Here is a 144,179-nt window from a genome sequence, read left to right on the forward strand (position 1 = left end):
TAAAGGTTAAAATGGAAACATATTAAAAGTTAATTCGGCAGCGTGGTGCTTTCCGGGTTCTCCGCTTGGTTTTCTGAAAACACTGGTCTCGTTGGAAATAGCAAGTTTTCGCTGTCTTCCATGTGTCCCTTTACTTACTTTTCACCGGTTTTTCTAGGCTGAAATCCATGCCGTGTGTACACAGGTACTATGGGAATTCAGCAAGCTTCTATAAGGAAACCTGGTGCGTCGGCATCTGGAAGGATTTGGGCACAGGTCACAATTAAACACACAATTAAACAGTGGGATCACTGCCTGTCCCCGACAGATGAACCGTGGGGTTCAGGATTTTTTGTTCAGGAGCATCCCGGCTCTGGGCCCTCACCCCAAGCCATTGCTGAGTCTAGAGAACTGATTACACATTAGTTTTTCTAGGATATGCCTTTGTCTGAGGGTCACAAGCACCGCTGTGCACAAGAGTATGGAAAAAGGAATAATAATTTTCTTGGGTTTCAATGTGTAATTACAAGCCTTAATTTTTAATAAGGTAGTTTATAACATAGCTGTGGTTTCATCATTGGCTATTACCTACATATGCATCATGCCCTTAGAAAATAAAAAGAAGACCTTTATTAAAAAAGACAGAGCTGTAGGTTTGAATACCAGCTAGATATAACTTGCTTACTTTGAAGTGTTGGGGGGGATTATGTTAATTTGCAAGGAAAAAAAAAAAGTGACTGGAATGTAGTAATGCATTTTGATGGCTAGGTATAAATTCAACCCGAGAAACAATTGTAAGTTTATGGTTGCAGTACCCTAATAAACCACACTTTTATAACCTTGCATGGAGAAACAATCTATTAGATTATTATAATAGCAGTGTAAGGATGTATGTGGACATAGGAAAGTACAGACTATGTGCTTGGTGTCAGTATTCCTTGATTTTCTGAAAACACCGATTTTGTTGTAAATAGCAACTTTTCATTGTTTTGTGTGTGTCTCTTTAGTTATTTTTCACTGATTGTTCTGGGCTGAGATCCAGACCATGTGTGATGACATAGAAACTGGGAATTTAGCGATTGTCTATGAGGCAAGGTAAATAAAATACACTTTACAAGTTTATCCCTGTACGTCTGTACTCTTTGTTAGGTCATATCAATCAGGCATGGGTTAGTAAGCAAGACTGGAATCCTGGTTTTGAAAATGCACAGATGAGGGGGAGGAGAGCACTTGTAATTTAGATTCAGATCCCCACTTTCCTTGAGAGAGAGACTGGGCAGACTAACTACGAGGTACTCTTAAATTGTGCTAATTAGCTATGAGACCAGAAATGCATTTTTCCATAATATTTCTTCATGAATGTTTAATTGTGATGAGATAAACAAAGATGTCCATAGTGGGCTTCATGACTGCAGTAAATACAGTATGTCTGAGCTATTGCTTGCCAAGTCTTACTTTTCTGTGTTATAAGGCTGAATGCTGGGATGATATTGTAGGTATTGGTAGCATTGATAAGAGAAGCCCTTGAATTTATCTTTTAAATTCATAATGTTTAAATATCAGTGTTTCTTTAAGATTCTAACTTGGTTTAGAATCTAATCACCAATCAAAATGTAAAAAAAAAATCTTACTTTTTGATGTGACAGACAAACTTTAAAAATCAATCAGATGGAATAAACAACCTGTCCTTAGTGACTGTATGCAAATATCACTAGCAAACCAAAGCAGGGATGGTGCATTTCCTGTTGGATTTATAGTGAAACTGGGACACAAAAACTGTTTTAGAAGGATGATACAATATCCTGTATTTGGAAACGAAGACTTTCAAGTCAAAGTATGCAAAATGAATGGATAACAAAAACTGATTAACAGGAGGAAAGCTGGTGTTCATTGTTTCAGAAAAAGAAGGGAGGGAGGGTTTGTTTTTAGTGGTATAGATAAGCTGCTCTAGCATGGGTGTGCTGGGATATTTAAGCACACAGTTAATTTAAACCAGGTGATGAGGTTCAGTCTGTTTAAACATGTTCAGGTGGTCAAATGAAATGGCTGCTATGAAGACACCCTTATAAATTGGTGCCTTCACTGTTCTTTAGAATAGTAAAGTGTCTGATTTGAAAAAAAAATCCTTTCCTGACTATGCTCTCAGGAGAAAAAGGAGAGGTGAGCTTCCAGACATGTGAGTCCTAAAGAAGCTCTTGAGGTTATGCTTTAAATCTTTTTAAGCTTTGTGGTCTAATGAAGGTTACTAGTTTTCCCTATCTCCTTTTCTAGTGTGAGTAAAACATTGCAAGTGAACTTTCACTGACAGCTAAGGCAGGCTGTCTTGGGATGCTTTGTGGATAATGACCCAAATTCAGCACTGTTTGATCTATTCTGGGCCTGTCTAATTCCTGCTCTGCAGATATAAGGAAATTAAATGAGGCTGTGTGTAGTGAAGAATGAAGTGGTAAAGTTGAAAATTACAGAGGCCTGAGAAAAATAAATGATCAAAGAGTGTATAAATGTATTGCTATATGAAATGCACAACACTTTACGTGTAAAACAAAGTTATGAGGAGAAGTGTACCTCAGCAAGGGGCCGCTTTCCAAAATCCACAATGCTTTACCTTATCTTGGGGGAGCCCACAGGAATCAAACTCATGTAAGAGTTTGTGAATTGTGCTAAAGGCGACGTGGCTTTATCCCTTGTCATGTGAAGGTGGGCTGAGCTTGGAGGGGGGCGGAAATGAAAAAGCAGGGAGAAAATTGCAGCTCTTAATGAAGCTCAGACTGCAGTTTGCCCCGACACCCAGATCTGCAGTGGTACCAGGGGAATGCTGTGGCGGTGTTAAATGGGTGGCTCTGCTGAAGTCTGCGTGTGTGTCATCCTGTTATCTCTAATTGCACTCATTAGTAATGGAATCTGGAAATGGGAGTGTGCCCTCCATGGTGGGGAGGGCATGGAAATACAGGCCAGAGGCATAAAACCTCGGAGGATTGGAAAAAGGTGAAGCAGAAAGGAGCAGGTGAGGGGTGGTGGCTGGCACAAAAGGGGGGTGTAAATTTTTGAAGAGTAAGGAGTTGGAAATGGTAGGAATAAATGAAGAGAGCCCTAGGAAAGAGGATAAAAAAGGTGAAGAGGAGCAGTCAGGGAAATGCTGTAGCTGTAAGGTGGTGGAGGTTTCCTCCAGTGCTGCAGTTCTAGAGGGTTCAAATGAGTTCAAATTTATTTGCCTGCTTTGTTAAAAAAGAAATCACTTATTTATTTGTGCAAGTGTAAAAAAACCTGTGTTTTATACAGCATATCTTGTCCTCACCTTGCAGATTAGACAACTTCCCAGCTACATTTGTGGCAAGCTCATGAGAACTGAAAAATACCTCATTCATAGGAGGAAAATCGGGAGTCATATCTAGCAAATACACAGGTATGAAATAACCTTTATAGATGCTGAAAGTAAAATTATTGAAATGGATTTCAGAAGAGAAAATTAACTGTCTTCAAATAATGGCCTTAGTGAATTGCTGTCCAGTAAGAATAATATCACAATAAATGAGGTGACAAACAGGAAACAAGTCAGTAAGCTAAAGATCAGTGGATTAACTATTTGGAAATAGTTTATAGTTCTAAACATTTTCATTTTTAAAATGTATGGTTTTATGGATTTAGGGGAATGTAGTGAATCTGAAATAGGAGAATGTCTTGCTTTCCATCTGTTCACAATTTAAGTTGAACTGGGCATTTATGTGAAGCAGAGAGTATATTCATAGTCTTATTCATAACTTAATTGTTTTTTGCTTTCTCTGTCTAAGAAGGATCAATTGCCAACAGACTGCCACTCTTCCAAGCCTTACATCATACAAGGCACATAGAGTAGAGGGAAATGCACATTTAGGTGTGTCAACATGGCTTGATTTAATTTGTTCTTGTGAGTACTTGTTGACATCTATGGAGATTGAGATTGTCTGAGAGAGGGTATTTGTGCTGTGCATGTTTTGCTTGATAATCTGCTGAATTCACTTGACAGACCTATGAATAAGTAAAAACCAGCAAGAATGAGTTAAAGGAATACTGTAGTGCCCGAAGTTGTGAGACGTTACTCTAGTTTGCTGAAAAGCTTTTAGTGAACTGGAACCTTGAATGTATAAAGGATGTTGTCTTCATCTCAATTTTTTGCTCCTAAGTGCATTTATGAACAATTCTGTGGGGGGAAAGAAATCTACCAAAACCCCTAAAAAAAATCCCCAACAACCAAAACCTGCCAAACATTTTTAGTACATGTGAGAGTAGGCAAGTTTTTTCTGTTGCACAGAACCAGCCCAACGAAGTAAGATATGTATGCAAAAGTACACCTTACTTTTAGCCACTTTCAGCATTTTCTTAATAAAGTAAGAGTACTTTGAACTGTTTATTATGTGCATGAAGCTCAGTACTTTGTGAAGCCCCCTAAATACCTACCCCCTCCTTACAGAAATCTGGTCTTAATTATCACCTTGATTGGTGGTAATAGGATACTTTTGACTTGTAGACTGCATCTTTTATAACCTTCATGTCTGATTACAAGGTTTTTCCTTCGTGGAAGAGCAAATGCTTCACTATAAAATAGTGCCATTACTTTATACAAGCAGAGTCAGTTTTGCTTCAGTAATCAAGTACGGTAGGACATCATATTTCTGTAGGGCATTAATGAAATCAAAGGTTATACTTTTAAGAGCTTTTGCTTGCAAATATCATTTCTTTAAATGACTTTTCCCAGGGAGAAAAGGAAATCCAGGCTAGCAACAAAGTAGGTAAATACTGCTAGCATTTTATCACAGGCTTCAAGACTTCCTCAAGGCATCAAGTTTAGAAAAAAATGGAATAAGATATTATGGGGAGGATATTTATTATTATAAACTGCAAAGTCAACAGGGACTTCTAAATGTTCTTGCAGTCATAATAGCCTATCTCATGTTAATTCTAGCCCAAAGCTCTGTGACTCTTTATGTGCAGAGATAATGGGGGGTAAAACTGTATTTTTAGTTTAGCAGCAGATTCCTCCCAACCATGGAAAATAAATTAGGGAGCTTTACAAACTAAAAATGATTTGGGCTTTGAAGGAATTCCCAGCAATAATATACAAGACTTATTACCCTGGGTAGTTGGAGGGTCCCATATGTTTATGGCTGATAGTAGTCATTTTGATGGAATATTGCCTCAGCAACTTGTTTTCAAATAATTTGCCTGTAACCCAGATCTGTTGATCCTAAAGAGAAGATCTTTTTGGTAATGTTGTTCTTGTTTGTACTCCCTATCTGTCTCTTAGATAAAACACAGTGCATTTTGCCCAGGAAAAATGCTTCATCAGTGGCGAAGTTGCTATATTTAATTTAGCTGGAGTTCACTACACATCAAGGTTTAACACATCAAGGCTTGGGTTAAATACGTTCAGATTTGAGAACATGTGTGTGTTTTTTGGGGTGGTTTTTGAGAAAAAGACACTACAAGTAGTTGTTTCCAAAATAATGCCTTACAAACCTAGGAAATCCAGCTTAAGGTTATTGCTGTTCATTATTTGTTTGACATTGTTATCTAGGAACATGGCTGCTTTGGGTTTGGAATGCTGTAAGCTCTGGGGGGGAGAAAAATCAGTCCATGCCTCAGAGAATATATTGTCCCAAAAATAGTAAGAAATAGTATGTGAATGTCAACAAACTGGGCAGTGCATAGAAAGCAGAAGTTAATTTATGTAGCTTCACACATTGTGCATAGGTGTCATGGTAAAAAGAAGTCAAGCTTTAGAAAAAACCTTTTGTCAGTAAGGAGAAAACAAAAGATTCTTGTCAAAGCATCTTAAGCTTTAAAAAGCAAAATAATAACAGTGTCCTAAAAGCTTAACAGTAATTGAAGGAATCAGCATGGTCTGTGATGTTGTGGCGGTGGAGTTTGGGATAGGCCAGGGAAAGCCTTGAATACAGCTGCACACAACCAAAGGAGCCACCTGGAAGGATGCAATGAAAATGGCAATGTGGTCAAAGAAATGATCTGAAGAGATGGTCTTTTGGGGTGGCATTTATGGAGTGGAGTTGTGATGGTATTCTTGCATCCATGTGAAGATAAATGAATTTTAATATATTTAGGAAAGTTAATTTTTCTTTTAAATATAAAGGGAATAGAAAACTATATCTTAAAACTGGAAGTGTCAGTTCAAGGAGCTCTTATCTTGGTCTTGTTGTTACTGATTTATGTTTTCCCTGGGGTTCAGAACGCTTGTCATTTACACTGTCTTTTGGGAACAGCTATAGCTGCCTATGGCCCAATCCAACAAGAAATATATTCAGTTCCTCTCTGACAAAAGTGTATACAAACCTCAAAGTCTCTAGAATCTGCTCTGAAAGCACACAGTGCCAGAAAGATATATTTTATATTGCATTGGACCCTAAAGTGTTATAAAAAATGTCATATCCCTTTTTTTCTTTTTTTTAAATTTTTTTTTTGGTAGCTTTATGACCAGCAAGACAGCATCAAGCAGTTCATTGCAGACCTGGTTTATGCCTTGCAAGAGAGCAGTGTAGTAGACCCTTGTGCATGCTTTCTTTTCAGCACCAACACTGGAAGCAATTTTGAATCTCATTTGATTTTAGTTGAATCTATGCTTTCTTTGTTGTCTTTGTTAACGTCAGTATTTAAAAAACCTTAAACCAATGCTGTTTTCACTGTTTTAAAAGGCATTTAATTTTTTTTTATTAGTTTAAACTCTATTTTTACATCACACTTAACTGTTTCTTTCTTAACCCTTTAATGCCATCGTCACTTTATACAGCTAGGATAAAACATGCCATTTCCAGCAATGGGGAGAGGCACTCAGCCACATGTAAATGAGGATTCAATTCTACAAAGCCAGGAAAGATATTTGGGCACAATAATTTCAACAAGAATTTGATGCATAATCCCTATAGAAGTTAATTGGGATGTTTCATTGGTAAGCGAGGTAGCCAGGATCCACGGAAGTGTCTGTATCCTTCTGGGAGGCTCAGCTGTCACTGTCAGAAGAAGTGTGAGCAGCCTCTCCTTTGCTCATACAGCATCAAGTCTCCTGAGCTGAGCCTTGGAATCTCATTAGATCCTGATTCAGGGAACTCGTCTGGCTTAACCTTTAAATTGGTTCTGGAAATGCATCTCTCTATGATGGCTCTCTTTTCAAGTGAGTAATATGGCAACTGTTTGCTTATAAAACATCATCACTAAGTTCACTTACTCCTTGATTCTGATAGAGCTGGAATTGCCAAAATAGTGTGCGTGGCAGTTACGGACCTTGGCCTTTTTTTAGAGGGAGAACATGGACCACAGAGGGTTCTGATGTCCCAGTCCCTTAAAGTTGTTCTGAACCTGCACTCAAGGGGTTGATCCTTCTTTTGGCAGAAAAGTCCTTTTGTCAGGACTTGCATTATTCTCTGTGCTGTCCCAGAGATCCGAGTCCCTCCAAGCAGGAGGGGATCCTGTGGCTGGGGGAAATGCAGCTGGCTGGCAAGTCAGGGAAGAGCAATCTGTGTGATGTGCTTCTTTTTGCCGTAGTGATTTCTGATTGTAGCTACTCCTGGGAATTAGATATTTTAGTTTAAAGGACTGTCTCTGTAAAACAGGTATTTTACATGATGGTGATGGCATTCTGGCACGGGCTGTTTTGTTCAGAGTTCTGCTGACTCTATCACTTGATAAATGGTGTATGTCATTATTAAGGGCCTGATGAGGAACAAGGAAATTTATAATGTTGGCTAAATTCACTAACTTGCAGTTTAGCTGTCACTGCAGTATCAATTACAGATGGTTCTTGTGGTTTTTGTTGCCATTCACATTCATGGAATGCCTTAATAAAGGGAATAAAAAGGGGATTATCATGCACTTTCCCCTTGTACAGAAATAGATGATACAAGCACATCAATTTTGTCTCACTTATAAATAGCTCCCGGAAATAGTGGTCTGTGAGGGAATAAGGCTGATTGACTCATTCGTTGTGAATAATTTAGCCTCAAAGATTAGCATTTTTGTACATGTATTATCCATGGAGGACTGCATTCATCTATTTGTTATTATAATCTTCCATTTAATAGTTTATGAACTGCTGTCTGAATTTTTTGGGGGTGTGCTTAATTCACTGCTTTGTTATACGTGATGCGTGATGGTCCTCTGAGTCATCTTGACAATTTGTGAGTCCTCACTGAAGGACTGGGACATTCAGCTAAAGAACAATGACAGAGTCAACAGTTCTTTGTGTCCAGGTGAGAAGATGAAGAGGATTAATATGCCAGCATTTTTTAGGAAATGATTGTCATGATGGGGGGAAACTCTTCAGACTTGCAGTGGTTGTGAGGGCTGCTTCACAGTGTTTTTTTTAAATTCAGGTTTGTGCAAGACCTTGCACAGAGCAAATTCCCCTTTCTTTTGTGAGGGTGCAGAGTAGCATGGAGTCAGTGTGGGACTGGGAATGTGAAGTCCATAGTTACAGCTCTCAAACGTGAAGCACTGCACTAGAGATAGATAATGGAGAACTGCTGAGGAAGGTAGTGCAAGTGTCAGAAGCAGGCTGTATACATTAGCATGGAATTCTATCTCTTAAAAAAAAAACCAAACCAAAACAGACTTCTAGTTCAGGAATTTCTTGGACACCTCTTCTGGGTTGTGTTTTGTGTGTTCACCTGTTTTTGTGTCCATTGTAAATAGACACACATACAATGTATCTGTGCCTCAGTTTCCCCCTCTTGCTCATTCTGCTCTGGATCAGAGTGGCCTTGTTTCTCAGCAGCAAACCCTAATAGCAATCCTTTCCCACTTCCTTCTCAAGATTGTTGTATTTTAGTCCACAGTTTTGAGGTGCTCTGAGCATGCTGACCATTGGTATGGAAAACCCAACAGTGCTTTGTATTGTCAGGTGCACTGATGAGTACCAGGAGGAATTAAAGTTAGAATCACACAAGCAAATATACAAAGCCACCGAACGTTAGTTTTATGCACGGTTGCAATCGACGTCAAACCTATAAGATGTTGTATAATCAAATAATTTATTAGGCACAGCTGGTTAACTGCTTAGAGCAAAACAACCTGTAGCTTAATTGCTCCTTCTATTGCACTGGTTTTCTTCATGGTCCTTCTGGCCCCAATACCCAAAGCAGAAAACCCTGCCTTAGGCTTCCTGAGAGTTGTGCAAGAAACAGTGGGTCATAACTCATCCATGTCAAATTAATGTTGTTGTCATGGGACATCAGTGGCATAATGAAGGGAGAATAAGGGCATTAAGGAGAGTTAGTCCTTCAGTAGGACTTCCCTTCTAATTTCATTGATATGCTAAATAGAATTGTATCTTTTTCTTTTTTTTCCCTAAGAAATGATGATAATGTTAAGTAAATACTTTGAGGAAGAAATATGAACCTTGTTGTTTTACAGTATTAATAACATGTTTGTTTCCATTCAAACTGGAATTACTCTATACATTTAGAAATACAGTAAGGAAAGTTGCTACATGCTATCACTTCTAAAATTTCTTTTCTTCTAAGGTAGTTTTTGATGAGTTTAATTATTTTACTCTGTAAAGTACAAAGCTAAATGTCTTGCCTAAGCCATATTCTACAATGGTTGTTTTTCATTTTGTTTTCAGTATATGCAGCCAGGTAGACAAAGAATACTGGTTCTTAGTGACTTGCATGCTTGGGCATCACTTTGAACAGAACCAAGAATGTTTCTGTGAGTCTTTGATTGTCTATGAGAGAATTTGAGGACCAGTGCTTCATTTAATCGTTGGAGCCCTTTATGTGTAGTGTTGGATTTTCCTAATAATCACCTGATTAGGTGCATGAGTCTATTGCAGGGACAGGTGATGTTCAGTCAAACAAGACTGATGTCTTCAAGTTGTTAATTTACTGTAGCATCACAAACATCTGTTCAGTCCTATGGTATAATGGTAAATAGTTGCTTATCCCTGTTTAAAGATAAAACTTTGTCCTGCTTTACTTATGTCTGTGTGTGAAGGTTATGTCAGTTTAACTTTAGCCTTCACTGTTTAATATTTCAGATTTTGTGTATAGCTCTGGTGCTAGATACTGTTGAAAATGTATTCATAAGTCTTCACACTTTCTGTCTTCGTGTTTAGAAGCAGCGATTTCTTAAACTAGTAAATACATAGGGGTAGAAATAAAATTGAAGTTCTTGTATCAGGTAAAACTCTGCTTTTCATTGCTGTTTCACTTTTTATTTTTGCAATGGTCAGGCCAATGAATCTGTGCTAATTTGTGAGTTCCTACTGCTGTGCAAATGCACCACTTGGCATGGGAATTTCATCTGCTACTGAATGTTGGGATTGGGCAAGATCAGTTCCTGCATTTCTTGTCTGTGCTGTATTTCCTAGCCCTCGCTGTGAGGTTTTTGTAGACATTTTAACTATATGGAAGCTCACCTTCTGTGCAGACCACTTAGCACCTTTTTCTTGTGTTTTGTTCAGCTCACAGACATGGCATGGCAGGTTCTCCAGTGTAATGTTTAGGTCATACTGCTTATCATTATCCTCTTGTCTCTCTAGAACTAGAAGTGTGAAGCTGTGAATCTATCTCAGCACTTCTGCAAAAACCCTGAAATTTGATCTCATGCCTACTGCTCTTACGGATGTGTCTACCTTGACAGAACAGGGCTGTGACTTTGCACATTTGGTGGGTTCCTAGTTTTCAAATATGCATTTAAAATAAAGGAGAAATAAGTAAAAAAATTAGTTTTCTGTTTGTTTTTGGCCATCAAAACTGACTTAAGCTGTTGAATATGACTAATGTACTTTGTCATATATTTGTTTCTGCTAATTTCTTGCAAGATAAGTTACTGGATTCACTTCTTTTATTCCTGAGAGGTGTATTTGTTTATTTTAACAAAGGGCAATGGGAAACTGGAAAAAGTCTTCCAGTTCATTTGCATGGTGAGCTGCAAGTGGAGTGATTTTGTCAGGAAAAAAGTAGATATTCTTAGATAACTCTTTCCAATTTGTTTCCAATTTGTTCTACACATCTGTCAAAAAATTTGAGGCCTGTTTCTAGCATATCCATGAAAAGTCAGTCAGAAAAATAAGCTGTGGTGGGCTTAAATTGTTTCTGAAGGTGTTCAACTCTTCTATGGTAAAATTCTTATGGTGGCTTCTAAACAGAAAATGGTTGTGAGCCAGAGCTAATGAGTTGGTGATGCACACAAAAGGCTGTATGTCTATTATTTATCTGTATATTTTGTGCAGCTAACTGAATGGCAATATCAAATGATAATAATTTTCCTTTAGACCATTCTTCTTTATCTTTGAACCTTTCTCAGGGGGAGACCCGGTTTCCCAGTTTTTCAAAGTACTTTACCAAGCGTACAGATTCCAAGGAAATCGAGCCATAAATTTCTCTCAACTCTTGGCCGTTATTCCGGTTCCCAATTTCTAAACAGGGGGATCGTTCATGGAGTGCTGAACTCAGGGTACGACGAACACAGCTGAACAAAACCATGTTAAAAATCACATGAAAGGGAAGAAAATAGGTTAACATGCTATAACTAGTCCTGAACAACAAACACTGTGCTTAGTGACATTTAGAACTAGATTAGAGAAAACACAAGGAAGTAAACAAGAGCTAAAGGGAACAAGCTGCTGCAGAGGGAGGATGAGGCCACATGATTTCTCCCCTTGCTGGTATCAATGGATGTAGGAACAGTGTGATATATTCAGCGTGCTAACATTTGCATTACAAATGCTTGTACTGGGTTTAGAAAAGACCTAACAGATTGTCATTGCCCAGAGCACTGGCATTACAGTGATTGCTCCAATACAACGGCTGGTAAAGTTTTTCTTAACCCTTGTGCTACCTCCATCCAGCTTGAAATAGAATTGTTTGCCCAGAGTGAGCTTTCCTAGACAAGTGCACATTTTCATGCCCACGGAGGTCTGGATAAAACAGTTACCTCTGTTAATCACTGGCATCTGGGATACTGCCTGATTTGAGATGCACGGATTTTCTCAAGTGCAGGAGTAATAGATGATGCACAGCTCACTCCTCAGAGCACTGCTGAGATTGCACCCTTGGCTGCTGGGAAGATGAAGTATTATGCAGGGCTTTTCACACATTCTGTTTTTCTTGTATTTTCTCCAGTTTTCTGAAGGCTGTGGCAATAAAATTAACAGCCTTTTTCATTTATGCCATTGTTACAATGCTGCCATTTGGTTTAATTTCAGTTGTTCTAATTTAGATTGGTGGAAGTTGGAAGAGACTCTTGTCCTCTAAATGAATACATCTGGAAAAGAGTGAAGGTTTGTTTAGTGAATAGTTTATTTTTAAGAATTCTTCTGAAATTGAAAAAAAAATTCCTAACTTTAATTTGTCTTGAAGTTCTACAGCTAATTTAAAAACAGTGAATCTCACAAAATTTTAACTAGTTTTTTTGGATGTAGAATCATGGAATAGTTTGGGTTGGAAGAGACCTTAAAGATCATCTAATTCCAACCTCCCCTCCCTGGGCAGGAACATCTTCCACTCCCCGAAGTTGCTCCAAGCCCCATCCAACCTGGTGTTGAACACTTCCAGGGATGGGCATCCACAGCTTCTCTGGGCAACCTGTGCCAGGGCCTCACCAATCTCACAGTAAAGAACACCTGGACGTCAACCTGTTGACCACAACTCTGAGTGCAACCATCCAGCCAATTCCTTATCTGCATAGCAGCCCATCTGCCAAATTCATGTCTCTCCAGTTTAGAAGCAGGGATGTTATGTGGGACACTATCAAACACTAAAGAATTCTTTGTGTTTTCCATCCCACTAAAGAAAAGCAGATCTGTGTAGACATCCATAAGCCCCAAGAGTGGTTATAAAAGTTATTAATCACCTCAGAAAAACATTGAAATTAAAAAAAAAAACAAAACAAAAACAAACCAACAAATGAACCAAAAAACCTCCCTAAAACACCAAACAAACCAAAGAACTCCAAATCAACTCCTTTGTTACATTAACTCAAGGAAACATTTTGTATTTGAAAAAAAAAAAAGAAGTCTTTAAGCTGATATAGTTCTAAATATAATGAGTTAATCAGTGTTTTGTATTGTGATGTCATCTTACATGTAAAACTGATTATATTACCAAAAACCCCCTCTGCATCAGCATATAAAATATCCCTAATATTAAAAGTTGCATTAAGCAATTTATGTCTGATAGTTTGCACCTAAATATAAATGTCCTAAACAGTTATCTGAAAGAGGAGTGTATACAACTTCAGCATTTAGTGGGCAACTACAATGTGTACTTTGAAGGAAAGACACAGAAGTAGCTGTTATTGTCTGGAAATCACTGTCCTTATCTAAAGGATCTGTATGACATTTGAAAAATGGCAACTTCAGAAAATTTTTATACAAAACTTTTTCAGTCCTTCAGAAACAAAGTTTCTCCTTGCCATAAAGAAAGACTTTTGGTCCAGTTTTGTGACTGGGTAATAACACATCCAAATTAGTTCCTTATTTTGATTCAGATGTCCTTTATGGAGTTTATCATCATGTTGAAGATTCTGAATGTATAAAAATAACTCCATAGGGACTCTAAGCAATCTCTTTCAGAATAGAAATATCCTCTCTGACAGGTTGGTGTCTTGACTAAAAGAGCAGCATTAACTTCTTTGAGGAGGTAGTATTTTATGGGGGCTGCTTTTTGCCTCTTGGTATTACAGTCTACCATTATTAATTAATTTATGACTTGCAGTAAAAATCTTCCATAAATATTCTTTGTGGAAGACAAAAGGGTCTAGCGTGAATATGTTTCAAAACAGTGTGTGAAAGAGGATGTAACAGCATGGTAAGAAGAAATAGCATCATAAAGCTGCATTCCAGAATTTGTGCAAATGTCCCAGGCAATAATAAATAGGGTTTTGTGGGTGAGGGATGGTCGCTGTATCCTTTTTATCATCTCTGAGAGAAATGAGCTGTTTCTGCAATTATCTTGCCTATTTCATCAACTTGAAACAACCTTTCATTCTAAATTTTAAGAATGGTTTTTGGCTGAAAGAAGAGGGCAGATTTGTGATTATCGAAATTGTGAAAAGACATAATATTTTATTAGCAGTCTTGGCAGCAGTACTCATGTATGCAAGCTGCAGCGCAATCGATGGTATTTGTTACAGTAAAATCTAATTAAAAATTAAACTAAGCTGATGGCATTCAAACTGCCATAGGAGAGGGGGGATTGGATTCTCTGCTTCTATAGGTCTCTTTGTACATATGTATGCTTCTGCCTTTTTGTTCTGTGGCAGCCAAACAGCTTCTGCCTGAGCTCAGAAATGTGTTAGTCTGCAGTCAGTTTGTGTGCTGTTGTCAGACAGCAAGCACACAGCCTGGTCTTTGCCAGGGTTTTGTGTGATCCTCGATAACTTCTGTGATCCTGGATAACATCTCTGCCCAGGCATTTTCAGTGCTCAAACACTGGAGCCCTGTTTTGCTCTGCAGTTTTACTCAGCACCATTGTATTGAAGATTTAGATATGCAAAATGGGGTTTATGTGAGTTTCCTAGATAAGAGCTAAATCAAAACAACTCAACCACCTGCTGTTGGGGTTGCTCTAGTCTAGGTCACAGAGGATGGCAGCAGTAAATCTCATGTTTCATTTCTGCATATGAAGAATGACAGCTCAGTACAGTGTTTTCCTGTACAATGTGTCAGTCTGGCATATAAATGCACTCCTCTTCTTGATGCGTACCAAAGGCTTGAGACAGGATTACAGAAGCTGAATAAAGAGCAGGATGTGCCATGGTTTGCTTTTACTGACACATGTGGCTTGTGCTAACTGTCAGCAGGGCTTAGAGAAAACCATCTTTTAAGTCAGGACTCTTGTACATACCTGGCAAGCCACCTGCTCTTCTGGAAATTAAGTTATTCTATGCAAGTTTCCACGCTGCCACTTTGCTGGGTTCAGTTCCTACAGTTTCAGCTGGATGTGATCAGCATATTATCCATTTCTTTCCCTGTTTTCTATAATATTTGTTTTGAAAAACATACCAGTCAGGGTGCAAGGTCTATTTCTTTGTGATGTTTATTCCTTCTTTTTGGTACTTAGCCGGAGAACACTAACCCAAATATATAAGCTGGTAAATTCCAAATAGTAAGCGAAGGTAAACTGTGTAGCAAAGGAAGTGAATTGGTAAAAGATAGATTGCTCAATCATTTTATGTAGGTGCTTAACACACTTGTTTTTCTTAATTCAATTTTTTTTTCTATGTGTAAAGCTTGAAAGGAAAAAAAAGTCTTAAAATTTCTATGATTCTTATTAAATTCAAAAGACTATGGTAGTATCTGTAAGGTGGTTTGAACCTCATATCCCTATTTTCACTATATGCAGAGATGTAAGAAAAAATAGTGGTTCTATAGCTGGTGAAAAGTCTCCTCTAGACACTGGAAAAGTGAAGATTGACTAAAGACTTGGAACAGTTTTACAGCATGGATCTGAGGGAAAAATTGTAAAGAAATAGTGAAATAATACAGGCAATCTCTTTTACCACTTTTTTTTTTTTTGAGTGCAGTGATTTGTTTGTCTCCACATCAGGGAAGTTTTCACACTACAGAATTCTTGAAGTGTTTTCATTCAGAGTGGGTTTGTGTTTACCTTTTAATGTTTTCCTGTGCACTAGAAGATAATAATGATTGTAATAATTAGCAGTATGATTGGGAGCAGACACGGATTCAAATGGAGTTGAATGAAATTTTGGTGTAGCCTGAAATTTCTTTTCAGTGGAAACAAATCGAGTGAAATTCTTTCCTGGTGTCCCACAGGAGTATCTGCTGTGATTTTTGCATCCATTAAGGTGATTGGCAGCATTTTCAATCCGTTTTCCAATTATCTCTCCAAACACTTTGGAAAATTCAATTGCCTAAAGCTCCTTTCCTTCCCTGTCTCCGCCCCCCACCCTCTTCAATTATGCTACTCCTAATTTAAATAAGTTGAAGAAAGAAAAAAATACTTTGTACCATTTGCTATGGCAAGTGTAAGAGGTCAGATTCTTATGGAGAACAAACCAAATTTGGTGAAACTATGAAAATACTTTTCCAGTCATTTATGTCCTTTGATGATTTTACCAAAAGCTGTTATGGAGCGTAACATGCTGCTGTGCTCTCTTGCACTTTGTCACAGTGGAGTGCACTGGCAGTTTCTTGTGCAAGGGATTGTTGTATTTATTTTGAGTTGAGAATTCAAAACTGTGATATTTTAGAGTTATTTACTTCATATACATATGAAGAGGAAGTTTTGTAGAGTGGTTTCCTCCCCCTCTCCCTGCAAGGAATTAATTTTGTGTAGACAAGCACACTAATAGTAACTGAAAAATTATTGTACATGTGGAGAAATCAGATTTTTTTTTTTTTTTTTAATTGTGGGTGGACATGAAATTCATAATCTGTTAATGTCTGTTTTATTTCCCTACCAATCACCACCTTTTCGCCCTCCTTCCTGTCCACACCCTTGGTCAATATCTTAGCTGCAAAAATTGTCTGTGCATGGAAAAAGAGAACAGAGACCAATGGTAAATCTAAATATGTAAAAGCATTACAAAAGTGATGTCCTTGATGTTAAATCTACAAAAGAACCTCACTCAGTTTTCATATCATGCTGTTGCCCAGCATCCTACCTAAGCCTATTACTGCTCCTACTTGCTGCCAGCATATTCATTAGCTCTTTAATCTTTTAATTCCTGTGTGAGAGAGAAATAATGTTTGGTTGTAATTATATACGTGCATGTGGGTTGTATGCCCATGCAACCCAAATTTTATTTATTTTCTTCCTTGTGTTGTTGCTGTACTTCTTTTCCTTCATCTTTACAAAGGGCACCATGGCGCTACTCAGCAACCTTTTGATGCTGCCTTGGCATCGGGCAAACAGATGTGCAGTCTGGAGAAACACTTCTGAGGCTTTGGCAATTCATCTGGGAAGGTCCCTCACCTCAGGAGATGTTTCCATCCTGGATGTCCTGTTGTCTGATGGACACTGACAATCTGGAAGTCCTTGCCAAGAGATTGCTGCATCCGCAGCTGGCAGGACACTGTGGGCCTGGGCAATTAACTAATTCCTCACTGGGGATGTGGGGAAAACAGCAGTGAGTGCAGAACTTCGGGCTAAAGAGCCCAGTCAGTGCTGTCTCTTGTGATCTGGCACCAGAGCTGGAGCATCATAAGATGCAATCCCATGGATCTCTTTCTGGATTTAAAAGACTGGTCCTACAGAAGATAGTGAACCACCACTCCCAGTGGTCAGGAGCCAGCTGTTTTGTGATGGGCAAGTGTATTGTGGGACAAGTCCTATCAAAACCTCCAGAAGACATTCACAAGTCCACAGGGTTCAGCAAGTGTGTGGGAAGTGCTGACTACACCCTTACTCCTCATGGTTTCCTGAGTTGTGTACTGACATTGTCCGCATCTGGTCACAGACATGACTCATGCTCTCATGGCTAACCAAATGGTCTTTTTTCTATTTAATTCTGAAATGCAATCAGGTTGTGGTTGCCTTTCTGTGAGACATGATGCATATGACAATGTGCCAACAGGCTCCATGGCTGGATTTGAATGTTCCTTTACTGGCTGAGGTCTCCACACCTTTCTCTCATGCAAAGATTAAAAACATCTATTTGGAAAGTGATTTTGCTGTTGCAGCCTCATGACAGCCCATTCCATTACCCAAAATCCCCTCTACTTCATTACAAAGAAAACACCTGCTTGGTAGGGAGTGAAGGCCAGAAACGTGATTGGGAGAATCTGGTAAGCAAAACTGTTCAAAGGAAAACTTTATTTCCTTCCAGAGCCAACATGATTCTCAGTGTGTGTGGAAGTGAATAGAGGTAGGGCGCAGGAGGTAATGGGGTGTGTGAAGAGGGAGACGGGAAAAAGGAGTGTGAAGCAAACAGCCAAAACACAAACATTTTCACGGGTGCTACCATGGCCATTTTCAGAATCCAGCTGTTGTGGCTCCACTGTGCTCTGCACACGCTCCTGGACTGAGAACAGTGAGGGTCACAATTGAGAGTGCTCAGGTGTGAAGCTTTCTGGCGTTACCTCCAGCGTGGGAGACCACAAACCTCCATTAACCATGTCCATTTTAAATTGACCAACAGATGGCACCATCAGTCCCCTTTTCTCCTGTGGCTTAGAAACAAATCCTAATGCAAACCCCTGTCCAGAACTCTCTGCTGCTAAATCCAGTAATTGCTTTCTAATTAATATTTCATTTAAATTCCTAGTGTCTTATAATAGGGCTTAAAATCTGTGCACGCCTACGTGTGCAATGAAACAAATTATGAGGATACATATTCATAGTTTAACCTGCAATGTTCCTGCTACTGTATTAAATGACTCTTGATTTTTGAGGGGCTTCCAAGTCAATGCTGAATTTGAATAATTTAAGTAGAAAAGGCACAGATGCATAAAATAGTGAAGAGCTAAAATGCAGTTTGAAAATTGGAGTAACTGCATAAAAAGAATACTGCACTGATTTCTGGAAACTCTACGTTTCTCTTTTCTCAGATTTATAGTAAATTTTTGTTGTATTCTGCAGCTTTAAGATACATCCTCAGGATCTGTAGGGAACTCCATCAACTGGTAAAAATTATAAATTATAGCAGCTACCTTCTCCTGTATTATCTGAATTGCTAATTAGATTTTCAGAATGAGACACTGCTGAGGATGTGTCAGGAATAAGAGCTGCCTGGACACAGAGAAAACAAGAAGTCTCAAGGAAAGAAAGTTCAGCATAAGATTTTAAAGAAAGCATTATATGCCTTTGAAAGGATGGACGCTAAGCCATGCAGACATTCAGCTTTGATTAGATACTGTGGAAGAGAGAGGCTGCTGAGGCTATGCTGTGTCTACCATCCCTGCAATACGAAGGGTTTTTTGCTTCTGTTTAGGTGGAATTTTCTGTATTTCAACTTGTGCTACTAAGAGGTCTCTGCCTCCATCACTTCATTTATACATATTGATAATATCCCTCTTGAGCTTTCTGCAGCCTGAACAGTACCAGCTCTCACAGCCTCTCTTAATAGGAGAGATGCTCCAGTCCTTTGGTCATCTTTGCTGGACTTGACCCATATGTGGGGAGCACATATTTTTGTTCTGAAGGGCCAGCCATGGTATAAAGATGTTTATCAGCCTGAATATTTTGGACAGCCCAAGGTTGTCTTCCCTGCATGATCCATGTGTAACTTGTGCAAAACACCTCTAAAATACTACTACTGAATTGCTTGGCTTCACCAGCTGTTGTCCGATTATGCATAAAAATATGTGACTAAATAAAATGTCAGAAAAATTTGGCACCAGGATTTTTTTTCCTCATAGGAGGATAGCAGTATTATTTAAAATTCCTTGTGGTGACTGAGTGCAAATATAAGTTTAACTTGCAGAGCACCACTGTATAAACTCTGCTGTGAGGATTCAAAGAGCAGAGAGAGGGTCTAGTAGCAAATGTAAAGTGAACTTCCTTCACATTCAAGGCTTTTTTTCTTTTTTTCCTGGAGGTATTTTTATCACCACAGGTATTTCAGTTATGTTTTAATTAAGCTGTATGATTGTAAGTGCTTGTCATTGAGGACATGTAGCTGGGTAATTAGAATGATAGTGTAAGGGATAATTAGAGAATATAAAAAGTAGCTAAAAATGAGTCAATTGTGATGCAGTTGAATTCTGCACAGCTGCTCTGCTTTCCTTGCCCCACCTCACTGAGTGTTTAAGTCACTGTCTTGCTGTCCACTCACACTACATTTCTTTAAACTGGATTAGGGAACTGTTTAATGTGAAAACTTAATAAGATGGAAATCCAGCAGGGATGTGAATGGAGGGACAGCAATCAGAACACCATCCAAAGCCTCTCGTGGATCATAATGAAGTGTGTTCCACGACAGACAAATCTTTCTTCAGCACAAGTGAAATAAATGTATTGTTCCATAATAAATCCTGTTTAGAGATCCCCAAGGCCTGTGTCAACATGCTTCTTAAGCATATGCTCAAATCCAGTCTGATTTCATGAAGCACTTAAGCTCTAGTAAGCTGGGTTATATTTAAGGAAAGGCTGCAAAATCAGAAACTGTTAATAAATACCAGTTTTATTAAGCAAAGATTTGTTAGCCCTTTGCCATTGATGTTTTGCTTAGGTAGGGTTTAATTAAAAATTATAGATATTTTGTTTGGCTTGGTTTTAAGCTGCTGGAAGTCATCAGTAATGTAGGAACAAAATAGTCTTCATTTTAAGTCTGATTTCAAAGACACAATGAAAGTTGATAAAATTTTTCCTCTAATTCAACAGGGAGCAGAATCAGGCCTTTGCATTCTTAAAGGTTTTCCAGAAAGCCTTAGATTTCCTTCAGCATGCACATAATTATAATTTGAGTCTCTAACACCAATGAAGAGGTCCAAAAGGAGTGAATGTGAATCCAAATTTCTATGCAGAATTCTGAAACCCAGCACTTCTTAATTATGCCACTCATGGAATAAAAAGCTACGGGTCAGAGTGAAAGCTTCAGAAAAAGAAACACCATTTCTAATACCTAGAAAAAAATCCCAAAACAACCAAACTTTGCAACTCCCAGCATATTTTGTAGGTTTGTGAGGTGTCCTTGATTTTTATGTCATAGTTCTTTTCTTTAATCAGACCTTTTGAAAAGGAAAGAAGCCAGCAGTTCTCTCACGTGCACTCCTTTACTATTTGAGAATATGTTGGGAGAAAAAAGGTGCAGCTGTTCCTTTTCCTCTAAATCTAAAGGAAAGTTTTTGAGTTAAGGACTTGCTTTGTAACCCTAGGAAGGCAGTGGTAGCTTTCTGTTTAGCTTTGCTGGGTCTTACATGAACTTCATCTTCCATTGATTTATGGTGAGTAGAGATAATTCTATGGGATACAAAATATTGTATCCTAAATAGTGTGCTGGAACCTCACTATAAATTTGCTGTCCAAGATGTTTCCCTTTCATAATTAAATTGCAGTAGCTAGTTTTATTGCTGTTCCCAGGGATAAATCTTTGATCTGAGAGCTTTCACACTCTATATCTTTATTGCTCTCGTTTTTATTACAGGTAAGGGACTATTTTTTACTATCTCCTTCGTGATCTTGACAGAAACTTAACATATATTGGTCTGTTCCTTCTAATTTATTCATTAAGTGAAGAAACCTTGTATTAATAAGCTTTTTACATATTGCCCCTTACTCCTATGTTCTCTTCATCTTATGTGCAGGTACCATCTGATTTTCTACAGAATTTTTAAGCTTGTTGGTCTCTGTTCTCTAGGACACCCATCATGCTGGGTGTATGACTGCTGTTATGACTAAAGGAATATGAGTGATGTCTTATATAGTAACAAAATCAAAAATTCTGGAAAGCAGAATTTGTCAAGAATCAAGCTTGTGTTTCAGTTATAGCAGCAAACCCTGAACCTCCCTTTTGGAATTACTGTCTAGACCATATGGGGTTTTCTTGGAAGGTAGAGAGAAAAAGAAACTCTTTGGTATAGGACTTTTCCAGAGAAGAACTTGAGTGGCTGAAACATTTGTGAAAATGCCATTGATAGCCTTGTCTTTAAGAATAAAATGAAGCTCTGGGTGTGAGAATTAGAACAGAAAATGAAAGTGATGCACAAGGATTATAAACAGCGTAAAATGTAATTGCAGCATTTAACATTTATGCTGTAATGTCATAAATGTCAGCCAATGGTGCCTTCAGCAGAGATTGAATGGCTTCACTTCACCAGTGGGACGGGCATGAGTAGTAATAATTCCAGTTGTTCCTTGTGCACAGCTGTCCCAAGATCACTTTTGGCAAAAAGTCCTACCTTTGAAATTCTTCTTTTGGGATTTGTCAGAATGTTACCCAGGATTTATGTAAATTGGGGAGCCGAGGTGTTGCCATGGCAATCTCAGCTGTTTATAGCTTTTTTGATATACAAGCACCATTTGTTGTAGCACTGCTTCTAAAGATTTGAAGGTTTGTGTTAGGAACGGATGAATATGTGATGGAGGGTTCTATCTTCCTGCTTTTACAGGAAAGGAAAAAATAAATGAAATCTGATTTCCCAAACCCCTTAAGATTGTATATACAAAGGTCAGAGTGAAGCCTGGATTGCACCTTGAACCCTGCAAATTTGTGCGTTAAGGTATGGTAATGTCCAAGTGTGTCAAACTCCTGGCCAGGCTCTGTTGGGTTGGATCACATTTACGGAGCTAGAGACACTCCCTCTGGTGGCTCTTCTATCACTTGGCATTTCTACATTTTTAAAAGCTGTTTTTGGCGTATTCTGGTGGATAAAACACTGAACAAGTGTTTTGGAAATGCAGCAATGTATTTCAATTTACCTTCAGCCAGCAGTGATTAGTGGGCTCTATTACAGGTGCTTCGTTGATCATGCACAGACTTTATCATAAATTTACCTACACATCTCAAACACAACCTTTGACCCCTGAAAAATCAATTTGTCCATCTCTTGACAGAGGCTGCTGACATTGCTGAAGTTTAGGAAAAGACTACCTTTCCCATCCTGAAGAAGTTAGATAGATATGTTTTTTCATCTTTTAGCAAAAGAAAGCACTATGTTTATTTTATGTTGTGAAAGAAAGGGAGAAGAAGCTGCGTATCTTTTTGATTAGAATGTATTTTATTGTGTTTTATGATAGGGAAAAAATACTGTTTCTAGAAGAAAGAAAACAAAACAAACCCGCCTGGGTTTCAGCAATAAGGGTTCTTAACATCATCTCCGGTTAAAGAGCTTTGGAGCTGAGGGTTCTGTCCAGGCAAGGCATTTTTATTGACTGCCTACAACAGTGACTGGGCATTTAGGAATATATAGGTCTTGAAAGGAGATTTTTCAGTATTTTGAAGTGGCAGTAGCATTTTCCTTTCCCCATTCCAAACAGTTGGATCCAGGATAATTAATATATTGTCTCTATGAGGTGTAACTTAAAAATAAAGTGTAGCAGCTTATAGAACTCACAGGAAGGATATTTTCAGGGAGGTTCAAGTTACTTTGAAAGAAACCTTAACTTCCTATGCAAATGCAGGTGGTCTGGTAGCAGTTTCAGGGATCAGTTTTCTCTAATAAGTGGTAAAAACCCAGTATCCAAAGTTGCCCAACTTTTGGGATAGATAGCCTTTGTAATCAGTTCAGTCTCCCTCTAGTGATTTGACTGTGATGATGTAAAAACTTTGATGTTGTCAACTTGTACTTTCTTTGTGGAAGCATTTATAAAACCAAGTATTTTAAAACCCCTCAAACCTGTAAGTGTTCTTTTCAGTTCTTATCACAAGTTTTGTGATTTGGGTGTTTTTCCTAAAGGCTCAACTACTGGAATTAATAAATTGCACTGAGAACATTGTCTTTCATTAAAATTAAATACAGTAAGAATGTCTGCAGTCTGTCTTTGCAGAGGAACTCTTTAAATATTGAATTGGTTGTAGGCTGTTGATTCAAAAGTCAAAAGTGAAAAGTCAAAGCTAAAGAATCACAAATTTCATGGCACTGAAACTTGTCTAAGAGTTTTGGAAGCCAGATTGCTGTTTTTCCTTGAATTTCAAAATAGTGAGATTCAGAACAACTAAACAACATCTGCTGAAAATAAAAACAAGTTATGTTTTCAGTGACCCAGAAATTAACTGCTCCAGAAAATGCTCTGGCTAGTTTAGAAAAAATTATTAACCAAAACTTAATTTCTTTCCTGTTTTCGATGATATTCCATGGCTTTCCTTTCAGTCTTAATGAATGCGTATTTTTTTTTTTGTTATCTTTGAAGCAACTGACAGTATTCCCAATTTAGGCTTTTCATGCGCTTTTCAGGTGCTGCTAACTATGGCCATTCAAAAATTAGGTCTCATTTCTGCTCCCTTTCCTGAGGGAAATTGGTCACTTAGTCATACTATTATGATTTGAGAAACCAAAACCTATCAGTCTTTAAAAGTCAGGGTTGGTTTTTTTTTTTTTTTGTTTGTTTGGTTGGTTTTTTTTTCATTTCTTAGTGATGGAAACTTTCTTTTCATGCAGCAAGAAATACGTATTTCTTAATGTTCTTATTCAAACAGTTAAGTATCAAGAAGTTCCTATCTTGTTAGATTTCTTTAAAAAGTCAGGCCAGCCAGCAGTGATGTGCAGTTTCAATCTGTAGTCTGGTTTTCCTACTGTCCTGGGACAGCAAAATAATCTTTCACTTTTTTTTTTTGCACGAAACATTGTTAGCCTGATGCAACCTCTGCATTCCTGATGGTGAAGGGCCATGAGGGGAAGCTGTGTCAGGAGCAGCTGAGGTCACTTGTTCTGTTCAGCTTGGAGAAGAGGAGACTGAGGGGAGACCTCATCACAGTCTGCAACTTCCTTGTGAGGGGAAGAGGAGGGGCAGGTACCGATCTCTTCACTCTGGTGACCAGGGACAGGACCCAAGGGATTGGCCTGAAGTTGTCGGGGAGGTTTAGGTTGGATATCAGGAAAATGTTTTTCATCCAGAGGGTGGTTGGGCACTGAACAGGCTCCTGACGGACATGGTCACAACACCAAGCCTGACAGAGTTCAAGAAGCGTTTGAACAATGCTCTCAGGCACATGGTGTGACTCGTGGGGTGTCCTGCGCAGGGCCAGGAGTTAGACTCCATGATCCTCTTCCAACTTGGCATATTCTGTGATTCTTTGATCATGTCTGAGGCTCCTACGTCATGTTTTCAGTCTATTGGTTGATGTTAACAAATTTTGACAAAAGGTCAGATGTTTCAGGTATATTTACAGTTTCCAGCTTAGCTTAACCTCAATAAAGACGTGGGCTGTTCCTGGAGAGAAGAGGCCATGCATTGCTGCTTCCTCCCTTACACTGCTCTCACAATCCTGTGGCTGTGGTCACCAGAGCCACCTGATAATCTGGGTCAAAATGAATCATTTCTAGGCCAGGCCAACTCAGACATGTATAAATAAACTGACCATGTGGCCACAAAGTTCTTGTCAGTGTCAGCAAGCAAGTAAGAGCAAGTTGTTGGGGAGAGTGGCAGGGAGGAGGATAGGGAGTTGGGGATTACCTGGTGCATTAACAACTGGTTGTTAGATTGAACCACAAGTCTTTACAGAGTCAGGCTTCCTTCGTTCTGATTTACACACAAATTTACTTGTTTTTCAGTTTTGTGCACCATAATGGGAGCAAAGATGTAGAGAGGGCTAGGGAAGCATCTCCAAGTGCAAACCTCCCCCTTGTGGACTATAACAGGGAGATTAATTTTTATTGTTCCTTTTTCTATTATCTTCACATTTTCACATGGGACCAGCTCAGTGAGACTCGTGTCAAAAGAGTAAGTTGCTCGGAACTGATGGCCTATTGTGCTTCAAGAAGGAAGGACAGTGTGGAGGAGGGATGAGGAAGGAAAAACTATAAAAATACCTTGTGCCTCAATCTTATGTGGATTTTCCTTTAAGCATGCTGTAGGCAGCATAGAAGAGAAATGATTCCTTGATGCTCAGTGTATAACTATGGGCATGAAAGCAGCCTAATTTAATTAAACAGGTTAACAAATTCATTCAGACTAACGTTAGTGTTTTAAACATTTAGCTTGGTTTTCCAGAAGGCTCTTAGAGCACTTGTGGAAATTGAACAGTCTCTGTAGTTTCACAGATTGTAGAGACACTTCAGGTTCAATTTTGATTTAATGAGTCTTCCAGCAAAATGATAGCAGTAGAGTAGCAGAAGAATTGCCTTACAAGGTGCCTTTCACTGATAACAAAGCATAAGCAGCCCTGACTTGCCTTATATAGAGATGTTAAATTTCCTTGTCCTGTAAAGAGCTCCAGGTCATCAGCCTCCATAGAAACATATGTGTACTTCCACTGCCTGAGTCCTCCTGTGAAAGGAGACCTCAGAGGGCTATTGTAGAGTTTTTCCTTATATTTAGGCACTCAGAATCCATCTCACAATAAAAACACATTCAAACTGATCCATTGTGGAAACTTCCAGACTGGAAGAACATAGCTTTTGAGGTGCAGGTTGCCTTTTTAAAATGATGCTTTATATTCCTTCAATTTTTTTTCTTTTAAAAAGGAAAAAAATCCCAATAACTGAAGTGATATTCATGTAGGTCACTGAAGAAATCATTCTGAGTCATTGATACCTGTGGAATTTGGAATTTGATAGTCCTATACCTATTGTGGGAAATTTATGCGTATTTTTGTGGAGGTCCCCAAGCAAATATCTATCAGCCTTGCCCATGATAGATATTTGCCTTGATAAATATTACCCTTGCCCACAATACCTTTGTTGTTTTGTTTTCTTAACTAGATCTGAGCCTACTGAAAGCAGCTGCCTAAAAGTAGAGGTGAAGACCATGGGTATTTCTGTTCCATTGCCTTGTTGTAGTTGAGGGTGAGGTTGATAAATTCAGCTTAACAAGCAGGCTTCTTTGCTTGTGCACTGCTGGGAAGTATCCACACTAAACTGCTGCACTGAAGACAAACATTTCTATAATTTGCACGTTGATTGCTGTTAACAAGTGCCACATACAACTCCTCCTGTTTCATGTGATCTCAGAATCCACCTGTACTCTCTTGTTCCCACGGTACTTAATGCTGTTTCAGAACTTTCCTAGGGAACTTATTGTGGTCACAGATATTAGTGCATAAGTTTTAAATCTATTTATGGCTATGTGTTGCTCTTAAAGTATTTGGAATTAATATCTGCCATTTGTTAAATAGTAACTAACTCCAAAAACATTTTTGCTGTTACATATCTAAGTGTTGCAAAGCAAATGAGAAAAAGTTTACATGTGTTGTCTTAAAGACAAAAAAGAGAGAATTTCAAATATTCTTTTCTACTACTGCTGATGAGTAACACATGTTCTGTGTTTTCAAAACCCTGCACTTCAGAAAAGTAAGAGATCCCTATCTTCTAAAAGTCACATGCTTTGATTTAATGAGTAAGCAGAATACACAGCACACATTGGTGAAAACCCAAGTGCTGAGAGGACACACAAGGAGGTGAAACAACCTCTGTGTAAAACTTAGCCACTTAGTAGGAATTACATACTGTGTTAAGTAATTTATTAAGGCTCTTCTTGCATATCTGATGTCTGAAAACAACAGACTGATCTGGGTCCTTGTGTGAAACATGGAAGAGTCCATGTGCAAAGTTACAGAGGGACTTTTGAGTTAGTTTAGACTTGTGCTTATGTGTTTCACTGGATTTGACTTTTAGTTTTTGAAGGTTCAGAGGTAATTGATTTTGTTGTCTTTAATAAGCTGTATGAGGAGACAGAATGAAGACTAAAAGAATATGACAAATGTATCAAGAAGTTAAATAATTATTCTTAATATTATCATGAATATATGCCTAAACTACTCTTCCACTGCTTCTAAGACTTATCCATTACTACTGAAGGGACATTTTTGTACAGCATCTTTTACAGTAGATGTTCTTCTCATTTGACTCTCAATAACTTTTTCTCTTGATTTCATCTGTTATTCAGAGGCTGATTTAAAAACCTAATTCTTCTAAAGCTGTTCATCCAAAATTAGCATTAGAAATTGCTTTCTTTTAAGAATCAAATTAACTTTTTGCATCATTTTTCTGTACTTTTTCTCAGTACAAAAGAGATGAAGGTACTGGAGAGAATCCAGTAAAAGGCAACTAACTAGAATGATTAAGGAGGTGGAGTACCTCTCCCATGAGGAAAGGCTGAGAAAGCTGGGGCTGTTCAGCCTGGAGAAGAGATGGTGTGGGGGATCTCATACATGGTTTATACACTGATATTTATTATCTGCAGGGGGGAGGTAGAGAAGGTGGATCCATGCTCTTTTGACTGGTGCCCAGGGACAGGACAAATGCAATGAGCACAAACTGCAACACAAGAGATTCCTCCTGAGCATTGATTCACTGGGAAGGTGACTGAGCAGTGTCTCAGGTTTCCCAGAGAGGTTGTGGAATATCTATCCTTGGTGGTGTTCAGAAGCTGTCTGGACCTGGGCCTGGCCAACCAGGTCGCCCTTCTTGGGTGATGAACTCTGAAAGTCACTTCCAACCTTGACCATTCTGTGATACTTCTTCTGTGCCTGTGCTTTTGTGCCCTTGTTATGATTTGAAGTAAAAGCAAATCCTGCACTAATTCACATTTAATCAGTGCCAGTGCAATTCCCTTGACCTCCTGCATGGTGACAAGCACACTGATAGCAAAAGCTTGATTTTCTTTGTGGTATCTCTTGGACTTACGTGGTATACCCTTGAAAATACTAATGAGCTGGATAATACCAGTGTTTGGATCAGATCTCTGAAATTTGGTCACCTAGCATTAGTTACTTGATTGCAAAGACAACAAGTAATAGGTCAACTGATAATTCTAAAATGGGCCTCAAAATGATTGCTGAATAGAGCAAAACTATGTCTGCAATTACTTGTATGTGTAAAATTTTGTATCAAAAATATACATGATGAAAGTCAGACCTTTTAAAAATACTGTGAATTGGATGGCTGTTGCACTAGAAATGAGGGGTCCTTAATGCAGAGTGTTGTATGGAGAAGAGGAAGTATAACTCACTCTGTCAAGCATTCTGATTTGCAGGTTCCTGTTCTATTATAATTAAGGGATAGGAGTAATAAATAGAAGGACAGCATTTCATGAAGCAAATAAGATAGAAGAATGAATATATCACTTTTACTTCTTCCATAACTTTTCCTCTATTTATTTCTGCCTTTTTTTTTTTTTTTGAGTGATTGTTAGTGTTGATCACGCTCTAGCTCAGACCTGATAAAATAATAAAGATAATATTGTTCCCATAGGTGCTATTACTACTTCCATATCACAGACATCACTAAAGAATTCCAGGTCTTTTTTTTTTTTTCCTGTTAATAATGATTAAGGCACAAGGATTTTGGAGTGGAGGGAGAAAAAAAATACGGAGGAAGTTGCCAATGTTACCTTATCTTTGTTTAAGTGTTTTGCATACCTCCAGTTTGCTCAAAGATAATTGAGAGGAAGAGATGTGGGGGACTGATTGAGACAGAGAAAATAAAGACAGATAACATTTTCAGATGGACTATGTGTATTTATAAGTGAGAAGGCAGGGCAGGTATAATCTTAGACTAAGGTTTTTTGACGAATGAACATATTTGAGGCATCAGGGGTGATACTGAGTTATATAAACATGCTGTGCATACAAGGACTTCATTATACAATATGGAAACAGTCTCTTGAAAGACATAAATGGTGCAAAATTTTAGGATCCTATTTTGTATTCAGTACTTTCACTCCAGTGACGTTACTCTCTACGTCCAATATACTGATTTTATACCAACAGCTCACATCCCTATTTCAGGTTTCTGGCTGTAGGTTTTATCATGATGACAACTCTGCCAAACTATTCAGGTATTGCATGTACAGAAAACAATGGGCTTTATTGGTAGTTATTCCCCACCAGCTGAATGCACAGCATGTTGGATAACTACCTACTCCTCCTAAATGAATACGTTGAAAGAGTTATATTCAGAATATATTTTTTGCCCTCCTCTGCTGACAAATTGTTTAGCTGGCTGCTCGTCATAGCAAGCTGTCAGCCATATGGATGCCATTCAGCCATTTTTCCTCCTTGGAATGCTGTTGAGCAGGGCCCACACAGCCAAATGTCCGCTAGTCCTGCGATTCAGAGTGACTCAATAGAGCCGAGAGAAAGGCCACAATTTTCTCAAGTGGCAGCAGGCACCTGTGTCTCTGCTTTACTCATCTTCCTGTCAAAAAAAAAATTCCAAAGAACCCTCATGTACATGAATTTAAGTTCTTTCTGCTGGGCTGCACAGTTACATAGCTGTCTGCTTTACTGATGTAGCTTTGCAGCTGTAACAGATGAGTAATATTAGATAAGATGGATGAAAAAAGAATAAGAAGAGTATGGCAGTTTGCAATAACCTTGGCCATGTTGCAACACAGAGGGGAAAAATAAAACATGTGAAAGTTGTCAGCTGGTGTGGAGATGCTGTTATTAAAATAGAAATAGGATGGAAAAATCATGGCTCAGATGAGCTACTAAGGGATATTCAAGCAGCCATAAAAATGTGCAGCTATATTCCAATAAGTGTTAGTCTACCATTAGACTTCCTAACAGTAGTAGCTGTTAACCACCAAAACCTGCATAGGAACATTTTCCTAGAAGTGTCATCATTGGCTTCATTATGTAGAAATGCCCAGGGAAGCTGCCTATGATGGCTTTTTATGCCCCAAGTTTAAAGAGGACAAAGGAACCTGTACTGTGTCCCTTTTACTTTGATATCATGGTCCTGTGTGCTTAGAGCTTTAGATTCTGGGAGATAAAGGGAAAGAATGAAATATAGTTTTGAATTTTCCTATTAGATTGACATTTTCTGATAAGGTCCAATGCAAAGAGAAACACCAACCCCAGTTTGGTCCCTAATCCTGGATCACATGGTTGGTCTAAACCCTGTTTGGGTTTTGGCCATCCGTTGGCCTCCCTCATGACAATAAGAATATTTTAAACTTTTCCAAATGATCACGGTTTTTGTTAGCTGCCCACACTTTGCCATGGTTACGTGAAGAAGTAACTCCGTGACACATGGTTGGCATTTCTTGCATTTGTTTGTTTGTTCAAGCTCCAGGAGGGTTATCAGTGATCTACATCCGAGAGAGGAGGCTTGAGTTTACATCCCTCCAGCCCCCAGGCTGTTAATTTTAACAAAGCTGCCAGAGTTTGCACGTTGGATGTGTTTGGGGTGTGCCAGAGTGGGGGTGGTATCAAGGGGGATGTGCCACCAAACAGCAGGTGAAGGTGGCTTCACTGCCATGGGAACCACATCTCCTGAGGGGAAGGGGGCAGATCTGGTGTGTTGGGGAGGGAGCACAGAGACATGTTGTGTGGTAGCTGTATTTATTTTTAGAATTGTTTGTGGCATGGAAATGTCACCGATACAGGCTCTGGCTCGGAGAGGGCTGGCACTGACCTTGGTTTAAAGTGTTTCCAGCTCTGCGTTGGCCAGGATGACCCTCACTAAGTTCCTGGCTGAAACCTTTTCCTCTGATACATAATTATGTTAAAATTGGTGACCTTGTGGATATACATTCTTGACAGCAGTTTTCATCCTTTGAGCGTTTCATTGGTGGATCCTGTTGAAAAACTAAGCAGAGGGTTTTGGTTCTCATGAAAATTAAGATCAGATCAAAGGCTGAGCATTTGTGGTGTCCCCAGACCATGCTTTTGTTGTCCTGTAGCTCCCAAACCAAAATGCCTTTCTGATCATCTTTAGTCTGACCCTTTCAGTTTCTTGAGTATTTGGATTTGGTACAGGAAGGTTATACACATGGTTATAGACGTGACTTATCCACACTGCAATAAAAGATGCAAAGAGTCAACCTAAGTAATGTTTTTATTTATGATTCTAATCAATCAGGAAGACTAAAATCAAATAATAGTTCTAAACTTGCCTTGCATTTGCACCAATATGATCATTTCTCTGAGGGGAAGTGGATTTCCTCTCTCTTGCAGCCATTAAAGATGTCAATTGCAAGAGAGTACAAAGCCTGTATTTCCTAAGGGAAATATTCTATGGGAAATATTATGAACATGAATAATTTTTAAAGAAACTGTGAAATACAGTAGATGCCTTTTGCCTTTTTTTTCACTTAATTTTATTAGAAAATTGTGAATGGCCATTGAGAATCACCAATAAGAGCATTTGCCATTGAAAGAGTATTAGCTTGACTTAGTTTCCACCCGGTTACATCCTCATGCAAAAGAGAATTCCATGCAAATGTAGAAAAAACATTAAAAAAACCCATCAGATTTCTAAAACTTTAAAAAGTGTTCTTGAATTGCAACTTTTTTGCTCTGCTTCTACACCAGAGGAAACATTACATATGATTAGTAAACAGACATATTGTGGTTACTGTATTTGTCCATTTTTTGAATTGACAACCTCTTACTACAGTTTTCAGAGTAAAAAAAAAAAGTGAATCCTGCTGAACTAATTTACCAATTAGCTCATAAAGTTGTATGAGATGGGTATTGAAATAATTGCTTTGAAGGAATGTTCTTTACACCTGCAAGTGAAGCAACTGCTGCCAAAACCTCAAAAATATCCCTTCCATAAACTTTCAATCTGCTTAATAGCTTTTCCCATTGATGCTGTGGTTTGGCCTATTACACAAAATGAACTGCTCAAGACATTAAATTTAAGTCATGTTTTGAGAATTTTAATAAGTTGTTGTAAAGTTAGAGCTTAATGTACATTGTCCTGCTTTAAATTTAATTCGAAATAGACTTGTTCTATAAGAAATATAAAATAACATAATGTTTTTTTAAAATTAATTTATACAGGTTTTGGAATGCTGACTTATCTGGCTTTGCACTTCATTATGTCTGTGGATTTCAAATGGCATTTAGACTGGGCCTTGTGTATCCCCTAAAACAGACTTTTCAGTGAATGTTTGTATCTATGAAAATACAGATAAAGTCCTTGTTAAAAGGAGGAAATTATTTTCAGGTTTTTAGTGGGGCTAATAAGACCACAGTATTGCTTTCCAAGTTACAAGGAAGAGTTTTTCAGCCAAGGACACAATTGAAAGCTAAGGACCTATGGCAAAATTATCTGATTTTACTTGGCATTTGTTTAACTGTTGTGTGTATTGCTGAAGGCCATTTACTCTGACAAGAAATGTCAAATAAACCAGTAATAAATCAAAACAGGAGATAGAATGCAGTTCTCTTTCCTTTTTTCATTCTTTGGCAAGGTGAGGAGGGGTTTATAGACTACTGAAATTCAAAGGATTGCTCACATATGGAAAAATATGTTTTAATTGGGACAATTCTGTAAACTTAAGCCTCTCAATGTGTTACGGAAGTTGTTCCTAATTACATATTTTAGTGGTGTCTAATCAGTAGTATGTGCAGTCTTTTGTGTATGACCAGCAGTAACTGTTTCTTTTTTAATTTCCCCCCTTTCTCTAGTTCTATAATACAGTAAAACATGTGGCATGAGGATATATATATATATATATATATATATATATATATCTGAAGCATGTGCTGTTTCAAATATAGTACATTTCCTTGCTAGAGACAGACCTTAAAAACTGAAATTCTGGTCAGTAAGTGGACTTGCATTTATAAATCCTGAAGCTTATTTGTGGCTTCACTGGATGATGGCCACTTTACATCAAGGAGAATTAATTTTTTTGATGACTAAATGTATTTTTTTAAATTACTTGTTACCTTTTGTTGCCCTGCTTTGCTTTAGCAAAATAAATCTGTTCATCCAAGGACTAGAATAAGTGTATAGAAGTGGACTTTGTTTCAAATCCCTCTTTACCAAGGTGGCTGTGAGATTCAGTACAGGATAATTCACAGCTTTCCCAGTATTTTTTTCATAAAGAGAAACTTCCATATCAAATTAGAAAAGGTGAAGGAAAATGTATGCCGTGGTTTTCACAACTGCTTAAAAATCATCAGCATTTTTAATCTGCTAATGAGATCCTTAATATTTAAAAGCCAGAGAGGAAGGATTAGTACTGGTGGAACAGTTCAAACAAAGGTGAGAAGTTTTGGAATCTTGAAAAGCCATCCCAATCTCTAAGCAGAGCAAAACATCAACTTTATTTAAAATGCAAAAATAAAGGGAATTCTTTAACATTTATTGATGTAGTAAAGCTCCATGGGAGCTTTGACTCATTTGTGCGTGCATTTTAATGGTGTTTGGGGCTTTTTTGTGCCAAAAAAAGGGAAATGCACAGTAGTGTAATATGGTGAATGTTGGAAAAAATAGAAAATCAAAGTCATATTTAGCTGAATATAGAATAATAGACTCTACAAATGTCAATTAATAATATCATGTCAGTTTATGTTGTGGTTTGTTCCATTTTTTGGACTCTTACTCTTCACTAAGCAATCATACATTTTTACCTCAGCTGTGTCATCTCTTTTCATGTTGATAAATTCATGCAGTCATCTAAATAATTTTTAAATTTTCACTTTTGTTTAAAATTGCTGATAAATAGTGGGAAAAAAATCTCAAAGAAAACATTTTATTTCTAAACAGCCAGTTCTGTTAATACATAGTTTTCATCATATATTTCCATTTGTTTTTAATTACTAAGTACATTTTCCTGAAAATTACCAACCTTTGTGAGTTGAAGGTTCCTCTGCCCCTGCAGCTTCTTTCTTTCACACAGACATCCTTCCCTGTTTCTGGCAACCAGACTATCTTTACAGCAGCACATGGTAACACTGCAAACTCTGAACACTGGCTTCAGTGAGCAACAAGAAGCTTTTGAGCAATGTGAAGCCTGGATCAAACCTTGAGGTAGTGTAAACTGATTCAGTTCTGACTTGAGCCCAACGTTCAGGTTGCCACTATCTGAGCATCTTATCTGTGTATGCATCTTCCCATAAAGGTCTGCAAAAACCATTGAGAGGTGAAAACTGAGATTACATAGTGGTGGAATCTCTGTAAATAATAAAATTTCAAGCTTTCCATGCAGCATTCCTTTGGCTTTTGTGGTCGACTTTGTAGATATATTATAAATATAACGAGCTTATAAGATGGGTTTCAATGAGAGCAGTATCTGCATTGCATGAAGTAACAGTAGTTTTATCAGGACTGGATGAAGTCTTCATCTAAACAGGAATGCTGCTCAGCTGCATAGTAGTTACCATGTCAGATGTGAGGGAAAAGTGTGTTTCACTCAACAGTGCTAGTAAGGCTGGAAGGGAGAATTAAAGCATCTTCATTCATCTATAAGTAATATTTTCCACTTAATTTTATTCATGGTTTATCTTCCATTTCAGACTTTAAGATGGCATTAGTACAGCTTTCTCCCAAAACTGAAAAAAAAAAGGCAGGAAAATATACTCTACACTAAGTCTTTCTTTTGAATATATTCCTTCCTTAGGAACTGTGCTAATATACCATAATTTTCAGGACAAAATGTTAGACAATGTTAGGCAGCCAGCTTCCCAAATTGTTTCCCCTGCTGTGGCACAGATCTTGTCCCTGTCTTCCAATCTGTTTGTGGGACAATCCTGTGAGCTGGATTAAAGTAAAATAAAAATTAAAGTAAAATTAAATGCATTAAAACGAAGCAGAAAGATGATTTGAAATTGTCACCTCACCAAATACTGCCCTGCCACAAACTGACCATGCTTCAATGGATATGGGAATCTCATTTAGCCAAAGAGTACCAGTAAAGGACAATTCAGGAGAGACCAGCCACATCAAGCTCTTTTATTCTTTATCAGCATCCAGTTAATTTGTATCAAAAGCTGGCTAGATAGCTGGGAGTGTCGGGAAGCCTGTATGCTAATTGCCTTTGAAAATAAATGCATCAGAGCCACTGGGGCATTTCTGTTGTGGTTTTAGATTATTCATATAAATTATGAGGTTATCAAATGCGAATGTGAAATTGTCAGGCATATGCTCAGATATCATCTTCCTAAGCTGTGCAATTACTCAGGGTGTCATCTCAGTCTTCAAGCAACCAGAAACTTCTGTTTCTACATAAAACATCATCAAGGTATTATAAAGCCTTTGGCAATAGAACACAATTAAAATACCTCAAGCAGGGAAACCCATTAATATAAAACAGGCGAAGTTCAAGAGAAATAGTTTGGGAGTGCCTCTTTGACAGTGACAGGAGCACAGAACTCTTGCAGATTAAATCACCCTGCTGAGAAGCTGGGGTCTCTGCATTGTAATGTCTCCACTAGGATGCCCAAGCTGCTGTGCTGAGAGATAATTTGGACACCTCTGTGCCACACTTCAGTGCCTACAGGCAGCAGTGGTCCTCCTTTTGTGAGTTCAAATCATACCAAGGCAGGAACAGTCCAGCACAATACAGATGTTTATGTTACCAGCTTCAGCTGCAGGTGGGTTAGACTGTCCTGTTCTTCTCCTGACTCCCTCTGGCCCTGTGGCTGAGTCCTTACAGCCCATCTGTATGGGCACAATCAGTTCGAGCAGCTTGGATGGAACCTGCCTCTGTTTGGGAACTCAGTGAACTTATTATGGGGCCAAATCTGCTCCAATGTGTTCTGCAGGACCAATAAAACCAAGGAAACCTCCCCCCAGCCCACAATTAATCATATCCTTTGAGATCAAGAATTCTCTGTCAACACGCCGAGTTACAAAAACAAATTATACAGGCGGCTTCTTAGCATTTGTGCAGTGCTTTTACAGAAATCCTCTAATGTTTTCATCTTTTCAGCATGAAAAAAATGAGATACACTGCACCATAGTCAATCAAATTTCCTTGTAGACACTTTGCTAGGCTATCTTCATAGATGGTTTTTGAAAATAACAGTTAAAATAGTTCAGAATAGTCACACAGAAAAATTCTGTGCTGGAAACTTTCACTTCACTGTAACTATATTTACACAATGTAGAGTTTACATTATGCACATAAAGAAAACATCTGTATTCTCTGATTCTAGAAGCTTTAATAAACACCAGCTTTGAACCATGACTTTCTATCCACACAATCCCAGTGAACACAATTGAGAGACATTTCCCTGTGCTACCTTTCTGATGTCCCTCATGGGACTTGACCCCAAACAAGTACCTCTGTGCAGATAAAGGTGGGGCCTGGATACAGTTACTTTTTAAACTCTACCGAAGTTGCCAGCTGTGAGGATTTCTTGATGGCAACATCCCATCTTTGGCAAGAGAACAATTTATTTCATGTAATCATGTGCAGAGCTAACAGATGAGAATAGCTCTCAGTCACTGCTTGCATGGCCTGTCCTTGAAAGGATCATCAATTTTCACTTCTTTAATACATCATTATTGAGTTACTCATATCTCAATTAATGTACTGAGACCTTAAAAAATGGTGGACCATGTCTTTTATCCCACTGTCATCCCACCTGATGACACTCTACTTTTCAAGGGGGCAGCATCTCTTCCCACCACAGCGGTCATGAAGGGGTAGAGCTATCAGTGGTGCAGCCCAGATGTACATCCTACAGTTTTTTCCAGGCAAATAGAGCTACATATCCTTGTCAAGTGAAATTTTATCTTCTAACTTGGCATTTTGCCTTTCATTTTTTCTGCTGGGGGGACTGTCTGCTATGGGCAATCCAGTTATTTTTGAAAATGATCAATCTGGCAATAATAATTATACCCATAAAGCTTCACCGTGCTAGCCTCTGTCATTAACTGAAAAATATGTTTTCATATGTAAAGGTATGATTCTCTGTACCAGGTGCTTTAATGAAATCTGCATGTAATATGTTCTATGCTTCCATTTCAGAAGTTTTTATGATTTGCTCAAGTACTTAGCCGGGGTCTCTGGGATGATTTATTAGCTGGTTAAAATTCAAAAGTGTAATTTCCTTTAAGTGGTTACAGACTTTCTCATTAATACCTGTACAACCATCACCATAGATACTACGCACCAGATGACACTTGCCAAAAATCATCTTGTCCCCTGTATCATCACCTGGCATCCTGCAGGCTCCAGACTTGCACCATGGTAAATGCTCTGGAAGCTGCCTCTCCCATCATGATTCCTTGTGCCCCTGACTGAGGTCTCATGCCCTGCAAACTGGTTTTTAGTGGTCACTGTACAGGTTTTGGTTCTCTTAAATTCATCAAGTAATTCCTACTCATCCATTCCTACCTAGAAGCTTTTTATTTGCAAAGTGTGAAGACTGACTTGATAAATAAGTTGTATAATAAATGAATGCTTGAAATGATATGGCAACGATTTGAATGGCTCAAAACTTCTCTCATGATTTGTATGCAATCTATGTGGGAAATGGCATTTACCGCTTCAGTGAAGAAGGTTTCTGTTTGCTCAAAGGCTCTCACTGTTCCAAAGTAAATTCAGGGAAAGAAATTCAGCTTCCAGCATGTTTCTAGAAATCTGTATTTGTTATGCTCCTGTGTCTTCTTTATCATGTACCACTCCTTTGTAGAGCCCTTGTCTTGCAGGTTTCCCTTTCAAAGCTGGAGACCAGACTGTCTGCAGCAATGAAATTCTCTGGTTCCTAACCTGAGCAGGGACAGAGGTAAGGAGGGGAAAAGATGTTTCTGGGTAATCTCTGTGAATTATAAATTTTTTCGTAAACATTCTGGGTTTGGATTGACTGAAATCTGTTGCTTTGTTTGGAATTTGTTTGACTGTATAAACAACAATTATTATAATGCTTAGATTTGTGAAAGTGAATAGGAAACTGCTACACATAGTTTAAAGTATGCCATTTTAATTTTATGCTTGGATGATTTCAATTTGGTAAAAACACTGATGCTTAGAAAGTACAGCAGAGAGTAGAGAATAAAGGACAGGGAGTGAATGCTTTGTCATTATGTCCTGGATCCTACAGGGAGGGTGACCCCAAGTCCTGAACAGCAGTAAGCTGGACAGGAGCTCTTTGGAAATGTGTGATGGTGAAACAGATGCCCATGGCAGGGCAGCACTGAATGTCTTAGCTCTGGAGAGCATTAAACACACAAATATTTACAGGGCCTGTGCTCTAGGAGGCCTCAGGCTGGAGGAATGTTTGGTCCAAGTAGCCCCTTCCCAGCGTCTTTTCAGGTGCTGTTCACGCAGGCAGGGAGCAAGCGAGCTGTGCATGTGCACCAAATCCCTGCTTCCCTCACAAGGCAGGCATGCTCCAGCAGACCCATGGAGGCATTACGTGCATTGGGAAAATCCATGGAAAATCAGGAGCTGCTGTGTGTGCACAGCAGGCACGGACATACCTCATGAAAGAAGGCACTTAGGGCCTAAGTGGCCCTGTGTTTGCAAAAGCCAGTCCACAGAGGGCTGCATGCGAGAGGTATTGGTTACTTTATACGTCTCCCCATATAAAAAGGCAGCTGTGGTGTTGTGTTCTCCAAGGACAACCGAGTTCTTATGCATTGGAAAAATCAGCTGCGAAATGACTGAGAAAAACTTTGTGGCATTTCCCAAAGGCAACAATAGAAGTGGGCTTGTACGGTGTGCTTATAGATTGACTGAATCCAGCACTTTCCAGGCCTTCCTCCTGCTGCATGGAACCAGCAGCAGAGTTGCATTTTGACGAGGAATTATGTTGTTGAAGGGAACCTTTCACTTCTTTAAAGGAATGTGTTCTTATGACATTGACTAGGTTATGATCAGCTGTACGAAAACACAGCTTGTGATATGTCAGGCAAGGTAGAAAATTGTGCTCTTTCTCACAAACAGACAACTTCTGTCAGTGTCATCGGCTATGTAAGGCACACACACACACCACAGGGAGGCAAGATTCCTGAGCTAATCTGGAATCTGCAGTTGATACTCTGCTTGACTTTTTAGAAGCTTCCTCACAGCTCCTGGATTCCATAAAACAGAGAGTGATAGCAAGTGATAGACTTTGATCTTGCAGATTTAAATGCTTTTTGTTCCACCAAATCATTTAATATCTTCCTTGTTTTATGCAGTAAATATACTACCTAGCTTCTTTAAAACCACAGCCAGCTGACTGGTTGTATTCCTGTCAGTGTTAGTCACTTGCCTGACTTATAACGTAACTTATTACTCTTCTGACTGATCTCCTCTTATTTGCCACTTTGCCTGAATTCCTTTTCTGAAATTGCCATTAGTGGTTAGGTAATAAAAGCACAGCATCCTGTACATACTTCAGTACTTCACTGAAGAATCTACCTGTCAGTATTGTCATTCTTCTTAGTAGCTTTTCTACAGATAAAATTAGCAACATGATAGAGGCTTTTATCAACTATTAGCTTACTGTAGAACATATTCCATATACCGAGAAATGTGCTGTGTGCTTTTTGAAATGGTATTGTGGTTTCATAACATCCTGTCAGCATGTAGGCACTGCAGTGAGAAGCACACGATTCTGACTTTGCTCTGACTTTGTGCTGGAATAACTCCATTGCTTCAAAGGGGCAGAAATGAAATCAGAGTCAGGTTCAGTAGAGTTGCAGAGATGAGCTGGTGGGCAAAGCAGAAACTGTGAGAGACTGGACTATTAATGGTTAATGACTCAAAACATTCTGGACTTCATTGGGAGCTATAAACATTCTTAAATCTGCAGGTAAATTGTAGTTCATCTTCCTTGTCCGTAAATGTGTTTGTAGGCCTGAAGTTTTTTGTCTGACAGAGTTGTTTGGTTCCAAGTGTCCTCTTACCCAGTACCAGGAAAGTAACAAGTAGCACAGTACCAAACACCACCCTGCTGCTTTCATGATCTTGCTGCTGCTCACGTAGCTTTTCCCAAATTAGCTTTTGACTAATTGGTGGGTCCCTCTAAGAAAATAGCTGCTACTGCACAGAACCTAGTGCAGCTGCCAAGGAGGTTTGGTCCCTCTCCAGCTGAGATCCATGTCACTGCAGCTACTCAACTGTTACCACCTGACCTACTTAAAGTCAGTTTGGACAGAGTTACTTAAGCTGCAGTCAACCCTTTTTGTTTAGGGTAGATGAAGTCTCAGGTCCGAGTGTCTACCATTGCTGTGAAAACCACAATGTTATCCATATGCTCATAAATTTCTATGCAATTATTTTCATAATTTCCTGTCTATAGTATGGCTAGTGTTAAGTCTTACTTAATGAGATGATTACACATTGGCAGCTGTAAATAGGTATTAACTTTTTTCAGAAATATAAAAGCTTGCTTCCCTGAACATAAATTTTGTAAAGAATAGTGATGTTTTATATAGTAAGTTTTTAATGTACTGTTCCTCCTTTGTCTTGGTTAATCCATTGTATTATCCATTTTGGGTACCTACTTTACACTTCATGGAATCTTGTAAACCTCATCAGAAGGAGCAAATAACACAGCCATGAGGGTTTTGAACATAAAGTCTGACACAGCTTTTGATATAAGTCTGCTCACATCCTGAGATTCATTCTCTTCCTGCTGTCCCAGAGTCAAAACTTTTGGGTTAGGGATATCAAGGGAACATTCCTGTCTGTTCCTCTTATTATCCATTTATGGACCTGTAGTCCATGATTATGTGCAGCTGCTTTTTGAGCCTATTGATACTCTTTGTTATCACAAACTCCCATGGTGAGTCTGGAATGGAAAAAATCAGCTTAAATACCATGGTTACACAGAGATAAGCAAGCTTTTTGAATGTTTTATAAAAGGGAATTTCTACCATAAATATATGTCAATATTTTGACTTTTTAGTGTAGCAGATATCTGCACAAACCATGAAAAGCAAGAAGAGCAGAGTGATACTTCTCTGTCATAAGAGAAGTCATAAGAGAGACCCAAGAAAGGCAAAGGTGGGCCAGGTAAAGGTATGGCCAGTCATGGGTTTCACCCAGTCACCTCTTTCCAATGCTCACCTTGCTGCTTGAGGTAGATGATAAGCAGAGGCAACAACTATAATACTTATTTTCCAGCACTTTTCCCAAGGTTTCAACGATTTGGAATTCAAAGATCCAAAAGTCTTTGGGTTTAATAGAAACTTGCTGTGTTTTTCCTTCTCAAAATTATCTAGCTGCTTTTTGAACCCCTACAGTCTCAGCTTCCAAAACACTTTGTGACAGCCTGTTCTGAATTTCTGAAGTTCTGATATTTGCATGGAGTTGCTGTGAGCACCTTGTGTGCACGTGAAGAACTGCACAGATAAATGGACAGATATTTTGAGCAACAAATTCCAAGTGTGTTTGTGAGCTGTGAACAGAAAAGAGGGATTGATTTGTTTTGATTTATTCATTTGAATTTTTTATTAGTGCTATTGGTATGGACCTACTGCCTGATTCCTGACTATAATAGTGAAACACAAACAAAAGAATGAATGGTGTATGTAACCAGGGAAGTTATATAAGTTATGGGCTTATGGATACACATATATGTGGAATCAAAGATCGTTTTTATAGTCAGAGCAGCTTGTTTGGGTGGATCCAAAGGTATAGTAGTGCACTAAACTTCTGAAAAACACAGTCCTGATTCTGCTGGACTCTTAAAAACGTGATGTTTTAAACAAGGCCTGCTTCCTGCTGCAGGCTTGGCAGTACGGCTTATGTAAGAAAGCCAGGCCTGAGCCTTCAGCCCCAGAACTGAACTGGAGCCTGGTGGAAAAGCTGGGCTGGTGGAGGAGTGTGGAAGGTTTGTAAACAGCTGAAGTGGAGCCTTCTGTGTTTAATGTGTTCCATAACCTGTTCAAACAGGGCAGCAACTGAAAACCCCAGATGTCAGTGTTATGCAACAGCTCCTTCAGGAAAGCGGCTTCAAGTTTTCAGTGGGCTTTACAATAAAGAGCATGCATGTAATGTTCACCCACAGATAGTGAAGTGTTTGCTTTGCTAGCAGTACTCACCCACCATCGACTCTCAGCTCATGCTTTCACAGGGGGAGAGAGGGATCTTCATCCCTAATGCATGTTTCTACATTACCCTTATGTTATTGTGCGTGGGTTGTGTATAGCAGACTTAATGCAGCAATTTGTAGACCTGCATCAATTTAGTGCCTTTTTTTGTTCTTAAAGAAATGCTATACTGGATAAAAGTTTGAGGCTTTTTTCCAGCTGTGCTAAGGTTGAGTACTTTGAATGAAAGAGGGTTTATTTTGAAACTTACAGGAGTAAGTTTTCTTTTCTATGCATACCTGTATCTTCATATCCCAGCAGTGTTCAATTGTATCAAATCTTTTTTAGCCACCTACCACGGGATGTGAGTAGCTACATCCTACAACCAACCATTTCTTCCCTCCTCTGAAGGGAGTCAAGACTGTGAGCTCTTGTACTGAAGCTGTTTAAAGAACCTCACATCAGCTATCCTGGTTTTAAACATTCAACATTTCTAAAATTTTCCTATGAGGGCCTGCAAACTTAGTGTTTCTAGTGGTCAGGGTTCTTCCACATGGCACTGTTTTTTGGCAGGGTACTCTTTTTTACCCTGTTATGGGGGTATAACAGCACTGTTACTCATTTTGCTGTCTTGCAAGGACTGAATTGAAAACTTCCAGTATTTTTAAGCAGAAGGTTGTTTTCATCCTGAGGAGTGACTTAAAAGAACCAACACTGACCTGTATTCTTATTTGGTTACTACTGGTGCTTTGGTTTGGTTGAGAACATAAGTCCCAGTGAACTCTCATTAACAGGGATGCACAGCCTGCTCTCAGTTTAGTTAATTGGCCTCAATGCAGCCTTCACATACAAGGTAAAAACAAGGCTCCAGCTCTGCCACTCCTTCAAGTGCAGACTGCCCTCCTCAAATCTCACAGTGCTGGGCTAACTTAAAAGTTAAACTTCTGGTTCTGAATGCTGCAGGACTCAGATCTTCACCTGATGTTCTTTGCAAGGCTCTGCTGCACAACCAGAAGTTCCCTCAGTATCATGCACAAGATCCTTCATCTTTGATGCTTCCTTAGCCCACCTTCAACTGCCTGGAAGGGTTTGGCACAGTCAGGGCTTAGCTGAGCACTGTCTCACCTCCCTTGCATTGTATTTCTCACTGGCTTTTCCTTCCCCCTTTTCGACTCTCTCTGTCATTGATCATCAGCATGCTGATGTGTTCCCATCTGTGCTAAGGACTTTATGCCAGTGTTCTCACGTGACTAGAGTGAAAAAGACAAAAGTTACTCAAGGTGTTCCATCTCTCATTCTCACACCTCAGTATTTATCTTACCTGACCTCTGCCTCACTAAATAAATACTAATGCCAACCTGCAAACAACCTATCCATCAGCAAAAATCTGATGAGAACTGTCTGGGATTGCTGACTAGTCTGACTGGAGCACTGAAGGATGATTTTAATAGGATTTTTTTTTCCCCTATCGATGCTTGGTCAGTAAGGCTTGACACAATATTCTTATTAATGAGGTGTCTCTTTCATAGACTTTGTTTTTCATATTGTACTCAATGTAATTTCCTAAAAAATGAGAGGACACATCAGATGCTGATTTGAATTTGTTATATATTTATTTCCTATACATTTATTATTCATGGCAGTAGTCTTATCATCTTACCTTATTTTGCCAGAGAACATGAAAAATATAAAGAAATACCAGTTCTGTTTCCATAAGTCTGAGGAAACACTTCCTTAAATGATGATTAGGAGTGCCTAAGTTATCCTGCCTACTACTAAGAAAACCACAAATGCTTTACCTGTCTTCAACAAATTTTAGTTATTCCATCATCTCTGTTTCCTACTTCAAATTTGAGCTAATATACCATAGGTAATAAAATTTAAAAGCAAACTCATTTTTCTTCTTAATAAAACCAGTTATTTTTCTGTATAGAGCTGGCTTCAGTGTCCTTGATGCAGGAATGGGAAATGGCTCTTTTGGACAGCTGGGTTTAGCTCAGCACTGTGGTACCCTGATGGGTGCTGCTTTAGCCTGGTGGTCAAAACCCTCTTCTCTGGAGGAGGCTCGTGACAGCAGGTGATGCTGGTGAAAGCCTAAAAAGATTGAGAAGTGTGATGAATTGTCTGTTCTGTTCCCTCCCATTCTATGCCTTTTTCCCAGGATTCTTGGTGGGGGAAAGGCTGTAGTGCAGGAAGAAATAGGTTAATTCACTACATTTTATTTGACAGGCTCTGTTGGCAAGGTCCCAACGGTCCTTGCATGAAAGTTATCCAGATATTCTTGCTTTGACTGAACTGGCAGAATTTCTTTGCTGGAACAGAGATACAAGTAGGGTCTAATTCACTTTTGGTTTTGGACAGCGAGTGCCTCTTCATGCTGGGGCAACCTAAATGCTCTTGCATGTTTTGAGTGCTCAGTCCTTATACTGAGTGTGTCCTCTTCCATCTTTCAGATGGGAGGACACTACATCAGGGCAGATGAACTGAGCTTGTTGCTACTACATAGTTTTCTAGTGACTCCATGATTTATCACAAGCTTTGTCTCATAGTTTTTCTCGTATGGAGAGAGCTGTTTAATATAACTGCAGGAATGACTGGATCGTGGTAAGGAGCACGTAGAGCTTGCACCAAAGGCTATTTTGAAAGAGTTGACTTTTCCAAGAGCTCCTAATAATGGTGAGGACTTACTTGTCTTTGACTTTAAATAATGTAATTCTTGTCTTTCGTAATAATTTTCTGATAAGCTACAGCCTCATTCAGTTAGCATAGTAAGCACTCCTACTTTGTGAACTCTGTATTATTTGAAGGTTCAACTTTCATCTAAATTATGCTAAATGCATGAAAATAGCGTCCTCTCCTTATCAGCATGTAGGGGTTTTTTTTCATAATTTCTGTGAAACAAAAATAGAAGGTAAAAGAAGTGACAGAATTAATGTAGTACATAACTCTGGAGGCATCGCTATCTGGCAGAACATATCCTAATGAAATCATCATTCAAAGGAAACCTTGCTTCCAGTTACAGAATGAATATGAAAATGATAGATTAATATGCTTAAAAGAAAAGTAGATAAATAGACAGAAGGCATGATTGAATAAAATTCAGCTAACTTGGGTACTTTGCATTTCATTTTGTCCTTATAAATCCACATTATAGATGCCTAGCAGAGAGTTGGCATTTTCTTTGGGCTTTCCATCACTAATTCATCACTGTGGATTTCTCTGCTGCCCCTCCTGATTGACATCATATCACTGACTGTCCTGTGGCAACTACTCCCCAGCAATTTGGCCTGTCCTTATTACTCACTTTTAATCAGATAAGATATTTTCTGCAGTGCCTGCTCTCATCCTCAGTAGGCTTTCTTAAACTTGCATGAATGTTACTGCCAACTGATTAAGGCCCAGTGTGGTAATAGAGGTGTCCCCTTAAATAAAACAAAAAATTAGTGCAATGTACAATAAAACTTACTCATAGTTTCAATATTTAAGAGACGTTTTTATGATCACATTTGATAGGATCCATCAGGAATTCAGATCTATTTCAACTGAAGTGGCTTTATCTACCTATGTCAAAGAAGACAGAGACTCATTTTTGAATTCTGCCTCCTCCTGCAATTCAGGCTGTCTTATCAAGACTGAAATCAGACAATTTTCAGGTGTTTCCTGCAGTTGTTCAGAGAGGAATATTTCACTAGTCTCCCTTTCTATTTCTTGTAGTTCCTGTGCTCCCAGAAAAAGGCAGGTTTGCCTTGGGAGACTGAGGAGTCAGGATCAATTACTCCACAACTCTACTGAACTCTAGGGGTTAAGGTCACCATCTGAATTTCTCCTCCCATGATGAGCAACTTCCTATCAGCAAGCATGGAAAAGCATATTCAGTATGACTCTGGACCACAGTGAGAAGTGGTATTTCTATTTCCCTTGAGGAACAGTGGTCATATAATCCACTTAAAATAGCCCAGGTTTTGATTTTTCATTTTAGAAACAAAATTATTCATGGCTAGTTTGAGTTATGAAAGATTGACTTCGAAGAACAATACAAAACTGCTGATACAATTATAATGGAAATACTATTCTGAGGTAAAGCTATAGGAAGAAAAAGGAAATATAAAAGCAATTTAATTCCATGGGTTTTGGAAGGCTTGCCCTTTCTGTATTAAAGATCTATTTTTATTAAAATTTTGCAGCCTGGAGGTTAATTCATTTTTTAATGTCTGTTTGTCTTTCAGAGTATTATTGAGTTAAGCAGTAGGTTGCATGACTGTGGTCTAGAAACATTAATTTGCATGCACAGTATTTCTATTTCCTCTTCAAGAAACAAAAATGGCCTTTTATTAAAGCTCCTTGTTTGCTTTTTTTGAAAAGCATGCTAAATGCAGATTGGTTCACTAATGAATTGTCCCATGATCCTCAGGATTATGAATTTGTCCCACAAAAACCAACAAGTGTCCCCACAGGCATTATGTTCTTTTTCCAGCCTGCTGGCTGAGACAGAGGTGGGCTGAGCAGCTGCTTAGCACTGCCAGCCTTGCTAGAAACAATGACTTCTCCAGCCAGTGATGCTCTGTGGTGTTCACTAACAGGGTGTTCAAACCAGAACCTAACCCTGAAAGTGGAAGTAGCAGACGTGTAAGAAACCGCTGGTTGATCTCATAAAGTGAATTTATCACCTCTCTGATCCTGCAGTTTTCTACGTGTTACTGTATTAATTCATCCTTACCTTGAGCCTGGCCTGCATTTCCATGCTGCTGTTGCCAAATGCCACTTTCAGAGGTTTAGAGTATTCCAGGATTTCTTGGAGAAATCCTCTAGTGAGTTTTGTTCTGTTTTTGAAATCAGGCAGCATTCAGATTTGGACAAATCTAAGCTTATCTTGCATGTTATGCAAAAGGGGCTTTTATAGCTCAACCCTTAGTTTAGAAATATAATTCCAGCAGGGCTCTGCATTCCCTTATATTTACCAAAGAGCCTGAGTGCATAATTCCAAATATGAACCTCAAACATTAAGAGAAGAAAATTTGTTCCTACCAGTTTTACCAAAAAAGTTTATTCTTGTTTCAAATCACACAGTATTTGCTGTGTTTACACATCTATTCTTTGAGTCATGTGATGATTGGTTTTTTTACATTCCTTACTTTTCTTTTAAAATGCAAATGAAATTTTGTTCTCACAGTTACTGAGAAAACATAAGAATGGTGTTTTTCAAATAATCTAACCCAAATAAAGCTCAAACCAGAATTAACCCAAAGGCTCACAAGCCCTCAGAAATCTGATAAAGAATTCTGGTGGGCTCAATCTATACTTGCTTAAGGTTGATTTGAAGTTATGATTTAGGAGCCCACCCACTTGTGAGCTCTGGTTACAATAGACCAAAAGTAGTGCCTTACTGTATTAAAGTCAAGAAAATAACCAACAGCTCTTTCCTCGTGGGTAACCTCCCAGAAACAGTCCAGTCAATGCTTGTGTTTGCTGAGGCACTGGGAATGGACATGCCTGGCCATCAGTGGGGATGATCATATCCAGCTGTCACTACTCAAGTCTCTTAGGTTACCCAAAAGGGAAGGTGCCTGTTTGGTGTTTTTATTCTGCCCAGAGTCCTGTGCAGACCCAAACCTTTCAGCTTCTTGCGTGTGATGTCCATCTGCAGGACACTGATATCACAGCAGCCAAACCTAATATGTACTGTCTGTGAGCATAAATGGGATTTACTTCTCTTAAAGGACGGGGGTTTATCTGCGAATTCTTGAAGACTGCAAGAGAATTTCTTGGATGGACTGCTTTTCTCAGTAAGCCTGTCTGTTATTGACAGACTCATATTCTCACTTTTTTCCCACAGATTCTTACCTACATCTTTCAAGTTCAAAATCTGGACTATGAGTTCTTCAAGTTCAAAATCTGGACTATAGGTGGTTCCCTGCTGAAAAATTTACCACCAGAAAATGAGTGGAAATTCTGGAGAAGAGTGATTGATCACTGCCTGGGAGACCTAAACCAAATAAATGAATTAAAGGCACAGTTCTGCATTCCCTCTCCATTTCTTTTAGAAGACATCACACCACGAAAGACTCCTGAGAGACTGAAATGAATCCTCTTACTTGTGTGCACTAGATCTTGCTGCCTAGGAGATGCACAACTGGCATGTGTAATTGCAGTGTACCTGAGCTGTATTTAAAAATAGGAGTCCTGTGAAACAGAGAGGTAAAACCTTGAATCAGCATTATTAAAAGACAGCTCTATATCAATTTTATTTCTGATGAATAACTCACAGCATCCCAAGTCCCTCATCAGGTTGGCTACAATATTCCATGGAATTAAGCATGGCTCAGAGAACAAGAAACAAATTACAAAACCCTCTCGAACCTGCCACACGGTTTTGAGACCATCTATTCAAAATCATCCAAAAGTGTATGTATTGCAGTACCAAACCAAGTGTTGGACTGCCAGAAATGGGAATCCTGCTGCATTTCGCATCCTCCCCTCATGTCAGCATGGAAAGGTTGCACTGTTGATGCCTATATGCTGCAGTCATCTCTTCTCCCTGGAGCATCCTTTCGCTGGTGCTGTCTGACTGAACTGATCCATGTTTCTGAATCCCGGCCAACACAGTGATCACTCCCTTCAGTTGTTTAACACAAGAGCAGCAACCACAGTGTAACTGGAGAGTGTAAGTCCTGCTTGGATGGCCTCTGAGCCCTGAGTGTCCTGCTGTGCGTGTTTTCTCCTTCAAGTGCCCGCATCAGGCTAATTGCCTACCCAGTGAGCTGTGCTGTCCCTAATGCTCTGCAGAATGAGTAGAGAAGCATTCCCAACCATTCACTTCTCTTAAAAATTGATGTTTGCCATTAGACAAGACCTCTTCCTCTTGTGGTATCTTGCACTCTCACTAGAGCAAGGACCTTCCTCTGAAATGGGAATCTCTACCCAGAAACTTCAGGGTTTCCAACTTAGCAATTCTGTATGAAAAATGCTTACTGCTCTCAAAAAATTTCAATTCTAACAACCTTCTAAGGCTGGTCTAAAACCAGAGAAATTCCATAAAACCCTACTTAAGTTGTCATTTGGACTTTTCAAAAGCCTAATAGTGAGACAATTGATTAGTGACATGTCGTGTGTCGGTGCTTAACTCCATGCAATGGATTAACTTTCTAATTTGACTAAATTCACTGTGTGCACTCAGCTTTCTTATTTTTCTGAGAGAGGACACCACGAATGAATGCAACAACTTCATTCCCTTTAGCACATTAAAAATATAAGTTATTGAAGTTCGCACTAGTATTCATAGATCATCAATTTTATTCCTTGTATACAGAAGTATAAAAAATGACAATAATGTCTGAGCAACTTCCAGCTGTGCACGGTGATGTTTATATTCTCCTTAAAGAGATGAAGGTGGGAAGGGAATGAGTTGGTTCAATTACTAAAATAGCTGTAATTGTCTCTGTGAATGTTTTCAACAATTTCTCATATCTGATGGAATCATTATTGACATTTGCCAGGACTCTGGTGGAGCCTTTCACCTTTTTATCTGCAGAAAATTCTGTCTTCTGTAGCGATTTGTGTCCTCTTCATTCTAGAGCTGTGGGAGCTCTACCCTCACTCTGAGGAGGCAGAAGCCTCATGCCACACAGGCTTTGATTCCAGCCAGTTTTCAGTATGGAGCATTACCATTTCCATTGTCCTGGAGTCATCTCCTGGCACTGACCGTGACAACAAGTGAGACATAAATCAAAATGACTCCTGGAACCAAAGACTGATTTTTGTATTGTTTAGCTCTATAGATGCCATTCACAACAAGGGGAATATCTCTGCTGAGGTTAAATATTCTGCAAACAGAGAAATTACCTGTATAAATCCTGCAACAGGCCTAAGGGACATTTTTTTCCTTACACAGTATTAATTTTAAAAGTAATCAAATCTTCTAGGAGTGCAATGCCACATGAAGTGATTTAAAGTGTGTCAGAAGATGAACAGAAAAGTTAACATTACCATTTCATCTTTGTCTTTGTTTCTGTTATGCCCAAACTTCACAGAATACAATAATGCATATAAGAGATCTGGCTGGCTGACGTCTGTCCATCCTGAGGCACAATGGAAGGAATCAAGAATAGAGCAGCTGCCTGAATTCTGAACTGTCTTGTTTTTATAGGGTCTTACATAAGCCTTTTTTTATTCTGTATTTACCAAGTCAAGTGCCTATCTCATTGTTCCATTAGTGCAGTACCTGAATTTGCAGCAAAGCAAGGAAATATGGCAATAAATCTTATTAGATGTTGCTGTGTGTGGAACACAGGCCCAAAGGCTCTCCTGAGCGAGCCATATCCCTCTCGAGCAGATATCAAAGAGAATAAGATTATGTGCAACAAGAGAGAACAACAAACTTTTTTCAAAATGGTGATATCTAAACTGCACAGCACAAATGCCGCTCTTTGGGAAAGCGAGATTTTTCAAGTGATCTGTGCATAGGACCACTGATGGGAAATGTGAGAAGAGGGGAAAAAGTGCTCCTGCTCTCATTCCTGTCTCTCCCTCTACGCTCCTGGCAGGAGTCTGAGTGGGCCAAGGCTACAGCGGCTGCTCCACTGTTTTCAGACCCCACAGCTGATGAACTTCAGTGTTAGTCTGACTTGAGTCCAACTCATTTAAAGGATCATTTTGCCCACAGTTCAGTCTGAAGAGAGAAGCTGCAGTGTTTTAAAAGCATGTTTCTTGCCTTGCTGTGGGTGAGGTACCTGGCTCATTTGTCCTTAATAAGTTGCAGCTCTGAGTGTTTCTGAGAACATTGGGATTGCCTCCCTGCTGCTTTGCTTTCCTTCATGTACCTGCTGGACCTGTGACGTGCCTTTGAGCAGGCCTGTCTGCTGGCCACGTTGTAACTTATAATTAGGCTGACATTATTTATAACCCATTCAAGAGATACAGGTAGGTTTTCAGGTGTTTTGTCCACCAGGTGAACATTAATGGGGACTGAAACCTCTTGGGCTTCTCCTGGCTCTCAAGAGGTTCAGCACTGGGCTGGCACGAGCTTCCTCGGCACTGTCAGGAGTGAAGTGTTTCTTGGCATGTGCAGGAGCTGAATGCTGGGCACCTGGAGAACTTTAAAATTGAAATAGGTACCTACTTAGGTTTAAGAGCCTTCTGAGCTGGGCAGCAGCTGAGCAGAAGTTTTTAGTATCACTGTTCGTAATTGCAGCTGACTTCTGCCTGGCTTGGATACCTCAATAACGTTTTGGGATCTGGCCCTAAGGGTTTTATTTTTTTCTAGCTTATGCATTAAATAATAAAGAGCGGGCAATTAAGAAGTCTTGCTTAACTGGCTTAGCCTCTTGAAGAGAGCTACAAATTAGCCTTGTTCCCTGCTCCTGAGGATCATTAGATCGTTTGTTACAAGGGCGCAGGGAGCCTCTGCAGTGTTTTGTGGCAGAAGGGCACAGGGCTACTCTGTGGAGTGCTCTGTGCTGTTGTTTACAAACCAAGAGTGCTACCCTGAGCATCCCAGCTGGATGTTTAGTTTGAAAAGCGATATGTCAGTCGCTATTTAATTAGGACCCTGCAGCCCACCTTTCTCAGATGCTGCAGCTTATTAAAGCGTTCCCTGATTGGGAATATGCAGATGCCATTGGTGGAAGAAATAGCTGCCTTTAGTCAAAGGACTTTGCCACCTCTAGCTTGGAGTTACAGCAGCACACTTGGACCCCAGGGCTTAGGTGTAAGGACGGAGGAGACAAACAGGCTCCTATTCTCCTTCCAAGGAAAATGCTTTAGGAAGGGGTGTTGCTGTGCTCCCTGTCCCGGGAGAGGAAATTCTCCTCCATTGCTGCCTGTGTATCCTTCCCACATGGCTCTTCTCTGCAAGAATTTCAAGAACAGGTGAGCAACCTCTCTTTACTGCTTGCTTTTTGGGCTGGGATTGAGAGCAATAGGAAGCAAATAAGTTTGTGTTTGGTATCTCTGGGAGAGGCCTGCAAAGAATAAGCTGCTTACAGTAAAAGAACATGCCAGTGTTCAAGGCCAGTTTGGATGGGGCCTTGAGCAACCTAATCTAGGGGGAGTTTCCCTCCCATGGCAGAGGGGTGGGAAAAGAAGATCTTCAAGGTCCCTTCCAACCCCAGCCATGCTACGATTCTCCAGTGGTGCAGCCTTCTCTAATTTGGAAGGCAATTAGTACTTCTTTAAATTAAGTGAATTGAGGCTGCAAAGAGACTCCCCAGTAAGCTCTACCAAAATTGTGGAGATATCTCTAAAATTGTAATGGACTGTCAAATGCCTGGGTTTAGTCTTTGTGTTGTTAACCACTTCCTATTTCTCTATTGCAGCAGGCTTAAAAAAAACCCCAAACCCTCAATCTTTCACCAAAAACTGATGGTGTTTATGTGAGCTGTGGTACTTATACACTTGGAGAATTACATATTTTATTCATACTGAGCTACAGGAGCTATTCCAGAGCTCTTAGCCTGCTTGTTATGTTGGCTCAAATGTACCTTTCCAGAGGTGATAATTCCCTGTCTCACTTAGAAATATGAAAGATGAATTTAGAAGAAAGCATTTAATGTATTTTTTTTCTTTTACACAAGTTTACATTAATGAAGTAAAACACTGAGTACTGTTGCATTGGACCCATCTCCTCCAGAACACTGTTTGTACTTTTAAGACAGAGGCACAGTGTTTCTTCCAGATGTTAGAGATAATGCATGTGTGTAAGGGGTAAGGACTGTTTAACTGGTTGGAAAATTCCATTGTGGAAAAAGAAGATGGAGCTTAATATTCAGCTCTCTTACCCCTGATTTTGGGAATATTATGTCTATTCAGTAGTGCGCTTTGGCTTTTGTGCAAGCAAAATTCTCCTTCATTTCCCACCTCCTCTGGCTTTCTGGGAAGGGACAAATCATCACAGTGAGCAATATCTTCCTTTTTAAGCCCATTTTTCTAGTTTCAGGATGCTGGTTTTGCTCACTTAAAGACCTCCTTTTTTTTTTTTTTTTTTTTTTTTTGTTAAAGCAGTCACATCCTAAGCACAGAGATACCCAGAGAGTGGGAAATAATCATGACAATGAATCTTGCTCCCTACAAGAGGCAAAACAAGTTGCATGACTGAAGCCCATGCCTGAATGACAAAAGTTCTGGCCATGACTTGGGCTGATTAAACCCACAGCCTCTGTATCTCCAGCTCTAAGAGAAATAGTGGTGATAGCTCAGTGTGGTCATTGTGAGAATTAGTGCAATCATATATAAATATTTTACACATTTTACTTTGCCACATATTATTTCACTAGGAATTAATTACTTGCTTTCCCACTGTGATGGGAAAGGAACAAAGTCACAGAGAACTGAGAAGAGCTGGCTAAGTGTTATTAATGGCTGCTTTTTATTTACCAAGAGATTGGTAATACTCTAGAAGTATTTTTTTAGCCATTTCCTTCACCAGACACACAATTTCTTTTGATGAGCAAAGAAAAGCTAATGAAAAGCCTATGATAATGAGATCACAAGAGCAGTATGAAAAGAAACTGGGAAATGCTGGCAGTTTTGATTATTATAATAATCTAATATAGAAGTAAATTATATTATTACTCTAATACAAACTCTTGGCAAAAAGAGTGAAAAAACTGCACCAAAAAAAAAAAACCCAAACCCAAGCAGTTGTTAAATTTTTAAAGGCATTTATGAAACTGCAGCAAAACAGCTTTTCACTTCCATTTAACATATATTTATTTAGAGTTGGGAAATGGTATGTAGTATTAAAAACATGGCAGTATTCCTTGTAGTAAATGCTTTCTGTCCTGTGAGCCAAAGAAAGGGTTCACACTGCCCTGTTTCTGCAAACCAGAGTGTTCCTCAAATGTTCCTATAGTCACAATTCACACCCAATAAAGCATAAGGAGTGTTATTAGCTGAAATATTATTGAAACCACTTATGTCAAGCAAAGCGAGAGGAGGAGGAAGTAAAGTGAATGCAGTTCAACTGGCCACAGTACTGCAATTCCTTTGTTTCATGAGAAGTTTCCTGGGAAAGATGGACTTTCAATGTTTGGTGACAAAACTGTTGGAGTATGATATCGGTCTGAGGGTGAAGCAGGAATGGCAAATCACTCCTGTTCTCCTGTAGATTGCAATGTCTGAACGCAAGACAGGATGTTAGCTGTGCCAGCAGGGATGGTTGTAGGACAGTTAGGCATTGTTTGAGCAGAGGGGAGCAAGATTGTAAGACTGTGGGATTTTTTTTCAAACTAATAATTAGTCCAAGATCAAAGTGATCATTATATCACTGCATTAGTCTTAGTTTGCACTGGTGTCTCTGCACTGTTAGCCATTTAGACACACATGCATAAAACTGGCAGACACTCTGTATCATATTCTGGCTAAGTTATTCAAAAAGTGTCCATACACATCATTCCGCAGTTACAGGGGCTGCACCAAAGCCTGGAGGATTTGCTAGGATATTCTGTGAGTGGCTACACTGACAACAGGACTGATGTCAGAGCCAGGTGTCAGTCAGTGCTCATGAACTGGTCACCAGGGCTACAGAACAAGAAAACCAGTTCTCCCAGGCTTTTCACTTGCCAGGAGCTGCTGGGCTTCACCCTCTGTTGCTCCACATTCACCACTTTTGCTGCAGCCTGAGAGCTCCACAGGGGAAGCAGGGAGGGGATCTGTGCTCAATCTGTGGCCAGTTAGGGACCAAAGAAACCCTTGGGGTGACTGGGAACAGCACTGAAGCTGCCCTGCACTGGGTCAGATGCTGCTACTGATCCAGCTGGAAGTTTGTGGGATCACCCCAATGTGCTTTTTGTTCTTGTGAGGAGAAGGATGGAAGAGAACAGCATTGTCCAGCATATGAGGGCTTCAATATGTTTTCTGCTTCTCCTTTACAGTTACTTCCCAGCTGCTTTGCACTTCCCTCTCAGATGCAACAGGGCCCCAAATTTCAACTGCTGAGATGGAAACATGCTTAATAATAGATTATGAAAAAGACATGGTGAAAAATTCCAGTTTAGATGGAGGATTTCAGTGCCAGATTGTGCCCTGGGATTCCAATGCATATCTTCCATTAAAGCCATTAAAAATGTTTGCATTTCAAGGAAGAATTTGGACTTTTGACACAATTCCCTCTTTTTCTTTGGGAGCCAAACATTTTCTGTGGTAACAGAACATATTATAACAAGAATAAATATAATGCATTCAGGCATTAAAATGAATAACAGTCCTTGATCTATTTGCTGAAGATTACAGGCATGAGATGTGAAAGCTGTTAGTGGTTTGAAGAAAGATATTTGCTGTAATTGGCACTACAGCTTTGGTTTTATTACAAAATATGAAAGAGATGACCAGAGAGGTGTCCAGATCCTCACATTCTGTGGAGAGACTATGGTGCATCTCATGACCATAGCTTTGGCCAGTGGTTTGCTGCTTTTTGAACCAAGAGGTCTTAAAAATCTCAGGGTAATGTATTTGCCACACATGAGATGCTGCCTCCTATTCCAGTGGGGTCAAAACCTTAGTGGTGAGGGTGTATAGCTGCAAGTCTAAGGAAAATGTTAAGCCTGTTTCCTGTACTCACAAGGTACTGTATGAATTAAAATGGCATTGTGTGAATGGAACACTTTGCTTTAAACACTCAACCCTTCAATTTCTGTATTGCTTCAAATTGGAGAAATATAAATATGTACAGAGAGAAGCATTGTCCTCCAGAATGGAGATAACTCTCATCCTTCTCTCCCTCCTCAAGTGTTTGGGGCAGGCTCTTTCCATTCCTTTCCTTCAGAAATGAAAGCAAGTGCCTGCCTGCTTCCAGCTTGTGCTTCCTCCCCAGGGAATGGGGAAAGACGGAGCTCAGCCCAGGAGTGTTTGAGCTCTCTGTTGCCTTCTGCTCTTCTGGGATTTGCAGTGGATCAGCTGGAAGTGTAGATCCCAGTGGTGATGGCATTATAGCTTTACAGGAACGTGCCTAGCACTCCCTGAGTCTTGAGGTCAAGATAAATTTCCCAGCTGGGATACTCAGTACAATGTAGTTTGGTGGGAAATCTTTAGACATTTTTGTGGTGGCAGTTTTCACCAGAAACTTAACTTGCTTTGCAGAGTGCTTTTTTCAAGATTGATTGTTCCCCACAAAAAAATAAGCTATTTCATCAAAGTTGACTTCTTGAAAAAAAAACAAACCAAAACACTGTCCATCTCATCAGAGAATTCCCAGCAAGCTGTGAACAAATATTGCTTTTAGCCTTCCTATTCCTTTATACATAAGGCATAGGTAATGCCTGGTGTGTATTTCCTTGGGATGCCATGTGTATCTTTCAATTTGGTCTCCTTTAGGAAAAACCAACGTGTTGCAGTTTTTGGCTGTCGAATGGGCCGTAACAGCAAAGCCAAGGGGCTTTGCCTGTAAGCACCAGCCACAGGTAGCTAGAGTGTGGTTTCCAGTGATTTAAATATTTATAGAATGCCAGCAGAGGGTGAAACCAGGAGGAATGGAGATACAGCAGTGGAGTGGTTGTTTTGGTGGCTGTAATCTCTGGGGGAATGCTCACTGTACAGAGCTGTCTCCTCAAAGAAAGATTTGGGAATAATTGTATGGCAGTGAGAAGGGAGGGGAAAGACCCTTACTTCTTGCTGATATCGTTCAAAACGTTTGAGATGCTTGCAGCTGTTTCCAGAACTTATTTAGGCCTCTAGACAAGTCTTCTGATCTGTGGAAGCGGTGAGCACCTCTAAATCCAACAGTAAAGCTCATCTCAAAGCAGACAAGTAACTGAATGCTTGAAGAGCCTGTGCAGATTGCTTTACCACGTTGCTATGCTCTTCTTCTCTCCTCCAGATCTCCAGTGTACCAGACAAGCCATTTTCCCTTGATGTTACAACCCACATAGCTGCTGTACCAAGTCATGTTTGGTGGTGGTATTTACTTAGTGCTCTCTGAGGATCTTCTGGTCTTTATTCCTTTTGATTACTCTTAGCATCACTGAAGTTCAGCTGGTCCAAGAATCCAAGAAACCCTGATGGATTTAAGAAGCTAGAACATACAGCAAAGATGAATGAACTTTATTTAAAACAGAACCAGCCAGTTCTTTTCCTCACTAAAGAAACAGACTGTGGCAGACAGCCAGGATGTTTCTCTTCTGTAAAGATCTCGCACCAGCCCTACCTTAGCTGGTTCCCCTCCTCTCCTTTTGTCAGTGTGATGCATCTGCATTAGCAAGCTGTGCTTTTCATTCCAAAGTGATGAAAGGGGAAAACAATAAATTACAATGCCTTTTAAGAAGTCTCCAAATCTTATCAGATCTCACATTTCATCCTGGCTGCTCTTTTATGTCATTCTTTTACTATTACTCTAATTGCCACTCAAAATTTATTTTGCTGCTGTTGTGCACCCAGCACTTTCAGCTACTGTTGAGAAATAGTATGGAGGCAGAAAGCAGAGATCCTCTCTCTCCCTTTTTGTAAATTCCTATTGCTTGTGAAATTCCCAAACTCACAACCTCCCAAGTTTCTGAGAAGAGTGGCCCTCTAAGTACTCTGAGGTATTGTTACACTGTTAAAAATGGAAATTTGATGCTGCTTCTTGTGGGGTGGAGGGGAAGGAATTGAGAAAGGTGGCGGTTTCACCCCAGCTGTCTCATGATGGTTGAATGCTGGGAGTAGAAAACAGTATAACAAATACCTGAAAATGCAGCCACCTACCACTCTTTTATATAAATTTGAGATTACGAGCCAAACTCACTGTTGACATAAGCAGATGCAAATCTAATGAAGTCACTGCAGTTACTTCTACTTATGCCAGAGGTGAATTTGTCCCTATTTTTGGAACATGCTGGTTTTGTGCTACAGCATTGGCACACTGTATCATGTCAAAATCCTTTTGAGCAATGGCAGTGTGCCACTGGCTGAGTAACATGATGCATCATGTCAAACATCTGCCTGATAATGGTCCTGATCTGCTTTTTGACATGATGCATCATGCCACTGTACCATGCCCGAAGGCATCTGATAGGAATTCTGTCAGGATCTGGTAATAAGAAATGTTTGCTAGTATTGGAGAATTTTGGCATTTTGTGGAAAACAGTGATCTCTGTGTTAGTGCATTTATAAATCTCTTGCAAATGCCTCATGTACTTGGGTGAAAAATGATCACTAATGTACTCCCACTTCAATGTGTCACATTAACATAATAAACGATAAATCATTTTCTATTTCGGTCCGTTCTGCTTTAAGGACCGATACTGGATTTTCTCCTAAAAATGATCAATCGGCATTGAAAGAATTTGTTTCTATTTGTGACTTTACAGGCTTGTTTTCTTACTGTTATTAAGCGTAGGAGGCTTTTCTTTTGGGTTTTTCAGATGTCGTTTTTTATAAACCAACACCAGGCCTTGTTGTCATTGCATCTGAAAGCGTTTCACCTCAGAGAGAACGGTGCTAAACAACACCTCCCCTAAACCAGGAAACATGTTTCACAATCCTCTGCGGCAAGCGGCACAAGCTTCCCGGGGAGGATCTGCGAGGGTGGATAGCAGCCAGTCGTCCAGAGGCGAGGAGGCTGGGAGCCAGGAGACAGGGCGGCCAGAGGAATGCCTGGAGGCAGCCTGGCCATGTGCTTGCGGTGAAACCCTCCAGGTCAGGAGCAGGCTCGTGGCCAGGAACAGCGAACTTCAGAAGGTGGTGCTTGGTGTTGCCAGCCTGCGGCCTCCGGCTCCTGCAAGCGCCGCTGGCAGGGTGGTGTCCTGCCTTGGGCTTGCTGCAGTAGGTAATGAGGGGAAAGAGGTTTCTCAAATTAATAGGGCCCAGATCGAGCAGAGATTTGTAGATAGCAGTCAGCACTTGGATTTTCTGTTTTGACAAAGAAACCGGTCAGGAGCCCACGCATTTGGTATATGCAAGTGCGTTGTACCCTTGCAGAAGCTTCGGAGTGGCTGCAAAGGCGAGTGCTTCAGCTGGAAATCCATTCACACAGATATCCAAAATACAACAGGAACAGGTTATCAGACTGCTACTTAAAAAGTATATAGCTACCTTAAAATCTGTATGCACAAAACAAAACAGAAAAAAAAAAAAGAAACTAAAGATGTCTGCAGGAAATTGGATCTTTGTTCAAAGTACTGGATTGAATGTTTTGGACAAATGCTTTCTACAAACACGGAATCCTACTGGGGTCAGACAGAGCTATTTTAACCTTGTGTATTCATCTAACTGTTCTGGCCAAGGAGATGTGTGTGTGATTGTGTGTGTATATATATACAAAGAGAGGGAGAGAGTATAAATTTAGAATTTTTGATTGAAGGCTTCAATTCCTGGCTGCTATTAAATGTAGGTAAACTTCAGGACAAATTTTGTGAAAAAACCCAAAAAAACAAAACCGAAAAAGCTTCAAATAATTCACTTTAGACCTGATGAGAAGAATAAAAGAGCAAACACGTGTAAGTCCTTCCCAGGCTCATAAGCTGGGATAATGCTAACAAGGCATAGTCTTTTCCATGTGAGGAATGGTATCGAAAGCTTCCAAGCGTGGCACTGCAGTAGGGCAGCTCGCTGGCAGAAGTGTGGACACAGAGGAAGACCAGGAATATATCTGAGTACAAATAAAGTCATTACAACCACATCCTAGTTTTCCATATATTTTTTTCAAGTGGAGAAGTGCACTTAATTTTTTTTTTTTTTTTTTTTTTTAAAAAACCATTTTGGACCAAATGTGGGGAGGGAAGAGACATTCCGGGCCAGTTCAACCTGCATCCAACGTGCATCCATCCTCCTATGGAACACGTAGGTTCCTCCTTCCTCCCAGATGAATTTCCAGGATAAATCCCTGGGGAGCTGATACAGGTGACACCTATCCAGGGAGCCCTCGCTGCTTAGGCTGGGCTCAGCTCCTCACGGACCGCAAAGCGGCACCGGGGCGCTTCCCGCTCGCAGCCGGGAGCGAGGGGGCCCCGCTCCGAGTGCCAATAAATGTTATCCGCGGGGCGCTCGGAGCGGCGGGCGGGGCCGGGCAGGTGCTGCGCGCCCGCGGACCGGGCGGGCGGGCGGGGCGCGGTGCCGTCCCCGCCCTCCCGGCGCTGCCGCTGCCGCCGCGGCCGCCGGGGCGCCCCGCGCAGCCCCGCCGCGCTATAAGTGCGGGCGCGGGGCGCGCCGGCCGCCGAAGATGCGCTGGCAGCCGGGGCTGCGCGGCGCCTGGCCGCGGCCGCCCCGCGCCGGGGAGCGGGAGCAGCAGAAGGAGGAAGAGGAGGAAGGGGGAGACGGCGGTGGCGCGGGGCGGCCGCGGCCATGAGCTGCTCGGACGTGGCCATGCAGCAGCCCGCCCCGGCGGCGTGCGGGGCGCCCCGCTATCTGGCCGCGCCCGCGGCGGGCTGCGCGCAGGTGAGCCGCGGGGAGGGCGGGGCTGCGCGAGTGGCCGCGGTGGGGAAGACTGGGAGGTGCGGGGGCTTTTTGGGGAGGCCCCCCCTCAGCGGGCTGCATGGCGCATCGCTGGCTGCCCTGGGCGGAGACCTCCGCCCCGGCCAGCCCGCGATGCGCTCCGCAGCCCCCGGCCTGATTTGGAGATGCGGGGAGCTGGTGAGGCTGCCCCAGAGCAACGGAGCCTGGTAAGACCTCTCCTGACAAGAAAAAAATGATTTCCCCCCAAATTCTTGTATCTGGCGGGTGGATGTTGGCTTGCTCAGCTGGAGTGGGGCAGGAGGAAAAAGTTATTTCCTTACTTCTCTCCCCCTTCTGTCCGCCGTCGTGCCTTACTTGACGACTCTCCCCGCTCGCCCCGTTTGCCGGCACGGAGCAGCGCCTTCGCCCCGCGCGGTGCGCTGCGGTCCGCGGCCGCGCACACGGGCGGAACCTCCGCCCGCCGGCGGGACGGACCCGCGCCACTCCCCGCGGACGGGGCGCGCCGCGCCGCTCTCTCCGGCACTCCTGGAAGATCGTCGTCTCCGGCGAGTTTCCAGCTGAATTTGGTGATCAGATGTATTTCTTTTTTTTTTTTTTTTTAAGTGAATCAGGAAATTCTTATCAGGCTGACAGCATTTTTAGACTATGCAGTGCGTGGGTGAAGTGGGACTAATATTGACTTGGCCCTAGTGTAGTCATCTGAGAATACATTTTTTGGTTGTTGCTGCATTCCATAAGGTTTTATCATTATTATCCGTGAAGATTGTTTTCTCCGTACATGGGAAGTGACCCCTAGTATCAACTTGCCTGGGAGACACGAGTATGGGCTAAAACATTAAAATTCCTATCGTGTGTTGCTGTTTTTTTCCTTTATTGTTGGGAGACAGAGCCCGTTTGCAGAAATGATACCCTAGTGAACTTATCCAGGTTGCTCATGTTCACTCTAAACGCAAGCTCTGGAAAACTTGTGAGTTCTGCCTCTTGCAAAGTGCCTTTGCTATTATTTCTCTCTAATCTAGGTCACAGCTTGCAGAACCTTCCATCTGTTCAGTAATTTTGCTTATGAAGTTTGTCTTTGGATATCTGGAGCTCCAGTTTGTAGCCTCTGTGATTTGGAGAGAAAAATAGATAAAGAATCACTAATAGCCTGATTCTCTGCCTGAGAGACCTAGAAGTAGAAAAGCACAATTGAAAATTTGCTGAGCTTTCTGACATTTAACTCTGGAAGTGATTGTCTGTATTTCTCTTCCAGATCTGTAGAACGCTTAGTATGGGGAAATCTCTTAAATGATCATGTCATGTTCAAGTGCAAGTGATTTTTCTTTTTAAGAATAAGTATGAAATTTCTTCCTCATCCAAAAAACAGGGACATATGTAAAATGTCCCAGAGGCACCCTAATGAACAATGAAGTTTCTTGAAATTTCGTTTTAAACAAACTGAGTTCTTGTGGGTTATGCTGTTTAACAAGTAGAGGTAGATAAGCAAGGCAAGAAAAGTAGATAGCCCTGATGAGCCAATACAGCTCATGAGTCTCTCCTGGCACCAGATACTACATTTCCACCTAAAAGCTTTTTACACATGGCTATCCAACACATTATTGTCAATTTAGTTTAATTAATTCTGATTGCACTGGTTTTACTGGCACACTTGGAGCTGAAGGGTCCTCACGAGCTTGTTTGATGCCAGACTGAAAAGCCGAGCTGTTGTTGCTGGAGAAAGTGTTACACCCTCTAATTCTAACAGCTGCTGACTTTAGAACGGTTCATGTATTTTCTCTGAATCCAATGTTTTCTAAATTAAAAAAAAAAAAAAAAGTAAACATAAAATGAGCTCCTCATGCATCTGCAGTCATAGTGGAAAGATTTATTGTTTGGGTAACGAATGACATTTTTGCAAGTCTCTGTTCCTTGAGAATAGTCCTGTCAGGGATGTTTAATCAACTGGTAGAGAGCGTAAGAAAGAAATATGAAGAATCTGTTGCCAGGTTTTTGGTTCTTACACATGTGTTCAACATGTAAAACACTCCTGCACTCTCTGTGAGGATGATGACCATTTTAAAGAATGTTCCTCCTTGCTGGAATTAAAACCATGGTTTAAAAATAACACTGAAGGAAGATGAATTAGTGGGATATCTTAAAAATAAGTCTCTGCATTGGAGATGATAAAATGGAGCTCACCCTTAAAATATCCGAGGACTCCACCGAAGCATTTTTCAGGGTTACTGTACTATGCTGGTGTCTTTCAGTTTGTTTTCTGAGAGAGGAAGCTCTTCCATGCTGTGCTGCTCTTGGCTTTCCTTTTCTTCTCAGGTCAAGGAGATGTAGGTGTGTTACTCTAACTAAAGCCTGTGCATCTCCACAGATATTTGTAGTAAAGCCATCTCAAAAGTGTAATTGTTATGCCAGCTTTGGAAATTAGTTCTGTGTGCTTTAAAGAGCCAAGCAGCTCTTTAGCTGTGGAGCTGCCATTGCAGGCTCAAGTTCTGGGCCCTAGGGTCTCTCTGGTGAGCCAAACCCGTCATGTTTCTGTGGGTCAGGGCCAGTGACTGCAGCAAGAGGAAGGGGGTTCAAATGGTTGTTTCTTTTTTTTTTTAATTTATTTTTTTAATGGGAAATCTCAGGCTGCTTTAAAATGATGGACTGGTGTGCACCTGGGTTGTGCCGAAGTGGTGGTGTTTTTTTAGGGGGTGGTCCATCATGCCTTTTTAAAGTTTCCCCGCCCTAAAGTTTTATTATATATTATAGATCATAAATATAATATAAAATAATTTTTAAAATTATTTATTATATTTATTCCCGTGTTTCTGTGTCTGTATTTTTTCCTCCCTTAAAATCAGGACAGAATTGATTTTTGCCTTGCACAGAAAGGCAGAATTTCTGGAAATGTAACTTTCACCGGTCCTTAGCCAGGAAAGGACTTGCTGGCAAATTAATTTAGATGGGATTTTTTTTTTTTTAAAGCTCTTAATGGACTGAAGCCTGAATTCCTCTTGAATGTTATTGGGAGTGGAGGCTTAGCACCTTAGATCCTTGAGATTGCTCAAGTCCAGGGTGTTTGCTGGAGGGAAGTAAGCGAAACATGCATGTATACATGCTCATAGGGCGCCAGAATGAACTGATGAAAGTGGGGTGTGTCCCTAATTTTACAGATAAATCGGGATTTCCGTACTCCTTTGCCAAAAGACGGAGCGAGTGTGTGCTGGTGTTAGGATACGAACGTGTTTCCGTGTCTGGTGGGAGCCGTGCAGGCGTGAGGGTAAAACCCTGCAGACTGGCGAAATTAAAATGCTCTCTGCTGTCCACTTTCCTGAGGGGCTGTGCAGCTGCAGGAGGGAGCTTTGGCTTTCCTAATGGCTGGGTGAGGAATGGGTGTAACGGAATTCGGAGAGGCTTTGGGAACACGTAATTGGAGCAGAATCCCATTGTATTCCCGGCACACAGGGGCGGCTTGTCCTGTCACGTCAGGCTAGGCACAGCAAGCTGCAGGGCTGAGGCTCAGGTGGGACTCACCCTGGCTCTCTAACACACCAGCTCAAGACCTTTGAAATGGGAAGTTCCAGTAAATGGTAGTTTTGGAATTTCTCCATGGTATGTAGAGGCAAGCCAACATCTAAGCCAACACCAACCTTGCTAAATCAAGTCTTGCATAAGGAGTTGTGATACACTCAAGTCAGACTTTTTGCTGGCAGTGCTGTAGACAGACTTTGTCCAGATAAGGGCTTGTCTTCATTAGCAATTTAGGTCACTAACTCGGCTCTTCCTTCCAAACTGACAGAGTTGCAGACAAGGACAGGTCGCATTTGATGCTGTGTCAGCTGGCTGTGGCTAAACCCCAATCACATACTGTAACTTGTTTTGTCAGTAAAGTTCCTTGCATCATGGGCTCACAACTTTTGAGGATGGGCTTATACTGCTTATGCTGCGTGGCAGTCCGCAGATAACAGCAGAGCATGGCTTCACATTCAATTTTCGCAGTTCAGCTCCTTTCTCAAGGCTATTCCTTTGCTGTTTGCTCTGCTGGCTTCTCTGGAAGCTGTATGACCCATATAACTCACCTACTCTCTGATTTACGGGATGTAAAACCTGGGTTAGGTCTTGCCCTGTGTGTGAGGTTTTGTTTGGTTCGATCCCATGAGACACCGCTGATTTAAAAAGTTTGGTTTGCTTCACTCTATCATTCTGACTGGGACCAAATTCTATTTGATATTCTTCTAGCTACATAAAATTGGACCTTTATACTTTAAGGGTACATCTCTGTTTACATGTACAGCAAAAGATTTATAAATTCATTCTTTTTTCACCATTTCTCTCCATCAGCAGAACATAGCAAGATCTCCAGGCTCTACTGCTACAAATCCAGTGGCTCAGCTGGAAACAAGCTCTCACCTTGCTCATTTGTGTGGGTAGAAGATGTTTCATGTTTTTAGGGCAGTGCCATAAATACATCTCTCAGGCTCAGCATTCAGTGCCCTGATTGCTTGGAATTATCTTCTTCGTTGAATACTTTCTGTGTTATCAATAGGAGCCTGCTTGGCAGACAGCTCCACAAATGGAGGCCTGTCTGAGGATTTGCCTCGAGTTTGTTGCTGGAATTCCTTCTCAGAAACTTATGTCAAATGACAGCCTTTTTCTCAGGATAGGGTCATATAGTGTTTCCTCAGTGTAGTTATTCTTTATTTTTGGTTCCTGTTCTTTTTCTCATAATGGAAAATCTGTAACAGGTGGCCACAGGCACACCAGACTTTCATGCTTGGGAGCATAAAGGACCATATGCTGTATGGTGGCATGTATGGAGATAACAAATTGTAGGAACAGGCAACCAGTTTATATGAAAAACAAGAGCTGGCCTGAATTTTTGATTCAAACTTGGCTAAAGTAAGATCTTCTCTGTTCTCAAAGTGTGGTTGTTTTGGGGTTTTTTTGTTGTTGTTTTGCTGGCTACTAGCTGTTTTCTGCTGGAAGTGAATTTTTTCGGTTTGTGAAGAGGAATGTTCTGACATTTTTACCAGACACTCTGGGTGAGACCCGGGACCCTTGAAGTCAGTTGGACTTTTGCCACACGCTTTCATGTGGCCAACATTTCGCTGCATGAGAACTGTGTTGCTTGGTTCTGGGTAGGGTATGTCAGAAAATAACAGGAATCTTCGAGGCGGGGATTTTGTGCGAGATTTTGGACTACACGTTTTCTTGGTCTAAAAGCGCTCGGGGAGACAGGATAATGGTTGTTCAGAATAAACTTTCTCTTTAGTATTCCCATATCAGCAGTGATATGCTGTTGACCTTTAGTTTCCTTTTGTTGTACGATTTGAAGTGAAGGGTTGAGGTTTTCTTTGGAATTGCCTGTTTGTTAGTATATAAAATAAAAAAAAAAAAATGCAATGTTGGTTGAAGCTGAATTCAGCCTGGGCTGTACTGCACTATTTACCCAGAGACTGTGCCATTTCAGCCATGAACTAGGATCTGTTATCTAAGGGATCTAGACACTGAATTTCACTGTTTTCCTTTTAAATTCTGTATTCTGAATTTAAATTCTGCATTCTGCATCTTGGCCAAGAGAAGATTCTGCGTGTTTGTTTTGTTTTGCTTTTCAGAGGCTGCCTAATGTCAGTCTCTGGTGTAAGGAAGGGAGAGGTGTTATTTCATGAATGTATTGAACATTGGCAAGAGATAACACCGTGTTTGGTCAGAAAATACTCTTTGTAAAGATCTTACTGAGGTTATTGGGTGCTTAAATACATGCCAGAACTGTTCATATGAAAAAGTACAAGTGAAACTGGACTAGCTGAGGTTAGTTAACATAAACCGAACTCGGTGGTTGTGGATTTTTTTGTTTTTGTTCCCTCGCTCCCCGTGATTGTGGGACAAATTCATTTAGCAGCTGATGATCTTGCATAGTTTTCCACTCACACAACTGCAGTCAGAAATACTATGAGAAGATTACTGTTAAGGTCAGAACAAAAATTAGGGAATTCGTGTGCAAACAGGGTATTTTAGGTGATTTGGGGGGAAAAAACCCTCACATTATCAAAGAATGTATACAATGGAAAGGATGTATATACATTGCATAAAAGGAAAACTTGTTGAGTCACTTTCTCTCACTGTAGTCTCTTATTTAAAGTGTTTTGCAATTACAGGCTGATAATTTCTTCCTGAAATGCAAATTAATTAGATCTTTGTCTGATCACGGGCTTGCTGCTTTGAAAAATCTTTTATTATAGAACTCTCATCCTTTGCAGATAACTCACTGCAAACCACAACTTTGCACCGTAAGTAACTTCAGTCTGCACACAAGGCCTTGTGCTTGTCCACCAGTCCTACTGTCTTTTTTTTACATTAAAAACCAGGTCAGATTTAGTGTTTTCCAAAGGAGCAAGTGCTCAGAGCATCTTGTAATGACTGCCCATGGACTGGAGGGGAGGGAAGAGAGTTGAAATGGAAAACGAATTAGATTCTTAAGCTGTGGAAGGGAGAACATTCCTGCGCAGAGAAGCGACTCTGGAGATAAGTTTTAATTTCCTGAGCTCCAGTCCCTGTATAGGAACATTGAAAGACTTCCTTCCTGATCACCGAGTCAAGCCAGGGGCTGTATTAGCGGCATGTGTCTGTCCATAATTGCGTGCTTGTGCATGCATTTGCATAACTGCAGCATCAGTACGAGCACCTGTAGGGATGGGAGTCAACTTTTAACATGTGCTGCCTGTGTTCAAGGTCTGGCATGTAACAGACCTATTTAGATTTCTCTAAAGGATCTCTTTCATGCATTGTCTCTGCTCGAAACGCAAAGCCCAGCCGAAACCAAAAATGAGAAAAGCACCCTCCCCAACCACTTGCTTGCCTTTTTAAGAGGATCTGAGTTGTGGTGCAAATCCAGGAATGGCCAAGTCACTGAGGTAGATGCATTGCAGGTTTCCAATGTCTCCTGTATGTGCGGTGTTGCTAGAACTGTTTCTGTCTTACCGAAGTCTCAGTGGTCCGTGGTTACTCCGGCAAAACCATGAAGCTCACTTTGAGTGATATCCTAGTTAAGCATTTGGGTAACAAGTATTAGGGGACCTCTTCTGAGACATTTGTTTGTTTACAAAAGGCACAAAGCATTTCCAAAAAATGTACAGGTTACCCCAAATTCTGCCTTTGCAAAAATTGTTTACAGCCTCTGTTTCATTTTAGCAATTCTAGTTTCTAGTGAAACTGCGCCGTTTTGCTCTTTCTGTGGTTTTGTTTGTTTTATTTGTTTTTACAAGTGAATCCCAGCGGTTCTCCCCTAAGTCTAAGTAAGTAATATTGTGCTAAAGTGAGCCACAGTATAACTTGCTTTGTGAAGCACAGATTTACTTGAATTCCAGGCCATTGCCTGGATATCCCCAACTGAAATAAAATTGTGTACGTCCCTCACTGCAGTTTGTGCAGCAGCATCTGAATTAATGGTATCACTGAGATGTTTTACATTTATCAGTTAACCCACAGGAATGTCAGATTAAGTTGCCATGAGCTTTTAGTATAATAGGTTTCAATACCACTTGTCAATAGCTCTTTCTTACAGTTATTTTTTAAAATAACCGTTCATAATTAGGACTTCGCCCCAGAGCATTTATTTCGAATTGCAGTGAGAGAGTTCATATCGGATTATATGATTTTAGGAAGCACCAAATTTAAGTGTATTGACGGTACACAAGGTCAGAAAATGACTTTCAATTATTTTTAAAATGTACAAGCCTATTTACTGTAAAAATGAAACTTTATAGACTGTGTAGTTGTTTAACTTTTTCTATAGAACTACTTTGGAAAAAGGGTAAAAAAGCCATAAACTTAAAGAGATTCTGATGGCACTAGAGTGTTGCCAAGCAAACCATTAAAGATAAGTCAAACTGTAATTCTATAGGAATGCTATGAAATACTTCTGCATATGGACTGTAGTTGTTTTTGGGTTCCTGAAAGTGCTTGTGTGTAAAGTCAGCTGTGGAAATGGCTGGCTAGCTAAAAACTATGATTCCTGCAGCTTGACTGTTCTGGGGAGAGGGTTTTTTTTTGTGAAAACTGTTGTAAAGTGGAACATCTGAAAAATATGTTCCATGCAAAATGGATCTTCACACACATTTATTTTGACATTTAGGTCTGATTTGAGAGAGAGAGAGAAGATTCTGAAATAGCCATTCACAGATGGCTTGTGAGGGTTTTACTTTTTTATATGCTTCTCTGTGTTTTTGGTTTGGGGTGGATTTTTCTGCATGTGTTTGCGGACTTGTCAATCCCCCTCTTCCCCCAGATCACATGTTTAATTTTTTATGACTTGAATTTTTTGTCCTTTTTCCCAAAAGCTGGTGTTTAAAAAAAAAATAAAAAGGAAAAAAAACCCTCCCACCCCAAACCAACCAAAATACCAAGATCTCAAGCCCCTGATCAAACCCCAATCACCAGCCCAAGGTATAACTTCCTGTGATAAAAATTCTGTTGTCAGTGAGTGAAAACTTAGGCATTTTCTGGAGTTTGGTAAAACAGCAGAAAATTTTTCAGGAAGCAGGAAACTCTCTCATCTTTACCACTCCAGCAGTAAGTGTGGGGAATCCAGAAGGGCCCTGTACGCTCAGCTGGAGGAGTGTGGCAGGACAAAACCTGGTGCTTGCCCAGCTGGATGTGTGAAATGCAGATGCTGTGTATCTGGCCACCCTTCCACAGGGCTGGGCTCGACCTCTGTACCCTTTATTGATGGGAATATCCTCTCCAGGTGGGAGTCAGGAGGGAATTGTTAGTGCCTGTCTGCTTTCTTTTGAAAGTATTGAGTGAAAGCTGGTGCTGATAAGTGGTGGTTGTGAAACATGCCTGAGAAGCAGGTCCATGTGTGTGAGAGGAATAGAGACTCTTAAGTGGGCACTGGTATTCTCTTCTTTGTGAAATGCCAATGTGAAATATCCTGGTAGCCCAACTTAAATAATGTAATGAATATGCAATGTATTCAGTTATATTTTGTTAAGGAAGCCATATGTTGAGCTTCCACTGAATGCCATCACTGATACATCTCTTGTTTGTTTTGTTTCTGATCCCAGAAGAAGTTAGCTGTGTACAACAAGATGCAGGAGTCTCTGGAAGTGACCCTTCCCAGCAAGCAAGAGGAGGATGAGAAAGACCAGCCTGCGGAGATGGAGTACCTGAACTCTCGCTGCGTCCTGTTCACTTACTTCCAGGGAGACATTGGTTCAGTGGTGGATGAACACTTCTCAAGAGCTTTGAGCCAAGCCAGTAGCTTCAATTCAGAGACTGCCCTTTCCAAGAGCAAGGCAGGGCTGAATCCTCTGTGGAGAGGTAAGACTTGGGCTGCGTTGCAGTAACAGACATTGCATTGCAGCTGAAATTTCACTTCTCTGTGGAGGTGGAAAAATCCCCCTCAAATCTCCAAGAACCGAGGAGCTTCTTGGGTTGAGTGATCTGAGGTGTTAAAGGGGCAGAGAGGAGCCAAAGGCGTGGAAGGAGCAGGCGTCTCCCGCTCCTGCCATATCCTGTCTCTGCCAGGGGCTGGATGGGAGGGGGCAGAGCTCACGTGGCTTCACAAATGTCTGCTGCAAGGTTGGAGGCTTTTTTTTTTTGAGCTCCAAGTGTGAAACTTGGCCTGTGAGGCAAGAGCAAAGCTGTTTGGGATCCTGGCCTTGGACATGAAGGAAACCTATGCAGCCTTCTTGAGTGACTTTGCCAGGTGATTAGGATTTGTCCACGGCTGCTTTCCAGGTGGGGAGGAGCCAGCACAGGATGGAGTAGGCTGAGGGGCAAGCCCTGGCTCCTGTGGCTGCAGCCACGTGGTGTTTTCCATTGCAGCCTGCTTGTGGGAGAGGTACAGATGATGTTATGGCTTGCTGGGTGTAAAATGGGGATGACATTACTCTGCCTCCAAGCAGGGAGCAGAAATGTGGTAGGTTCTGTGAGGCATTTACTCGCTGTCCCAGTGCCTACCTCTTGTTATGCCCATAAATGCTTGTATACGTTTCATGTTTTGATGTGACAAAGAGCAGATCTTGCCAGAGGCACTAGGTTGCCCTTACAGACGAGATTTCCGAACTGGTGACAGGAAAAAGTGTAACAGTGAGATGCTGTTTCCATTTTGTTGGATGTGGCAGTCTGGGTGTTTTTTCAGTTACCCACAGCTGCATTATTTCTGGTCACATCCTTATGTGGACTGGCAGAGGGATGCAATCTAAGCATGGTGAGCAATGGCCTTACACTGGGTTGGTGAGAGAGATACTGGTGGGATCTGAGCAGGAGCAGTGGTGTTCCTAGTCAGTGATGTGGAGGTGAGACTGCGTTGATGAAAGCCACGGATCCTAAAGAGAGATGGGATTTTTGGAAACAACTGTGAAGAGAAAAATAGCACAGAAGGATTTGCTTTCCAGAAGGATGATGACAAATCCGAGGAAGTTTAAGCAGAGGTCAGCAGAAGTGGCTGGGGAGCTAGAGGAATTTATGGCTTGAGCCGGGACCATTAACGTTAATGGGAAATTTTCCGTTGACTCGACTGAGAGCAGGATTGAACCTATGCTTACTAAAAAGGAGACTGAAGCATTTATAAATGGCCCAGACAGGCTATAAATGTTTTAGCAATGGGATCAAGGCAGTCCCCAGAGACCCCATGCCCACAGCAAGCCCTCTTCAGCAAGCTTGAGGACGTTCCGTGGGTGGGGTTGCGCGTCTCCCCTTTGGCCTCAGACATACCCTGTTGTTTTTCCCTGTCTCCCCCTGTGGTTTCACAACCATCCCCAGAGGACTCTGCGGGGGACATGGGTGGCCTGGTGTGAGGGTTCTCCAGCCATGCTGCCTCCTAACCCCATGTGCCCCATGCCCTCAGTGGGGAATGGAGGTCTGCATGTCCTGAACGTCTTCTGGGAATAAAGTAAGGAGATACGCCCTGTGCCTCCCCTGCACCTGCTGAAGGGGCATGGAAATCCCTGGGGAGGCTGCTGGGTGCTGAGAGAGCTGAGGGCATTTGCTGCTTCAGAGAAGAGAGCTTTATCAGGCCCAAATAGGTTTCTGCAATATTCCTGCTTGAAAACAATGGAGAAGGAACAACGCTGACAGCTTGGTCTTCTGGTTTACACACGGTGGCAAAGATGCTCAGTTAGGGCACACGAATGTGAATTTGTATCCTATTAGCTAAAGAAGTTAAAGTATCATTAGCTTGGAGTTCTTCCATAAACAACCTTCATGGGTAGTCAGAATTGCTGTCAGTTTCTTACTCAGAGATAAATGAGAAAGAAAAAAGCCTTTGCAATCGCTGTTTTGGGAGGTACAGGTTTCAGTGGAAAATGTGTGAGCATGAACTGGCTCCCCAGCTCACTGCATTTTCTCCACTCTGAAAGGAGGGATTAGCAATGATTTTAACTTTTTTTTTTATCTTTTTGTGCTTATTTTCTTTCTTTTTTTTTTTTTAAGGTGTTCTCATGAAAGTGCAAACTCTGATTTTATCATTAAGGTGATATTTCAGGGGGTTTTTTTGTTTGTTTTGGGGAGGGATTTTGCTTACATGTAAAAAGTAGAACCTGTTGTTCTGAAAAGAGCAAGTTTTCATCATTTGTATGTTGAAACTGCTGATCAGTTTAGACTAAAAATTTATTTGAAAACTGTTTTTTTTAATAAAATAAAAAAGCCTTATGACAGGCTCAAGTAACATGAATATTCAATTGTAGGTGTAGCTGCCTGAAATCTTTTGCAGGTGCTAATGATACCTTGACACTAATGTTACCTTAATGGTATTTTTATAAACATGTTTTTCTGTGCTTGAAAGCGTTGGGTTGTTTTTCTTTCTTACTTTTCTCCCCTCTTGCCTTAAGTGAGAGCTGATGTTGTACTAGAGAAAGCTCTATACGTTCTATCCCTCCCAGTGTGTGCACCTCTGGCATGTTTCCAGTGTGTGTTGTGAACATTTGGGTTGGCCACCATGAACATTTGGGTTGGCCACCGTGAGCATTTGCATCAGCCACAACTTCGTGGTCCCTGGGATGTTGCCTTGTCCCAGCCTCCCTGTACTTAGGGTAGGAAATTGTGGTAACTGTATTATCCTTCTTGGCGGACAGTTTTTGTTAAATGCCTCCCGAAAGGCCGTGGAAGCACAGAGATTTTTTTATTTTTATATTTTTCCTTGCTCAAGGACAGTGTGGAAAAGGCTGTTTCAGCATCTTCCATGGAGGCCAGGTATCCCTGAACACTCGGGGTGGGTGAAATCTTCCTGCATGTTTGTATAACCTGGATGGAGCCTGTATCTCCAGTGGCAGGACTGACCTTTCCCCAGTGAGGGTGGCCACACTCAGTGATGCCCGTGGGGGCTGGTCCGTGACAGAGCCAGACAGCACCGATGGCTTTGTGAAACCTGCCCAGGTTTGAAAAATGGAGATGACCAAAAATGTTTTCTGTGGCCTAGACCTCCTGCATGACTGGCAAAGCCAAGCTGTTATGCAATCTGGGATGAATTCATGTTGGCAAATTCGGTGGTTTAAAGTGCTCTCTCCTGTTATTAAAGCTGTCCTGCAGATACTTTGTGGTTTTCTGTGCTTTTTTGAAGTGCAGTGCTTTGGATTTAGGGCTTTTCCATGTAGATAACAGCCAGATAGTTTTCAAAAACTTGATTACAGAGGTTAATTTTTCAGAATACTGGCAGAGCATTGTCAAGCTGTGCTCCTCTGTTAAGCAACAGACTGGACATGAAGTTGGCTTTTTTTTTTTTGGGTGTTGGCCCTGCTGCCAACAGCACAAGCCATACACACTCGCCATCTCAGTGTAATCCCTTTTTACAATGAATGGTTTACAAACAAGGAACGATACCAATTTTGGAGGAGTGCTCGGGCTTCTGTAAGATGCTTGAAGCTCTCTCCAGTTTCCAAGCATGAATTGCAATAGAAATACATTGCTAAAAACAACACAACCTTTTGAAGAAAACCATGTTGGGGTGCAGTTTGCCAGATAAGCTTGCAGCCTCTGAAGCATTTTGGCACAAAGCATCCTCTGCATTTGTCCATGGTACAATTGCAAAGTTTGTTTCCAATATTGGAAGTTAATCAGACTCTATAAACTGCCTAAATCAAAGCCAATTGATGTGTGGAAGAATTTCTATTTTAGTGGATTTTAAAACAGAGACATGGGTGTCCTAGTGATGCAGTCACAAAACACTTTTAAGTTTTTTGTTCCCTAAATATTTTTGTATAAGCAAAGTTCAGAGGCAGGCAGGAGTGTTTGAAGAAATCTGTTCGTTCTCAATGGTGTCTTCACCCAAGTCTCGTTCCAGCTGCTTATTAAACAAAGCAAAACAAAAGGTGATTTAAAAAAAAACAAAAAAAAAACTTCTACAAAAGTTATGAGGAACAGAGGATTCCTTGCCTCATCAAATACTAAACTTCCCTGGCTTTATTTCTCCATAGGCTATTTTTATGACTGTTCTTTCATCAGAGGCGAAGTTCTGTATTTTTATGTTTCCATCTTTGACCAAAAAAAAATCCTGTTGGAGCTGAGACATATTGCATGGAGCAGTACTTTCTAGCATGAGCTCGCCAAGAGGATTGTGAGAATGGAGATGCCAAGACTTTCCTACACATCAAAAACACTAACTGCTCCTTCAAAAGAGGAATTTTTAGAATGTGATTTCATAATGTAGAGGTACTGGAATCCATTTAAATATAAGCTGAGTCCTAGCTGTAAGAAGCAGCAAGTCTTATTTCTGACAAAAACCTGTTTGAGCAACAGAGATGGTTCTGCTTGTATGCTCCTATTGGGTACAGGGCATCATGGTGCATTCTGTAAGGGACTAACATAAGCTGGGTTAGATATGACCTTTATCCCATCAAAGCATGCAATTAGTTTGAGAAGATCAGGTATTCTTTTAGCCAAATGTTTCTTGTTCTGCAGTGCGAGCTGGTTCTCTCTCCTCAGAAGCATTTGCAACCACAACAGCTGCCTTTCTAAATGATGTGCTCTGCTCTGGGCAGGAGTTAGCCTCTCCTCACAATTCCTGTACCAAGGTCCTGAGAGGGCTCTGACGCTATGGCCTGAAGAAGAAAAGTCTTCTTGGAGGGGATCTTACGTTTATAAAAACGTAATGGGAGGGAATGAAGATGGGAGAGCCAGGCTCCCTTCAGCAATGCATGCTGACAGGACAGGAGGCAATAGGCAGAGATTAGAAAACAGGAAATTCCATCTGAATACAAGAAAACTTTTTGTTTTGTTGGGGTTTTTAGGCTGGTTTTTGTTTTTGGGGAGTTTTCTTGAGAGGCTGTGGTGTTTGGATCTCACTCAAAATCTGACTGGACATGGTCCTGGACAACCTGCTCCAGGTGACCCCACTTGAGCAGGGGAATTGGACTAGACAATCCTCCTGCTTCAGATGTCCTGTGAGTCTGTAGTTACTGTGGAAGCTGAAGTTCAGCATTACAAACTTGAGTGTAGCAAATCATTGTGGGGTTTTTCTCACGAAGTGTGTTGTTCAGCTTCAGTTATGCTTCACTTCTTTCCTTTCTACCAGAAAGCTCAACAATTTCAAGCCAGAGGAGCAGTTTCCCAACCTCGTTCTGGACCAGCTCTTACCAGCCTCCTCCTCCACCCTGCTTAAGTGGAGTACACCCCGATTTCCCCGTGACTGCACCAGGCACCTTCCCGACACCAGACCCCAGCAGCTGGCCAGGACACGGCCTTCACCAGACTGCCCCACCTCCTCCCCCTGCTGCCTCTGAGTCCTGGCATTACCCTTTAGCATCTCAGGTGAGCCCTTCGTATGCACACATGCACGATGTGTACATGCACCGCCATCACCCTCATCCCCACATGCACCACCACCATCCCGGCTCGCACCGAGACCCCCGCTACGGCTCCCTGCTGGTGCCGTCGGTGCGCGCCGCCAGGATTCCTGCTCCCCAGTGTGACGTGACAAAGTCAGACCCCGCTGCTGTCACCAGCACTACCTCAGCTTGGGCTGGAGCCTTTCACGGAACCGTGGACATTGTGCCAAGTTTCGGCTTTGATACAGGTAAGACGGTTTGATTTTTTTTTTGTGTGTGTGTGTGTGTGGCTTGTTTTAGCAGAGATGTGAACTCCCTGCAGCTGGAGCTGGGCTGGTTCTCAGAGCCATGTCCAAATGGATTTTCAGGGGGGAATCCCTCCTGTGATTGCTGTCAGGGCAGGTGAGCTGTGAAACATCCAGCTCTCGCTGTCTTTGCTGAGAGACCTTTGTCTGCCTTGGTCCCATTCAAGCTGGATGAGTTGAGACATGATCTGCATTTTTTGTTTGTTTGTTTGTTCTTGTTTAAATCTTGTGGGAAAATATTAGTTATGGTTCCATGGGAAAGTTCTCAGCTTGTTCAGCTAGTTCATATGTACATTCACCAACATACAACTCCAATGAGCTAATAACTTGCAGTACATGAGGACCGCATCTTGAGGTGGACCAGCTCAGCATTTCCTTCCTCTGTAGTATCCAGGTGTCACATGGAAAGTAGAGGTGCTGATTGAGCTGTGCTCACCATCAGACTAAACATTATAGGGTCTAGGCAGAGACCTGTGAGTTAAATTCATTTTATTGCAAGGTCTGTAGTATGAACTGCAGACCATGAGCTCCATCTGTGTCTGTGAGCTTTGAGTGGCAGGCTCTTGTCTCAGTATCAGGAGCAGCCTGGCAGCCCTCATTGTTTGAAGTTTCTTGCAGTCAGGTGATGGGTGACTGACAGTTCCCAGTGTGTCCATCCTGGAGCTCACAGGCCCCACCAAGGGCTCCTTTTTTTTGTTTGATATTTATCTCACCAGCAGCGATCTTTGCAGATTAGTACTTCTTAAAGACAGTATGTTATCTGATTGAGGAAACACTAGGTTTGTAGCTTTGTTCCCTTTTCCTTAAAGTGTCTGTCTCCCTTTTGGATAGCTCTGCCTGACTGGTTCCATGTGTGAGAAGCACTTCTTTGCCTTGATTAGTGGGCAGGGGGACAAAAATGGGTGGAAAAAAAAAAGCTGTTTTGTAAAGATGAAATACTATGAACCTAATACAGATTTCCCTCTCTTCCTTTTAAAGCAACTGGGAACCAATAATCTCTTCTAAATACTGTGCCACTTGTTGTCTTGATGTCAGTGAAATTAAGAAAATGCTTATTAGGATTCTTAACACTGGACAATTTATGTATGAATAACATTTCCAGCTATACCAGCGAGACAAGAATAATTATATTTTATGCTTTTGGGTACAGAATGATAGTCTAACCAGACTGGGGTCTTGAGTTTTTACTTTGTGACAAATTCCCTAAGGGGGGAGTGAGCTGCGTTCTCTGAAGCACAAGCAGACTGTCACTGCTGCTGGTTTAAGGGACGCTTCCCCCTGGACCAGCCCCAGCAGTCCAGCTGCAGTGCCCTGGTATTTGACTAAACCTTTTGGGGATGGAACTGAGAACTAACTGCATGAGGAATTGTAAGTCAGGAGAAACCACTACCTGGCTTAGGTACAAGTCCAGCCTAGACTGTGAGTTGTTTTTCTCTTTAAAGAGTAAGTAGCTCAAAAAGGACTCTGGATCTTAGCACTGCCTTAGAGAACAAACGCAGCTTTGGCTTGGTGCTGTCTGCTCCTTGTGGAAATCCCTGTGGAGGGGTACAACTGGGTGCTGCTTTTGTCAGGATCCTGATTTGGCAGTGCCTTGCATGTCTTTTGGTTGCTCAGCGTGGGAGGCAGTGGAAAGGATCTGAACTATTAACTTCTCCCCCATGCTTGATGTGTGGGTTTTAGTCCATGAGTTCTGTGAGGGAGAAGAAAGAGGAGAAATGTATGGCTGGTTTGAAGAAACAGAATCTCAGCAGACCAACATCTCACTTGTTTGAGACTATTCAAAGGGGTCACACACTGAAACACAACAGTAAAACCCTGTTAGGCAGCCCCAGTTCTGGAAACAAGGGTGCAAGCAGTGAAACACAGCAGGCAATGGAAACCTGTGACATTACAATTATTTGCTCTCTTCCCCTGCACACTCATCTCTCCTGTGCTTTCCAAGCAGAGGCTTGCTGGGAAGGGCAGGAAGTCCAAGCTCCCTTTTTAGCCTTGCCTGCAGCTTATGCAGTTGAGACAACTGCTGTGGTTACAGGCACTTGAGGCGTGGAGAGAAGAGGGAGCTTCATTGTCTCAGTGTTTTGTGTCCACATCCAGCAGTGTCATCACAGGGACAGTGTGGGGACAGGAGGGGCCTGCTTGAGTACCACACGGAGGCACATCCAGCACTTGCTTCATCTGCACTCCAGGGAAAGTGGATTATGCTGGATAAATCTCCACATCACACAGCATTTCATTACATCTCACTCTAACGTGAAGCAGCTATCTCAGCCAAGAGGCTACAAACTCGAGGGCCTGGAGAGAGTGAACTGGCTTTTAGTGACATAAAGTGGTTTCTCCAGAGTAGGGTAAAGCCATAGTGGCAAGAATATGTCAGTTCTGAAAGTGTTTGCTCATATATCCCTGGAGAAAATCACCTGTGGAGCTGTTAATATATCAAATTCCACGAGTTTCAGGTGATTTATATTAAAGAAGTTCATTTGGTCTAGACGTTGCTTTTTGGAATCCTTTAGATACAAACTGGTTCTTCCCCCGCTTACCATGGGTCACATTTCTTGTGCTGCTGTCACATGATTATAAGAACATTTGAAAAATTCCTCACGCTGAATTATGTGGAATGATAGTGTTGGGATCAGGGCAGGCTGGCTGTAATCTTAGCCTCTTGCAGCTACATCGTTGCATCTCGGCCATGCTGAACCAAATAATCGATCTCATGAATGGATGATGCTGAATCACTTCAGAGGTTAAGAGCAGGTTCCCAGTGCATGCACAGTGTAGTTTGGGAATTTATGTTTCAGAACACATTGTGTGGGACATCAGCACAGCGCCCTTCACAGAGCTGGCAAACTATTGATCTGTCTTGCACATCTGTTTGAACTTACATGGTCCTGTTTTGGGGGATGAAGAGGGATTTAGCTACCTGATTGCCATAAATGTGGCTTAATCCTCACAGTGTAGGCTGCAAATTAACCCTTTTAGAAGCTTCTGTATCAGTACAAGTGACATTAAAGAAAATGCTGGTCTGCATCAAGAGCTATTAAAACCTGTTAGGTTTGTGTCTGCTGGTGTGTAGCATCTTTCCGAAGTGCACACGCTACAATGCTCTCTAGAAAAGTACATTTCATATCAAGCATTGATATAATCACATTGGAATAAGCACAGATTGTTTGGAGCTTAGGCCTCAGTTCCTTGCTCTGCTGATGTCAAGCAGAGCAAGGTTGGGCTGTCACCAGTGCTGCCTTTGGCTCAGGCCTGCAGCCATAATCCAGTGTCACCACTAAAGCTACCTGCTCACGTTGAGGGTGCACAAGCCACGTCCAGCACTTGAGATCAGAGCTTGAGGAGGGGAATTTCTACCTTGCAGTGTTGCTGGTGGTTGTAGCCATCAGTGCATCCCTCAGGAGCAGGGTGGGAGGTTGTCCTGCACACCAGGCCCTTCAGGTGAGCAGTGGGATCTGGCTGTGCTGGCAGCCCCTGGGGAGGAGAGCAGAGCAACTTGCCTGGCTGTTGCAGAGCCCAGGAGGATATCCTGTCCTGCTGTGGGACAGATGTGCTGGAGGAGGCTTCCTGCAGCCCCAGCACACTAAAAGCAAAGCAGGACTTTGGCATGAGTGATGCCTGTAAGTCTATTAAAATTAAGGTGCACATTCTTTATCCTGTAAAGTTGTGCACATTGAGATGAATAATTTCAAATTTAGGTGAATCAATCAACAGCCTTTAGTCCTGACTTACTATGGAAACTCCACTTTTGGAAATGCCAGTACATCAGTGTGAGACATTGAATTTGGAATTTGAGGGGCCAGTCCGATCCCTTCTGTACATTTGTCTCTGTTCACACACATCCCACAAGTTTGTCACAACTCAGTAAATTTGCTTAGATGTTCCCACAGAACCTGCATAATGTCTCTGTGGCAATTAGCTCTAATGTTGGTGTCCTAGGGAAGGGGAATTGTGCTGGAGTGGCAGTGTTGGCTCGTGCAGTGCAAGTGAGGATGTCCTTGCTAAGAGGAAAGCACTGCAGCACTTCCACTGCGAGTGGAAGCTCTGGGTGAGTACCAGGGTTGGCCTTGGTTTCTGTATTAGGACTGCAGATGGCCTTGCCTTGAAGGAGATAGGAATTTAATGAGGAAAAGGCATGGAAAGTGTTCCGCATTCATAAATGTAAATAGGGCAACTTTGGTTTTTTGGATTGTTTTCTCTGGCTGTGTAGAGTCCACAGCTATGTCTTAAACCTCCTTGTTAGAGTTATTTGTGTCTTGCAAAGACACCTGCCTAGGAAGGTGCCTGTTCAGCTGGTTATTCCTCTTGTGCCACTTGCTGCTGTCAGGTGGAAGATCTCTTAAACAGGTGTGTGTGTCATTTTTTTAAGCTGCAAGGAACCATATAACCTGTTTCTCTTCTAGGCTTCCATTGCCTCTGGTGTCCTTTTGTGCTCTACTGGTGAACTTAAATGACTTCTTTATGCTCTGAAAGGTTTCTGCTGTCTGACTCCCCTTTTTTTTCCTTTTTTTTTTTTATCATCTTTGTTTAAAAAAATTGGAAGCAGCAGGGGAAAAATAGCCCCAAATTGTCATCACTAACTTTGAGGGAACTTTGAAGGGAACTAACAGCAGTTCATTATGACTGTCTGTGTACAATGCTGCCAGGGAAACAAATAGCTCTTAAGCAACAAGGAGACATCTTCATTGAATAAAGAGCCTCTGAGCATGTTTTTATAGGCATGCTCTAGCTGAGGGATATCCCAGTTTTTCCAATCTGAAGAAATAGGTACAAGTGCATGTGAAATGGAGCAGAAAGCACTAAACAAGGTTTGGTGCACCACACCCGTGGGTTCTGCTTTCCCTGTCCCTTCTCTTCTGGACACACAGGTGTTTGTACCCTGCTTGGGAATCCTCACATGGATAGAGCCATATGCTCTCATCTTTTATGTGAGTGCTAATTGCTTTGCAGCTCAGCTCTCAAGTGTTGATCATCATTAAATATTTAACTGTTTGTACTCTTAATGCAAGGAGGTAGCTGTCAGATCTGAATCCTCCATGCCCGTTAGGCTTTCTGAAAACTTACGGGTTTTCTTTTGTATTTCACTGTGTGACTGGATATGGAAACAAGATTCATGCCTAGCACATGGATCTGCCAATTTTCACAGGGTGAACATCAAATGAACATGGAGCTCTGATGGTTACAACATCATTGAGGCCTGGAGTTAGCTAGTGGTGAAATTAACCCTAAATTCTTAGCAGGTCAGGTGCCTTGGTACACAGGGCAATGTATAGGATGACACAGTAGAGCTTTGCTCTCGGTGTAGGAATGATGATTTATAGTGGGAAATGGACCTTCATTTTGTGAAACGTGGTTTACTTGCCTCAAAATACCGAGGGGCAGGTTTTAAATGGTTGAGACTTGAGTGCCTTACTACCTCTAAATATACGTGCCTGCATCTCTCTCCTTTACTTTCCCTATAAATGAACAAGAATGTATCTTTGGGAAATGTAATCCTCACCTCCCCGTCTCTTGTCTGGATTTGGGGTTTACGCCCTGTTAGGTGTGAATCTAGAGGAGATTGAATCCCTCTGGAGCAGAGAAATCCCAGATTATAACAAAAGTTCCAAGTCTATAATGCTCAAGCCACAACACAGCACCACATTTATTAGATAGTCCTCACTTTTTACAAAGGAAAATGTTAGAGGAACTTACAACAAATGCAAGCTGAAAACCATTAATTTTTCCCATGTGGAAGCACTAGCCATTCTTGGCTGAAAATCTTACACTCTGTAGGTGAAATTGTTTGGGGTTTTTCGCATGTTGCAGGAACATTTTCCCTCCCTCCTCTTTGAGGTAAAAATGCCACAGAAACTGTGAAATCCTGAATTGTCTCAGGCCTTTTCTAGAGGAGATGGTGTCTGTGGCTGGCCTCTGGCAGGCAGTTTGCTCTGCTGCATACTGGATAATTGATGCAGACCTTTCTGGAGGGGTTTTTCACTCCGTGCCATGCTCCGCATTAGCTCAAACCAAGGAAGTGCATACAGGAATTTTATCACCATTTCTGAGCTCCCTGAGCCAGAATCAAACTTCCCTGTGGTTTAATCTTACCTCTCATAACCTGAAAAGTTTGGAGCAGTAACACTGTTGCTAACAAGTCCTTTAAACTGTTAAATTGTGGGGTTTTTTTAATTTTCATTTTTCTTTCGTTTATTTATTTTTTTAATCAAAACGTGTTTACCTTTACTTCAGTTGCTTGGGGGAGGGGGGGAAGAAAAAAACCATCGAATTTATTAATTTAATTAGCATTTACTAATATTAATTATTTCCCTTTTCTCTTCTGAAATGTAGGTCTACAGCATCAGGACAAGAGCAAGGAAACTGCTTGGTTCTGAAGTGCAGAGCGATTAAGACCAGCTAGAGCTGGAGTCGGCAGAGCTGGGTGGGTGATACAGCAGTGGTTGATTCCTTCTGCGTGGAGCAAAGGACACACATGAAGATGAAGAGCCAAAACTATTCTGGTTTTGCTATTGAGCCTTTTATTTGTAAGGCCGTTTATGGGTCCCACAGTGTTGGAAGAAAACCAGAAACCTAACTTTTCTTTCTTTCCTCATCTGAGCCTGCTGCAGCTGGGCAACCTAACTCCTTTCTGCTCCTTTAACAGTGTTTCGTTTTGTTCAGCTTGATATTTTTATGAACAGTCTCAATAGTCAGGAAAAAGACTCTCCCTTGACTACAGTGCGCCTTCTTTCAGGAATACAGTATTTTGTAGCTCTTTGTGCATCTATTTTTGTAGAAATACAGAAAGTTTGGGTAAGGATTGATGGGCTATTTTAGGATGACATATTTTTTTAAAAAAAATTGTAAAATTGTTAAGTTCTGTTTAAAGAACTTGCTCTCAGAGAAGCACTGGCAAAAATGTATAAAATGCTATTTTTAGATGTCTGTGATGTGTTTGTGCATTTTGGGTTTTTTTGTTTGTTACCTCAAATGTCTATCTTTCCTTTCTTTTTAAAGAGCTAAACTCCTTTGTTTCCACACTACTAGATTCTGATGTTTTTGTCCTTTTGTTCTAGCCTAAGCAAGTATAATTCGCACCTGAAGTTTCAGCCAAATATTTTTTCCTGGTGTTAGATTATAGTAAAAGTGTTTTTGTTTTTCTTGCTTCTAAAGGTGGTTTTGTGCTGTGCTGATTGTCAGAAGCTTGCAAACACCTTTAGCATAGAGCAAAGCTTGAAGTTACAGAACTGCATTTCCAACTCATCCATTCTTTCAAAATGGACCAAATACTCTTAAATCAGACACGAATATGGGCCTCATCTATGATCCATTGAAGCTGTTGAACCCAGTGCCCTGTGGGTTATGTTGCAGGCCCCTCATAGTGCTCATAAATATCAGTACAATCTTACAGGCAGGACTTTCAGGTAAGCCATTTCAAGGTGGTAACTTATAACATCAGTATTCAGGGAAAAAAAGAAAAAAATCCAGGTTTATAAAAATGTGTGGCTTGTGGAAACAAAAGGTTTTCGACTGGCCTGATCCATGTGCTGAGCAGCTCAAGGAAAGCACTGCCATTCTCAACTCCTGTTGACTTCAGAATGTGTTTGCCTGACCTCGGCTGTGCTGTGGGGCTTGCTGGACCCCAGCTGCAGCTCTGCAGTTTTGTAACCAGCTGCACGTGCTGAGCTTGCACACACCGGGGCTTGGTGGCTGCCAGGGCCAGGGCCTGGCCTTGGAAAAGCACCATGGCCACATGGAACCACAGCCTTGTGCTTGGGAAGCCCCCCTGGCCTGGGCCTTGGGTCTGACGTGCATAATAAAGGCTTTAGTTGGAGCCAGGGTGATCAAATCCTGAGTAAGGGCTGCGAGGTCACCCTGGGCAGCCGTGGGCTGGAGCTGGGTCAGTCTCTGTGCCCAGCCCTTGGGCACTCCAAGTGTCAGCGTCTGCTTAGATGGGACTGAGGTGGGCCCGGGATCAGGACCTGGGTTGCTGGATCCTGGCTGTTGCTCAGAGATGTTGCCTTCCTGCTCTGTGCGCTCAGGGTCCCTCTGTAATATTTCCTGAGGCTCTTACGAAGCGTTACATTTCTGTCACCACTGCTCTCAGACATCCCTGTTTGAAAGATGCACCGGCCGAGTGGAAAAACCAAGATATGAACACATGGCTGAGATAAGAAAGAGTTTAATTTTAAGGCACTGAGCATTGTAAATATAGTTTTGTCAGGTGGAGACCACATGGATCTGTGTGTGAAAGGGGAAGGGGGGCGTTGGGAAGTGCATGCCACTCCGAGGTTCAGGGCTCCTTCCTTGCACTGCTGCTTCCCTCCAGGCTTTTTGAATTTGATCTTATGAGGTGTTGAGCATTCTCCTTTGTCAAGGGAGAGGGCTTGACATGCTGGCATTGGAGGCATTAGGATTATATCACAATTTGGCAAGACCCTTAAGTCCCTACCTTGCTGATTTGAAGTTTTAGACAGCGTATAAATGCTGAATGGACTATGCTTAAATATTGCTTTAAAATAATAACGTTGTAGTCTCTGTGTTGGGATGATGAATTAAATGTGGTGGGGTTTTTTCCTTGTCTTTGTAGTCCATCAGTATTTCTTTCTCTCAATAAATTTCACTCTCATGACAGTTCTACATATTATTGCTGCCTTGGTGGAGCTAGCTCCTCGATTTGTCAATAAATTCATAATGCAGTGGGAAAACTGTATGAGAGGGAGTGGTGTACCAGCTGCCACAGTTCACTTTCTTATCAGGACAATACAGTTCAGGAAATATCTGAGTTCTGACTTAGGAATGTTGACAGTATTAGAAATACTGTGAGGGGAAAAAAAAATCTGATTTTTATTTTCCTCTCGACTTGGCAAAGGTGGAAATTTGAACTTCAGGGATGGAGGGTTTGGGTGGCAGGGGAAGCAAAGAAAAGGCAGCATTTCTTTTTGAGGTATGTTTGACTTCCTGAAACAGTTTAAAGCCTAACAAGAGCAGTCTGCTCACTGGCTTCCCCTTTACAAGCTTGTGCTGCAAGGGACCTCCTCTGGTTCCCTATAGGTGTCAAAGCAAAATGGGACAGGAAAGAAACAGGCCCACAGTTTGCACTGGAATCTCTTTCTGGATTGTATCACTGAGTTGTTGGTAAGTGGGGATGAAGAAGTGGGGAAGCTGTTGCCTCTTCCACCTCCAGGACTGCTGTTTTGCACCCAGTTTCCACTGCTGAACCTGGGAGTGAACTGGAGGAACTTCTGCGCGCTCTGGGAGACAAGTGCCAATAAAAACCGGCTGTCGTCTGTAGCCATTCATGCACCAGTGTGCTGACTTTGAAAGTGAAATAAATTCTTCTTTCCCCTCAGTCACTAACTGTCCCTTGTGCTAGCAAGTGAGCTGGAAGTAAAAGCCTAAGTGTGTAGCAGTAGCCCTACTTCTGTGTTCTACAATTTGAGGGATGGAAAAGGAAAAAAAACAAACCCTTCTCTGTGACAAACTTTTAAGTTCAATTCAGCAGATTTCCTTCTCTCCCTCTTCCCCGTACATGCACGCTCACACACACGCACAGAAGTGCTTATGAGAAGCAGATGCTGCCATGGTTTTGCTCTTGGAAGAGGAGGGAGCTCTCGCCTGCAGTGCTGCAGTGGTGGGGAATTGATGGCAGAGAGAAAGAATGGAAAGGTTGAGACTGGTCATGTTTCTGCAGATAGGAAAAAAAGGCCCTTGAAATCAGGTCACAGATAAGTTGTGTGTCTTACTGCGTTACTAAAGGAGTTGTTTCATTCTTTTTATGTGGCGTGTTCTGATGCTGTCCCAAGAAAGTGGATGATTCATTTTGAAAGGGCTTATAAAACATGTTGTACTCTGTCACTGTTTCTAGGAGAACATAGGGAAATTATTGTTTTATTTCAAGAAACTCAAAATACTGACCTCCTTAAAGTTGTCCAGGATTTTATTTTATTCCTGTTAATGTTGAGAAATCTGACATCAATTTTTATGTCATCATTTGAAGACACTGAGGGCTCAAGCTGTCCACCACTTTTTGAGATGCAGATGCTAGTTTTTTTCAGCAGCTCATTGCCATCCCAACAAGCAGATGGAATAGTGCAGCCACTGACTGCCCAGGAGGCTGGAATTCTGGAATTCTGGAGAGCTGAATAAGCTGCACTTGGCAGTAGTAAAATGGACTCTGTTCTGATTCCTGTCCTCACCAGACACACAAGTTCAGGTGGTCCTCAGTGAATGGCAGTTTTCTCTCCATCATCCACACCTGCATCAAAACACTTTCATGAGCAGATCTCTCATCACAGCTTTCAGAGAGCAGAGTTTTCTGGGAGGGGAGTGTCACATTTCCCCCCACCTGGCCTTAGAGTTGCCTTGCTGCACCCAGTCTTTCTGCTTCCAGGCTGTTACTTATGTCTTGCTGTCCCCCTCCCACAATTCTTCATGTGTATGTCTATATTTCTCTACAAATATATTTATACACATCCACGTGTAGCTATACCTGGTTCCCTCCATTCCACTCTTGTATGTCCTTTGGAAATAAAGTGAATGACTTCACCAAGTCTCGTCTGAGATGGAAAATGTAGGCATTTTATTTCATTCTCTGTTAACTCAGGTGTGAATAGGATTTTTCCATGCTTGTTAAAAAAAACCCCCAAAACAGCACAACCAAAACACATCAAAAAAAACCCAAACCCCTTTCAAATCACCTGATGTGTATCTGTAAAGATGACCATGGAATCAGCAGTTATGTGGAGAGGTGCAGTATGTTGCCATTCAGCAGACAAGCCTATCTCTGAATAAGATTATTTTATTTCATTTCAGGTACAAGCTTTTGTTCCATATCAATGGACTAGCAATATATATATATCCTTATAAGCAATTTAGAAAGATACCTATTTTTCAAGTGGAATTCTTGGTTTTAGTTTGTCAGCCTTTGAGCTTCTAAAGGGTATGTGGATGATAAATATTGTTTGTGTGTGGGTTTTTAAAAAGAAAGTTGATGCATGTTATTTGGAACTAAAATCTCACGTAAAGTGGGAAGGTATTTAAAAATAAATATTGCTTTTACATATTAGCCCTATGGGCACAATCTGAGAGTTGTGGTGCAGGAAGATGTCCCTTTAAAAAGTAAGGGTCTCTTGCCTGAGCAAATTCAAAATCCAGGAGAGGCAGGAGAGGTCTTGGAAAAGTTGATCTGGTGGAGCTGAGAGCAGAGATGATCCTCTCCAAAACTGTAGGTACATGATTGGGCAGACACTGGTCAGTGTACTAAATTAAGGCTGTGTTAGGAGGTTTGTTCTTATGGGGTGAACTGGTTGCCAAAGGGAATAGTAGCTGTCCCTGGAAAGCCATGTTTTAGCTGCCCTTGGTCTGCTCAGTGCCTGTGACCCTCTCCCTGTTGTTGCTCTGCAGTCTCCACAACACTGCAGGAGGGACCTATGAAAGCTGGGCTGGAGTTCCCTGGGAAATGCACCATTTGTTTTTTCTTTTTTTTTTTTTTTTAAGCTCCCAATAAAGAAAGTTTAGGGATGGGGGTAATTAAAACACCCCAGTAATTTTGTGCACCTGCTCAAAGGCTCAAGCCTCTAAGATAAATCAGCTGTGCACCAGGGCCATTTGCCTATAGAAGCTGTTTCCTCCCTTCAGTGTCCTTGGAAACCTTCAGTGGCGTGGAGATGGTTTGGACCAGTCTTGAAAGCCTGAATTGCAGTCCAGTGGTGGCCTGGGGGCAGGTCCAGCATTGATTCTGGTGAGCTGGGGCTCAGGTATTTGGTACCTATAGACAAGCAGTGTTTATAGGAGTTGAGGTTTACAGTAATTGACTGAAGTATCTGCAGAACTGTGCTGCACTTTCCCTGCTCGCTCTTTGTAGCTGTTGCTTAAAACCATCAGTCAAATCAGGGTCCCTCTCTTCCCCCCACCTGTTTCATCACCTTGCTTCCCTCAAAACTCCATTGAAATTTTTGCCTCTCTCATCAAAACTGAGGGGGGGGGGGGGGCTTTGTATAAAGAAAAAGTGTCACTGTTTATTACTGAATAAATAATTTAATGTGAATTTTATTGTTATATTTTTTATGTAGCATTTTCGGTTTGGTCTGTATTTCTCAACAATTAGCTAATTCTTTCTTTTTATTCTTATGCAACTAGCGAACTCATAAATCTCTTTGTGAATTTCTGCATCCTGAGTTTCTATTCTTTGCACGAGATTAATTTTTAGCGCCAAGGATTTGTCTTCTGTTGAAAACGTTGTAAAACAAGTGTTCTAAACTGGTTCTGTACTAAAATTAAACAGAGCAAAAGCCTTGAATTGAAGGGATTTCAAGCAGAGATCTCATGAAGGCACAGGCTTGCCTTTTCAGATGCTGTCAAGTGCTTATGCTACAATGTTCTCTTTTATTCTGAATATCTTTTTTTAAATTACATTAACACCATTTTACAATCAGACCTAGTGGAATCACAACCTGAGACTTTTTAATTTTATCGTTTCCTGGCAGTTTTGACAGTCATCAGGCAGGGATTTTCCATGCAAGTTATTTACCTCAAATTGATTTTTTTTGGCAAAGTTCAGTAATTCCTGCTAAGGAGGTAACTGCCCTTGCTAAAATTATTTTACAACTGTTTAATTAAGAAATGTTTGCATGTCTGTGTTCTGGCTCGAGGGCTGAAGGTTTGGTGTTTTGGTCACAGATACATCATTTACTGCTCCAACAGTAGGGGAAAAAAAACCTCCAAGCTTTGGCCAAGCACTCAGCTTTTGAAAAATTGCCACTTGCACGCAATCAGCAGGGAGCTGTTAAGAATTTAGTTGCAAAATCCTCTGAAGATCCTGACCATATGGGATGTGCTCTGTTTCAGAGCATCGGGAGATGAGCAGGATTTTTCCCATACATCCCGCTCCAGGCCCTCTTTCCTGGACCAGACAGCGAGCACGGTACTTTGTGCAGAGTCACTGTGCTCTTCTTTCTCAGGCTGTGAGAAAGAGGTGTGGAGAGCTGTCAGCCAATAACTCCAGGAGAGGGAGGCCAGGAAAGGAGAAGAGAGGGTTCAAAAAGCTTTCTGTAGGAGAGAATGGGGTTGGGAGCTCTTGGGACAGGAACAATCTCCTTGGACAGCGGAGATGAAGATGGGATGCGGACTGCTGGAAAATAAATAATGCCTCATGATGAATGATCTGGAGTGGGATGTGACAGCTGTCAAAAAATACCAGAATAATGTGAGGACTTAGAAATTTGGAAGGAAAACATAGGATAAGCACTGCGGAAAATTTCTTTGAAGTAAGGTGTGCACACTGTGGTTTAGTCAGTGAGAAGAGGCATGGGACCCCTTTGCTTTAAGACAACCACAGTTACCCACAGAGAGAAATGTGCTTTAAGGAAGCAGGAGTGTGCTAATCTGGGGAGTGGGATACCTGAAGTGCTTTTTCTTCTCTCTGTAGCTTCTTCTCTTGCCAGAGCTGGTCTCCAGCTGCATTGCCCCACACCTGGGTTTCCAGGTGAGAAATAACCTCACAGGGGTTATTTCTATACTCTCATGGCATCAAGAAATGAAAGCAGGGGAAGTTATACATTGTTTTGTGACGGATTTTATTTACAATGATCCACTCCAATCACTGGCACTCCGTTGGCTTTAGTGAACTTAACACCTGTGGAGAATCTTACCAGTTACATCCGGATAAATCTGGTTTTGGGTGTTACCAACTGGAAACTGGACCCTAGAAGGGTACATGGGAGCGGTACTTCCTTCAGGGCCAGGATCTAGCTGGGTAGCCTCTGGTGCTCAATCCACCTTGCACAGGGGAAGGTCACAAGAAAGGAGAGGAGTGGGACTGAACTCCTCTGTGCTGACGGGGCAGACAAGCGTGGCTGGGGTGGCTGTGGCTGGGTGTCCCTGGTGGGACAGGGGTGTCACCTGCCTGTCATGGACATCCCAGGCATGGTGGGGCCGGCCGTCCCGGCAGGACCTCGGGCTCAGAGGGTTTATGCTGCCTGCGTGACGTGGGAGGCTGGGTGGGGACCAAGACATCTGGTGAGAATTCCTCACGGCTGAGCTGTGTGTTGGGCTGGGATGCCGAGTAATTTAGCTGATTTCTTTTTTGGGGCTGCTAGGAGGAGGAGGGGGGCTGGATGCCACAGCCTTCCAGTAACTGTCTCCAAAATATCACTTTTGCTTTCTTTGAAGACAAGTAAGAAATTATATTAAAAAAAACCCGAAACAACAAACCAACACCAGGAACTGCACCAATGTGTTTGCCTTGACAATAATTGTACATCTGCAACAGTTTATCACTATGGGAAAATGAGTCGGTAATAAAGTTTTGATGTTGGCTGTTGCATGTACAGAGGTATCACAGGCTTTGAAAATGATTTGTTATGTGAATGCCCATAGTAGCACCGATGTTCAAAGGGAGATGGTTTGTTTTTCGTGCCCATTTAGTTATGAGTAACACCAGCTCTAATTTCCTCCTCCCACCAAGCAAGCAGAGAGTCCTGCATTGGAAGCCAAATATAGCAACAAAGATTTCTATCTCTGGCCAAAACCAAAAAATCTGTTCCCTTTTAAGAATAGCACTCTATTCTTTTCTGATGGAGATGGCTAAAGAGAAAATTCAACTTTAAGGAAGCCAGTTTCTCAGTGGGAAACTCCCTGGTCTCTCTCAAATGGCCAATGTAAAAGGTATGCACTTATTTTTTGGCATGTGTGTAGAAGCCAATGAGGAAGCTTCTGTAGAACTCCATCAGTGAAGCCCTTTTGGGGTGGCAGTCTGGATAAATCTTCCCTACTTGCTGGTGTGCTTTTCCTGCACTGCCCTGTCTGATTTGTGAGCAACAGAGCCCACGCTGAATGGAAATGCCACAAATTGCACAACTACCCCTGCTCGCTCTGCGCCCTTTACTTTCTGGTTTGCTTTTGTGGAGAAGTTAATCCCTTGGCGCTGAGGGACAGACCCCTGCTCCACCTGACAAGGCAGCTTGACAAGGTCATGTGGAGCAGCAGTCAGCCAATGGTCCCCTTGGTTTTCTAACTGGGGGAAGATGTGAGAAGTCATCCCTATGCTCTTTTCCGTGGCTTTCCAGGTGTGTTGTGCCTTCAGAGAGTGACTGTGGGCAGTGGGGCTACCCAGTGCCCTTCCTGGCTGGCTGGGCTGGGAGAGAAAGGATGTTGTACAAAGAAAAAGCAGAAATGTTTATGGTACAGCCATAAACATACAGTCAGGCGGTGATCTGACCTTTTCTGGAGGTGAGTTAATACTCCCTGAAGATGAGCGTGCACGTGGGTGCCACCGCCTGTTTTTAAGCTAGGATATGCTTTTAGGAGGAGGCACACACCTACACCCACATCCCCTTTCTGATCTTGAAATGGGTTTTTTTTAAACTGCCCTACACCATCTGAGGAGGGCTATTCAGCCTTTCCTTCGAAGGACTTATTGCCATTCCAGCCCACCCCCACCACCCACCCATAAGCAACTGGCATGTGTGACATGTGAGCAGAAAAAGCCCTTTCTCTAATGTAGCAGCTGCCCTTGTTTTAGAAGTGTTGCTTCATTCATTTGCAGACTGTTTGGCTGAAGGCCTTTGCTGTAAGGTGAATACTGAAGGATTACAGAGTTAGGTGTTCCTCATTTGGAAAACTATGACTTTTTTCCTTTTTTTTTTTTTGAGCCTTGGACCCCTAATGCATTTTAAAAACAATGCAGGGAAGTGTCATCCAGTAAATATATTTGCACTGGATCTGTTTTGCCAGACATGTTTCTGATGGAGTTTTAAATAAACACAAGGATGGTTGGAAATATCTTGTGTATGTAAATATGTAAAATATGCAAAACAAAGCTAACAGCTGTGGGGTGTACTCATTGCTCACGTGAGGAGGCTCTCTGTAATGTTTTTTTCCATCATCCTGTCTTTTTTTAAGCATCTGTGTCTGTTCCAAGATAATCTGTGATTCCCACTGGACTGAGAGGGAGGAGGCTGGATGGGCTGGAGTGATCCCCTGAAGTCTGACTGAAATTCTGTGAAGAACCTCTTAGTGAACGGGGGAACTGCTTTCCACAGGGCACCTGAGTGCAGCACACAGGAATCCCTTTCCACCAGAGGTGGGACAGTGCTGGGTCTGGTTGAGCTTGACCCTTCAGGAGGGGCAGTGGGAGAGCAGAGCCGTCCTTGGGCAGCGCCGCGTAATGAGCGTGACAACAGCGTTAGTCACCCGTGCATGGAGCTCAATTTCCTGAGCTGGATCTGTTGCTTAGGAGAGGAAGACAGTTTTGCAACCTCAATTTAGCCTTTATTTAGCCAGGGAGAGTTGAAGCCTACATCCCTGCATCAGGCTTAGGGAGCACTGCAGTGAGAAGAAAAAAAAAAAAAAAAAAAAAAAATCACCGAAACTCTTAACATATTTTTTTTAATTGACCATTATGCTGCTTTTTAGACACCCTTCCAGAGGGTAATTCATCCTCTATGCGTAGTAACTGTACCACTTCCAAGTTCTACAGGATATTTGGTGTGACTTAGCCACCTGTTGTTTTTACTGAGTTTTTTCCACCTCTTTCCTTGCTCTTGTTTTCCAGTCCCACTGCTTTAAGGGCAGTGTTCCAAACTCCTGGCTGTCTGGCAGCGTGGATGTCCAGGCCCATGGAGCAGCAGCTCTGTGTCACACTTCTGTGTGCACACTGAGTTTCTCCTGTCCATCAGCTGGGACACTTGGATGTGTAGATGTCCAAAGGTGCAGAACAAATGGAAGCTCTTTCTGTTTGCTTGGTGGTTTCAGTGACAAAAAAGGGAAGTGCTTGACAGGAACAGCAGCCTGGGTGAAGGACAAAGTGGAAGCAGAGCAGCTCAGGAGACCTTCTGGCTCCCTCAGGAATAGTCCCATTTACTCTGTCCATGGAAATAGCCTAAGTGCATCCCACACAGATTTGCTGCTGCTCATTCTCCTTGCTCCCAGGCAGTGTTAGCTGGCCTCTTTGCCTTGCTGTCACTGAGATTTCTCTGTGACCAGGCTTAAGGAGATCTTTATGAGATCTGGTACTGAACCTCATCATCACCTGGCCTGTGCTGTAATGTCACCTTACCGGTGTCCCCGTCACAGTGGGGATGGACACTCTGGCAATCTACAGCAATTTGCAATTCCTTAATTCTACATTCTCTTACTTAACAGAGTGACACGTTCCTGAACTCTTGTTTCCTTGGCTCTTATCCCACATAAAATCTTCCTGTGACTTGCATATATGCCACCACCAGTTTCACCTTGAAATGACCAGAAATTGCAACCAGTCTGGATGATGTAGTAAAATTTTTGAAGCCCATGTTAAAGCTCATGACTGAAAAAATTTTACTTTTTTTATGGCTCCTATATGGCCTGGTTTTCTGTTCTCTTCTGTGATGGAGAAATCGTTGCTCTCTGTATGAAAGTAGACATCAAAAGACCAGAAAACACTACTTGTGCCAGATTTCGGTGAGCTAAACAGAGAGGCAGAAAAAACTCAAGAACAGAACACTAAACTTCTTTCTTTCCTCCTCCATCCAATGCCCGCACGTTGTGGTGAGACCAGCACAAGAAGACACAGCATTTCGTTCTTCACCCCCAGATCACTGGCAGAAAGGAATTTCTTTTAGTTGCTTTGTGTCTATGATACTTTGCAGTGTGTGCTGGTCCTGTCAAACATGCACTGAAACCGGTTGGACAGTGCCTGACAAGCAAAACCTTGATGAACAAACTCAGCATTCACAGTGGGCACTTGCAAAACAGTGTTTGTGGTGCAGGAGTTGATAAAAAAAAAGGGAATTATATCAATTTTTCTTTTTTTATTTGGATTTGAAGCATGGAGAAACTTAACATTGAAACTAAGTTCCTCAAGCTTCAAATCTGTCCCATCAGAAACAATTCCCTTGTAATATTTTGGGCTGTACTTCTGTGGTTCTTAACAAAGGTTCTCCCTAGTGAGGGAGGAGATGCAGCTGTCATCCGTGACAGACACTGCTGATTATTTTTCATGTGGCTGTTTGCTAGCTTGCAGGGGTCTGAGAGGAAGTATAGAGAACCCAGATCCACTGATAAAACCTCCAGTTCTCCTGTGCACAGTTTAATTCACCATTACAAAGACTCTTATGCAAATCTCAGGCCTGAGATTTCATGAGATATATGAAATCAGTAATCATTATAATTTCATTTCAGCTGGAATATTAGTTTTCCTTTTTTTTTTTTTTTGTTTTTTTTCTTTGCTGTTTGATGGGTCAGATTTAAACCATCTGCAGGCAGATGGAAAGGAAAAGTGGAATTATTGTTTTCACCAAAAAATTTTGCAGCTGTCAGGGTGTGTTTGACACAAGCCTGATGGCTGAAAACAAAGACGGGACACGTTGTCCCAGCTAGATATCAGAGAGCACAAGAGCTCTTCATGGCCAACTCATATTTGGAGAACTTGGGGCTAAATGAGGTAAACAAGGTCATTATTTAGCCATACTCAAGGGCTTTTCTGAGAGAATTATTCACTGAATCATGTACTGCTTCTGCGGGGCCTCAGTTGAGACCCTGTTGGTTTTGGCATGAGGGGGTGTCTCTCCAACTGATAGTCACAATACATCACATTGGCAGCGCTTGGTGACTGTCACACCACATGGCAGAGGCTGCAGCCATCGCTTCCAGTACCTGTCATGACATACTGCTTTTATTATCCACTTTAATTTATGGCCCCATCATTAACAACAGCAGCCGATGAAAAAGGGCTGGAAGCAGAGCTTTCTAGGAGGGACACCAGGAGCTGTGACTCAAGCCCTCCCAGCAGGGGTGAGATTGTTGCTTCATGTCCAACACTAGTGGCTCCTTGGGGATACCAGCACTACGACTGCTTTTGGAAGCAGGCCTTCCTGCAGGGATTCAGTCTTCGAGAGCTGGATCCACCGCTGGGAGCTTGTGCATCTTGCTGCTAGTGCTTTTGTTGTTAGTCTTCATAAGAGTGGCCATTCAGTGTGCTTGCACCAAGCTGGCCATCTTCAGGAACCATAAATGAGTTTCCAAAGTGATCTAAAACTCAAATCTTCTTACATACCTCAGTGTCTTTGCATAAAGAGTGCAATTCTTAGTTATCAAATTGAAGTTTATGACTGCTGGGCTTCCTGATACCTGTTTTTTTCCATTTAGTGGGAGATTTCTGCTGTGATGTTGTATGTTGGTTTGTTGTTTGGGGTCTTTCAATATTAACATCAGCAACATGGGCTAAGACAGTTAACAATAAAGCTTCTGTCCTTTTCATCATTAGTTTTGAGACTGCTAATACTATGAAGTCACTGGGAGGTGTAATTTTCTGCTCTGAAGTGACAACCGGGTATCATTTCCGTCTCCTGTGGCTGACACTGTCATGTTGGTGTTTATCCACATTGTATTTTTAACCCCCAAATATTTTGACTGTCTATATCTGTAGACAGAATGTTCTTGAACTAAGCTAAACCTAAGAGAAGAAGACATTTGTGAACTGTGAGCTATTATCTATCATTAAGCCATCTGAACCCTTGCAGTGCACAAAAATTGAGTTGCACTCCTGTTATTCTGTGGTTACTGGATGTGTTGTACAACAGCACAAATTGAAAGCAGTTTTGGAAATGGTTTATCAGATATTTGTCCTCCATTATAGCTCAGAAGACCCAGCTTCCCATTCATCTTTGGATCCAGGTAAAATGGGACTCTGCTGCTGCAGTTGGCATAATTTGGCTACTGTAGGAGGAAGGGAAAGGCCTGGAGATGTTTCAGTTATTTTGGGTTATTTCCCCACACCCATTTTGGGGGCCCTGATCCTAACTTCAACAGGAAACCCAAAAAAATCAGAGATGTATTTGCAATATTATGGCAGGGAGCCCCGAAAGGGTAGGACACACAGAACAGAGGCCAAATCCTACTCTCGCGTCACTCTCATTAATCTGGAAAGTACACTCCTGTTGGAAAGAGGAACAAGATTTAGGTTTAAGTGCATCAAAACTCGCTGTCACCGAGGGATCGTTTCCTCGTGTACTATTCACAGCCTCAGCAGGATTGCGTGAAGGGTGTTGTGCTCCCTGCTCTGCACTTTGCACAGTTCTTTGCACCTGCACCAAGTGGGTGTGAAATGTCTCCACTCAGCACTGCTTGTGCTCATTCACACTCACTTAACGCTGACGTTAAGGAGCATAAAAGAGGCCAAAAGGCAGAAAATCATCCCCAGCATCCTGCTGTCCCTGGCTCTGCCAGACTCCTCGGGACAGATGTGCCATTGCTGTGGGTCGCATCCCTGTCACCTCCCACACCGAGCAGTGTGAGTGAGGTGAGGGAGCTGCATCCAGCCCGCCCAGCAGGATGCTGCTTCAGGAGATCTGCTTTCTACACTGCTTTCTTTCAAGCTCTGGGAAAAAAAAAAAAGGCAAATATTCACTTCATTCCTTTGCTGCCCAGCACTATCTTTGTAAATTATACATGAAAAAAGGATACAAAATGCTGGCCTGGTCTCTCAGAGCTATACTTTTTCATGTGGTTTTCTGCTGTCTGTTAATTAAGAGATTAATTCCCATATGGGAAGCTGCAAGTGCCTTACTGTGATCTCTGAGCAGGTGCATCTGTAGCATTTCCTGTCCCTTCTTGAGAAAAGCGCAAGAGGCTCAAGGAAGGAGAGAACCTGAAATAAATCTCAGGAAAAAAAAGTGCCTTAAGAGAGAGCAACTTACTGAGCTCTGAAATGACATGTAGGACATTACAAGGAGAGAGCAACGTGAGACCATCCGAAAACAAATGGTAGAGAAAGTGTTGTGGGATCCAAACGCAGTTTGTGTCTGCTACAAACAGTGCTCAGCCTCTGAAAAAGACTCAGCTTTACGCAACCCCTGCGAAGAGCCAGGAGCTGTACAGGAGTGCAGCTCTGTCAGTGCTGCTCCTTGGCCATATCTGTTTGTCTCCATATTCCTACCCTAGTCATGGCTTCTAAAAGTTCAAATGGGTACAAAAAACCAGTTCTCAGGTTATGTTTTCTCCCCTCTCCCTATAAACTGACTCACTAAGGGGAAGCTGTCTGTGAAAACTTCCCAGAAGTTCAGCAAAACAATTCCTCCACTTTGTTCTTTCTGTCCTATTATGGAAGTGCTTTAATACCAAAAAGTTATCAAAAGAAAAAGCAGTACCACCCTTGATTCTGGGTGTTTGTGCACATCAGAGCCCTGTAACAGGTGTTGCCATTCTCAGCACACAGCTGAATATGGACAGACTTCTTAGCACCCCTGATGTAATGTCTGGAGGGAGGAAACAGTGGTTAGGAAACACAGAGTGATGGATGCTGCTCTGGTTTTATAGGTGTTGGCTCACTGAGTGAGCATTGTCAAAGGAGAGTTCAGTTCCAGGATAGAAATGAACATTATACTTTGTGATCAGTGTGTTGTAAGATAAAGAAAAGCTTGATTTCAGAGTAATTACATAGAAATTCATAGTTGAGCTGACTGCTGACCAAGCTGAAGAAAGAGATAAGAGATTTTGTTGTATTTCACCAGACCATTCCTGAGAAAAGCCTACAACTCAGGTAAGTTTTCATCTATCTTTTCACCAGTGAAATGGCCTTCTTTGTTTCAGTAGGGTCTGGCCAGGAGCACTGAAATCAGCTAAAGCTGATATGTGGGTCATATCTTCTGTGATTCTGTTGCTGAAGATGTTACTTGGCTTTGCAGTAACTTTCCTGTAGCTGCTCATTTAGGAAAACTTTCAAAAGTTACCTGAGATCCTTAGGTTAGGGGAAGCTTAGAGGCACGCCATGATGTGTTTGCTGTGTTTTGTTGTACTTATGTATTTAGTTTCTTTACTGAGGCAATCATGCAGTCTTGCAGATTAGAGGTTCTTCCTACCTATTTTTAAAAAATATTCTTTTCCTCTTGGGAATTTTTAGAGAAGATTTCATTTGCATTGAATTCTTTAAGGGGTGCAGTCTTTTATTTTGGTGGATGCACAATAACAGTGTTTCTTGGAATGGGTAAGACAGCACAAGATTTCCTGCTGCCAGAGTCCTTGAGTAAAATTATAGCTCAGCTGAAGGTAAACAGCATTTTGATATTAATTTTGATCTGCTTTCCCAAGCTACTCCTATCTAATTGCGAGATGCACGCACATTCTCTCCACCCCTTCAGAAAAAAACTACACATAACTAAAGGATTTAAGCTCATTATGAAGATAAGTATCTATTTTATTTTCTGTGGACAACATGTACCAGTTGCTCGGTTATGTATTTAGACTCTAAATAGAGACTGCACAGGCAAAAGGAAGTTTAAATGTGTCAGTGGACAATATTATCAATTAGTTCTCACACTGTAGTCTCACTCTGTGTTAACTGCTGCATGTAAAAGCAGGTCTTTACGCTGGAAAAATTGCCTGTAAGTGCAGCTGAGAGCAGCTGGGAGAACAGGGAGGTCCCCCTGCTGTCAGGAGGCAGGTGAGCACAGGCAGGGATGGTGTGGTGAAACAGCACATCGTAGTGCCCTGCGAAACGAATGTCTGGCTGACGGGCAAAGATGGATAACATTAATTACGAAGGCAGGAGATGTAAACAAAATGAGCAGATTGAAACCCTGAGAAGGGATTATTTAGAATTTACCTCTGTCAGTTTTTGTGTGGATGGTTATAATTGCAACCACTAGGCACAGCCTGAGCAACAGCTTGGCTGTTACCATTTACAAGCAATTATTAATAACACTGTTAAATTACAAGGTAATTTCCTCTAAGGCAGCTTATGCTTGAAGCTTCTGTGATTTAAATGTGAAACGACCCCATTATTCCTCTACTTGATTGATACTAACTGAGAGTAATTAACATACAAAAGTTAAATCCGCTTTAATTAGAACACCCTTGCTGCCACCTCTCTAATTATTATTGAAGGCAGTAGCGTTTTTGCTGGCACCGAACTGCTAACATGAAAAGTAGCTGTATGAACCACAGTGAAAGCATATGGCTTTGGACTGAATATACCTGTAGAGGTTTTGTCTTCTTTTTTTTAAGATCTAGGGATTTACGCTGTAAATCTACCCTTAAAAACTATGTACAGGCTCTCATATTTACAAACTACTTTGAGGACACCTGTATATGTATTTAGGTCTTGTGTGCACTCTTTCAGCAGGCTGCTTTTCTGTCCTTAACAGAGGAATTAAGATTGAGCTAATTGTCCTGAGTGACACAAACAAAGTCTCATTCACAGCAGGGTAAATCTCTCCAGCTGTTTATGAACTGGATATGAACAGCTGATCTCATCTAAAGAATTCAAGCTGGGAAACAAGGCTGGGGAAAGCTGTTGAGCAGGAGGTGAAATGGGTAATGATGTAACTTACTATGAAACTGGTCATTCAGTAAAGCTGAGCGCTTTACCTGTATCTGCTTTTACAGCACTCTTTGGTTTGCTTTGAGAGTTTAATTTTTTAACATGATCCTTTTAACACTGCAGAATAAATCAGTGCTATTATAACCAACTTGTTACACCAGTAGAGGTGCACAGCGTGGTCTCAGAAGTGGCTTTAAAAAGGAAATTCTTACATTGGTCAAAAACTGAGTGTGTGTGCAGGAAGGGGAATGCAGCAGGGGAAAGAATGGAAGTCGTATAACTTTTGAAGTGAGGAGACAGCTTGCTGTGTGGGATAGCTTCCCTGAGCTAGACCTGAAGCACCAGGAAAGCTGGTGCCTGGGAGCAGCCTGTGCACAGCTCTGCTTCTGGGGAAGGCTGCCAGCGAGGGCAGGGCTGAACGAAGGGACCGCCCAGCCTCGTGCTGCCATCGGTGCCATCATCCCGGGGTGTGGATCATCATGTCCCGTTCCAGGTGTTCTTTGAGATGTCAGCCTTTTCTGGCAAAGGTTTCGCTGAATGTGTTCAAACCCTCCCCACTCTGTCATTTCTATCAGTGTTGTTGTTTATCACTTTTTTGGGTTTTTGTTCTGGAAAGATCCTGTTTGAACCTCTTTTGACTGGCTGCAGCATGATTAGAGAAAGCCAGCAGACCAGATTCCCTCTCTGACATGGTTTCTGTGTTATTGTTATTTGGGGTTTTTTAATTTTTTTTTTTTTTTTTTATTCTTGTAGCTCTGTCTGTGTGAAACAAATAGAAACCGTGATTTAACTAGTTGCATGGAAATCTCTGGTGTATCAGTCCATCTCCAGGAGGTTTAGTGGAAATATACAGTCTTACATGCTTGAAAAGAGGAAAAAAATACCCTTTGCATGCCTAGCTCTTTTTGAGCCTTGTGCTTTGTTCATGTTGGAGAGTAACCTCTTACACCAGAGCTGGGTTTGAAGCTCAGAAAATGTTGTAAGCCATTGGGATGTTGTGTTGCTCTAGGTTTATATTTGTTAGGAGATAAGCACAGCCAAGCTGACGTGCCTGGCTCGGTGGGTAGGACAGGCTGAGCACACAGCACGTCCCTGGAGGCAACCTGGCAGGGACAAGTGACAAAGATCTGGGTGGCAAAAGGGCTCGCCAAGTGGCTTTATACAAGTTTGCCTTGTAGCTGTAGTGGGATTATCTCTTTTGGATTAAACTTTTAGATTAAAATTTTATGTATCATGAATATCAACTTCAGAAGCCAGCCTGGTGCAGCTTCCCTAGCAATCAAGGCCTTAGTAAGGCCAAAGTATCTTTTGATAAAGGAAAGGGTTTTACTCTTGTGCACCACAAATAATTTTTGAATCACTGTCACAGGGCTGCATGGGAGCAGGAAAGAAGCTGCAGAGTGTGGAAGGATACAATGCTGGTTTCTGAGAGCAATTTCAGTCTGTTCAGTGAGATCACTAATGGAAAATCTACATGAACTAATTAACTGCTTTCACAAGCTAGGGTTCCAAAACCAGATGGACTTTAACTTCACAGCAGAAACTGGAAAGAGTGTTACCGTGTAGGAAGGCATCTTGATAAGCTTTAAGATTCTTGCAGAGATTTCTGTATGCCTGTTGCAATGTTTGAAATAATAGGAAACACGTATTAGAGCTGTTTCAAGGATGTATTCTCCGAATGCCTGCTAAGTGCAATGGTAAGAAAAGAGTGAGTCATTAAAAATTAATACCCATTTTAAATTTCTGTGACTTCTCTCAGGAAATGTCTTCCACTGCTGTAGCTGCAGATATAAAACCAAAAACTTTGGTGACCAAAGGTATGCCATGAAGAGAAATGGAGCGATTAAACATTTATTCCATGCTAATAACTGATGGGCCAATGAGACAACCTAACTGATGTAACTTTTGTAGCATAGTCTAAATTGTAGCAGGTATTCAAGATGACATTCTCATCTCTTGTGTACATTCTCTCATTTAATACAAATATTGAAAGCACTGAAATCAACCATGTACACCTTCAAGAGGCCATTACTTTTGATTTTCATTACAAGGCATTCAAAGATGTGTGGGTTTTATCATATCTAGACAAAATGGAGTAAGAAGTTCATGGAAAATGGGAGCCTTAAAGAACTGAAGAAAATGCTGGTAGAAAAACCTTATTGAAAGATCAGTTTGGTTACTCCCTATATACTTTTTCAAACATATTTGAGTATAAACTGTAAGTGTATTTTTCTTTTATAAATTTACAGCCTTTCAGGCCATCATCAAAACTTGGGGCAAGTGTATAGCTTATATGAGTGATTGCATTTAGGCACAAGTCCTTGGCTGAATCAGAATCTTTGCTCTTAAGTAAAGTAGGATTAAGCCACTGAACAACCAATCAACCCCCCACCAAAAAGAGGAACCTCTCCCATCAGGAGTCGTGTTTGCAAATGCCAAATTAAAAGGATTCTTTTGGATATGAGGCCAGAATTACTTGTGTGCCATGTGTGTTCATAGATAAGTGGTTCTTGCTAGAACCATCTCACTTTGAAATGACAGACAATACCAGCAAAACCCTTCCTCCAGCTGAGGCTCTCATTGTGCAGCTGTCATTGAGCAGAGCTTCTGGGTACAAATAACCTCAATGCAGGGATTTAAAAATAAAAAATGCCTGTTCAAACTTGGCTTTCTTTGAACTTCCTAGGCAAGTCTTCTCTGTGGAAAAACATTCTGTGCAATTTCAAAACAGAAAATTGAATTTCCAAGTATTGTGGGATAGACTCAGACAAGCACAAAAACTAAGATCTGAAAACATTTGAAAAGCTTTATTTGCCTTCACTTAAATGAGTTTTGAATTCACATACTATTGTGCTTGTACATTGGAAATGTAATTCTATTTTAAAATGTCAACAACAGGGTGGTGGAAAAGACAAGGTATGGAAGCTACAGAGCAGTGGTAAAAGAAATGAAGCAGGGGCAAAAAGCTGTTTTCATTACAGAGAAAGTAATTAAGCCAAATCCAACTGCACTGGAGTGAGGGAAAAGATACCCATTAACCTCTGTGCAGCTGGATTAAACCTTGCACTGGGATAACTGACTTCCTTAGTGGACCACGTTCTACATCTCATTCTGTGTGTTGTTTTTTAAGCTGCCTTAAATAACACTGAGAGTGCTCAGCATTATTGTGTGTGTTATATTGTTTATATATAGTGTGTGTATACATATGGGTTTTTTCTTCCTTAAGCATGGGAGGTGTCACTGAGTCTGAGAGAGAAGAAATGGGTCACCAGTGGATAGAGGCTGGATGAGTGCGTTGTAAACCTGTTCTCTGAATGCTGTGGGACTTGGATCATTTTGTGCAAATTTACACAGAACCACTGACTAAAACCCTTCAGACCGATCATGGACTTTTGGAAATCAGAATATCTTCGTTTATCATCAGGAACTCACTTTTAAGCTCATGACAGGTTTTGCATGTTTATAGAAACCAGGGGATATAATTGGAAAAACAGAAGAGAAGTGTTGACTGACAAAAAGATCTTTAATTTTGTTTATATATCATGAATGTGAACTAAATAAAGTTGCTGTAGCTAAAGGAGCCTAGATTTTTTGTAGGGGGAAAAAAAGTACTTTTATAACAAAAATAAGCCTATATCCCATTGCTGAGCAGCCATTAGTTTTTATAAGTTCCTTCCTTTTTCCAGGTTCTAATTGGTGGCCTGTTGGGAGCCCTGAGTGCAGAGCTGTCAAAGCAACCCCCTTTTTTACTTTTTTTTTGTCACATTCCACTATAATTAGAGAGATGATTATAGTAACAAACACAGTACCAGCTGTTTGAAGCTTAACACAATTTAAGTATTACCATGCCTTTATTTTAAAGGTACCAAAACATATGGAAATCATAAACCATTTCTCTCCCTTTTCTCTGTTAAACTAAAGTTTTGTATTCAGATGTTAAGCCTGTGTTTGAAGAAAAGGGGAAAATAGAGAATATTTCTGAAATACCCTGTAATAACTCCAACTCGTCTGTCCCACTCCTGCAACTCCAGTTCTCCCTTCTACTCCATCTCTGTCCCGACGTTATTTCTCTGGACACAGCAGAGTGACAATAATGCAGAAACAGCTTGGTGCAGGTCTGACAGCTTCAGAATCAATTAATGGCAATAAAAATACTAATAAAACTAATAAAAAGTTTTTGAATGCCCTTTTCCTTGAAAAACTCCTTGAGGCAGCAGATGTATCCTTTCTAGATGGAGCTGCATGGCTGCTTGGGCATCTACTAGAACTAATTTCTCTCCCAGGATTCAAAATTTTTAGTGGAAGTTGTTTTCAGACAGATACTTGCTTGTCTCACTTCTCCTGTATGTTTTAGAAGAAAGCTTATATAAAGAAAAGAAAGGGCTGTACACCAATAAATAATTTAAAGATATATAAAAAAAATTACAGCCAAGCTTGCCCTGTGCAATATTACTCAGAAATCTGCAGAGCTATTCCAGGGATTAAACTAACCACAGAGCTTGCATTCTTAGTTATACAGAGCGAGCTCTCTGCCAAAGTACTTTAAGACTTTGGCATCTTTTGCTTTCATGTAATGGGGTATCAGGTCCTACAGCTTTATCCCCTCCACTCAGAGCTCTGTTCAGCGAAATCCCTGGGCTTTGCTCTCCGTGTTTATGATGGGTGGGAGGAATGTGCAGCGGGAGGCTGGAAGGATGAGCAAAGCCGGGGGGTAAGAGCTGATGTGGTCCTGCAGGGGGGAAGCAGGTTCTGTGCTGGTCGCTGGGACACCGTGGTGTCTCACAGTGGTGGAACAGAGGGATGTGTGATCCCACTATTCCCATCTTCTACAACAATTCATTCTCTGCTGCATATGAAGACCATGGGTCTTGGTGATTTACTCTCTTTAACCACCAGCAATATTCACATACACACGTTTCTGAGCCAGGAAAATGTCACCATGCTTGGAATCAAATGCCTGGGGTTGTCAGCAGGGGTTTTGTGGTGCAGGTTTGGCTGGACCCTTAGGAAAGCTGCCTTCCCTCTGGCTTGGGTGACAGCACAGGCGGCCCGGCTGGGAACGTGCAGCAGGAGCAGCCACCCCTTGTCAGCCGAGAGTCCTGCAGGATCCCCGAAACAGTTTTGGTTTTGCTTGAACTGCAGATTAAAATCTCATTGAATGATATATGTTTTCATTTTTATCAGAGTATTGGGAGGCTAAGTCTGGTCTCCTTTTAAATAGGGATTGAAAATGAGCATCAAAGCTGCTGCTGCTCCAGTCAAATGCAGAACATAGCGTCTGCTGGCTCTCAAAGATACCTGAATTCAGACGGTGTGACGAGGATTGCTCCTGTAAATTGTAATTAAGCCTGATTGTGTCAACAAATGCTTTATAAACATTAGCTAGGAAGATGAAAGAGAAATTCAAGATAGCAGAAAAATATTTGCTTTATTTTGGGGCAAAAGAAGTTTATCGCATGTCAGTGTTTTCAACAGAGCATTATGAAGGGATATTGACTGTGTAAAAAATGAAGTGTTTTTTTCTTTTCTTTTTTCTCTCTCCTCACCTCTTTACTACTTTAAGTTTTTAAAATTAATCCTTCCCAAGAAGCTGATGATTTTTTCTTTTTTTTGATGTAGAGTCAGTAGACAACTAAACTATTTCACACTTGGGGAGCCAAATTTTGTCTCCTATTGCACATGTTCCAGCATAAATTTGGGCCTCAGATGTTTCAACAAGAGTACTGCAGGCACAGGGTGTAGAAAATTAGACTGGAGCTTGTCTAGGTACTCTGGGGAGATAATACTTTCCAGGATGGGAAATCATTTCACCTTCAGTGACTCATTTCATAGAAATAAATCTGTTTAAAACGTCCAACAGATTGTGAGAATAGAAGATGTGGTTTAATTGCTTAATGGGAGGCTGAGGGGAACTTTAAAGTCATCCTCTTCAAAGGAAAACCAAACTGCTGGCATAAATCAGAGGAGCTTAAAAAGTGCTGGAGTCAGTGTTGAGGGTCACCACTGTCCCAGTGACACTCCTTGGCTCTGGCCTGGCCCTCCCTTGCCCCCAGGATGTGACCTAAGTCCCATTTCAGGATGAGAAATCCAACTCTTGTTCCACTGAGACAGAAATGAGGGAAGGCAGGGAACTGACTGTGGCCAGAGCTGGGGCAGTACAGACTCTCCCAATACATGAGACATTGAGAGATTATGTATTTATGGATAATACATTTATAAATATATTTTCTTTATATATATATATAATTGTATTTTAGCTGTGAACTAAATGCCTTCAACTTGTAGTTTGGCCCAGAGCAGCCCCTTTCATGTTGGTGGTGCAGAGAGACCTTTCAGACAAATCCATCTGTCACTCTGTGCTGAGCAGTTGCTCATGCACAGCCCTAAGCAAGCAAAAACATTCTCTGGAGGTGCTGGGAAGGACTCTGAGGTGACTCTTGTTCTCTCTGCATAAACTGGCTCCTACAAGACAGCATTCAGCAATGAATGAATAGATGGACCCAGTGTAAAACTTTATCTGAATAATGGTGTCTTTGCCAGCTCGGAGTTTTTTTCATTTTTTAAATTTTGTTTTCCCCTTTTTTTTTTTCCTGGAGCTTTTCTGCTAGGAATGAGATGGTCTCCTACTGGGATGATTAAAACCAGTTGGCTGCCTCTGAAGTGGTCACAGAATATAGTGTAGCACAAGACATGAGATGCTCTGAGAAAGCTTTTGCTCATATATCTGCTCGACTATTGCACCACTTAAAAAGCAAGCAAACAAAAAAGAACTGTAGCTCCCCCTCCCCAGCCATGTTTACCTAGAGGAAGCCATGCTGAACATTGAAACTCTTGAATTTTTCAGACATCAGTCTTAAAGCTGAGCTGTGGTCATTTTGGTTTGGCGTCATTTAATTGTGCTAAAAGATTTTTCTTTTGCTGTTAAGTCTTAAAAATCTAAAGCAAGGAACAGAGATTGCTGAGAGAGGATGGATGTTGGTCCAAGTGGACTTGGATGGTGACTGTGCACGAGAATTACAAGATTTGATATTTATTTATTTATTTACTTTTAAAAAATTCCTTGTTTTGAGGATATCCAAATGCAGTACTACACAAATCCATGAAGGACGGTACGTGGAGTAATATCTGCCTATTAAAAATACGCAGACTCTATATTCTCTCCAGTGCTTCCTCCTAGAGTTGTATTCTGGCACCTTTAATATGAAATGGAGTGAAAATCACAGCCAGCTATTCAACACTAGGAATGCAAGGGGGTGAGGTGCCAAACCAGAATTTAAGGCCATATGATTTGTGCAAATACTTTAATTAGGCTGCCCAAAGACTTTGTGTGAGGAACCTTACAAAATGTGACTGTCTGTACGAGGGTGGTCAGCCAAGTGGCTTGTGGCACACCTGACCCTCAGGGGCAAAAAATTATTTCCAGTTTGGTGCACAATACAAAGATTATTGATGCTTGCTTGAGTCCTCAGCTGCATTTGGTGATACAGATTTTCTTATGGAAGATAACTGGAAACTTAATAGTATCTAGGCCATTTTCATAGCAGAAATTGCTCATACCCGTATGAATTGTTCAGCATTTCTCTTACTGAAAGGCACAGGCTTTCATGTCTGGATGATAAACCAGAGAGATAGAGTTGAGATCTTAAGTATGAACCTAAGGCATTAAAAACCCCTCTCTGGGGGCTGATCACAATGTAGCCAGGGACATGGGGGACCCAGGGCACTGGAAGCCACACAGACTGGCTTTAGTGGGGTCAGGCCAAAGTATGGGTGGGTATTGGCCTGCATTGAAATCTGTGCTATTCAAATATCTGTACCTGAAATAATCTGGTTGTGTCCTGAACCAGCAAAACCTGCAGCTGCACCTGTTTGTTGGTTGGTTCGAGAGTAAAACTTGACACTTTGATTTTGCTTGGAATGGGCTCTGGTCAGAATTCGGAGATGTTTTCTCCTCTCCCTGTCTGAATGCTGTTAAAATGCACACTGGTGTACATATATATAATATAATGTTATCACCGTGATGATAAAATTTAGTATGAGGCCATTGTCAGACATCTGAAGATAGACAGCAATGTAACTCTTCCTTTTCAAAGGTATTTGGAATTTTCTGTGGATTAGCTTTGGTCCCACAACTCTCTGTTTAAAAGACCAGTACGGTTTTTCCTCTGTGCTCCATAGCATGACACTGGCTCATAACACAATATATTTTAACCGTGAGAGGAAAGAAAAAGACCACTTTTGCTAAGCCACAAGCATTTTGTACAGAGATATGTTTTGGTTCAGCTTCCTTCATCCACCCCAGACTATAATTTGCTTGGCTGGAAGCTCTGTAGGGCTATGCACAACATGTGTCTATTTTTGGCTAGTTTTTTCAAAACAATCTTTAAAGCTCATAGGAGGCAACTTTGAATTTTAGTGCGGGAGAGAAGAAGAGACAGTGCTTTGGAAATAATCATGGTACATGTCCAGTTAATACTTTTGTTCAGAATATTGGAGATGGCTCTAAAGACCTGTATGGACTTGGGCTAAGTCACATTTTTCACAGAATGACATTAGAAAGGACCCCTGAATGTCACATTGTTCAACTTTCCTGCTCAAACATCATCACCTGGACTTGACTGCTCAGGACTCTATCCAGACAGCTTTTGGATATCTCCCAGGTGAAGGCCTCCACAAGCTCTCTGGGGTGCTCAGATCAGAAGGCAACCAGTCAAGATCTTTTTCCCATGGTTTCTTTTTTTTTTTTTTGTATTTAAAAACGTGTCCTTGTGTTAGGCACTCAAGCACTTCCTCACTTTTAAGCAATCTGTCAGAGGTGCCCATTGTGAGGAGCACAGGCCATATGCAGAAATAGCATCAGCAATTCAAGTCTATGTGAAATATTTCGGCTGCTTGCCTTTTTTTTTTTTTTTTTCTTGCTCACGTATTTAATAGCTTTTTTTTTTTTTTTTTTTTTTTTTTTTAATGTCCTGGCTTTCTGGATTAGCAGAGAGGCCTTGCAAATGGGAGCTGAAGAGCTCTGTGTGCATGCTGATGGGTGATAGGCACAAATTAGGAGGAGTGTGGGAAAGAAGGCCCCTGATGAACAGCTGCTGTGCCATGTGCATGACTGAGTTGGGAAGGGGGAAGGCAGGTGGTTTTCTGATCAATAAATGTTGTTCTGGCCAGAGCCATCTTGTGGATGCAGTTATGGATTATGTCCCTTTCACATAATATGAATTTATGCCTCTATCCCCACAGGAGGCTTGGACTGCAGTGAATTATACTTGCATAGCTACAGTATGGTTCAAATTATCTGAGTAGACAAGACTTATTTCCCGTTTTTAATGAAACAATAGGGACAGATCCAAAGCCTGTCACAATTAACGGCAGGATTCCTGTGGGCTCCTTTCCATTTATTCAAGAGCCACCTAAGAGGGCACTTTACCCTCTAGAAAGAATTTTAAATATAATTTCCTATGACTTGTGGGCTTATTTTCCCTCCCAGGCTAGCAGAGAGGACCCCTATTATTACTTTTGGGAGGTGGTTGAGATGCTGGTATTGGATGTGAATTCTTTGAGAATGTAATTAGGAAATACATCACTTCAGCATTTTTTATTGTAAACATACATCACTGTAATACACCACTGTTATGAAATAAATACCTGATAGTCTGAAAATCTGGAACAATCCCATTTGTTTTAAGAACAGAAGGCAGGCAACTTCTCTTCAGGATCACAAAAATATGCTGAAAGCATGCTTTGCATTAAATTCTAGAGTCAGTGGGTCTAGGCCCACGGATGTGTGACTGAGGGTGTAGCTGTTGGATGTGTAGCCTGTGGAGATGGCAGCAGTGCTGGGAGGCTGATTAATGAAGACAGGCACCTTGAGAAGTAAAACCATCCTTTTCCTTCACAGTCTGGTAGATTTTTTTAAAAAGACATCTGTACAACTCGCCTGTGTGCAGTGTTTTGTACTGCCTGGGTGTGCCTTTAGATATACCCTTCCTTTTGTGTCCTGGGGAGCACAGGTATCTGATAATATTGCTGGTGCTCTATTTGCTCTCTGTACTCTGGTTTGCTGTTTCAAACTCTTCCAGTGCAAAACAAATCACTGACCAAGTCAGAAATCAATGGCTTTTTGCATAAAGGCCTGATTATCTGACACGCTTAGTCCTTTTGTGAGTTAGTAGTTTAAAACACTTTTTGCCTGATCCAAGAGACAGACTACTTGAGCCTGAGTGTTTGTAGCAGATTTACTTGACCTAGTGTTTCCTCTTTCATTATTTGTCACCTTTGATCTTCTGCTTTTTGCTTATTTCAGTGCTGGGTACTGATGTAGTTATTATTTTTGGGCAGTGGGTCCTATGAACATAGTTCTGCCTTATGCCAGCACAGCTGGTGGCTGACCCTCTCCTAGAAAATGGTCATTTGTCAAAATAAAAGCATTTAGCAGAGATGAGTTTCAGACCTTGATGGGGGGTAGGGGGGTGGGGTTTGTACAGCATTTTTAAACTGAAATACTCTATTCCTTTGCACGAAATGCTTATTCATCATTTCTTCTTTCCTTCTGCCCTTTATTAATCTGTCACTAATTGAAAAAATAGTCACAATTCAGCAAAAGTGGGCTTTGTTTGAACCAAGTGGACATTTATTTTGGGGCCAGACTAATTATTTTCAGGATTTCCTTATTATGAAAAATTGGATTTCTTTCAGTCTGAACCCACATTAATGGCCAATGTCAAAACGGTTGAGCTGACTTGCATGCCAGCATCTAGGTGCTTTTCCCTGAAAGCCATTTGTCTGGTGCCATGGTGATTTCCTGAGGCAACAGCCTGGCTGAGATCCTGCAGAACCCAACAAATGATGCCCTCCAAATGCAGGTGCTGCCATGAAAATCGCTGTCTGCAGAAGTGTTGGCAAAGAACACTCAAAAGAGGTGCTCCTGTCCACCCTGGAGCACAGGTGAACTTAAGGATGAGCATGATCCTGGAAAGGTGTTGGTTCAGGCCATCCTACAAAAACTGCTGTAGCATCTTGCTTGGAGGGAAGGCTGCACTGAGAAGTTGTCAGATCCAGCTATAAAAACCATGCAATGTCCTGTGGTAAAGCTACAGCCAGGACATGGTTTCCTGATGAGAAATTGCAGATTATGGCAAAAACCAGAGCTTTCCTGGGCTGTGGCCCCAGTTCCTGCATGATTTCTGAGCAGCACCATTTCTGGTTTGATTCTGAGTCTGCCTGCATTACTTACTCTATGGTTGCCTGTACAGTTCTTCTTGAGGAGTAGGATGAGGCTCAAAAATGAGGAAAGGAGGCAAATTTATTGCTGAATTAAAGTAACTCCAGACATAGTCCCTTGGGGAGGGGCATACACAGTGGCAGTAGTAGCCTTTGGCCAGGAAAAGGTTTTAAATGTAACCACAGGCTTTCCCATGCACTTTAAAATCCCATTTGAAGTGAGGGTTATCTCTAGCAGTGTTAGGAACTCACAGGCCCTTGTGCCACCCTGTGAATCAGAACCAAGCTCATCAGCCACCTCCTTGCTGTGCAAAAACAGGGGGATTGCAGGGAACTGAAGCAACAACCAAATGTCCAAAACACATCTTCCTCTGAGGGGTCATGTGTTGAGGAAAGGTGCCACACCTTTGCTCTGTGGCAGAGTCCATGTTTGCCCAGAAACCAAATGGAAAATCCCTTCTGCTGTCCTGGTTCGAGAGAAGAATATGGAGAAAAACACATTAAAAATGCTCCTGAAGTGACAGATCAGAATTGAGCTGTAGTATAATGCAAATGCACAGGCACCTTAAAATTATATTTGGTTATAGCAGGAGTGGTTTATTTTTACATCAGTCAGTCCCTCAATTGTTCTATCTCTTCTCACTAGCTTGGCTTTTATGGGAATAAAAGCTAGTGCATAATTGATTGTTTCCAATTAATTTTGGATATGATTTTCATATTAGTTTTGTCAGTTCAGAGTTAAGATCCTTGAAAGGTAGGCTTGGAGTCCTTGCTTTTTGTTATTATTTTCTTAGCAATTGAATTTATTAAAGCACTCCATTGGGAATGGGATATTCATCTTTCAAACTGACAAACAAAAAATCCTGGGAGCCCAAGGAAACTCTTTCCTAGAATATGTGGTTAACATGCATTCTTTTCTTCCCAAGGCCTGCGCTTCAGGGTGGGAGAAAACCCTGTGTTAAGACTATATATTATTTTATTATTTTACACATGTTATACAGTCAGACACGCACCTTTACTTCATATAGCATTGACAGCTTTGTCGGGCGAGCCTGACTTTCTTTAGCGGTTCCTTTGTGCTCTTAAATCTCAGAAAGTGAGTATGCAACAAATTAAACACCGGAGTCCTCGGTTCCTGCTACCACCTGTTATGGACTTGAACTTCCTCAGAACAGCTACTTGGAATTTAAGAAAAAAATGTAATTCAGCCTGACAGCCTGTAGTTAAAAATCCTGTTCCGTGCAGTATCTTTCTTTACTGTGGTAGCATCTGAGTGCTCTCCCCAGTCAGGAATGAACCAGATGACCTCTGTTAGTCAACTTAAAGCCAATACAGTCTATAAAATTTTGTTACTATCTCTTTCCTTAGAAAAGTTGCTGAGGGATTTACTTACCTGATTGCTTGTTTTTTAAGATCTGTCTGTGTGCCTGTACAGACCCCAAAAGTGTCAGTGCCTTAGGGTTGTTGTCAGCATGGGTTCAGCTGCCACTGAATTGCATGGGATTTTGTCCTGAACCTGGCAAAGATGAAGCACCTCTATTCAAGAGCTGACAGTGCCAGATAGAGCTTCTGGTAGCAAATGAGAACACAGTGCAAGACGTGAATGCACAGGCAGACCCAGGCCTAACCCTGAAGGCTGTCACTGAAGGGAAGACTTCCACCTCAGGATTCTTGGAGAAGCAACTGGGGACAATCTCAGGTCTTGCAGTTTGTTTTGAGGTTAATTATTTCTAGTTCTGCTTAATTCCACATCTGTAATCTTGTGTGGAAAGACAATAACTGGTGTAATTGAAGTCAGATCATCGCTGGTGAGGAGCTGATGGACTCTGACCTACCTTAGTCTCTTACAGGCAGTGCTGCTGGTCAGTCAGACAGGAATGCACATCCTGAACTTGTGGTCTGTCCTTGAGGACCTCTTGGTGCACACCCTAAACCACTGGAGACAGCGCTGCAGCAACTGCCTGCCACAAAGGATGCTTTCTCTCGCTTGCAAAAGTAACTCCTTCTGCTTGGGCGTGATTCTGGCCAGCTGTTTCTGTTCACTGTGATGAGCTCAACCTGGCACCCGTGGGTAATGGGGATTAAACTCTGAGCCAAGTTACTCCAGAATTCCAGTAACATCCTTGACTTACTGTTCAAATTCTCCCAATTCCCTTGAGACAGAGCAATAAAGTAGTTGAGGAAACCAAGAAGGGCTCGAGGCTTCATTCGATAACTCTTTTGTGAACCTGAACCAGAGTAAACTGAACACAAAATGATCTCCTTCCTGAGCAGGAGCAACATTTCTGTACAATGGTGGTGCAGGTGTTGTGTAGGGATACCAGAGCAATCCTTAATTACTCTCTTGGCTGCCCAAATTCTAGTCTAAAATTGGATTTCAACCCTGCTACTGCAGGGATTAAGCCAGCCCTAGGGGCCAGTCTCTGCCACCTTTGCTCATGTTGACCCATATTTTGTAATACATGGGTACTACTCAGGATGAGGAAATTCAATAGAAGGAGGCCTAGCTGTGTATTCACAGTAATTTACGTAAGAGATTTGGCTTTTGGCATTCCCTGTATCCTGGAAATGTGAAGAAAATACTTGCTTTCCTTTAAATGAAAAGCGTGCTTATCAATTACAGCAGTTTAAAGAGAGTCATTAGATTTCCCTGGGATCACAGAGGACCAGCTGCTTTTTTTAGACTAATTTGATGAGAATTCTGAAAATTGTAGCTGCAGAGCAGGAAGCAAAAAGCAGGAGGTGGTTCTGCCTTTACTAGGTTAGCTCTTGGCTGCTGGGTTTTTGTTGATATCCTTGGGTGACATTGCTTGTTATTCGAGGACATGTGAAATATTAATAATATACAGCAAAATATTCATATTTCAATGATAATGGTTCTCTTGTAAGTGTTGAGATTTCAGGACTGAAGCACCTGGTACAACTCACAAGCCTTGCTTCATAGAACCACCTCATTTTACTAGCAGCCTGTCCTTGGTAGGTTCATCAGAGAATTACTTCCCTTTTCTCCCCGATTCACTGACACCACACAGGGAGAAAGATGGTTCAGGGAACTGATAGTGCCATCTTGAGCAAATTACCAATCTTTCCTAGGCTGTAAGTAGAGACCACACTGGTATTATTGATACACCCTATGGACCAAAAACTGCTTTGTCTAGATCTAAAGTTTGATGTTTTTTGGCAAACCAGACATCCATCTGAAAGAATTGCAGAATTTTCCTGTGTATCAACTCCACTACATAAGTGAAAAAGACTTTTGCAATTATTCTTCCTTTCTCTTTCCCCCCCCCCCCCCCCCAATGAGCTCAGATAACTAAGTTAAATAATTTTGGGGCAATATTTATTCATATTGGAAAGAGTGTCTGGAAGTCTTCAGGATATAGTGTACACTTGCATTTTGATAACAGATTCTTCCTTAGCTGCATAGAAATAGTATTCACTAAAAAGGATCATAATGAGTTCAGAGGCTAATAAAGCTCATTACACTAATTCAACAGAAGAATGGGTTTTTCTGGAAACCCTTCATATTATTCCGGGCCACAAATTGAACAAATTAATATAGGATTTACAAGGTCACATGAAATTTAGGGTTTTTCAGGGAAGAAAGGCTTTCTTTATGGTATTATGAAGTAAGGAATTTATTACCACTTTAATATTCTGTGAAAATAACCTCAAGATTTACAGCAGACTGAAAGTTAAATATTGTCTTTGTTTGTGAAATATATAAATATATATACATATAAAGGAAATGGAGAAATTGGCCTTTGGAGTTTTTTAATCAATGAATGCATGTTTATGATTCACGTGGGATGGGTATACATGTGTGTGTACCTATGTGTTGATACACATTTTAAAAAGATATTATCCCCAAAAGCATTTTTGAATCATATTGATATATTACCAACTGGCTTTCTGACTTCAGGATTAGTTTTGATTGCTGAGAGTTACAGAAGCCAAAAGTTGTGGACATAGCTCTATAAGATACATAGCTCTATAATGCCCCCAAATTCATAGCTCTATAATGCCCCCAAATTACACATACAGGAAGCTTAGAGTGAGACCAATAGTGTAATATGTAGTATTACTGTATACAAAGACCTTCTCACAATAACCTGATTTGCCATAATTTGATATGTTGTTATTTGACAAATGAGAACTCTGTAGTTTTTATCCACCCAAACTTTACACACACAATTCTTTAATTGTCTTTCTTTCAACAAATTTAACCTCTAGAATATTTTAAGACAGACTTTACACAGTCATATATCTAAGTTGCTCTCAGTTCAGAAGAATTATTCATATATATTCAGTCAATTTAAGCACTTCAGGAAATTCAGGTTAGGTACCTTCACAAGGTTTGACAGTTTTTACTTTTTTCTTCATCCAGTAGGCTAACATCATGCAGTGATGCTCTTGGATGACTTTTTCTTTAGACAAGAGTTCCCCTGAGTGCAGGAGTTTCTTTATAGCAGCTTTTTCCTGCTTGCCAGACCTGGACACCAGCCGTGAAATTCCCCAGCAGGGCAGTGCAGTGAATGGATGCTGTGAATTTGAATAGTTCTAGGAATAAAGATTATTGATTTATTGTTGGGTTTGCCCATACATTGGAAGTATTTTGCAGACCCCAGCACTTATTGTCTCATCCATAATCTACAGGGATTTACTTTTCATTTCTCCTTCATGCTTATCGTCTCTTCAATCACCTACTTTAAAGGTGCTGTAGGTTCAGTGACACTTTTTGGTTAAAATTATTCAAAACAGAAGACAAATTGGAAAATAAGAATGTGGAGTGGCTTCTTTTGTGCTTATGAGGATCTGGAACTTCTATCCATGGATGCTTGACCGACTCAGAATAGGTCATTTCATGTTACCAGATGTGTTAAAACAACAATCTCAAAGATGTTTATTTAACAATCAAAGTTAGTTCATTATTTTGGGTTTACTTTAGTAACTCTTTAAGTAGTCTTTACTTTTAGTAGGTCTTTAAGCAAGCCAGGCTGCTTATTTTGACTGAAGTATCCAACTTTCGCCTCTCCTTGTGAGAGAATGGAGGGTAATCATGCTGCAGCCATGCCAAGGAAGGTCACAATTTGCTTTCAGAATGACTTTGTTATTTAGAATATTTGGGAATAAGGTCTGAGCCAATGTTTAGTTTTGCTTTTAAAGTGCCTGTCCTCAAACACCAAACACTTATACAGATGATTATAAATACAGGAAAAATACAAATAATGGCAAAGCCTTTCAGATTACGCCAGATTCCCAAACACAAGTAACCAGCAAGAAGACAAATCTCTTCTAGCAGTTTGATGATTTACCTTGCTTCCCCACAGTTTTTTCTTACCAAGTGTTTCAGCAGGTTAAGCTATTTTACAGGGTTCCTTGAAAGTTAATGGATTTTGGTGTGGACCTGAGATGGCTGAGGAGGGGATGAGTGACCCTGAGTGGAAACATCACCCCTACCGTTGTTCTCTCTGCAGCAGGGAACGTGATAACATTGGTAGTCCTGCCTGTTTGGGCTGTAGCAGTAAATCCAAGAGAATCTGCTAAGTTTCAGACCACAGCAGAACTGTCAAATCATATGTTCAGAGTAAGTTTTCATCCCCTAGAATTCCTTCCTGTGTCAACCTTGCCTTCCTGCCTGTTCAGGAGAGAAGAGAGTCCTCCAGATGTGACCTGAAGGATCTGTACTGGGAGGTTTAACTCTTGCTGTTGTCACACGGGAGAGGTCAGTGCTCAGGTAACACAGCCAGAAAATGCAGCAGCCTCAGTGTGAGATACTTGATTCATTCCACGTGAAATATGTCCTTCAGCACTGACTTTTCCTCCTGGTTTCCATGGAGATGGCTGATCTATCTTCTTATTTTTAACTGCAACTCTTCTGAAAGGGGGGGAACAAGAACAAAAATGCACAATAACTTCGACCACCACATTTTTTAGTTAATTAAAAAGATATGCCCTGTTCTTGAGAAAAAGTCAAGAGATCACACTGATGATGAGCAAATTCTGGCCATGGTTGTTCTCTTAACTCTGAACGTGCAGCAGAAGGGTAACTTTGTGCGTCTTTCTTTTAATGAAATAATCACAAATTACGTTTGGCTCCACTGAAGTCGGTGGCATTGTCCGCAATGGAGTGGACAAACTCCACTGAGATCAGAGCAGCTGGGTTTTGCCCAAGCTGTAAATGAGGGCACTTCTCACAATGAACCTGAGCATGAAGATAAACATCTCTCTAGTGGGTCTTAGACATCAAGCAAACCTGTTTGAGGTGGATAAGCTGTGACTGGACTGTGAAAGCCATCTCAATTGTAGAAGCACTGAAATAATAGAAAGTGTCACGATGACTTACTTGGCAGTGGACTTGCCATGTATGAGTGCATGTGTTGTCACTATGCAGTAGCAAGGCACAGCAAAAATACACTTTGATTGTCAGCTAAATTAAGTTGTGCTTTAAAGTAATTTCTTTCTGGGTTTCTTGTCCCTTTCTGAACCAGAAAAGTCATAAAGAGTTTTTATCATTTTGGCCAGTGATGTGTGCATAGTACAAGTTTTCTCATATGATTCCCACTAAAACAGTCTTAGTACTTAGTGTTACTTGTGACAATAAAATTGTGTTTATTTAGCTCAGAGGTTTTAGGATATAGGTTATTGGATTGTTTGTTTGACAAAGTTGAGAAGCTTTGTTAAAATTGGCAGTTTTCTGATGAGTGTTTGTGGTCACAAAATACAAGAATTAGACATGCAGAATAAGGATTAACATGCTGAATTCAGGTAAAAATCTAATGAAAAATAGATTTTTTTTTTTTTTAATAGGCTAAAATACAGCTAAAGCAAGCTTGGGACAAAATGTGCACTAGGTTTTGCCAACTTTTCTCCAAATGACAAACCAGGCTGTTTAACTTGTGAAGTCTGCAGGAAAGCCAAGGCTCTGCACTCCTTTTATCTACTACTTCAACTTCACCAAACCATCTCCTACAGCAATATGGCATGTTCACACCTGCAAAATTGGGAGGGAAGTTGTCTATAAGTGTAATTCTGTAATATTGACTTAAGAATCTTCACTGAATGTTTTTTTTTTGGTAGTTGTTCATTCTGTGCATGAATGTGTGTGACTGTTTCTTGAGGTGGAGGAAGGAGATCAAAATGAGAACGGAAAAGGTGTTTCTAACTGCAGCAGGAGGATGATTTGGAGGAGGGGGTAAAATTCCTGACTCTCCTGGGACAAGGATAGAAAGATTTTCTTTGCCAGCTGGTGAGACCATTTGCCTATTGTGACCCAGTACCTCCTTGGAGTCATGCACCTTGCTTTGTTTCCATGAAGTCCAAGTGAAAAAAGGAAAACTAATTGCACAGTTAAATTTCACTACACCTGACATGCTATTCCTGTGTTGTGTGAAATGAAAATTCTTCAACTGGGGCAAGGCATGAGTTCAGCATTCAGCAGTAGGTACCTGCCAAATCTGAAGCCTTAGACAAAGAGAGAGAGGAGAGAAGGGGAGATGATTTATTCCATCTCAAAAAAGAATTTAACCATATGTAACAGCTGGACTACCTGTGATTTTTTACATGTGGATGGCTTCAGACGTGGCCAGAAATAATTGTGCACTTTGGGCATTCAGAGAGTGTGAGAAATCTTTACCCAAAACAGTAAAGAGGGAGGGGAAGCTGCAAGTCTTTTAAAGTGAGGTTTTGTGTGAAAATACTGTCCTAAATAGCTACTGCATGGCAACAGTGATAAACTATTGCTGGGGACAGCCATTTTGAGAATCCCAATAACCTCTGACAGGTGCCAAATGAAATCTCTAAATCAACCTCTGCCTTCAGAGGCTACATATTCCCAAAAGGAACATTCACTCTTCTGCTCTTATCTCATGCTCCATCCTCTTCTACCTGCCAGCAGCTGTGAAGGCTGGGGAGCTGCCTAGAAGGCTCTTTTTAGTCTTAATTAAAGAGGCATGTTTATTTGGGAAGACTTCTTCAAAACTCTGGGAGGTGGTGGATATGCCATAATTCTGTCTCATTCATGTTCTTGTGAAGAAGATCATGATTGTTAAGAAGATTTTCTTTCAAAACTTATATATATTGGGGCACAGCTGATGGGCCAAGGTTGATTTTTATTTCCCTGTTTCCCAGGCTAATTCCCTGTTTTCTGAGCAGATGCTGGCAATCTGGTACCCAGCATTGTACCCATGCACTAATTTTATTTTATTTATTTTTCTGGCACACGATTCTATTAAGAGCAATGGAACAACGTAGTTTTACAAAGGTGGGGATGGCTGTTCCCATTTTGGGGAATAAATCTGGAGCTGGAGAAGGTGCAGCCAGGATGGGAATGACAGTCCTTAGTGAGCAAGAAGTCCTTTGGCCACAACTTAGAGCAGCCTTGACACAGTTGTAACCTGTAGTATGGAAAGGTAAAATGTCTTCCAGCTGCCTGCTTGATCTGGAAGCAAGAAATTTCAGCAGTTCTCCCCTGTGAGGCCCTGCAGAAACTATGTGCAGTAGCAGAGAGAGCTGCTTAAAGGAAGAAAATATGGAAATTTCAAGAAAAGTTTCTGAAATTATTTGCTTTGGATTCTGAGGTTCAGAAGAAAGCAAGGGATGGAAACTCTCTGGAAAAAAAAATTAAAAGGGATCGTGCGAGCCTCAGTTTTGCTTTCCAAAGCTGCAGAGCCTGCCAGGGAGGTCTATGCAGGATTGCAGACCCAAGGGAACAACAAACCCAGTTGGATTAAACTGGCTTTCCTGCCAGCTCACTAAGACAAGTGGGAAGTCCGAGGTTTGTAATCTCCTTTTAAGTTTTCTCTGGACTTAAGTTGCTTGGAGTTTGTTTGCTTGTTCCCTTCCCCCCACCCTCCTGCCATTTAATAGGAAAACGAAGGATAAAACGTTGAGTCTCTCCTCTCTTATTAAAACACCCCAAAACAAGCACGGAACCAAGCAGAGAGAAATAACCCCAGTGCCCACTAGCCAAAACTCACAAGTAGTATGTGCATATCTGAAATAGTTGGTGCGCTCGCGTAGGAAATCGCTGGATATTTTACACCTCTTGCAGCGGTTTAGTAACTGGCTGTGGAAGCTCATTCCCCACTTGAGAAAGTCATGAATTATACAGTTTTTACATCTGTTGAGCATGTTGTGCTTCTCAATCATCCAACTATACTGAGCCCTAAGTTTTCAGCCTTCACAATGAGATCACTGTTTTCAAGCACGTTCTAGTGGCATTTTGTCAAGCCATGTGTGTTTTCAGGATGGGGGCAGGGAGGGAGGAACAAAAGTATGCTGCTGTTTCACAGGATTACAATCTACTTTTCAGCCTACATAAAACTGTGGCTGACCCATCAGCAAGAAATATTCTTTGTTTACTACTTCTTTTCCCCCTTGAAATGGTCTGACTTTTGTTAGGAGGAAGAGCAGAAAAGGGAGGAATAAGTTTTTCACTTTTGATTTCAATACCTGAATATCTTAGAAAAACCCAACCAAACAAAGCAATCACCAATCAAAGAAACAACAAATCAAAGCCACAAAACCTCATTCATCCTTAATTTTCCTCTTAATGCATTTATTTCACTCTGTGAAGATAAATTTTTGCTTCAGCTCTGCTATTGAATGAGGGCTGACCATGCTATCACTGAGAATAAGGGAGATATAGCATTCTAATTTTGTTCAGGTATAAGGGAAATGGCACACATTAATTAGCAGATGTTAGATCAAACAGCTCCAGATTCACAATAGCAGGAGGTAGATTCCATACAGCTAAGAACAAACAGCTTGGGAAGGGCCAAGGAGGGGAAAACTTCACAGAAATTATCCGCGGATAATCTTTCCAGTAGAGGCAAACAGAGAAATTAAAACATTTATCTTCAGTTACCCAGGACTCATTGAGATCCCTCCAGGCTGAGCAATTCACAGGCAGATAATAATTCCTTGCACTGAATGTGTTTGATCATTGCTATATTAAGATTTTTTTAAAGTTTTTTTTTTCCTGGAGATGGTCACTCCTCACTTAAAAGTTGCTCAACCATAGTAACACTTCTCCTGGCTAAAATTTAGATGGAAAGAACAGAAAAACAATAGATGTAATGAAGGTTGACTGCTCAGTGCATAGGGATAGCTTAAGATTTATGCATCTTTTGTACCAGCTTTTTGGATTTGGACTAAAATCCGCTTGCTTGTATAGTTTTTACATTGTTTGAAAAAGATGAACAGGCATTCCTATCTAAGTAGATAACAAGCACTGGTAGAAAGGCACTGAAAATTATAGCCCTATGTAAAATAAGTTGGACTAGCAGTTGGATCAAACATCTTCTTGCTGAGAAATAACAGGCAGAGAAAACCATTCTTAAGGCAAAACTCTTCTAAAGCACTTAGACCCTCAGTGCTTAATTCAGGTAGTCTAAGTGACTGTAATTCATCTGTTTTCCCAGTCCTGTGAGTGAGCAGGGCCAGCTGGGCCCAGCTGGGCTGTGGGAGCACGAGGAAGGAAAAGCTCTACTGCTCCCTGCTGTGTCCTGGGACAGATGTCAGACCTGCCTGTGGCTGGTGCTTTCCCTGCTGCCCAGGGCTGTGCAGAGGAAGAGGGAGAGAAGGAAGTGGGTCCAGTAGGAGCCAAGGACACTGCTCTGCAGCCCCTACTTACCCCCTTAACCCCAGCGCTCTCTGCTTCTCCCTGAGCGTGTCCTAAGCCCATTCATGAAATGCCCAGATCAGCTGCTGCTTTGTGGCTGTGTTGACATGCCCAGAAAAGAGTCTTGGCTGTGGGACTAATCTTGACAGTCTACAGCCCCCAGCTAAACCTGACCCTTTCCATTAGTTTTCTCCATTAAGCTCAGGGTATCCACACTTTGTGTGGAGTAGAGAAACTGCAGAGCCATATCCTAGCCCTTGTATGTAACTTAATTTTCTCTTCTTTGTCACCTTATTAGCATATTCTAGCTAAGCTCAGCAACACTTCAGTCAAATTTTTAGGAGGATCAAAAATGTGTTGTCTTTACCCTGCTGTGGGATGTGATTATGGGACCCTGAGATTGGCTTAGCTGGTTAGAGCATGCTGTTAATAACACCAAGATTGGGAATTCAGTCCCTGTATGGGCCATTCACTTATGAGCTGGACTTGATGATCCTTGTGGATTTCTTCCAACTCTGATACACAGAGGGTCCTGGTAAACCATGTTACTGATCCGTGGTACTACAGAGAGAGACCTCACACTGGTGGTTTCCAGAGATGTGCTGAAGAGTGGGGACAAGTTATCACCCAATAACGAGCTAGGGCAATGTATAGGAAAAAAAAAAATCCCTCTTTGGGCACAATATGACTGTGGTTGATGATCCTAAAAATGCTGGCCCACCTGCAGCTAAATGCAACCTAAATGCATTTTGTTTGTATTCTAATTGAATAAGCAAGTCCCTTTCCATACAGAACATAAGCAGGCTGAGGTCTGCTACACCTAAGTGTCCATCCTGGGTTTAAACTTTGGCTACATAAGCTCACTTTGGGACTCTGATTAAACTTTAACATCTGTGGTGCCTCTGTCTCTTCTGTTTAGATCATAACATTCAGTGTTTCCATTGTATGTATGGGCAGTACCCTTTTTTACCCTGTTGCAAAGATTCTGTGTAGCCAGTTTTGCCAGGATGCAGAAATACTATTAAAAGTAGGGAAAAGTAGTCTGTGACTGGAATTCTACTTGGCACATATCAACCGAACGTAAATTGATGTGTAAAAATCAAAGCTGCTGGAAAAAAAAACCCAAAAGGGGATGAAACTCACCAAAGAAAATTGTTCGCTATAAACCACTAAATGATATTTTTATTTTATGGTGTTTACATTGAGCTCAGTCATGACATAAGAAAAGGGGTGAAGACTGGAGGAGGGCCTGTGGGTTAACATTAGCTGCACTGTTTGCTTCAGGACAGTGACAGGGAGGATGAGAAGCTGAGGCATCTTTGGTATCACCACTTGCATGTTAAATGGGATTCCCTCCTTGAAGATATTTTTTGCGTTGTCAGAGGAAGGAAACAGCAGCTGTGAAGTCGGGCTCGTCTCATGCCGACCGCAGAGCCTGCCCCACCCCCCTGAAAATCTATGCCAGATGCAGGAAAGAATGAGCAAGGTTTTCAAAGTGGATGCTCAGCATATGGGAGGGAATATTTTAGCCACTAGAAAGCCTTGGATAATTTCAACAACTCTTGGTACTTGAAGTGGTTCTTCAAGACAATGCGCCCCAAGTCCCTCCATGGTGTAAAATAAAGAGCTGTATTTCTTCTTCCCATCTATGTGGAAACCAAGTTCAAGAGCAGGCTGCTGAAGGCCTCTTTTGATACTCTGTCTGCATGCTTGCTGTGAAGCAGAACTAGTAAGTGCTGGCTTTGGAGGAGCAGAAAGCTGGAGCAAGGTGGGATCTATGGGAAAGCAAAGATCTTGACCAGCCTCTAAGACAATTAGGCCTTTTTGGGTTCAGTGTCTACGGAAGGTACCTTGATTCTTCAGCCCAAAGGCATAGCTGTAAGAACTGGGATTGACTAAAAAAATGGGGAGAAAATGCTACAGAAAAACTTAAGAAATGCTTTATTTGCAAATATCAACAGAAAGGCTCAACCAGAATAGCTGAGCACTCAGAAGTCCAGCTTTGTTTTCCAATTATTTTGAATGTCTCCATAAAATCTTGTATTTTAGAAACACAGCTGAAATATTTTGGGCTCCTTTACCTATCTACAAAAGAGAAAAAACAGAACAAAACACATCTCCAAAAGGATCCATTTCAGGAGAGGCCTTTCCCTTCTTTTACAGAACGTGCTTTGGTGGAAAAAATGTGACTACCTGCATTATTGCCCTGAGTACAGAAAGTTAGCACAGGACATCTTGGCTCTGCCATGAGCATTCCTAGTGAAAGAACTCACTCCATCCCTCACTTTGGACCAAACCCACCAAGTGAACTCAGCCTTTGGTGTGTTGCAAGGGTAGTGGTAGATACAAGCTGAAGACAAAAAAGAAGAAACAGGTATGTAAGGAGGCAAAGAATGAGAGCAGACTCTGGGACAAGGTTATAGATCTGCTGAGAAAGAAGATGATTCTTCACCTAGGAACCAAATTGCAGGTAGAAAGGAGAGAGAGAGAGAAAATAAGGTCACACCCTTAAAGGAAAATGTGTGTTTTCTGGTTCCTTCCTGGGTTTCAGTAATAGACTTAGGTTCTCTGGTCCTCCACCACAGCCATCTTTTTAGTGCTCTAATTTCTTGACTCACTAACTGATAAACAATTTTAATGACATAGTACTAGGGATGTTTTCTGAAGAGCTTTTCATATGTTCTGTCTTCCAGTGTTGTAGCAAATTGCAGTTATTTAGACACAGCTGCTGCCTGCTCCAAGCGTGTTTATAGTGTCAAGGTAGGCTGGATGTTCAAATCTGAAGGTTGGGTCAGAGAACTCCTGCCATCAGTAATACACTTGTTTTTCTCTTGTACAATATGCACCTTATTCTTCCTCGTGAACAATGGATTGAAGCTATACCCTTATTTCAATTTACATCAGCATTGGATGCAAGTAGAAATACTAGGTATATCATTGTGAGTTGAGACATTCATTCTTATATGTGGTCATCTGTCTATCATGGATGTACTTCATATCTGAGCTGAACACAATATGGGAAATTATATCAGGAATATCTCTTTTCTTGTGTTTTCCACATGGAAACCATCAATCTTTTCCTATAAGCCATACCCAGGGGATCCTGGGCACTCAAAATCAATAGGGTGCTACATTTCCTGGTTGCAAAATTGGTTTTCATAAGAAAATTTTGCTCTGCCTTTCATAGTCAACCAGGTCATGGGCTGCTTTTCTGAAAATTATCCAGGCTAAACCATGTGTTAAAAACTCTTGCCCAAATAGTTCCTAACAGAGTTCAAATACAGTGCTCAGCAAACATTAGCTTTAGTGCTGTGGTCTGCTGGCTGAGAATTGCACTTCCAACCACCAGAAGCTTAAATAGAGGCATTCCCTTAGTCCAACACAAAGACACCCAGTTATTATAATGATAGAAAATGGTGTGCAGTCTGGGCAAAATAGTTATGATCATATGATTGAATGCATTAGTGAACATTAAGCATTAAACTGCTCTGCCAAGCCCTCTCCTTCTCTTTGTTGCCATGCCCATTTCTAATTTGGGTTGTACTTGGTACAAAACTTTCCAGCACCTTCTTGTGGATCTGTGGATCTTGTGGATCATCCTTGGTCTTCATTTGGGAAAGCTTAATCCTGTTATGTCAGGTTGTGGAAAAAAATGATACCAGTAACTAATCTGTAAACAATATATTTCTAAAAGACAGAGCTGTAAGGGCATCACAGGCAGGATTCTGCTTTTATTTGATCCGTGCCTTTTTTTAAGCCCTGTTTCTTCCATACCTTTTGAAATCCCCACTTCTTTGCCACAGAGTCATAAATGTGAAGGTTGAATGAAGGGATACAAAGAAACATTTTTTTTCTGAGGAGCTTTCAACCTGCAGTGTCTAGATACTGGAAGGTAGCCTAGCAAAACTCTCGATGGAAACAATACAGTAGCATAATAGTATGTTTTGTCATGTCTAAATATTGTATTTCTCAGGGTCTTGATTACTTTGTATCATCTCAGATCTAGAGGACAAGGCACTTAAATTTTAAGTGAGGTGGGGTATGGAAATGAAGACTGTATTTTGACCAATAGCATATAAATATAGAATGATTCTTGTAAAAAAAAAAAAGAGAAAAATATCCCAGAGAAAGAGCTGTTTCTCTTTATTTTTAATTCTTTGAGTTTTCTCTTTTTTCCCCTCTTAGCAGTTTTAAGTTCAAAAACTTAATACCTTTCACAGAAAAAAATCCACAATATTACAATAGCAAAACCACCATGTCCTTTATAATGGAACACCTATTCAGGATATCAGTAAGTTAGATGAGCCTTTCATAAAAGCATAACAAAAAAAAGGGAGAGCTGCGCTTATCATCTATAGGAACACCTCCCAGACAAATTACAGATAAGGGCAACTCTGGTACTGCATTCCATTTCACTGGCTTCTACCAAATATATAGAAAAGGATGTTGAGCATACTCATGATCTGGATTAAATCAGGAAGGTCATCTAAAGACAGATTTAGATCTAAGGAGAACTAGGACTTAGAAAATTCACTTTAATCTGGCCTGTGATAGAGTAACAGCTTTATAAAGAGTATCATTTGAATGACTTCTGAATGCTGCTGATCAGAAATCAGAGGACTTTGGGGTTCTTTAATTCTGTTATGAGGGATACCCTCTTCTTTTTAAGGTTGTTAAAAGAAAAATTGTTTTGCAAACCACAGCCTGTAGACAATAGAGTATTTCCCTGAAAACCATTAGTGGAAAAAACTATGATTTCCATATTCTTCATTCATTCTCTTCTGCCTTTAAGAGAAAAGGAAAATCCCACTAACATTATCTGATTAAAATAATTCTCTTGGAAGAAGAAAGAGTCTGCATGAACTGTGGCCTTGCATTGCTTTTAATATGAAATTGCATTAAGTCGTGACAGGGATGGAGTAGTGACAGTGAATTCAGCAGATATTACACTTCCCTTGGCCTGTAGTGATATTTGCCATAAAATGAAAGGGCTGGAAGTTCTTGCATGTGGTACTAAAATCTTGAGGACAATGTATTCAAGTGAAAACAAAACAGAACTGAAACCCAGAGCCCAAAACAAGCTGGAAGGGTTCTTTCAGTCATCAGCTGCAAGAAAGATGATCAACATAATCTGGTTTGGGTTTTTACCCAGCGGATATGTAATTAATCCTCTCTGCACCTCCTTCTAAGTCCCTCTTCCCAGGATACTTGAAGAACATGGGGAATCAGGCCAGGTGGAAAGCAGATCCCTTCTTCACACCCTGCATAAAGAGTTACTCCTATGTGTAACTTCCTCATGTGTTACAAAATTGACCTTCAGATGGTGAGCTGAAATTTCTCTATAAGGCCTTCAGACACCGGAAGGGTCCAGATGGAGTTGTGTAGAGGCCAAGATCTTGGTATCACCTAGTTCCTCTTACTTCAAAATACTTCTGAGCATTCCCACTTCTGTGTCTGTATTAATGCCCCAGGTGTGATTTCTGGGTGAAGCCGCATGCTCAAATCTCCTTTGCTATGGGATCTGCGCTTCAGCGTGTTGGCTTTGGTGTGAAATAAGCACGAACTAAAGAGCTGCTATGAATGGGCCCTTTTCCAGGATAGGGGCCTTCCCTTAACATTCAGAACAGCCTTTCTAAGTGGCCCCTGTGATTATTCTCTAAGCTCAAATAGCTTCCCTTATAAAATTGCCAAAGTCATGGATAGCATGAGTTTTTCCTCACATACTGTTAAATCAGTCATGCAAGTGAAACTGAAGTTCTGCATCCAGATCTGCAGGAAGTTTGAAGCACAAACTGGATCAAACTTTCTTGGATTTAGGTTTTCTTTTCTTCCTGTTCTTTTGGGCTCACACATGTTCTCACATATGCCACATGAGTATGGTAAAGCAGAGCCAAAAATTAAAGTGGTAGTTGGTGTGCCATTTTTGTTTCTGCCAAAATTAAAATTGTTTGGCCCTACACATGCTTACACAAGATGTTACTGCTTTTAGTTTAAGCCCTCGTTGTAGTAATAACTTATCTCTGATAGATAATTCATTTTTGAGGGTATTGAAACCAGGACTTGCATTGAGAAATAGTCCCAGTCAGAGGAAAGTTAAAGGGTTGATTTAGGGATTAGGTGATGTCAACCTGTGTCCTCTGTTAGCCTGTGATGAGTTGTTCACTGCTGTGCTTTCTCACTTGAGCAGCAGTGAATCTATGAACAGTAACAACACCAAGAATTCAGCCTGGCTTCAGCTATGCTCCAAACCTTGTCTGCAAGCAAACTCATCTGCACTTACATTTTATACATCTCAGTCTTTGTATTTTTCCTGCCTAACTAAATGCTAACTTTCTGTTGTTAGAAATGAAACACCTTCATCCATCTGCTGGCAAAATCTGCTGTCACGTTTTGATGGTACTTGCACAGGTAGCTCTCCTGAGGAATGCCCCTCCAGTGAGAACAAGGGAACTTCAATACCTCACAGGGTATTCTCACACCCTCTCTGTTTAAGTCATAAGCGATAATCACCAGGAAGTGATTATCACTTATGCTCATCAGCAAGTGCTCCATTTATGATATGAATCAACCCCATAGATCTACCTATTTCCCCAAACCTTCTGAGGCTACCTGAGGATTTTCCCAAGCTTCATCAGGCTCCAGATGGTGCCTGAACAGACTTTGGTCTCAAAAAAGATTAATACCAGTCAAAACCACTGTATAGCCCAGCTGTCCTTCAGATATCTACAGCAGTATCTTTGTCAGATAAGCATTGGTGGACAAGGAGAGGGACAGAACAGCTGTCTGCTTCTTGGGCCAGTTAAAAAAAGTAGTTAGATAAATTCCTGGGGTATACTGAGAAGGTGTGCTTCTTAACACCCCTGGTGATTGCAGTGTAATTAGTGTGCTTTAATTAGGCATCAGACAAGTTGCTGTTTTCTGCCAGTGTTTTCATCCCTCAGCAATATCTCCCCGGCAGCAGCAACATCAAACAAGTTTTATTTTCACAGCAAAGGTGTACTGAAAAAGAGAAAAAAAAAACAAACAACCCACTCCACAAAAAAGCACTAACTTTGCTAAGATTGGCCTGGCTGAGGGGTGAAACTCCATCATCAATAACAACAGAAAACACTGGGAAGGGGGGAAGCATGATGCATATCCCAAGAGGAATAAGAAAGTATGCTCTGCTTATATGGTTAATCTTCTCTGTAGGCTTGCTCTGCAAATTTAAGGAAGATTAAATTTCAGATATGCTGTTTCTTGTTTTTTCTGGCAACAATAAACTTAAATTTGAGGGAGGTGGGGGGAGGGAGAGGCTGAGTGGGGAGAAAGAGCCACAGTAAAGTGTCTGCTGTCCATGTAGTTTTGCCAGACTGCTGTCTCAATTGAGAGCTGTGATCGAGATTTATTGGGCTTAAAATATGAAACAGACCTTTCATGTTGGAATTCTAAATATCTTCTTAAGCAGTAGTGAGTACCACCAAATGCTTAAAGGCAACACACTAGAGTTCAAATCCACACAATAGTTTCTTCTCTCTTGTGAGCCAGCAGATTGTAGGAATCTTGCTCCATCTTCTTATTTTTGAACTGGGGAAAGAGTATGTTGAATGTTATCATCGTTGTCTGAAAATCACTTTGTCTTTTTGTATTAGATTTTGGCTCAGATGGTTGAGATTGCTTGTATTTGAACATGTGCATTGAACAGGCAGGTTTATCACTTAAGTTAATAAAGCAAATGCTTGAATGCATGCAAGATGTTTGCATCTTGGTAGCACATTTTATTAAACTCTTAGTTACGTAGTTGGGAGCAGGAACAGCTTGGAAAAGATCTGGGCTGTTTGTTTCATGCCATTTTGCCAGCATCCTGTTCTTCTGTTATGCCAATAGCAATGTTCTATGGGAAAAATAAAGCTGCCTGCTGGAGAAATAAATCCAGAGCCAAAAGTTTCACTGTGGACCTCAGGGGTTAGAGAGCAAAATGCAAAACCTGCCTTCTCTCGCTATCATTATAAGTTCAGTCAGAAGAACTCATCTTCTCCTTCAGTTTATTTAGTAGGTGCAGCAAAGAGAATGTATGAGGATTGTTAGGCTGTACAGCATTGTTTATGCTGAGATCTGACTAGGCTGCAGGTCAGGTAGAAGTTACATTGAACTTTAGGTATCAATTATTTGATTATTTCAGATTTAATCATTAAATGGAGATCTAACCAGCAATTAAAGCTTGGATCATAGGATTTTAGTAACTTACAAGAAATGGGTCTTCTGTAGCAGTTCTATCAATGACATGTGGACCAGGTGACCTCTTGAGTGTCCATTGCACCTGTGCTCAAGGGCTTTGTTTCCACCATCTGTCCCAGTGGCACAGGGTAAGAGAGAAAACATGGGAGAACAAGTACTACAAGCCATAGGAAAAAGAATGAGTAGAAATTTCTGTATCTTTCTCTACTTCATGAAGAACATCACTCAGAAAGAACGAAAGAGGTAGAGATGAGTAGAAAAGTCCTTTTCTCTGCTGACTGGTAGATATATAACATCTGATCCATAGGGTTCATCACCTGAATTGAGTTTCTCCTTTGAAGATGCTGTATTTCAGCTATGCTCAAAAGACTGTTACATCCCTTTTCATTGCCAGGCACACCCTTTCAGAAATGAGGTTATATCTCATTTGATTAATCCATATTAATCTTCCATAGTAGACAAACATGGATGCAGAATCCCAGTGGTCTTGTTCCAAGCAAATCAGTTGTTAGCTCCTGAAATAAACAATTTTGACATGACTGCTTGGGTTGAAAGGGCCACCAGTAAGATCGTGGAGGTGTTATCCAGACCTCTTCTAGCTGGAGATCTGATGATGCCTGTGAGGCAAGGACAATTTGGAAGTGCTGTATTCCTCATGCTTTAGGGTTCTGCACCAAGAACGCAGCACACAGGGGCTCTGTAGTTTGCCCTTCTTGGGGAAAAACTGGTGGCCTGAATTTAGATTTGCTTAAAATAGCTTGAGATGTTTTTTAGCTGGAGAATGACGATACTTTTGAAGCTGACTGAAATCCTATGAAGGATCCTTCGCTGTGTAGTTCACTTGCCACCACTGCTCCAGGGCTCAGGTTTGTTAACATTCCAGACATGCTGCAGAGCTCATAATTTACACAGTACTTTGACTTGGAGTGGGTTGAAGAGTAATGAAGATAGAATGGATTCGGTATAATTGTTGTTTATTTTAATCAGTTATACATCTCTTCTGGTTTGGATAGCCTTCATTGGGCAGGTAATTTGTGGTTTTGCATAGTGAGCTTTATGCCTTTTCTCTATTTGCATTTGTTGGGCCAGATTTAGAGCAAAAACCATTGTCCTCATTAGTTGGACAAAACACCATTGCAGGATGTACTTCAGTTTTGTCTGTCATAACTGGCATTTCAAGTCATGACAAAATTACCTGGTTTCTCCAAAATGAGTGTATGGGTTTTTTTATACCGTACTTGATACGCTGTTTCTGCCAGGGTACAAAAAGTACTGCTTAACAGTGAGCAAGTTTGATATGAATAAAAAATCCCATGAAAATGCAAAGTCCCTATGAATGCTATAGGAATGGAGAAATATGAGTTTTCCATGCATAATAAGCACTTTAGATGTGCTGCATTATTCATTCATCATCACTGGAGGTTTGCTGCAAAGTAAATAAATTAATTGTGAGGAAAATTTTTTTAAAAAGCATAGAGAAAGCTCCATGTGTGTTTGATTTATTCTCTGATTTGATATGCACAACTGAGTAGCTGGTGGTCCAATTATTGGTCCAAAATGTTAAGTCTGAGATAACGAACAAACTTTGGACTCATTGCATTCCCTATGCAATGACCCTGATCCACTTCTCATTTCTTGTGTAATGTATGCTGCGTGCCTCTATAGCTCCACAGTGGTCTGACATTTGCATTGGCAGCAGTAGGATTCCTGGATATAGGAAGAATGACAATAGCCAGTGTGGGAAGGAATTGGTGACAGTCAGGACACCAAACAGATGTAAAATATCTTGTCATTCCTCTTAACAGCTGTCAATCACAGCCCCTTCCTAAATCAGACACCCCTGAGGGTGAGAGACTCTGTTGTCTTCTCATTTTCACAGAAGCTTCCCAGCAGGAAGCCTTGTGGGACAGCTTACCTGGGAAACCCAGGCTCCTGCAACCTATATGTTTTTAGACAAGTCTAAAAACAAACAAGCATGGAAAGTGGGAGCTCCTTTCTCTTTGGGAAGGCCTCTTGGCACATACGGCCTCACTGGAAAACTGGACACAATGGAATTAGCATCCAATTTGTATCAATTCCCATTAGGCTCAGATCAACTCATGTTATCCTATTAGCTTGCAGCAGCTAGAGAAACACACAGATGGGTCTGTGTTCTGAAGACCAGGACAAAGCCTTGTTATGCTTTTTTTTCCCCCCCTCTCCCCTCCAATGGGATTACAATGGTCCCTGTTGTCTGTCTTTGTTTCAGTACTCCTTGATTGACAATACCCTGGGAGATGTCACTGTCCTTGCTCCGTGCATTGTAATAGCCTGGAGTACCAAGGGTGCTTTAGGACCTTCGTCCCCTCTTGTTTTTCAGGTGTTGTAAACATCTGTCACTGCTCCACAATGACGACCTCTTGTTGAGCTTACATGTCTGATGCTCTATCACTCAGTGTCTGAGGAAGATGCAAGAGAAAACTTTAGGTAGTGACATGAATAGAGGGCAAAGAAATAGGGCAACTTTATTATGGACTATCATCTCAAAGTAGCATGTGTGGAATGTCAATTTAATAATAGAATTGACAGCTTTTCTCTGGTTTCCGCAATGCCACAAGTGTTTCTTTGACAGTTTAAAAAATAGGCCCTTTGTGGCAGGCAGTGAGTGGCACTACATACATTTGTGAATGCCCTGCATAACTGAGATTCCCCCAAATGCCACTGTCCTAAGACCAGCCCCAAGAATCCTTCTGCATTGACTCAGGGTAGTGGTGCATGGAAATCTGGTGAACCTAAGCAATGTAAAATATGGTGTACAGGAGCTGGGAGGATGCAGAATGATGAGAGAGGTGCTGAGCTACCGTTCTGTCAGGAGGGAGTTTCTAAATCAAAGCGGATGCATGTGCCATGGCAAAAGTTGTTAAATAGCTGGCAATACATTTTCAGATGACTGATGACAATTTTTTCCCCATTTTTCATTCAATGTGCACTCACAGCTTTCACTTGTTCACCATAGAAAAATACGAGTGACAAAACTAGGGGTTCATAACATTTTTCCATTTTTCGAACAAAAGGTGAAAGAAATAAAAAGGCAGATATGTAAATGATTTTTCTCTGGTTTGTTTTTTACCTGGGGAAGAAATTCTAACTAGCTCCTCTGGTTTTGTGTTCATGAGTACAGCTGTTCTAGAAAGCAAGGGACGTAGTCTGGGGAATAATATTGCTACCCTACAGGCTGCAAACACAAGAATAAATCAGAGATCTCTCTTTTTTTAACATGTTCTTTTCAGTGTTGAATCTGACATGAATTATCTTAGCAGAGAGCAAAGTACATTTCATAACCTGTTTGCAATTCTAAAACCATGAACTTAAAGATATTTATTTTTTAAATTGCAACTCTGAAATGACAAGTAGATACCACACCTTTGATTTGGTGTCAGCTGAGGAATTTTTCTTCCTCTTTGGAGGAACAGAACCATTCTAGTAAGGAAAAGGTGACTGAGCAGAGTGGAAAATAGAATAAAATTAAAACAGTGATGTCTGTATTTTGGAAATGATGCCTTGTAGCTTAATTTATAATTAATTTTGGCTTATAAGTTTGGACAGTTGATTTATCTAGAAATCTAAGGAGAGAGCCATCCAACTGGCTTTTTACTCATTTTTCTGTAACAGTTTTCCAACATGTACTGACAATTATATGGGAAACTTATAACTAGAAAAATAAAAACTCAGTTTCCTTACCATTTGGTGCTTTAGTAAAATTGTTTCTCCTTCATAGATGCAATTTACAGTGACTGGTTGAAATTGTAAAGAAGCTAGGTCAAAGGAAACACATCAAAACCGAGAGCCCTTATACCTCCACACAGCAAATAGAAGCAAACAATCTTTGTTTATTCCCTGTGATGTATTGGGAGAAAGCAGTAATTGTGTCTGAATGAAATTTCATTTGTTCAAATGATCTGCAAAATAGCCTTAAGTTTTCCTCCTGTGGCAACTTCATGAGGAAAGCGATTACTTGTGTCTGTTACGAGATTTGTCCCATTTCTCAAATGCCAGACACACATACTCTAAGTATTTATCTATTTGGTAACTTTTTAAATTTTGAATTGAGTAGCACTTGGACTTATGACAGAAAGATAGCTTAAGGATGTGTTCATTCTTCTGGAAGGAAGGGATCTTTCAAGGCCCCTGTGGTGTCAAAATTTACTAATAGGTACTGTCTCTCTTCTTTTTGTATGAAGGTTTTATGCATTATGAAAGAGAAGTCTTCCACGACTTGGTTTTAAGAGGTTAACATGAATGTTCCTTCTCTGATTCTTTCATTTATTTTAGTTTAGAACTAGAACACTAATGCACTTGTCAAATATAATTTACATCATTTGTTTCCCTTTTAAACAGTCAATATCTTTGAAGTGAAAGCTAAAATCAGACAAGCTTAGCTCAAAAAAAAGGGCATAGCTTTACAGTGCTGTCACTACGAGGAGCTGAACCACAGCCAGTTTAGGCAGTATTATATCATTGGAATTAAACTGGTTTCCTGTCCTCTTGAGAGAAAGTCTTTAAAAAAGAGAGGGAAGAAGAAAACAATATTCTTCTTGTTTGACTTTTCAACTTTATGGCCCTGTGCAGTCCCCTCGTCACTCCCATTATCCAAAGAAATATGTTTCTTTGTTTGGGCATCCAGGCCTTCTAATTGCATGTCATCTCTGCAGAGTTTTGTATGGCTGCATTACATGAGGTAGTTGTGTTGTGTTTAGCAAGAAACCCATCCCCAGGGCAGCTGCAGGAGAGGTTCTGTCACTGGTGGTGACAGACTCCCTCAGAACAGATTTTTTTAAATTTTTTTTTTTGGTCAAAGGCTGCGGTCAGAATGGAGGAGCACAGCATTGGACCTTTCAGGGCTGTGCTCAAGACACCACTGGCAGGCCTTGACAGGCTTTTTCCTGGGCCATGAAATTTGGTACAGAGTGTGCTTGTAAACCCAACTTGCTCATAGTGCAATCTATTCCTGCCAAGGAGTTAAGATCAAAATGCCCTGTACTGTCTGGATGGATACAAATGCTCTCCAAATACTTTTTTTTTTTTTTTTGAGTCTAGAAAGACAGAGAATTCATGGATTAACTTTTGGATCTGATCATGTTTTGGGGGGCTGACAGGACAAAGAAAACCAGACAGTCTAGCCCTTACTCATGAGCCTCTGGTCACAAATCAGTTCAAGGAACAACTAAGAACATATTTCTGAGAGTTTTAGTCTGCTTCCTGTGTGTAAACAGAAGAAGAAGGAGACTTTATCAGAAATGTTGCTCACAAAACAGTTTGTCTATATCTAATTTGGAGACAAGGTTTCAGTCAGCTTGACCTCACAGTTAAATAAGGCTGGTGGTCTCAATCTGACACCTAATTAGCATTTCCCCACCTTGCCATTATACAGTCTGCAGTTTGGCATGGTCTGTGGTCTCTCCTCAGGAGACCCCAAGTTGTGCAATGCTGAGGCTCATTTGGGTTGGGAGAGGAAGCTCAGCTGAGCTCCAAAGGGAAGTTTACAGAGACTCTGTCCACACTCAGCCACCACCATCAGCCTCAGATTTTCACCATGAAACTGAAAAATAACTAGCGAAAGCCTGGAGACTGCACTTGAGCTCCAGTGAGACGGAACACAGCTCGCAACAGTTGTGGAGACTGAACTCCCAGCGAACTGTGAGCAGCTTCCAGGGTACAGCTGTTCCCCCACCGCCCATTTGTTCCGTGCCTGGAAGGTTGCTGGACTCCTCACAACTGCTAATTGGTAATGATAGCACAGCAAGAAGAGTGGAGAGGCTGTGCATGTGGAAAGCTCTCCACGAGTGCCAGTAAAGCCGCTCTGGAGTAAAGCGCTTGACATGCCAACTCACAGAATTAATTTTGCACATTTTATCTATGGGGAAAAAACCAAGGTTTTTCAGATTATATGTAGTTTTCATAGCCTTACTCTTTGGTTTTTTGTGGGCTTTTTTCTTTTAATTTTATTTTAACCTCATTGCTTTACCTGGGTAATATCAGAGCTTTTGCTGAAGTGTAAAAATTCTTTTTAAATGCCTGAAAGTTGTATGTGGGTAATACGTTAGCACTTGTCACTACATGACATAAATTTGATACATTGAACGAAGTGAAAAATTCCCTTTCAAATAGAGAAATTTCTACCACTTAGGACTTGTATAGTACATGCTTCAGGCACAGGGGGAGGTGATGATGATTGAAAGATATTGGAAAATTAGAGAAAAACTCACCTGAATCAGCACAATGAACAAAATAGTCCACCAAAGGAATGCAGTTCTAGTCACTGACTAGTAGAAAAGGTACTGTCCCTGATTCATCCATTCGTAGTCCTTGCTTCCCAACAAGAAGGCCGAGGAATCACTCCTGTTGGCTAGACTCAAACAGTGATCACTTTGTCTTAGAGATGATAAAAACTGTGGTCTTCTCTTTTGCCCTGAAGGAAACCTTTCCTGTCTTGTTCTGCATTCCCTTTGCTGTGAGGAAAGCCATGCATGATTCTTCCTTTATCTTCTAGGCCGACATGAATTCAGTTCTTTCTAACATTGCAAAATACACCCTTTCTGTGCAGATTCTGCCATTATCTCCCTTAAAATCTTCCTTAGATACACTTCTTCTACTCTCTTGACAGTAATATAGAATGACACAGTCATTTAGGTTGGAAAAAGCCTTTAAAGGTCATTGAGTCCAGTTGTAAACCTTACATGGCCAAGCCCACCACTAAGCCACGTCCCCAAGTGCCACACTGTTTTTGGACACTTCCAGGCCTGAGCCTTCTTTTCTCCAGGCTAAACACTCTCAGCCACTCCTGATCAGACTTGGGCTCCAGACCCTCTCCCAGCTCTGTTCTCTGCTCTGGACTCGCTCCAGCACCTCAGTGCCTTTCTTGAAGTGAGGGGCCCAAAACTGGACACCGCATTTGAGGTGTGGCTGCATCGGTGCTGAGCACAGAGGGACAATCACTGCCCTGCTCCTGCTGGACACTATTTGTGATGCAGCCCAGGATGCCATTGACGTTCTTGGCTACCTGGGCACAATCTGGCTCATGTTCAGCCACTGTTGACCAGCACAGCCAGGTCCTTTTCTGCCAGGGAAAGATTAGATCTCACAATTTCTAGCAGATGTGGTCTAGAGACAGCTGGTTAAAGATCCAGCATGTCTACCAGGTCACTAAACCCTGTTGGCCTGACTTGTCATATGAGGTCTGTGAGAGACGAACAGGCTGGGGTCACACAGCACTGTCCTCACACGAGCAAATGCCTTGGGTAAGGAAGATCACCTCTCAGAGAGAGGCTTCTCCAGCTCATGAACGCCCACCTGCCCTGTACTCTCACTCAGTTCCTCCATGCTCTTTAAATCCCTTAGGTTAGAGGACCTGAGCATTTGCAGACACAGGGTCCTGTCGGCAGCTAGTAATCACCACGTGCAGGGCTTCCACTGTCGCCAAATCCACTCTTTGACCTGGCACTGACACTGGGACTCACACTGAAGTGTGTTGGGTTATTTCTGTCTGCTTTCCTGTAGTTTTTGCTGAGATGTCAGCTGTTTATCCCCCCTGCAACTGATACCCTGTGTGCTGGAGCACACTGGGGGCACTTCCAGCTGCACTGGAGTGGGAGACATCACTGGATATGAGGAAGGCCGGGCTGTGGTGCAGCCCTTGCCACGGCCATGGTGCAGAACCCTGTGCCTCCTCCTTGGGGTCCTCCTGCACCAGGAGCAGGTGGTGAGCAGATCACAGATGAGAGAATCAGCATAACATATGAGGTTAGAGAGCAAGAGAGTGTCTGCTTTGCTACAACACAAATGCTAAACACCAGGATGACTTTTTCTGGGGGAGGAGGGAAAAGATACTTAAGGTGGTGCTAGGTGAGGAGGTCTCTAGAGCAACACGTATTATTTGACACAGAGTTTCCTTGTACGAAATTCTTTAGACAGAGGTGCTTATCTCTGAAAATTACACCCTGAGCAGCGCTACAAGCGCAGACCTCTCCCTTGTTATAAATGCTAAATCTTCTGAAAGTTCATAGAAAATAACATGGAGAGAGAACACCAGCAACCTCAGAATAAACTTGCCAAGAAGGTGAGTTTAAGACACCTCCCTCTGTAGAACAAGACATATCAGTGCAGTAAAACAATCTGTCCAGTGCCCATGTAGGGCTCTTGTATTTGTAGCAAATGCATTGTAACCCATGGCATGTTTACCCTCAGAACATCCCCATGAAGTAATGAACGCTCACAGGGGGTGATACGAGGCTTAGAGAGTCAAAATAGGGTAGGAAATTTGGTCACCTAGTACCTTGTTGCTTTGTGAAAATCATCTCCCCTCTTCCCTTGGGCTGGTACTGGGATACATCTCACACCTTGATGAGTTCAGGTGATTCTGCTCTCTAAACTAATAGAAATGTGTTCTTCTCTCTTGCTGATTGATTTTCTGTCAGTGGGGTTCAGAAAATAGCTAGGGTGAGGGCAAGAGAGGTGATGGCAACTTGAAGCAAAAAGTATGCATGAAGTGGGGCTATTTCTGTTTCAAAAAGAGAATCTTCGTTTAGGAACAGGTAATGATTTTCTGAAGTGGAGTTTTTCTTAGCAACACTCCTACTTGTTCAAAGGCAAAAGGGAAGAAACCACGTTGCAAAACTTCACCTAAAGTGCCTTAATTCAGGTTACAGCAGGGCACCAGTGGCTGAACAGGCCGGGTTTGAGACTGAATTTAAGTCCTGAAGGGTGAGGATGACACCGTACCTTTGGGATCATCCTTCCTCCCTCTCCTAAGCTTTTGTTCTATTTTGTTGTTCTGAAGTCCATAAAAGGAGACTACAGGAAGAGAGAATTTTCCTGACTTGATTACAGTTCCATTAAATACACATGCTCCCAGACATACTCAGTTCCTTCTACAGTAATGACTCATCAAGCATTACAGTAGAAAATAGTTATGTATTACATAGGCCTGCCGTGGAGAGCAGAAAAGAATGTGATTGTGCAATTAAAGTCTCTGTATTCGAGCACTTGAGAGGGAGAGCTAAGCTAAAATTACATATAAAACATTAACTTATTCATTTCCTGACTATAATTCTTTGACTATCCCAGCAGATGGTCGCATTAACAGGGGGTGGGTGGGTTTTTCTCATGTAAAATAGCAAGTTGTTCCTAATAATTTAATTATTACTGTATCCTTAACCACAAATAATTTCATTCATTAACTTCAGTCTTGGCTTTCCCTAGGATATGATCTTTAGGAAGTAGATCATATTTTAATCTGATCAAATGTTCTGCACATTAGATAATATGGATATTTAAAAACAATAAAAGTCTGAGTCAAATTTAAAGTGATTTATCCAAAGTTTCCCTTTTGGGTGAGATGTCCATATTTTGGGAAGGAGGGAGTCTGATTTGAGAGCAGCTGTTTGGAAATAAACACCCTCAGATGGTGTCTTTAGTAACTGCTAATCAAATATTTCTGCTCCAGAGGAGGCTTCTTTCTTACTAAAAGAAACACATTGTCTGAAGTAGAATTTTTCTTAGCAATATTGCCATTTGTTAAAGAGCAGAACAAAAATATTTAAGTGATTTTAAATGAATTTCACGTTTGCCTAGAGAAAAACTTCAGCCCAACCATCTGCAGGAAAGGGCCACTATAATTCACATTTCTATAAACACGCTGTGATGACAGGATTTTTAATACTGCACCTGAAGGAAAAAGATAGTGTACAAATGTAGTGCACCTGCTGGCTTGGGTGTTTATATGATCAGTTAAGCAGGAGCTCTTAATACTTCCCAGCAGATCTCTGCCAATGGGCCTGCTATAAATCCCTCCACAGCCAGACAAGTTGGCCTTTATTTTTTTCATATTGCTCTGGGCATCTCACATGACATTCCCAAATAAGGAATTGTACTACAAGCCTGCTCTGATTGCTAGTAATGACTTAACTGCAGAGGAATTATAACAGTATGAATAACAGTGGTTTGCACTGTGAATGCCTGAGCTACTCCAAAAATGCCAGAGCAACCAGTATAATGCACTTCTCACTCATAACTTTGAAATTGGAGAGAAAGTCAGGGCACTTCACAACTGCTGCTAATCTGTAAACATGGGTCGTTCATTCAACAGCAGGAAGCAAAAACAAGTGGAGAGCAAATAATTTTATTAGCTGTTATTGGGTGTCATGGAAGCAAAATTATGCAAATGGTTAAATTTAAAAATATAGGAAGGGAATTTAAAAATAAATACCCCTTGTTTAAAAAGGACAATTTGAATGGATATATTGTCATCAAAAAGTTTCTCTGTGAATGCTGGTCCTATTAAACAGCATTAGATTTCCAGCTCCTAGCTCAAAATAAGCCAACACTGTTTGTATATGAATTACACTGCGAACTCCCTGGGGACAGAATCCTCTTAGTTGTTTTGCCTCACAGCTTGTTGAAACTGGCCTGTAAGTTTGGGCTGCACTTGTAAGCTGTTTCTAGAGAGGTATCTAATAAAAGATACCAACAAAAAGACTTTAGGTTTGAAATATTTCAAAAGGCAACAACCGTATTTTAAAAATTTAACACACAGGTATCTGGAGCAAGGCCACTGAATTACATGTAGAGCAGGGAGGTGCTTACAAATGGGCACTGCCTCTCAGTGCTTGCTCATGGAAAAAGCTGGAAATTGCTGATGGATATGGAGGAGACATGAGAGGAGGGGGAAGTCAACCCAAAAAGCAATTTGCAAATCGAGCATAGGGAAGTAAGGAAAGCCTCGGTTTAAGCTCAGCAATTCACAAGCAATTTCAGCCACTCTCCAGGCATGATTTAAGCAAGTTCTTTGGAAAGGTTTCACCTGCAATTGCTACTGTGCTGGTAATGAGCAAAGCAGTTTCCCTAGATGTGGCTGGAACTGCCTGGCAGCACTGGGGGAATGAGAGCCAGAAAGCGCTGAGGGGAGAGAGGGGGGATTTTGGAAAGGCTTTGTGGGAGTCTAAGGCAGTTTAGAGTTTGTAGCAGCACTCTCTCTGGTGGGAACTATGACGGGCTCTTACCCCAAAACAGTCCCCTGAAGGATGGACTTGACTTTTTTGGCTGGAGATGCTGTGTGAGAACCTGCAGGCTCCTGTGGGTGCTTCCTGCAGCACAGTGCTGGGATACATCCCCAGCCTGAGAGAGCTGGTGTGCTTGGGTGGGCAGCTGCGGGCCTGGAAGGAACAAGTCTGTCACTGCAGGGCTAAGGCATCCGCAGGAAAGCTTCGGGGCTGATGCTGTGGCACCCTGGATAGCCCTGCTGGTGCCTGTCCTGCCACCACGGAGCACCCTCTGGGGCAGGCCCTTGCCACAGGCAGCTTTGCTATTTGCAGCTACAGTGAGAAACCAAAAGAATTCCTCCTTCCACGCTATAAAAACCTGCATTCCTTCCTTTGGGCAAAGCAGGCTGGATTTCTCCTTGTCTGAGTTCTCTGACTTAGCTGTGCAATTTGCCAAGTCTGCCTCCCTGGAAAAGAGCAGTTACCACTAATTGTTTTGCCTGAGAATCACTCTTACGAGTTGTCAACCAAAGCTGCCTTCTGGCAGCTGCCCAGGTTGCCATAGTTCTAGACAAAATGAAAATTTTATTCAGTGAGGCATCTGTATCAAAGCGAGAATTGATGGAAATATCAGTCAGCAAAACTTGTGATGTTCTGCCTAGGAGTAGCTGTGCCTCAGTACTTTACACCATTGTGAGAACGGTGCTTGCAGAGAGGATGAAACTGTGAGAGCTGGCCATGGATTCATAATTCCATATAAGGAAAAATTCCATTTTTCAGATCTCATTTTCCTCGAGATGAAGCGTGCCTTGGGTTAGAATCACTGTTTTCTCATCTACTTGCCTACCTGAGCAGAAACACAAGGGAAGGAAGATCAGTGCTTCATAACTTACACATTAGCCTTCAAAAACTTACTTCTTTGAAGATTTTATCAAAGCCCCTAAAATAGAATCTTTACTGTTATGAGCAAAAATTAGAAAACAAAAAAGCTTACAAATCTGGCACAGTGCCTTCTCTGGGGTGAGAGTGTGCTCCAGCACTTTAAAAATTGCCTACTAATTGCTAAGAATTTTTAGAGAGGTTCGCCATGGTATGGTAGGATATTTAGTAATTTGATAATTTTTCCTTTAAGAAAAGAAAATGACTACAAAAATGCCTGAAATTATGGAAATATTATCAACATTAAAAAGTCATTTCAAAAGGAGAAGACAAAGTTGAACTTAGATTAAAAAAACATTTCTTTAATCACAGAGGAAGATCAGCTGATACTCCTCTTTTTCACTGTGGTGATTTTGTTTCTAATGGCTGACATGCAAAGCATTTTGCCAAGAAAAAATACGGTGATTTAGCCTAGTTTGACTCTTGTTACAGCTACTCATTATCGGAAGAGAGAAGGATGGGCTGACCTTGCCTCCAACTCCTATCCAGGAGTCTCCTACAGCATACCCATGGCCACATTGCTGAGTTTTTTGCAAGGCAGACTGGATGGTTTTAGTCACCTTCTTAACATTTAGGACTAAGGGATCCTAGGCCCCTATGGTAAAGTCACAAACATAGGTTGATTTGTGGGGATTTTGGGAAAGAGAAGTGAGGGCTACTGGTGAAGTCAACCAGCATCTAGGCTTGTGTGCTGAGAACACAAAGAAAATGTAGGGGTCTGAGGGGGTGAGTGTTGTTTGCACATTTGCTTTAAAAAAAAAAAAAATCAGGCTTGGTACATCTTATCTTTGGTACTTATTATTATTTTGATGCTTTCTTGATTCTTACATCTTAGTTATGTTTCCTCCCAAATGGGAAATAATAATCCATCGACCTCGTGCCTCACAAATACATTTTGCTTCAGCTTCAGCCCCGAGCTGGACATTGAATAATGTGGTGATACCTCAGAGTTTTTGACTAGAGGGGAGACTGTACAGTGAATAAGGCACTCTGTGTAGTTGGATGCTTGCATGAATAGGTAAACCTACTAACACATGGTTCCTAGGGCCCAAAACAGCTCCACTGTGCCTTTGCAGGCGGTGAACATAAAGTGATACAAATATTTTTGATCATATTCAGTTATTTTAAAAAACAAAATTGAAAAAAATAAAATGATGCTATCCAGTCCATTTCTTCTTGTGTATCACTCTTGCTAATCTGATAAGCATTTCTCTCTCTCTCTGGAATTTTACTATTTTCTTTTAACAAGAGCAATTGTGTCGAGTGGAGTCACAGATAATTTGCATTTGGGTTTTTCAATGTACATTCTTCAGAGTCCCAGGGCAATAGTGGGATGCAGAGTCTTGTTAGACTATTGGCTTTATTATCCAGCTCATGATTCTCAGGAAAATGTTGTAATGACCTCTTACACCAGCAACTAATTCTTTTAAAAGATGAAAGTTATTTCTTCTCCTGGCACAGATATCAGACTCTGCCTTCAAAGAATGATATGGCATTAATAGTACAAGCTGCCCAACACTTCTAAAGGAGTAAAAACAGCAAGAGCATTTTTTTCCAAGTGTATACACAAGCCAGCTGTGTTTTTTTTTTATCCTGTGCTTCAGAGGCAGAACTGTTTCCTCCTGCTACTCAGACACAGCACATGTTAGCAATAAGTGAATCATATTTAAGATGGAGAGAAGAAAAACAACTCTGAACAGAAGATTGACCCAACTCCCAAATCAAAATTAACCTATAAAATTTGGATTAGTTCAGAGAACCTTTCACAACTATGCTGGCTATTCTTAGTACAAAAATGCACATGTTCTTACTCCAATCTGGAGTGCTCACCCTGAAAGAGCACCTAAATAAAGAGTTCCATTTTTTTTCTCCTTGGGCATTCATGTAATTTCTCTCTTTTCTGAACTATACTGCTGTGATTTCTTGTCCTGAGTGCTTTTGATAAACACCTGCTCCAGAATATCACTTTCCTTGTGATTTGACCTTTTTCAAGTTTCTTGTCATAATTAATTTATGGTCCTCTAAAGCTTAGTGATGCTGTTTCTCAGCTTAAATGAATTTCCTACTTCCCTGGTGGTTCTAATTCATCAGGATAGGCAGCAACCATTTCATCTTAGTAGGCCTAGTGAACCACTCTGTCCTACAGATTTTCTGGTTATAGAGCTAGCAGTCCAAGAGGTTTACGGCCATGTTTTGTTTTGGGTTACCTTACTCATGGTTCAGGTGTTTTATATCTGTAATAAAGAGCTTAACAGTGTTTTGTATTTTCCTATTTCTGTGGGAAATGTAGCCTGATATGTCATATTTGTCTTTTCACAGTGATACATCACAGGTGGATTCATCATTCTCTAGAGCTTCCTCCTTCTTGGTCTACTTTGATTCATGAGTATGAATTTCTAGGAAATATTCTTATAAAATGCTAAGTGAATGATCTTTGATTTAATTTTCTGTTTCATTTCGCTTATGTCAGTCCTCAAGTGTTCCAGACCTTTTTGCATTTGACAATGAATTTTATACATTTTGTACATGTTAGACCAGATCCAAAGGGCTGAGCATATTTTGGCTTAAAACAACTCCTTTGCAGGTCAAACTGATATCTTAATAAAATAGAAGTTGCTTATCAAAGATAACTTTAGTGAACACATGCTGCATTTTCTCCCTTTTTCCTGTTTATGCCTGTTTCTAATTATCTCTTCCAAGACTTTTTCATAGCTCTTGAATATTACTGTACTTTTTATGGACAGATATTATTGGCCCTTGCTTTTCTTCAGCTGCCTTAGTTTGACATCTTTTAAAGCAAAAAACCCCACCTCTCAAGCCCTTTCTACAGGACCAGGGATTTCAAACATAAAATCTGTCAGCATTTTATGAAGAAAGGATCCTACTTTTCTGATGAAATGTATTCCATGTCAATTTGTGGCATTGTGCTCCTCTTTTAAATGTAATGACTCCTCATCTTGCTAGCTACTTATCCTGCCTTCTGCATTCAAAATTACTTCATTAAAAACAGAGGCAGAATGTTAATCTTGCCTTAGAATATGAGTGGGTTAATTTTTGTCTTAAACTTACTCCTCTACTACATGACAAACTAACTTCTCTTATTTTACATTTTTCCCCAGTGTATGGCTACTGAACCATTTGCTTTTTCTATTAATTTGCTTTATAAATTCTGACTCCACTTCTGGAAATTCTTGTGGTGTTCCCTTACTTAAAGGTCACCCTAGTGATTAGTGTTTTTGCTGATCTTGGTATCTGTATCCTTATTTCTGCTATCCTAATCCTTTTTACATTTTGATGGCAAT

General features: G+C 41.2%; 1 protein-coding gene across 1 annotated transcript; it reads left to right on the forward strand.

Annotated features, from left to right (window-relative positions):
* Nucleotides 1-60,430: 60,430 nt before the first annotated feature.
* Nucleotides 60,431-87,526, forward strand: VGLL3 (vestigial like family member 3; the record flags this gene model as incomplete). The annotated part of the gene is made up of 4 exons (XM_082278166.1): nucleotides 60,431-60,523; nucleotides 69,583-69,838; nucleotides 75,030-75,530; nucleotides 81,915-87,526. 4 exons carry the CDS (start codon nucleotides 60,431-60,433, stop codon nucleotides 81,956-81,958), a joined length of 894 nt encoding a protein of 297 aa, XP_082134292.1. The 3' UTR covers nucleotides 81,959-87,526.
* Nucleotides 87,527-144,179: the final 56,653 nt, after the last annotated feature.

Source organism: Coloeus monedula (assembly GCF_965178545.1).
Source record: "Coloeus monedula genome assembly, chromosome: 3".
In the NCBI taxonomy this organism is placed as follows: domain Eukaryota; kingdom Metazoa; phylum Chordata; class Aves; order Passeriformes; family Corvidae; genus Coloeus; species Coloeus monedula.